The 144,179-nt window shown below is 39.9% G+C and overlaps 1 protein-coding gene across 5 annotated transcripts; it reads right to left on the bottom strand.

The window, feature by feature from the left end:
* Window positions 1-39,349: 39,349 nt before the first annotated feature.
* Window positions 39,350-121,180, bottom strand: ARF3 (ADP ribosylation factor 3). Of its 5 annotated transcripts, none has more exons than XM_053708071.1 (6): window positions 121,079-121,141; window positions 111,908-111,988; window positions 89,947-90,148; window positions 59,033-59,143; window positions 58,223-58,347; window positions 39,350-43,383 (listed from the first exon to the last, which is right to left on the bottom strand). In XM_053708071.1, the coding sequence occupies exons 3-6, from the start codon at window positions 90,092-90,094 to the stop codon at window positions 43,222-43,224; spliced, it is 546 nt and encodes a 181-aa protein (XP_053564046.1). In that variant the 5' UTR covers window positions 90,095-90,148; window positions 111,908-111,988; window positions 121,079-121,141; the 3' UTR covers window positions 39,350-43,221. The 5 variants fall into 5 exon arrangements, with proteins under 5 accessions (XP_053564046.1, XP_053564044.1, XP_053564042.1 ...); XM_053708069.1 differs by having other exon boundaries at window positions 111,908-111,983; window positions 121,083-121,133; XM_053708067.1 differs by having other exon boundaries at window positions 111,908-111,983; window positions 121,079-121,131.
* Between the last annotated feature and the right edge of the window lie 22,999 nt (window positions 121,181-144,179).

Raw genomic sequence — 144,179 nt, 5'->3', positions numbered from 1 at the left:
ATACATAAGCTAGGTTGAAGGTCCAAGGTGCTACTAGTGCATCTACTAGGGTCGCCTTGGGATCCCTGGATCTGGACCCGTAGCAAGGAACCTTGAAGTTCTGACGAGACGCCATCAGATCCATGTCTGGAATGCCCCATAATTGAGTTATTTGGGCAAAGATTTCCGGATGGAGTTCCCACTCCCCCGGATGGAATGTCTGACGACTCAGAAAATCCGCTTCCCAATTTTCCACTCCTGGGATGTGGATCGCAGACAAGTGGCAGGAGTGATCCTCCGCCCATTGAATTATCTTGGTCACTTCTTTCATCGCCAGGGAAGTCCTTGTTCCCCCCTGATGATTGATATATGCAACGGTCGTCATGTTGTCTGACTGAAACCTTATGAATTTGGCCTTTGCTAGTTGAGGCCAAGCTCAGACCATTGAATATCGCTCTCAGTTCCAGAATGTTTATCGGGAGAAGAGACTCTTCCCGAGACCATAGACCCTGAGCTTTCAGGGATTCCCAGACCGCGCCCCAGCCCACTAGGCTGGCGTCGGTCGTGACAATGACCCACTCTGGTCTGCGGAAGCTCATTCCCTGTGACAGATTGTCCAGGGTCAGTCACCAACGGAGTGAATCTCTGGTCTTTTGATCTACTTGAATCGTCGGAGACAAGTCTGTATAATCCCCATTCCACTGTCTGAGCATGCACAGTTGTAATGGTCTTAGATGAATTCGTGCAAAAGGAACTATGTCCATTGTTGCAACCATCAATCCTATTACTTCCATGCACTGCGCTATGGAAGGAAGAGGAACAGAATGAAGTACTTGACAAGAGCTTAGAAGTTTTGATTTTCTGACCTCTGTCAGAAAAATCCTCATTTCTAAGGAATCTATTATTGTTCCCAAGAAGGGAACTCTTGTTGACGGGGACAGAGAACTTTTTTCTTTGTTCACCTTCCATCCGTGAGATCTGAGAAAGGCTAGGACGATGTCCGTATGAGCCTTTGCTTTTAACAGGGACGACGCATGAATCAGGATGTCGTCCAAGTAAGGTACTACTGCAATGCCCCTTGGTCTTAGAACCGCTAGAAGGGACCCTAGTACCTTTGTGAAAATCCTTGGAGCAGTGGCTAATCCAAATGGAAGTGCCACAAACTGGTAATGCTTGTCCAGAAAAGCGAACCTTAGGAACTGATGATGTTCCTTGTGGATAGGAATATGTAGGTACGCATCCTTTAAATCCACGGTAGTCATAAATTGATTTTCCTGGATAGTAGGTAGGATCGTTCGAATAGTTTCCATTTTGAACGATGGTACCCTGAGAAATTTGTTTAGGATCTTTAGATCCAAAATTGGTCTGAATGTTCCCTCTTTTTTGGGAACTATGAACAGATTGGAATAAAATCCCATTCCTTGTTCTCTTATTGGAACTGGATGTATCACTCCCATCTTTAACAGGTCTTCTACACAATGTAAGAATGCCTGTCTCTTTATTTGGTTTGAAGATAATTGAGACCTGTGGAACCTTCCCCTTGGGGGTAGTTCCTTGAATTCCAGGAGATAACCTTGAGAAACTATTTCTAGCGCCCAAGGATCCTGAACATCTCTTGCCCAAGCCTGAGCAAAGAGAGAAAGTCTGCCCCCCACTAGATCCGGTCCCGGATCGGGGGCTATCCCTTCATGCTGTTTTGGTAGCAGTGGTAGGCTTCTTGGCCTGCTTACCCTTGTTCCAGCCTTGCATTGTTTTCCAGGCTGGTTTGGGTTGTGAAGTATTACCCTCTTGCTTAGAGGATACAGAATTAGAGACTGGTCCGTTTCTGCGAATGGGACGAAAATTAGGCTTATTATTAGCCTTAAAAGACCTATCCTGTGGGAGGGCGTGGCCCTTTCCCCCAGTGATGTCTGAAATAATCTCTTTCAAATCAGGTCCAAATAATGTTTTACCTTTGAAAGGAATGTTAAGCAATTTTGTCTTGGAAGACACATCCGCTGACCAAGACTTTAGCCAAAGCACTCTGCGCGCCACGACAGCAAACCCTGAATTTTTCGCCGCTAATTTAGCTAATTGCAAAGCGGCATCTAAAACAAAAGAGTTAGCCAATTTAAGTGCTTGAACTCTGTCCATAACCTCCTCATACGAAGATTCTTTACCGAGCGATTTTTCTAGTTCCTCGAACCAGAAACACGCTGCCGTAGTGACAGGAACAATGCATGAAATTGGTTGTAGAAGGTAACCTTGCTGTACAAAAATCTTAAAGCATTAAAAGTATTGCACACCAAATTTCAGAGCTTTAACCCTTAAATTAACGGAACCGGAGCCGTTTTTACATTTAACCCCTATACAGTCCCAGAATGAGGCTCTGTCTATAACTAGAAAGGCCCCCATCTGAAAAAGGTGTCCAACACAGTACCTGCCGTTTTTCTAAACATTCCCCAAGATTATAATACCAATAATTAGTTAGAATCTGCATAATATGCCTAGTAAAGCAATTGTTTTAGCCCAGAAAAATGTCTACCAGTTTTTAAGCCCTTTTTGAAGCCCTTTATTCTTTTATGTTTAACTAAGAAAATGGCTTACCGGTCCCCATGAGGGGAAATGACAGCCTTCCAGCATTACATGGTCTTGTTAGAAATATGGCTAGTCATACCTTAAGCAGAAAAGACTGCTAACTGTTTCCCCCAACTGAAGTTACTTCATCTCAACAGTCCTGTGTGGAAACAGCAATCGATTTTAGTTACTGTGCTAAAATCATCTTCCTCTTACAAACAGAAATCTTCATCCTTTTCTGTTTCAGAGTAAATAGTACATACCAGCACTATTTTAAAATAACAAACACTTGATAGAAGAATAAAACTACATTTAAACACCAAAAAACTCTTAACCATCTCCGTGGAGATGTTGCCTGTGCAACGGCAAAGAGAATGACTGGGGTGGGCGGAGCCTAGGAGGGATCATGTGACCAGCTTTGCTGGGACTCTTTGCCATTTCCTGTTGGGGAAGAGAATAAGTAAGGATGACGCCGTGGACCGGACACACCAATGTTGGAGAAAATGTGTTTTTATGGACCCCTGGCCCCACCATACAACTACTACCACACTGAAGTTACTTAGCAAATGTTTTTTATTTCTTTGTGCAATTTCGGATTGTAAGTCCTACCTCCTCTGCAAATGAAAGTGATCTGCCGTCTGATTCAGGCACACACTGTACAAACAAAGTGCCAAGTCTGTCTCACACTGTGCGTAGTGGTTTAGTGCACACTCAGAAATCCTCTCAAATGCTAATACTTTACTCCTTGTAATAACATTTCCCATGCTCAATTAGCACTCTGCTGTAGTACCAACTGGTGGCTGCCTCATTGGGCCCCCCTGGCCCATTGGGCCCCTGACAGGAGTCACCCCTGTTACCCCCTGATGGCGGCCCTGTTTGGCACTTTATGTATTTATATAAAGTTCTAAATATATGTATTGTACTTATATTTGCCATGATTCAGGTTTTCAGTATATTTCCTTTTGCAGACTGTCAGTATCATATCTGGGAAATGCTTTTTTTAGGAAAAAATATTTCTTACCTGGGGTTTAGTCTCTTTTTCAAATTGACTGTCTTAAATTCTCAGGCAGAATTAGGCTCGCGAGGGCGCAAAATGCCAAAGTTTATTACGCCTTTCTTGGTGCGAGATTTTTTTGGCGCGAAGTTATGTTCGTTGACGCAAAATAGTCATTTCCGGCGTCTTAGTGGACACAGAGTCGTTCACAAGGTTGCATCATCTGAGATGCGAGTAGGTCATTTCCGGACGTTTTTGGCGCCAAAAAATATTTTTCTGTTTGTTGTGCGTCATACTTGGCGCCAAATATTTTCATTATTTAAGACCCCATTCCTATATGCCTCTTGCCTTTTTTCTCTATCAGAGGGCTAGGCTGTTTGCATTTTTTCCCATTCCTGAAACTGCCATATAAGGAAATTGATCATTTTGCTTTATATCTTGTTTTTTTTCTCTTACATTTGCAAGATGTCTCAATCTGATCATGTCTCAGAAATCACTGTTGGAACCCTGCTGCCTGATAACAGTTCTACCAAAGTTAATTGCATTTGTTGTAAACTTGTGGAGGTTTTATCTCCTGCTTTGGTTTGTATTAGTTGTCATGATAAACTTTTACATGCATAGAATGTATCCATCAGTAGTAGTTCATTACCTGTTGCTGTTCCCTCAACATCTAATGTACAAGATATACCTGTAAATTTAAAAAATAATTTATTTCTGATTCCATTCAGAAGGCTTTGTCTGCCATCCCGCCTTCTAATAAATGTAAAAGGTCTTTTAAAACTTCTCATAAAGTTGATGAAATTGAATGACCGGCAACATGCTGAATTATCCTTCTCTGATTGGGATCTATCTGGTTCAGAAGATCCTGCCTCAGATATTGACACTGACAAATCTTCTTATATATTTAAAATGGAGTATATTCGTTCTTTGCTAAAAGAAGTGTTGATTACATTGGATATGGAGGAAACTAGTCCTCTTGATATTAAAACTAGTAAACGTTTAAATTCTGTTTATAAACCTCCTGTGATTATTCCAGAGGTTTTTCCAGTTCCTGATGCTATTTCTGATATGATTTCTAAGAAATGGAATAGGCCTGGTACTTCTTTTATTCCTTCTTCAATGTTTAAAAAATTCTATCCTTTGCCAGCAGTAACATTAGAGTTTCGGGAAAAGATCCCCAAGGTTGATGGGGCTCTCTCTACTCTTGCGAAACGTACTACTATTCCTACGGAAGATAGTAATTCTTTTAAAGATCCTTTAGATAGGAAACTTGAATCTTATCTAAGGAAAGCCTATTTATATTCAGGTCATCTTCTCAGGCCTGCAATTTCTTTGGCTAATGTTGCAGCTGCATCAACTTTTTGGTTGGAAACTTTAGCGCAAGTATCGGATCATGATTTGTCTAGCATTGTTAACTTGATTCAACATGCTAATAATTTTATTTGTAATGCCATTTTTGATATCATCAAAATTGATGTTAAATCTATGTCTTTAGCTATTTTAGCTAGAAGAACTTTGTGGCTTAAATCTTGGAATTCTGACATGACTTCTAAGTCCAGATTGCTATCTCTTTCTTTCCAAGGTAATACGTTATTTGGTTCTCAGTTGGATTCAATAATTTCAACTGTTACTGGAGGGGAGTTTTTTTGCCTCAGGATAAAAGACCTAAGGGTAAATCTAGAGCTAACCGTTTTCGTTCCTTTCGACAAAATAAGGAACAGAAACCTAATCCCTCCCCAAGGAACCTGTTTCCAATTGGAAGCCTTCCTCGAATTGGAATAAATCCAAGCCATTTAAGAGATCAAACCCAGCCCCCAAGTACGCATGAAGGTGCGGCCTCATTCCAGCTCAGCTGGTAGGGGGCAGATTAAGATTTTTCAAAGATGTTTGGATCAATTCGGTCCAAAATCATTGGATTCAGAGTATTGTCTCTCAGGGGTACAGAATAGGATTCAGAGTAAGACAGCCTGTGAGAAGACTTTTTCTCTCACGCATCCCTGCAAACCCAGTAAAGGCTCAGGCTTTCCTGAAGTGTGTTTTAGACCTGGAGCTATCAGGGGTAATCATGCCAGTTCCATTTTAGGAACAGGGTCTGGGGTTTTATTAAAATCTATTCATTGTCCCAAAGAAAGAAAATTCTTTCAGATCAGTTTTGGATCTAAATATTTTCAATCGATATGTAAGAGTACCAACTTTCAAAATGGTGACTATAAGGACTATTCTGCCTTTTGTTCAGCAAAGGCATTATGTGTCCACAATAGACTTACAGGATGCATATCTTCATATTCAGATTCATCCAGATCACTATCAGTTCCTGAGATTCTCTTTTTCTAGTCAAGCATTACCAATTTGTTGCTCTTCCTTTGGCCTAGCGACAGCTCCAAGAATCTTTTCAAAGGTTCTCGGTGCCCTACTCTCTGTAATCAGAGAGTGGGGTATTGCAGTGTTTCCTTATTTGGATGATATCTTGGTACTTGCTCAGTCTTTGCGTTCAGCAGAATCTTACACGAATCAACTAGTGTTTTTTCTTCAAAGACATGGTTGGAGGATCAATTTACCAAAAAGTTCTTTGATTCCTCATACAAGGGTAACCTTTTTAGGTTTCCAGATAGATTCAGTGTCCATGACTTTGTCTCTAACGGACAAGAGACGTTTGAAATTGGCTGCAGCCTGTTGGAACCTTCAGCCTCAGTCATTCCCTTTAGTAGCTATGTGCATGGGAGTTTTAGGTCTCATGACTGCAGCATTGGACGCAATCCCCTTTGCTCGGTTTCATACGAGACCTCTCCAGCTTTGTATGCTGAACCAATGGTGCAGGGATTATACAAGGATATCACAATTAATATCCTTAAATCACAATGTTCGACTATCTCTGACTTGGTTAGATCACCATCGTATTGTTGTAGGGGCCTCTTTTGTTCGTCACACCTGGACTATGATCACAACAGATGCGAGTCTTTCAGGTTGGGGAGCTGTTTGGGGATCTCTGACAGCACAAGGGGTTTGGAAATCTCAAGAGATTACCAATAAATATTTTGGAACTCTATGCAATTCTCAGGGCTCTTCAGTTTTGGCCTCTATTGAAGAGAGAACCATTAATTTGTTTTCAGACAGACAATATCACAACTGTGGCATAGGTCAATCATCAGGGTGGGACTCACAGTCCTCAAGCTATGAAAGAAGCATCAAGGATACTTGTTTGGGCAGAATCCAGCTCCTGTCTAATTTCTGCTGTTCATATCCCAGGTATAGACAATTGGGAAGAGGATTATCTCAGTTGTCAGACTTTACATCCGGGAGAGTGGTCTCTCCACCTAGATGTGTTTTCTCAAATTGTTCAGATGTGGGGGCTTCCAGAAATAGATCTGATGGCATCTCATCTAAACAAGAAACTTCCCACGTACCTGTCTAGGTCCAGGGATCCTCAGGCGGAAGCAGTGGATGCGTTGACACTTCCATGGTGTTATCAACCTGCTTATATTTTCCCGCCTCTAGCTCTTCTTCCAAGAGTGATCTCCAAAAACATCATGGAACAATTGTTTGTGTTGCTGGTGGCTCCAGCATGGCCTCACAGGTTTTGGTATGCGGATCTTGTTCGGATGTCCAGTTGCCAACCTTGGCCACTTCCATTAAGACCGGACCTTCTGTCTCAAGGTCCATTTTTCCATCAGGATCTCAAACCATTAAATTTGAAGGTATGGAAATTGAACGCCTAGTGCTTAGTCATAAAGGTTTCTCTGATTCAGTGATTAATACTATGTTACAGGCTCATAAATCTGTTTCTAGAAAGATTATCAAGTTTGGAAGACTTACTTTTCATGGTGTTCCTCTCAAATTCTCTTGGCATTCTTTTAGAATTCCTAGAATTTTACAGTTTCTTCGGGATGGTTTGGATAAAGGTTTGTCTGCAAGTTCATTGAAAGGACAAATCCCTGCTCTGTTTTATTCCACAGAAAAATTGCTAAACTTCCTGATATTCACTGTTTTGTACAGGCTTTGGCAGTGGCGTCACTAGGGTTGGTGTCACCCGGTGCGGTAAGTTATGGTGTCACCCCCCCCCCAGAAAGCAGACACACACAAAAACACAGGCAAACACACATACAAACACTCAGACACACTTAAAACATACTCAGATGCACACACAAACACTCAGAAACACACTCAGACACACACACAAAAACACACACGCAAAAACACTGAGACACACACACACACACAAAAACTCAGACACACACATACAAAATATGTAAACTGCACTTAATTAATTATAAAGCTCATGCCTAGAGCTGCTCCCTGGCTCAGCAGAGCATCAAATGAAAGATAAACAGAGCACTCTAAAAATAAATCACTAAAGAAAAGTTTTAGGTGCAAACTATGAAAATTCTGCTCTCTGACTCTGTTCCAAGTCTGTCAGTGCACAGCCCCGGGCCGCGTGCCTACCGCTTCTTATGGCCAATCACCTCTGCACTCTGCCCACCCCCAGACCCCCGCCCGCCCTCCTACCTGTTCAGTGTGCACTTAGTGTACCGTAACCGTAATGGTCTGTTGGGCATCATACGTGGCTCCTTCACTTTAAAGACAGTGTCAAACAGTCATGCGGTCAGGTGCCAGGCATCCCCTCATGATTTGCCAGTTCCCGTTTAGAGAGACAGCACAGCAGTGACTCCACTGCTCCACATGTCACTGAGCAGTGAGCACAGATAGGCAGGCAGGTTTAGGCTAGCAGCGCAACTTTGCAAGCCCCACGGCATGCCCACAACATTCATAGCGAAATTGGGGAGGGGAGAAGCAAAGTACAAACAAGCAAAAGCAGCCGGGAAAACTATTTGTTGAAATTGCAGCACTGGCTCAAGGGGCAAAAAAATTGTGTGTCTACATCTTCCCCAGTCCCACCAATGTTCACAAATGCCAGCCCCTCTAATAAAAAAAAATCTATGCATCTCAACATTGTATTTCTTTGAATTTCAATAAAATTAAAAAAAAAAAAAAAAAAAAAATTTTTTTTTTTTTTTTTTTTTTGGTGTCACCCCCTGGTGGGTGTCACCCGGGTGCGGCCCGCCCCCCCCGCCCCCCCCTAGTGACGCCACTGGGCTTTGGTTCGTATCAAGCCTGTCATTAAATCAATCTCTCCTCCTTGGAGTATTAATTTGGTTTTGAAGGCTTTACAGGCTCCTCCATTTGAGCCTATGCATTCTTTGGACATTAAACTACTTTCTTGGAAAGTGTTGTTCCTTTTGGCCATTTCTTCTGCTAAAAGAGTTTCTGAATTATCTGCTCTCTCTTGTGAATCTCCTTTTCTGATTTTTCATCAGGATAAGGCAGTTTTGCAGACTTCATTTAAATTCTTACCTAAGGTTGTGAATTCTAACAACATTAATAGAGAAATTGTTGTCCCTTCTTTGTGTCCTAATCCTAAGAATTCTATGGAGAGATCTTTACATTCTTTGGATGTGGTGAGAGCTCTGAAATATTATGTTGAAGCTACTAAAGATTTCAGGAAGACTTCTAGTCTATTTGTTATCTTTTCTAGTTCTAGGAAAGGTCAGAAGGCTTCTGTTGTTTCCTTGGCTTCGTGGTTAAAGCTTTTGATTTATCAAGCTTATTTGGAGTCGGGTCAAGCCCCACCTCAGAGAATTACAGCTCATTCTACTAGATCAGTTTCCACTTCGTGGGCTTTTAGGAATGAAGCTACAGTTGATCAGATTTGCAAAGCAGCAACTTGGTCTTCTTTCCATACATTTACTAAATTCTACCATTTTGATGTATTTGCTTCTTCGGGAGCAGTTTTTGGTAGAAAAGTTCTTCAGGCAGCTGTTTCAGTTTGATTCTTCTGCTTATGATTTAAGTTTTTACTTTTATTTATGAGAATAAACTTATCTTTGGGTTGTGGATTAATTTTCTTTCAGCGAAATGGCTGTTTTTATTTTGTCCCTCCCTCTCTAGCGACTCTTGCATGGAGTGCCACTTCTTGGGTATTGCTATCCCATACGTCACTAGCTCATGGACTCTTGCCAATTACATGAAAGAAAAGCTAAGTGTGTATATTGTTTATTAGCTGATCTTATTTCTTCAGCTCAGATATGTGGCACTTGTTATGTTATATTATTTTATACTGATAATGTTTCTATAGTACAAATACATCTACTGTTAAACCTTCACAGTCTAATGTACTTGATATTCCTGTAGATATAAGGTTTATATTGCTACAGCCATAAAGGAAGCTATGACTGCTTTTCCGCCTTCAAATTAACATAAAATATGTCTCAACTTCTCATCTTGGGTATTGCTATCCCATATCTTGAGTATCTTGGGTATTGCTATCCCATACGTTACTAGCTCATGGACTCTTGCCAATTACATGAAAGAAAAGCTAAGTGTGTATATTGTTTATTAGCTGATCTTATTTCTTCAGCTCAGATATGTGGCACTTGTTATGTTATATTATTTTATACTGAATGTTTCTATAGTACAAATACATCTACTGCTAAACCTTCACAGTCTAATGTACTTGATATTCCTGTAGATATAAGGTTTATATTGCTACAGCCATAAAGAAAGCTATGACTGCTTTTCCGCCTTCAAATTAACATAAAAGATGTCTCAACTTCTCATAAATTTTATGAAGTTTGTATTTATCAACAGCATACTGAAGTATTTCTGCTGATGAGGATTTATCTGACTCAGAGGATCCTACTTCAGAGACTGATATTGAATAATCAACCTTTCTATTAAATATATTAATTCTTTATTAAGGAAATATTGTTTTCTTTGGGTATTGAGGAATCTAGTCCTCTTGATAACAAGAATAGCAAATGTTTGAATTCTGGTTTTTAAAGCTTCTGAGGTTACTCTTGAACTTTTTCTTATTCCAGATGCTATCTCTCATATTTTTAGTAAGGAATCTAAACTCAATGCTTCTTTTTACCTTGCTAGGTTTTAAAAGCTATACCCTTTACCTGTGGCTAATTTAGAGTTTTTGGGTAAAAGTCCCTAAGTTGGGGCTATTTCTACTCTTGCCGAACGTAATTCTATCTTATGGAAGATATTTCTTCTTTTAAGGATCCTTTAGATAGGAAGTTTGTATACTATCTTAGAGAAGCAAATTTACATATTAGCTATATTCTTAAACCTGCCATTTCTATGGCTGATGTTGCTGCTGTTTCAACAGTTTAATTATCAGATCTTGAATATTCTAATCATTGTTCTTTTACTTCAACATGCTAATCATTTAATTTGTGATGCTATATTTTATGTCATTTTAATTGATATTAAATCTTTGTTTTTAGCCATTCTTACTAAAGGAGTTTTATGGCTTAAATCTCTAAATTTAAACACTATGTCAGATTACTATCTTATCTTTTTAGAATAGTATTTTTTTTTGTTTTCTATTGGGTTTTATTATCTCCACTATTACAGGAGGAAAGATATTTCTTATCTTGAGGCAGACAAAAACTCCAAGGGTAAATTTTAAAGCTCCCAATTATTTTTTCCTTCGCCTCTGGCTCTACTTAGAGATCTACTCCTAATTTGAATAAATCCAAGCTTTATAAATAAAACCAAATTCAGCCCCTAAGACTGCGTGAAGGTGCGGCCCTTAAACCAGTTCAACTGGTGTGGGGGGGGGGGCAGACTGAATTTATTTCAACACATTTAGACAGTTTTTTGTTCAAAATCAGTGGATTCGGAATGTTGTTTTCTCAAGGGTATCAAATAGGTTTCAGAATAAAAACTCCCATGGAAAGATTCTCTTTCCCATGTTACAACAAACCCTGTGAAAGCTCAGGTTTTTCAGAAATGTTTTTAGGGGCGATTGTTCCAGTTCCTCTGCAGGAACGGAGTTTGGGTTTCTATTCAAATGTATTAATTGTACCAAAGAAAGAAGATTTGTTCAGAGCAATTCTGGATCTGAAATCTTTTAATAGTTTTGTAAGAGTCCCAACAAGATGTTGACTATAAGGACTATTCTGCCTTTTGTTCAGCAAGGTCACTTTGTCCATAATAGACTTACAGGACGCTTATCTTCACATTCCAATTCATTCAGACCAGTATCGTTTTCTGAGATTCTCTGTTTCTAGATGAGCATTACCAATTTGTCGCTCTTCTGTTTGGCCTAGCGACAGCTAAGAGATTCTTTTCAAAGGTTCTCGGTGCCATTTTATCTGTAATCAGAGAGCAGGGTATTGCGGTGTTTCCTTATTTCGACGATATTTTGGTATTACCTCAAATCTCTTCATTTAGTAGAATCTCACTCAAAACAATTAGTATTGTTTCTTTAAAGATATGGTTGGAGGAACAATTTACAAGAGAGTTATTTGTTTCCTTAGACAAGGGTCACCTTTTTAGGTTTCCAGATAGGATTCAGTGTTTATGATTCTTTCTCTGACAGACAAGAGAGGAATGAAGTTAATTTTAGTTTGTCTAGACCTTCAGTCTCTATTATTCCATTCAGTGGCTTTGAGCATGGAAGTTTTAGGTCTCATGACTGCAGCATCAGGTGCAATTCCCTTTGCTCGCTTCGTATGAAGCTTCTATAGCTTTGCCTGCTGCACCAAAGGTGCAGGGATTATTTTCATATATCACAACTCATATACTTAAATCCCAACACTCTATTCTCTCTGATTTTTTGGTTGGACCATCACCTTATTGTTCACGGGGCCTAATTTGTTCGTCCTACCTGGACTGGACTGTATTACTCCACTTCTACATGTGATTTTAGTTTTAATCTTATAAATACGCCCCGTCTTTGATACAAAATATCTTGCTTTTTGTATATAGTTACATGCTTTACAGCATTTGCAAGGATAACATTCTGGTTCCTTTTTAACATTTTGTAGCTAGTAGAACTGAAGGAGTATTTTATTTAGACAAATGTGGCTGATCCCTTTTTTATGTAGGTAAAACTACAAGAGCTTTACGTGATAGAACATTAGAACATTTACGTGACATTGAGAATTAAGTTAAAACCTCCAGTATAGCCCAACATTTAAATATTTTCATAATTCCTCGTCCAAAACATTTAGTTTAATTGGGATAGAGAGGGTTACCTTGGGTATAAGAGGGGGAGATCTAGATAGAATTCTCCTGCAACATGAAAGCAGATGGATTTTTAATCCAGATACTCTATTCCCAGGTGGCCTTAATGAAGAACTGTTATATTCTCCATTTTTGTGAAGTTTATTTATGCATTCTCTTTTAAAAATATACCTGTCAAATATAGTCCGTTTATTAGAAACGGAACCAGTGTTTTTGATAAATCCTCATGTGGGATGTACTATGTTTTTAAATAATGACCAAACATTATGTAAAGTATTTTTGAAGTGAGAGACAAAATGATTCATTTAAAAAAAAAATTGACAACAGCATCTATAATATAAAAAAGTTTAAGACTGTCATTTAATTGTTTTATTAAAAAAACTCTTTGAAGCTTGTCAAATTGACAATGGATATTAAGTGTCTTATTTTTAGTTCAATATCAATTTGTAAGAATCTGAATGTAGTGAACTCTAACGGCTAGATTTAGAGTTTTGTCGGTAAAGACCCACGTAGCTAACGCAGCTTTTTTTCCCAACGCACACTTAAGACAACTCTGGTATTTAGAGTTGTCTGCGGGGTTGCGTTAGGCTCCAAAAAGGGTGCGTTGAGCCGAATGTACCGCCACTTCAACCCTCAATACCAGCGTTGCTTACTGTAGCGGTAAGCTGGCAAAATGTGCTCGTGCATGAAATCCCCATAGGAAACAATGGGGCAGTTTGGGCTGAAAAAAAACCTAACACCTGCAAAAAAGCAGTGTTCAGCTCCTAACGCAGCCCCATTGTTTCCTATCTGCACCTAACACCCTGAACATGAACCCCCAGTCTAAACACCCCTAACCTTACACTTATTAACCCCTAATCTGCCGCCCCTATCGCTGACACCTGCTGTATATTATTAACCCCTAATCTGCCGCCCCGTACACCGCCGCAAACTACATTATCCCTATGAACCCCTAATCTGCTGCCCATAACAAAGCCGACCACTATATTATATTTATTACCCCCTAATCTGCCCCCCCAACGTCGCCACTACCTTACCTTCACATATTAACCCCTAATCTGCAGACTGGACCTCGCCGCCACTATAACAAATGTATTAACCCCTAAACCGCCGCACTCCCGTCTCGAAAACCCTATAATAAATAGTATTAACCCCTAATCTGCCGACCAGACCTCGCCGCTACTATAATAAATGTATTAACCCCTAAAGCTAAGTCTAACCCTAACCCTAACACCCCCCCTAAATGAAATATAATTTTAATCTAACGAAATAAATTAAATCTTATTAACTAAAGTATTCCTATTTAAAACTAAATACTTACCTGTAAAATAAACCCTAATATAGCTACAATATAACTAATAGTTACATTGTAGCTATTTTAGGATTTATATTAATTTTACAGGCAACTTGTATTTATTTTAACTAGGTACAATAGCTATTAAATAGTTATTTTAACTAGGTGAGCTCGCATTCTATTGGCTGTTCCGATCTGGATTGAACTTGAATCTGATTTTTCCTACCTTAATTCTGATTGGCTGATAGAATCCTATCAGCCAATCAGAATTCGAGGGACGCCAGCTTGGATGACGTCACTTAAAGGAACCTTCATTCGTCGGGTTGTCGTCGGGGAAGGAGGATGTTCTGCGCTGGAGGTCTTGAAGATGGAGCCGCTCCTCGTCGGATGGATGAAGATAGAAGATGCCGCTTGGATGAAGATGTCTGCCGGTCTGGATGTCCTCTTCTGCCCGGATCAGATGAAGACTTCGGCCCGGCTGGGTGAACACGACTCAAGGTAGGGAGATCTTCAGGGGGGTAGTGTTAGGTTTATTTAAGGGGGGTTTGGGATAGAGTAGGGTGGTGGGTTTTAATGTTTTTTTTTACAGGCAAAAGAGCTGATGACTTTGGGGCATGCCCCGCAAAAAGCCCTTTTAAGGGCTGGTAAAAGAGCTGGTTACTTTTTAATTTAGAATAGGGTAGGGACCTTTATTATTTTGGGGGGCTTTTTTTATTTTATTAGGGGGCTTAGAGTAGGTGTAATTAGCCTAATATTCTTGTAATCTTTTTTATTTTTTTTAATTTAGTTTAGTTTATTTAATTGTATGTAATTGTAGGTAATTTATTTAATTTATTGATAGTGTAGTGTTAGGTTTAATTGTAACTTAGGTTATGATTTATTTTACAGGTAATTTTGTAATTATTTTAACTAGGTAGCTATTAAAATAGTAAATAACTATTTAATAGCTATTGTACCTAGTTAAAATAAATACAAAGTTGCCTGTAAAATAAATATAAACCTAAAATAGTTACAATATAATTATTCGTTATATTGTAGCTATATTAGGGTTTATTTTACAGGTATTTAGCTTTAAATAGGAATACTTTATTTAATAAGAGTGAATTTATTTTGTTAGATTAAAATTATATTTAACTTAGGGGGGTGTTAGGGTTAGACTTAGCTTTAGGGGTTAATACATTTATTAGAGTAGCGGCGAGGTCCGGTCGGCAGATTAGGGGTTAATACTATTTATTATAGGGTTTGCGAGGCGGGAGTGCGGCGGTTTAGGGGTTAATACATTTATTATAGTGGCAGCAAGGTCCGGTATGGGCAGATTAGGGGTTAATAAGTGTAGGTAAGGTAGCGGCGACTTTGGGGGGGGCAGATTAGGGGTTAATAAATATAATATAGGGGTCGGCAGTGTAAGGGGCAGCAGATTAGGGGTTCATAGGGATAATGTAGGTTGCGGTGATGTGCGGTCGGCAGATTAGGGGTTAAAAATATTTATTATAGTGGCGGCGATGTGGGGGGACCTCGGTTTAGGGGTACATAGGTAGTTTATGGGTGTTAGTGTACTTTAGAGCACAGTAGTTAAGAGCTTTATAAACTGGCGTTAGCCCATAAAGCTCTTAACTACTGACTTTTTTTGGCGTTAGGAGTCTTGTCGGTAGAGGGTCTACCGCTCACTTCAGCCAAGACTCCAAATACCAGCGTTAGGAAGATCCCATTGAAAAGATAGTATACGCAATTGGCGTAAGGGGATCTGCGGTATGGAAAAGTCACGGCTTGAAAGTGAGCGTTAGACCCTTTCCTGCCTGACTCTAAATACCAGTGGGCGGCCAAAAGCAGCGTTAGGAGCCCTTAACGCTGCTTTTGACAGCTAACGCAGAACTCTAAATCTAGGTGTATGTTTGTAAATAGGAACTATAATTCACGTGCTGTGTTTCTGGGGGATGGACACAAAATGTTGCTATTTAAGGCAGCTGAGGTGTAATGCCGATTACAAGCCCTGACAAAGCCAGTTGGTGAAACGATCGTAGGCATTCCATTATTGGTTCCCTAAATTGTTGGAATAATCGTTACTAACTGCACTGAATAAGGCTCCGATAGGAGGAAGAGGAGGAAGAAAACAGTTCCACATTGGGACACAATATCTTGCAGAGTGTATCGCTCAAGAAGTTGTCATTTACGGAAGGTATACTCGACAATTAAAGGTTCTAGTAACCTGCTCACTGATTCCATTACGAATCGCTTGGGGTTTAAGACTGTCAGGTGCTAGCGTTCCAGAATCACTCCAGCTTCCCAGCTGTTCTATCTGGCGTTGTTTTACTGCTAGCTCAGCAAGTAGCAGTGCTTTGCCTCTCAGTTTTTCCTTTTGCGTATGGATGTTGAGCTAGGTTCGAATTATTTAGACCTTGTGTTTGCCTAGCGAGATTGCAACTGCAGGAGAGTAACTCTCGCTCAACAGTGAACTGATACATCCAAGACAAGGATTTCTTTCTTCCCTCTTAGCACCATAAGCCTTCTTAAAGGATACGTGTCATAGGCTGACTCACAATTCAAAATTTCCTCTTGGGCTATTTCTTTGAGCAATTTAGGATTCAAAATATTCAGTGTGGTAATTTTATGAACGGACATTTTATTTGGAACTTTTTATTTCAGGGTTCTATAATTATTTTACGGCTAGATTACGAGTTTTGCGTTATGAGCTGTGCGGTACTAACTTGCACGTTATGGTCACCGCTCACTTACCTACAGCACTGGTATTACAGGTTTTTACAAACCCGGCATTAAAAGGCAAGAAGTGAGCGTAGAGCAAAAAATTGTGCTCCATACCGAGCTCCAATACCATCGCTGCTTAAGTCAGCGGTGAGCTAGTTGTACGTGCTCGTGCACGATTCCAATCAATGGGGAGAGCCAGCTGAGAAAAAGTCTAACACCTGCCAAAAAGCAGCGTAAAGCTCAGTAAAGCAGCCATATTGATTCCTATGGGGAAACACATTTTATGTTTACACCTAACACGAACCCTGAGTCTAAACACCCCTAATCTTACACTTATCAACCCCTAATCTGCCACCCCCGACATCACCTACATTATACTTATAAACCCCTAATCTGCCACTCCGGACATCGCCGACACCTACATTATACTTATTAACCCCTAATCTGCTGCCCTCAACATCACCGACACCTACATTATATTTATTAACCCCTAATCTCCCGCCCCAATGTCGCAACAACCTACCTACCCTTATTAACCCCTAATCTGCTGCCCCAATGTCGGCGCCACTATAATAAACATATTAACCCCTAATCTGCCGTCCCTAACATCGCCGCCACCTACCTACATTTATTAACCCCTAATCTGCCGCCCCCAACGTCGCCGCCACTATACTAAATTTATTAACCCCTAACACCCCCTAACTTAAATTAATTAAGATAAATCTAAATAAAAACTTTTTAAAAAGTAAATTTATGCTTACCTGATAAATTAATTTCTTCTATGGTACGACGAGTCCACGGATTCATCCTTTACTTGTGGGATATTATCCTCCTGCTAACAGGAAGTGGCAAAGAGCACCACAGCAGAGCTGTCTATATAGCTCCTCCCTTAGCTCCACCCCCCAGTCATTCGACCGAAGGTACAGGAAGAAAAAGGAGAAACTAAAAGGTGCAGAGGTGACAGAAGTTTAAAATAAAAAAAATATAATTTGTCTTAAAATGGCAGTGGACTCATCGTACCATAGAAGAAATTAATTTATCAGGTAAGCATAAATTTACTTTTCTTCTATAAGGTACAACGAGTCCACGGATTCATCCTTTACTTGTGGGATACAATACCAAAGCTACAGGACACGAATGAACGGGAGGGACAAGACAGATGGCTAAACAGAAGGCACCACTGCTTGAAGAACTTTTCTCCCAAAAATAGCCTCCGAAGAAGCAAAAGTATCAAATTTGGAAAAGATATGAAGCAAAGACCAAGTCGCAGCCTTACAAATCTGTTCAACAGAAGCATCATTTTTAAAAGCCCAAGTGAAGCCACCGCTCTAGTAGAGTGAGCTGTAATCCTTTCAGGAGGCTGCTGTCCAGCAGTTTCGTATGCCAAACGGATGATGCTTTTCAGCCAAAAAGAAAGAGGTAGCCGTAGCTACCTCTACGTTTTCCAGAATAGACAACAAACAAAGAAGATGTTTGACGGAAATCTTTGGTCGCTTGCAAGTAAAACTTCAACGCACGAACCACGTCCAAGTTGTGCAACAGACGCTCCTTCTTAGAGGAAGGATTAGGACCCAGAGAAGGAACAACAATTTCCTGATTAATATTCCTATTAGTAACAACCTTAGGAAGGAATCCAGGTTTGGTACGCAAAACCACCTTATCAGCATGGAAAATAAGATAAGGTGAGTCGCATTGCAATGCAGATAGTTCAGAAACTCTTTAAGCCGAAAAGATAGCAACTAAAAACAGAACTTTCCAAGATAGAAGCTTAATATCTATGGAATGCATAGGTTCAAACGGAACCCCTTGAAGAACTTTAAGAACTAAATTCAAACTCCATGGCGGAGCAACAGGTTTAAACACAGGCTTGATTCTAAATAAAGCCTGACAGAACGACTGAACGTCTGGAACATCTGCCAGACGCTTGTGCAGTAAAATTGATAAAGCAGATATGTGTCCCTTTAAGGAACTAGCTGATAGGACAAAATCCTAGGAATCCTGATCTTACTCCATGAGTAGCCTTTGGTTTCGCACCAATAAAGATATTTACTCCATCTCTTATGATAAATTTTCCTAGTGACAGGCTTTCGAGCCTGAATCAAGGTATCTATGACCGACTCAGAGAATCCCCGCTTGGATAAAATCAAGCGTTCAATCTCCAGGCAGTCAGCCGCAGAGAAACTAGATTTGGATGCTGGAACGGCCCTTGAATCAGAAGGTCCTGTCTCAGTGGCAGAGTCAAAGGTGGAAGAGATGACATGTCCACCAGGTCTGCATACCAAGTCCTGCGTGGCCACACAGGTGCTATCAAAATCACTGAAGCTCTCTCCTGTTTGATTCTGGCAATCAAACGAGGAAGGAGAGGAAATGGTGGAAACTCATAAGCCAGGTTGAACGACCAGGGTACTGCTAGAGCATCTATCAGTACTGCCTGAGGATCCCTTGATCTGGACCCGTAACAAGGAAGTTTGGCGTTCTGATGAGACGCCATCAGATTCAATTCTTGTGTGCCCCATTGCTGAATCAATTGTGCAAACACCTCGGGATGGAGTTCCCACTCCCCCGGATGAAAAGTCTGACAACTTAGAAAATCCGCTTCCCAGTTCTCCACTCCTGGGATATAGATTGCTGATAGATGGCAAGAGTGAGTCTCTGCCCATCAAATTATTTTGGTAACCTCTATCATCGCTAGAGAACTCTTTGTTACCCCCTGATGATTGATATATGCTACAGTCGTGATATTGTCCGACTGGAATCCACGCCTGAAGCGCATTGAATATCACTCTCAGTTCTAGAATATTTATCGGGAGGAGAGCCTCCTCCTGAGTCCACAAACCCTGTGCTTTCAAGGAATTCCAGACTGCACCCCAGCCCAAAAGGCTGGCGTCCGTCGTCACTATGACCCATGCTGGCCTGCGGAAACACATTCCCTGGGACAGATGATCTTGTGACAACCACCAAAGAAGAGAGTCTCTGGTCTTTTGATCCAGATTTATCTGAGGAGATAATTCTGCATAATCCCTATTCCACTGTTTGAGCATGCATAGTTGCAGTGGTCTGAGATGCAAGCGAGCAAACGGAACTATGTCCATTGCCGCTACCATTAGTCCGATTACCTCCATACACTGAGCCACTGACGGCCGAGGAATGGAATGAAGAGCTCGGCAGGTGGTTAAAATCTTTGATTTCCTGACCTCCGTCAGAAAAAAATTCATGTCCACCGAATCTATCAGAGTTCCCAGGAATGGAACTCTTGTGAGAGGGATAAGTTAACTCTTTTTTACTTTCACCTTCCACCCGTGAGATCTTAGAAAAGCCAACACGATGTCTGTGTGAGACTTGGCTAGTTGGTAAGTTGACGCCTGAATAAAGATATCGTCCAGATAAGGCGACACTGCTATGCCCTGCAGCCTTAGAACCGCCAGAAGGGACCCTAGCACCTTTGTGAAAATTCTGGGAGCTGTGGCCAACCCGAAGGGAAGAGCCACAAACTGGTAATGCTTGTCCAGAAAGGCGAACCTGAGGAACTGGTGATGATCTTTGTGGATAGGGATGTGTAGATACGCATCCTTTAAGTCCACTGTGGTCATATACTGACCCTCCTGGATCATTGGTAAAATAGTCCGAATGGTCTCCATCTTGAAGGCTGGGACTCTGAGGAATTTGTTTAGGATCTTGAGATCTAAAATTGGTCTGAAGGTTCCCTCCTTTTTGGGAACCACAAACAGATTGGAGTAGAACCCCTGCCCCTGTTCTGTTTTCGGAACTGAGCGGATCACTCCCATGGTATATAGGTCTTCTACACAGCGTAAGAACACCTCTCTTTTTGTCCGGTTTACAGACAATTGAGAAAGATGGAATTTCCCCCTTGGAGGAGAATCTTTGAAATCTAGAAGATACCCCTGGGTTATGATTTCTAAAGCCCAGGAGTCCTGAACATCTCTTGCCCAAGCCTGAGCAAAGAGAGAAAGTCTGCCCCCTACTTGATCCAGTCCCGGATCGGGGGCTACCCCTTCATGCCGTCTTGGTGGCCGCAGCGGGCTTCTTGGCCCGTTTACCTTTGTTCCAAGTCTGGTTAGATCTCCAGACTGACTTGGATTGAGCAAAATTCCCCTCTTGTTTTGCAGCAGGGGAAGAGGTAGAGGGACCACCTTTGAAGTTTCAAAAGGAACGAAAAAGGAAATTTATGCTTACCTGATAAAATTAATTTCTTTTACGATATGCCGAGTCCACGGGTTTCATCCTTAATTGGGGGATATTAACCTCCTGCTAACAGGAAGTAGCAAAGAGTACCACAGCAGAGCTGTTACAGAACTCCTCCCCTAACTCCTCCCCCCAGTCATTCGACCAGAGATATAGGAAGAGAAGGGAAAAGCTAAAAGGTGCAGAGGTGACTGAAGTTTTGAAAAATAAAATAAATCCTGTCTTAAAATGACAGGGTGGGCCGTGGACTCGGCATATCGTAAAATAAATGAATTTATCAGGTAAGCATAAATTTCCTTTTCTTTTATAAGATATGCCGAGTCCACGGGTTTCATCCTTACTTGGGGGATACCAATACCAAAGCTTTAGGACACGGATGAAAGGGAGGGACAAGACAGGAACCTAAACGGAAGGCACCACTGCTTGAAGAACCTTTCTCCCAAAAATAGCCTCAGAAGAAGCAAAAGTATCAAATTTGTAAAATGTGTAAAAAGTATGAAGGGAGGACCAAGTCGCAGCCTTACAAATCTGTTCAACAGAAGCATAGTTTTTAAAAGCCCATGTAGAAGCCACAGCTCTAGTAGAATGAGCCGTAATCTTTTCAGGAGGCTGCTGTCCAACAGTCTCGTATGCCAGGCAGATGATGCTTTTCAGCCAAAAAGAAAGAGGTAGCCGTAGATTTTTGACCCCTACGCTTTTCAGAATAAACAATGAATAGAGAAGATGTTTGACGGAAATCCTTGGTCGCTTGTAAGTAAAACTTCAAGGCACAAACCACGTCCAAGTTATGTAACAGACATTCCTTCTTAGAAGAAGGATTAGGACACAAGGAAGGAACAACAATTTCCTGATTAATATTCTTATTTGAAACAACCTTAGGAAGAAATCCAGGTTTAGTACGCAAAACCACCTTATCAGAATGAAAGATAAGATAAGGCGAATCACATTGTAACGCAGAAAGCTCAGAAACTCTTCGAGCAGAAGAGATAGCAACTAAAAACAACACTTTCCAAGATAACAGCTTAATATCTATGGAATGCATGGGTTCAAACGGAACCCCTTGAAGAACATTAAGAACTAAATTCAGACTCCATGGCGGAGCAACAGGTTTAAACACAGGCTTGAGTCTGATTAAAGCCTGACAAAAAGACTGAACGTCTGGGACATCCACTAGACGCTTGTGTAATAAAACTGACAAAGCAGAAATTTGTCCTTTTAAAGAACTAGTAGATAACCCCTTCTCCAATCCTTCTTGGAGAAAGGACAAAATCCTAGGAATCCTAATCTTACTCCTTGAGTAGCCCTTGGATTCGCACCAATAAAGATATTTACGCCATATCTTATGGTAAATCTTTCTAGTGACAGGCTTGCAAGCCTGAATCAGAGTATCAATGACCGACTCAGAGAATCCCCGCTTTGATAAAATCAAGCGTTCAATCTCCAGGCAGTCAGCTGCAGAGAAGTTAGATTTGGATGTTTGAACTGACCTTGAATGAGAAGGTCCTGCCTCAACGGTAGTTTCCACGGAGGTAGAGACGACATGTCCACTAGATCCGCATACCAAGTCCTGTGTGGCCACGCAGGCGCTATTAGAATTACTGAAGCTCTCTCCTGTTTGATTCTCACAATCACACGGGGTAGGAGAGGAAAAGGAGGAAACACATAAGCCAGGTTGAACGACCAAGGTACTGCTAGAGCATCTATCAGTACAGCCTGAGGATCCCTTGACCTGGACCCGTAACGTGGAAGTTTGGCATTCTGTCGAGATGCCATTAGATCCAATTCTGGTGTGCCCCATTGTTGAGTCAATGATGCAAACTCCCCCGGATGAAAAGTCTGACGACTTAGAAAATCTGCTTCCCAGCTCTCTACTCCTGGGATATAGATTGCTGATAGATGGCAAGAGTGATTCTCTGTCCATCGGATTATCTTTGATACCTCTATCATCGCAAGAGGTATCAAACCCCCCTGATGATTGATATATGCTACAGTCGTGATATTGTCCGACTGGAATCTTATGAATTTGGTCAGTGCCAACTGAGGCTACGCCTGAAGCGCATTGAATATTGCTCTCAGTTCCAGAATATTGATTGGTAATTGAGACTCCGTCGGAGTCCAAGTTCCCTGAGCCTTCAGGGAATTCCAGACTGCACCCCAGCCCAAGAGGCTGGCATCCGTTGTCACTATAACCCATGATGGCCTGCGGAAGCACATTCCCTGGGACAGATGATCCTGTGACAACCACCAAAGAAGAGAGTCTCTGGTCTCTTGATCCAGATTTATCTGAGGAGATAAATTTGCATAATCCCCATTCCACTGTCTGAGCATGCACAGCTGCAGTGGTCTGAGATGAAAGCGAGCAAACGGGACAATGTCCATTGCTGCTAACATTAATCCAATGACCTCCATACACTGAGCCACTGATGGCCGAGGAATGGACTGAATAGCTCGGCAAGTAATATATATTTTCATGTCTACCGAGTCTATCAGAGTTCCCAAGAATGGAACTCTTGTTTGTGGAACAAGTGAACTCTTTTCTATATTCACTCTCCAACCATGAGTCTTTAGGAAGCCCAATGTCCGTGTGAGATTTGGTCAGATGACGATTTGATGCCTGAATCAAGATATCATCTAGATAGGGCGCCACTGCTATGCCCCGTGGCCTGAGAACCGCTAGAAGGGACCCTAGCACTTTTGTGAAAATTCTGGGAGCTGTGGCCAATCCGAAGGGAAGGGCCACGAACTGATAATGCTTGTCCAGAAAAGCAAACCTTAGAAACCAATGATGAACCTTGTGGATAGGAATGTGAAGGTACGCATCCTTTAGATCCACGGTGGTCATGTATTGACCCTCCTGGATCATTGGTAAGATTGTTCGTATAGTCTCCATCTTGAACGATGGGACTCTGAGAAATTTGTTTAGACATTTTAAATCTAAAATAGGTCTGAAAGTTCCCTCTTTTTTGGGAACCACGAAAAGGTTTGAGTAAAAACCCCTGTCCCTGTTCCAGTTTTGGAACAGGACAAATTACTCCCATGGTATAGAGGTCTTTTACACAGTGTAAGAACGCCTCTCTTTTTGTCTGGTCTACAGACAAACTTGAAAGATGAAATCTCCCTCTTGGGGGAAAATTTATGAATTCCAGTTGATACCCCTGGGTCACAATTTCTAATGCCCAGGGATCCTGCACATCTCTTGCCCAGGCCTTAGCAAAGAGAGAAAGTCTGCCCCCTACTAGATCCGGTCCCGGATCGGGGGCTGCCCCTTCATGCTGTCTTGGTAGCAGTAGCGAGCTTTTTGGCTTGTTTACCCTTATTCCAGGTCTGGTTAGGTCTCCAGACAGACTTGGATGAGCAAAATTTCCTTCCTGTTTAGTAAAGGAAGGGAAAGCAGAGGGTACTCCTTTGAAATTTCGAAAGGAACGAAAATTATTTTGTTTACCCCTCATCTTAAGGGGTTTGTCTTGGGGTAGGGCGTGACCCTTACCTCCAGTAATGTCTGAAATGATTCCCTTCAATTCAGGGCCGAATAGGGTCTTACCCTTGAAAGGAATAGTTAACAGTTTAGACTTTGACGATACATCAGCAGACCACGATTTTAACCATAGCACTCTGCGCTCCAATATGGCAAAGCCTGCATTTTTTGCTGCTAATTTAGCAATCTGGAAAGCAGCATCTGTGATAAAAGAATTAGCTAATTTGAGAGCTTTAATTCTGTCCAAAATGTCGTCTAGGGGCATCTCTACTTTCAGAGACTCCTCAAGGGTGTCAAACCAGAAAGCCGCCGCCGTAGTTACTGGAACAATGCAGGCAGCAGGTTGTAACAAGAAACCCTGGTGAATAAATAATTTCTTTAGAAGACCCTCTAATTTTTTATCCATAGGGTCTTTGAAAGCACAATTTTCCTCAATAGGTATAGTTGTACGCTTAGCTAGAGTAGATATTGCTCCCTCCACCTTAGGGACCTTTTGCCAGAAGTCCTTGATGGTGGCTGATATGGGAAACATTTTCTTAAAATTAGGAGGGGGAGAGAACGGTATACCTGGTCTATCCCATTCCTTTTTAATAATTTCTGAAATTCTTTTGGGAACCGGAAAAACATCAGTGTAAGTAGGAACTTCTAGATATTTATCCATTTTACATAATTTTTCTGGAGGAATTGTAATAGGTTCACAATCATACAGAGTCGCTAGGACCTCCCTGAGCAACAGGCAAAGGTGTTCAAGTTTAAATTTAAAGGACGCCAAGTCCGTATCTGTCTGAGGTAACACATTCCCTGAATCTGAAAGTTCTCCCTCAGACAATAATTCCCTAACCCCCAATTCAGAGCATTGTGAGGGTACATCGGAAATGGCTACTAAAGCATCAGAGGGTTCAGTATTTACGTTAATACCTGGCCTACTGCGTTTACCCTACAAACTTGACAGTTTAGATAATACCTCAGTGAGGGTAGTTGACATAACTGCAGCCATATCTTGTAGAGTAAAATAATTAGACGCACTAGATGTACTAGGTGTCACTTGTGTGGGTGTTAAAGGTTGGGACACTTGAGGAGAATTAGATGGCATATCCCGATTCTTTTCAGACTGAGAATCATCCTTAGACATACTTTCATTTCCTAAAATATGTCCTTTACAGTGTAAGGCTCTATCGGTACAAGAGGTACACAATGTAAGAGGGGGTTGCACAATGGCTTCTAAACACATAGAGCAATGAGTTTCCTCAATGTCAGACATGTTAAACAAAGTAGTAATAACCGCAACAGTTGGTAAACACTTTATTTATTGAAAAAATTAATTTTGTAAAAAACGGGTACTGCGCCTTTAAAAAATAAAAGTGCACAATTTTTTTCCAAACACACTTAAGTAGCCTATAAACGTTCAAAAACTATGAATATAAATGCAGAGTTGCCAAAAATTATTGCATCCCAAATGCAAGAGTAGAAATTTACACTTTAGAGGAACATTTAAGCAAAAAAATTACACTTTGCTAAATAAGACTCTGCTGTCTCCTTCAGTGTAAACTAGTCCCCGCCCACAACGGAGGTTGCACTGAAATTTAAACTACCTCATGAGAAACGGTTTCAAACTGCCATGTGGTCCCCAAAAACACAATAAAAGCCATCCTTTTGTTTAACAATATAATAAAGACTTAGTAATATGTCCCAGTGTTTTAATTATATGCTGACTTTGAGTGCATAAGTATTAGAAAAACAGACACCCAGGAGTACAGTAACACCCTTTTGCATATAGGACTACTGCTTACACTGTTCCCACTATGAGGAACCCAATCAGCCAGTTCTGATATATTAACTCTCCTCAGAAATAAAAAGGCTGAAAACATACCTCAAATGCTGCTTGCTGCACGAGACTGTTCTCCACACTGAAGATCTTTCCCATATTACCTTCAGATCTGTGGGAACCATAATGGACCTTAGTAACTGCTGCTAATATCATCAATTTCAGGGGGAAATCTTCTTCCAAATCCCCCCTGAGTTAAACAGTACTCACCGGTACCATTTAAAATAAAAAAACATCTTGATTGAAGAAATTAAAACTATCATTTTATCACCACTATCACTTTATCCTTCCAATTACTAGCATAGGCAAAGAGAATGACTGGGGGGAGGAGTTAGGGGAGGAACTAACAGCTCTGCTGTGGTGCTCTTTGCCACTTCCTGTTAGCAGGAGGTTAATATACCCCTAGTAAGGATGAAACCCGTGGACTCGGCATATCTTGTAAAATAAATTATTTTGTTTGGTTCTCATCTTATTTGTCTTATCCTGAGGAAGGGCATGGCCTTTTCCTCCCTAAATCCGAAAAAAAACACCCCCAGCACCTCGCCAAAGCCCTGCTGTGGCGCCTACCTGCCCTCAGGGATTGTAAAAATGGGGTTAAAGCTTTGGTTTGGCCCAATACTTCCACAAGGGCCCTCCAGAGTTGAAGCTTGATGCTTGCTTAGTAAATACAACTGCGCATCTGAGGCGCGAAATTAGGCCCCGCCCATCTCACTTGATGTTTTGTCAGTCTAAATGAACCACACCAGAGCGGTTCCAAACTAGTGGTTGATATGTAGTGAATGTAGTCCAGCGCTAGATTAGCACGGGTAGAGTATTTAGTTAAATTCTATAATTCGAATATATTGTATTTTGTGATTGGATAAATGTTTAATGTATGTACTGCAATGTTGTTATTATATATTTATTGTAGGTAATCCTAAGTATTTATCAACATTCAGTTAATAAAAAGATATAAACAGGTATATACAACTGATATATATAAACTTGTTGTCTAATGTGAGCTTCTTATCTATATATATATATAAACTAATAAAACATTTGTATAATTAGACAGAAATTTAATAACTTGTTAAAAGCATACATAAAATAAAAAGGGACGTCTCCCTTATAACATCGATTTCATCAGAGAAAACAATTGAATAACTGTAGTATATATTTCCGCTATTTGATAATCAGGTACCTGTTATATAGTGTAACAAATGATAATGTCCAGAAATTGGATTAAAAAAACTTAAAGATCCAAACGAGATGACCTCCCCGCTATTGTGGCGGGTGTGTGTTACCGGTCCGTTAGTGAGAGACTGGTATTTAAAAATATGTCATGTGACTTTTCCTACGTCACACTTGTGATCGTAGCTGTTTCAATATAGTTGTAATGTAACCAGTGATCCTTGATATTCTGTCAAGTGCTTATTATGTTGCAATTTTTTTAAACTTTAATCTGTATGTGTATCAGAAGGTGTATTCCCCTATTCCGTGTGTAATTAGGGAGTCTTAGGGGAGATTGCAACTTACGCTGGTCTCTTGGCACACCTGATTTCTCTTATAGTGTGGTCTTTGCCGTCACATTCAGTGACTTGGATGTTAAACTTTGCGGTCACGTGCAGTGACTATAATGCAATCCTCGCAGTGTGGACTTGGCGGTCACTTGTAGTGGTGGGAATTGAACTCGTGACCTTTAGGGTAAGAGAGGGAGATCTTAACCATTAAGCTATGTGTATCTCACTTTCTGTGTTAGCTTAGTGGACTTGGCGGTCACTTGTAGTGACTGTAATGAGGTCTTTGCGGTCACGGAGGTGACTAGTGGTGGGGTCTTTGCGGTCACAAGTGGTGACTAGGAGTAGAATCTTTAGCGGACATCAGTGATGTTATACAGCAAGGTCTTTGCAGTCACAGATTGTGACTTGCATGTATTAACTTGCGGTTGTATCTTTGCGGTCACAGATTGTGACTTAAAAGTGGTCTTTGCGGTCACTAACAGTGGTGACTTAGAGGAAATCTTTGCGGTCACTAGTAGTGACTAACAGAATGATCTGTATCGTTGGAGATCAAAGTAAAACTTGTCAATCTCTCTGTGCAACTTAGTAGAGCTGATTAGAAACAAATGCAGGTTGTAACAACGTCCAGCTGCAATGTTGCAGGAGGTAATCAGCAAAGGAAGTCTTGTAGTAGTTTTCTTTCCTTTCTTGGCAATTATAACAGCAATCAAAATAAAAACATAAAGTGCAGAGTGACAACAGTGTCAAGGTCAACGCGTTTCGCCCTTAGGCTTTATCAAGACATGTTTGTCTGTGTCACCTGAGTCTATATATAGGGCTTAACTGGTTTGGATTGGCTATTCTATGTAATTCAATATAAAGGTGGAAAGTATAGATATATGGAAATTCAATATAAAGGTGGAATTATATAGTTGTGTGTGTCTACAAGAAGCTTATTGTTCTTCATTTGTTTTTGTTCTTTGTGTTGTAATAAATGAAAGAGAATGAATAGATCCTAGAAAGGTTCTTGTAAGAATGCAATAAACATTATTTAGAGAGTTCTAAATATATCTATATAAATGTATAATGTATGTATTTGTATTGATTTTGATGTGCTTATATTGAGCATATGTTAATTTTTAAATATATAAAACAAATAGAAATTATAAGTAAAGATTTTTTTTAAATAAAAAAGTTATGACTTAGTGAGTAATTTTTCAAAAAAAAAAAATTTTTTTTTTTTTTTTAAAACTGTTTTCAGTATTCCCTTTTGTGATTGAACTCATGACCTTTTGGTAATTGAGGCGAGAGTATTATCCACTAAACCACATCTACCTCAACATTGTATATAGTGAAATACATGTATTAGTGAAAGTATATGTATATACACACACATATATGTTTATATACATTTATATTTACAATATGGTTTTGTTTGTATAAATGAAGACCATAGAGAAAGAAGTGATGATATTCATAAGAGACTAAAATCTATATAGATAGTTTTTAGTGGTAGTAAAGGATGTTAAGTAGCATTTACCTGAACCAACAAAGGAATGTGGTGGGAATTGAACTTGTGACCTTTAGGGTTAGAGAGAGAGAGATCTTAACCATTAGGCTATGTGTATCTCACTTTCTGTGTTAGCATAGAATGGAGGTATTTATATATATTAGTATGATGTAAAATTATTATAAGAAAGGGGAAATATCTAGCTCTGAATTTAAGCCAGTTGGAAATAGTGTGTCCATATTGTAGATCATTTTTGCTTCTAACTTCAATAATTGATTTTCTAAATTTCCCCCTCTCCAATTAAGTTTTATCTTGGCTAGACCCCAGAATTTAAAATGTTTGAGATTGTTATTGTGAATGTCCCTAAAATGAGAATAGAGATGTGTGTCAAGAGTGCCTCTATCAATGCATGACAGATGTTCCCTAATTCTATCGCGGAGGGTTCTTGTCGTTTCACCTATATAGTACTTTTTACATGAACATTCAATTATGTATATAATTCCTTTGTCTTGACATCTGATTGTTTCATCAATTCTGTATTTAAAGTTATTCACTTCTATTTCTTTTAGTTTGCTGCTGTATTTACAGGATCGGCATCCAAAGCATGGAAAGAAGCCTTTTATTTTATTTCCTTCTAAGCTTATATCTTGATTTCTTGTTTTTAGTGGTTTCAATTCGCTTGGCGCTAGTTTATTTTTTAAATTTTTTGCTCTTCTGTATATGATTTTTGGAAATTGTGTTACTTTATCCCCTATTATGGGATCCGTCTGTACTATGTGCCAGTGTGTTTTAAGTATTTTGTTTATTAATTTGTTATTGCAGTTGTAATCCGTAATAAATGACACATTTACCTCATTCTTTGTATCACCATGGCCCCTACTTTGTTTATTTCTATAAGATAGTAGATATTTGCGGTCTATTTTATCTACCTCTTCCCTTGCTTGGTGTATTATTTTATCCTCATACCCTCTTTCTTTAAATTTATTTTCTAAGATTGTTATTTGTCTTTCATAGTCTAATTGTTTTGAACAATTCCTTTTAATACGCAGATATTGACCTTTGGGTATGTTATTTTTCCACCTTTCTAGGTGGCAGCTTTTGTAGTGTATGAAATTATTAGCGTCTACTTCTTTGAAATGGGTAGACTTATTTAATTGGTTATCAATAATTTCTATATCTAGATCTAGGACCCCACCACTAGTCACCTCCGTGACCGCAAAGACCTCATTACAGTCACTACAAGTGACCGCCAAGTCCACTAAGCTAACACAGAAAGTGAGATACACATAGCTTAATGGTTAAGATTTCCCTCTCTTACCCTAAAGGTCACGAGTTCAATTCCCACCACTACAAGTGACCGCCAAGTCCACACTGCGAGGATTGCATTATAGTCACTGCACGTGACCGCAAAGTTTAACATCCAAGTCACTGAATGTGACGGCAAAGACCACACTATAAGAGAAATCAGGTGTGCCAAGAGACCAGCGTAAGTTGCAATCTCCCCCAAGACTCCCTAATTACACACGGAATAGGGGAATACACCTTCTGATACACATACAGATTAAAGTTTAAAAAAATTGCAACATAATAAGCACTTGACAGAATATCAAGGATCACTGGTTACATTACAACTATATTGAAACAGCTACGATCACAAGTGTGACGTAGGAAAAGTCACATGACATATTTTTAAATACCAGTCTCTCACTAACGGACCGGTAACACACACCCGCCACAATAGCGGGGAGGTCATCTCGTTTGGATCTTTAAGTTTTTTTAATCCAATTTCTGGACATTATCATTTGTTACACTATATAACAGGTACCTGATTATCAAATAGCGGAAATATATACTACAGTTATTCAATTGTTTTCTCTGATGAAATCGATGTTATAAGGGAGACGTCCCTTTTTATTTTATGTATGCTTTTAACAAGTTATTAAATTTCTGTCTAATTATACAAATGTTTTATTAGTTTATATATATATAAATATATATATAAGAAGCTCACATTAGACAACAAGTTTATATATATCAGTTGTATATACCTGTTTATATCTTTTTATTAACTGAATGTTGATAAATACTTAGGATTACCTACAATAAATATATAATAACAACATTGCAGTACATACATTAAACATTTATCCAATCACAAAATACAATATATTCGAATTATAGAATTTAACTAAATACTCTACCCGTGCTAATCTAGCGCTGGACTACATTCACTACATATCAACCACTGTTTTCTTAGAGGGGAATACATTAGTCTAGCAGGGTCAATTCTCCAGCGCCTCATCTTTCTCACTACCGGTTCCAAACTAGCCATGTGGGTTCTGAGACCCAAAAAATAAGCCAAGTGTACCCTCAATAAAGTTGCCAAAAAACGTTATTGCCCAAAAAACATTAACAGCACTCCCAGTTCACAAAACGTTTGCCCACAAACATTCAAAACTCAGTGTCAACCATTTTTTAATTAGCCCCTTATGCAAGCTTAGTAATACCCTTCTATAACTCTTAGGATTACTGCTTACCCTTACCCTCATGGGGATACTGTCAGCCTTTCTGAAATACCACAGTCTCTCCAGAAAAAATGACTGAACATACCTCACTGATATATAGCATGAAAACGTTCCTCACACTGAAGTTTCTTGTACCCCTCAGCCTCTGTGGGAACTGCTCTGGATCTTATTGACAAATGCTAAGATCATCAGCCTCCAGGCAGAAGTCTTCATCCATCTGCTGCCTGAGAGTAAATAGTACACACGGTACCATTTAAAATAAAAAAATTCTTGCTTGAAGAAAATAAAAACTAACATTTTATCACCTCTTTCACTTTATCCTTCCAAGGGCCTGATCCGATATGCAGCGTCGCCCACAAAAGCCGGCGACGCAAAATTTTGTGCTGGTTTGGTATCCTATATACGGCGTAACCTAGAAGTTACGCTCATATCTTTCTGCCTTCAGCCGTAGTTTTTTGGCCCATAGACAGGTATACCAAACCAGCGCAGTTTGGTATCCAATATACAGCGTAAGGACTTACGTGGCTAAAATGGAGAATTCTTACTCCATTTTAACCTTGACACAAATTGCAGGCATAGTAAGCCTTACGCTGAGTATTGAAGCCCCGTAACTCCCTAAACTACCTGCAAAATAAAACCTAACACCTAACGCATGCGCAATGTCTATCTACCTGTCAACAACAATCCCCCGCCGCAATCCCTAATAAAGTGTTTAACCCCTAAACCGCCACTCCCGGACCCCGCCGCCACCTACATTAAATGTCTAACCCCCTAATGTGATCCCCCTACACCGCCGCCACCTACATTAAAATTATTAACCCCTAATGTAATCCCCCTACACCGCCGCCACCTCTATTAAAGTGATTACCCCCTAATGTGAGCCCCCTACCCCGCCGCCACCTATTTTAAAATGATTAACCCCTAATCTAATCCCCCTACCCCTCCGCCACCTATTTTAAAATGATTAACCCCTAATCTAATCCCCCTACACCGCCGCCACCTATTTTAAAATGATTAACCCCTAATCTAATCCCCCTACCCCGCTGCCACCTATTTTAAAATGATTAACCCCTAATCTAAACCCCTACACCGCCGCCACCTATTTTCAAATGATTAACCCCTAATCTAATCCCCCTACCCCGCCGCCACCTATTTTAAAATGATTAACCCCTAATCTAATCCCCCTACCCCGCCGCCACCTATTTTAAAATGATTAACCCCTAATCTAATCCCCCTACACCGCTGTAGGGGGATCATATTAGGGGGTTAGACATTTAATGTAGGTGGCGGCGGTGTAGGGGGATTAGATTAGGGGTTAGTATATTTAATAGAGGTGGCGGCGGTGTAAGGGGGTCAGATTAGGGGGTAGTACATATAATGTAGGTGGCGGCGGGGTAGGGGGCTCACATTAGGGTTAGTATAGTTAAAATAGGTGGCAGCGGTGTAGGGGGATCATATTAGGGGGTAATTTAGTTAATGTAGCTGGCGGCGGGGCCCGGGAGTGGCGGTTTAGGGGTTAATATATTTATTGTTAGGAGTGAGAAGGGGGATTGTGGATAGAGTGGTATACGTGTCGGGCTATGTTTGGGAGGCGTGTTAGACAGTTACGGGAGATTTTATAATTTAGTCAGTTTTTTTAGGCGGCGGCAGTTTCTAAAGTGCCGTAAGTCACTGGCGACTCCAGAAATTTGTACTTACGCAGATTTCTGGACATCGCTAGTTTGTCAGACTCATATACGGCACTTTAGCATCTGACGGCACCGTATATGAGATAGCTCGAGTTGCGAGATGAAACTACGGGCGGCGCAGGTGTCCACACTTGCACCGAAACCTGCGCCGTATATCGGATCGCGCCCCTAGTACTTAAAGAGTAGGCAAAGAGAATGACTGGGGGGGTGGAGCTAAGGGAGGCGCTATATAGACAGCTCTGCTGTGGTGCTCTTTGCCACTTCCTGTTAGCAGGAGGATATCCCACAAGTAAAGGATGAATCCGTGGACTCGTTGTACCTTATAGAAGAAACTATTAATAACTAAATAATTCCTATTTAAAACTAAATACTTGCCTGTAAAATAAACCCTAAGCAAGCTACAATATATCTAATAGTTACATTGTAGCTAGCTTAGGGTTTATTTTTATTTTACAGGCAAGTTTGTATTTATTTTAACTAGGTAGAATAGTTACTAAATAGTTATTAACTATTTACTAACTACCTAGCTAAAATAAATACAAATTGACCTGTAAAATAAAACCTAACCTGTATTACACTAACACCTAACCTAACCCTACAATTAAATTCCCTAAATTAAATACAATTAACTAAATTCAAAACAATTAGCTAAATTAAGAAACAAAAAACAAACACTAAATTACATAAAATAAAAAACAAAATACAAGATCTTTAAACTAATTACACCTAATCTAATAGCCCTATCAAAATAAAAAAAGCCCACCCAAAATAAAAAAAACCCTAGCCTAAACTAAACTAAACTACCAATAGCCCTTAAAAGGGCCTTTTGCGGGGCATTGCCTCAAAGAAATCAGCTCTTTTAACTGTAAAGAAAAATACAAACAACCCCCACAACAGTAAAACCCACCACCCACACAACCAAGCCCCCAAATAAAACCCTAACTAAAAAAAACTAAGCTCCCCATTGCCCTGAAAAGGGCATTTGGATGGGCATTGCCCTTAAAAGGGCATTTAGCTCTATTGCGGCCCAAAGCCCTTACCTAAAAATAAAACCCACCCAATACATCCACTTACCGGGAGAAGTCTTCATCCGAGCGGCAAGATATCCTCAACGAAGCCGGCAGAAGTGGTGCTCCAGACGGGCATTAGTGGTCCTTCAGACGGGCAGAAGTCTTCACCCAGACGGCATCTTCTATCTTCATCCTTCTGACACGGAGCGGCTCCATCTTCAAGACATCCGGCATGGAGCATCCTCTTCAATCGACGTCTTCTTCTGGAATTAATGTTTCTTTAAGTGACGTCCTCCAAGATGGCGTCCCTTAGATTCTGATTGGCTGATAGAATTCTATCAGCCAATCGGAATTAAGGTTGATAATCAGCCAATAGGATTGAGCTCGCATTCTATTGGCTGTTCCAACCTTAATTTCGATTGGCTGATAGAATTCTATCAGCCAATCGGAATCTAAGGGATGCCATCTTGGATGACGTCATTTAAAGGAGCCTTAATTCCAGAAGAAGATGACTATTGAAGAGGATGCTCCGCACCGGATGTCTTGAAGATGGAGCCGCTCCGCGTTGGAAGGATGAAGATAGAAGATGCCGTCTGGGTGAAGACTTCTGCCCGTCTGGAGGACCACTTCTGCCGGCTTTGTTGAGGACATCTTGCTGCTTGGATGAAGACTTCTCCCGGTAAGTGGATCTTCGGGGGTTAGTGTTAGGATTTTTTAAGGGTGTATTGGGAGGGTTTTATTTTTAGGTTAGAGCTTTGGGCCGCAATAGAGCTAAATGCCCTTTTAAGGGCAATGCCCATCCAAATGCCCTATTCAGGGCAATGGGGAGCTTAGGTTTTTTTAGTTAGGGTTTTATTTGGGGGGTTGGTTGTATTATTATTTTTTTACAGGCAAAAGAGCTGATTTCTTTGGGGCAATGCCCACAAAAAGCCCTTTTAAGGGCTATTGGTAGTTTAGTTTAGGCTAGGGTTTTTTTTATTTTGGGTGGGCTTTTTTATTTTGATAGGGCTATTAGATTAGGTATAATTAGTTTAAAAATCTTGTAATTTTTTTATTTTCTGTAATTTAGTGGGTTGTTGTTTTTTGTAATTTAGCCAATTGTTTTGAATTTAGTTAATTGTATTTAATTTAGGGAATTTATTTAATTGTAGGGTTAGGTTAGGTGTTAGTGTAAGACAGGTTAGGTTTTATTTTACAGGTCAATTTGTATTTATTTTAGCTAGGTAATTATTAAATAGTTAATAACTATTTAGTAACTATTCTACCTAGTTAAAATAAATACAAACTTGCCTGTAAAATAAAAATAAACCCTCAGCTAGCTACAATGTAACTATTAGTTATATTGTAGCTAGCTTAGAGTTTATTTTACAGGTATTTAGTTTTAAATAGGAATTATTTAGGTAATTATAGTAAGTTTTCTTTAGATGTATTTTAATTATATTTAAGTTAGAGGGTGTTAGGGTTAGATATAGGGGTTAATAAATTTAATATAGTGGCGGCGATGTTGGGGCGGTAGTAAAAAAGCAGCATTATGAGGCTTAACGCTGCTTTTTTACTCATAACGCAAGACTCGTAATCTAGCTGTCAGTATGATAAATTCACTGCTAGCTTATTTTATTTTCATTTTGATTGTTTGAATATTGTGTTACCAGCATTTTCAATATTTCATGTTTGAGGGTTTTTCCCTCTTACTATGTCTAAATAAATTTCTTAGACACTGATTTCCATTGTTTCTGTATTTATCTCTACCAGTATGGATGGTTATGTTTATCTGTAGCCATCGCTTTTTTCCATATTTAAAGGTTTGAGGCAAGAGTGCTTTATAATAAGTACTTTTTTAAGTCTTATTAGTAACTTAGTAAATTTATCATTTTACTAGATCAGTTACCTCTTCTTGGGTTGTCAAGAAAGAAGCTTCAGTTGATTAAATTTGCAAAGCGGGAATTTGGTTTTCTTTCCATATTTTTTCTTAAATTTTACCATTTTGTTGTGTTTGCTTTTTCGGAATAAGCCTTGGGTAAAACGGTTCTTCAGGCACTTATCTTAGTTTGATTTGATGGCTTTTTTTTTAATTTTTAAAAGAAAACAATTTTTTGGATTTAATTTCTCAACGGTTTTAGCTGTTATTTTATCCCTCCCTCTCTAGTGACTCGTGGATTTCCACATCTTGGGTATTATATCCCATATGTCACTAGCTCATGGACTCTTGCCACTTACATGAAAGAAAACAATTTTTGTAAGAACTTACCTGATAAATTAATTTCTTTCATAGTGGCAAGAGTCCATGAGACCCACCCTATTTGTGGTGGTTATGATTTTTTTTTAATAAAAGCACTTAATTTTTTCCAGTTCCTCTTTTTGTATGCTTTTTACACCTCACTTCTTGGCTACACATTAAACTAAGGTATGAGTGAGGTGGGAGGAGTATTTATAGGCATTTTGAGTTTTTGGAAACTTTGCCCCCTCCTGGTAGGAATGTATATCCCATATGTCACTAGCTCATGGACTCTTGCCACTATGAAAGAAATGAATTTATCAGGCAAGTTCTTACATAAATTATGTTTTCAAGCACTTAAAAAAAAAACTTTTGCCATTTATGCTGATTCTCTAGGAACTATCAGTGAATAAGAAAAGTGTAAAATGCATGCACAGGGTAAACTTTTTATGCTTAAAGGAAAATATGTATTTTTGGACTGGATTGTCTTTTCACATGGGTGATAAAATGCGCTCTGAGTAAGAATCTTCCCATGTTATATATCAGGTATATGACTGGCATTTTAAGATGAAAAAAATTGACATGAAACCCAAAATATTTCTGAAATGATTCAGATAGAACATACAATTTTAAACAACTTTCCAATTTACTTCTATTTTCTAATTTGCTTCATTCTATTAGTATCCTTGGTTGAAAAGCATACATAGGTAGGCTCAGGAGCAGGGCGCTAGCTGCTGGTTGGTAGTTGCACATGTATGCCTCTTGTCATTGGCTTATCGGTGTGTTCAGCTAGCTTCCAGTAGTGCATTGTTACTCCTTCCTTAAAGGATACCAAGAGAATGAAGCAACATTGATAACAGAAGTAAATTGGAAAGTTGTTTGAAAAGGTGTGCTCTATCTGAAACACAAAATAAACATTTGGGGTTTCATGTCCCTTTAAATATTGTCCGAGACTGGGTTTGAAATCTTTTTTAAAATTGGATAGATACTTACTAAAGACAAAGCGTTGCTAATGAAATTAAATAGAATGGTAAAATATTAATAGAAGAGCTTGACAAAAGTGATAAAAAAATATTTGTAAGACCCAGTATAAAGGTGTCAAACTTACGTGCACTAAAATATTTTGCTGTATCGTGTTCATTACCCTTTTAGTGTCACATCCCATTTAAACAGTATCTAGCTATTTATGTATCATTATACTTATTCATTAGTCATTGGTCAAAACTCTACTAGGATATATGTATGACATTTTATTAAAGGTGTTAAATGAGATAAAGAAAAATGTTGTAATTGGACACAATAGTTAGCCAAAGTGCTATAGATTAAGCTCTTTAATGAGCAAAAAATATTAGTAGTAACATTTAATTAACAAAACAATAATGCATATGACCCACTGTGTTTTCAAACTACACCAGTAAATGGATAACTAAGATGGGAACAGTGTAATGTCATATCTGTTGTGGGAGGGACAATGCTAGTTGACTCAATGTGTCACTCTGTATTCTCCCATAGCGTAATGCCTCAGCTTAAAAAAAAGAGGGTAAATCAATAATGAGTCTGGGACTGGTCTAATGGGCTTTGGATACATTACGTTGCTGAAATTGTTTAATGGCATTAGGTGGAACAAGTCAGAAATCAACATGCTGTGGATACTATTGAATGAGAGTGAACTCCTATGAAGAGGGAGCTCTCCCAAGCCGCTTTCATTCTACCACCCTACAGCAGATTACTGTAACAGGATTGTGCAGTCATCCAAACATGCACTGAAATAAAGAAGGGGCGGGAGTCTTAAAAACATCTTTCCGGCTCAGGTTTATCTCTAGCCCCCTCTTCAATCCCCACCACTGAAAAGATTCCCTAGGAATTTGTTAATCTGTTTCTAATTAAAGCTAGAGGATATTAGCTGTTGTATCATATCTATTCAGGGGATCTATGGGAAAAAACACCCTCCATGACTTGAGTTGTGTGTATGTGTGGGAAGGGTCAGCCCAAAAACAAGTGAGAACATGCAGCTTTGGTGGCACTATTTAAAGTCATAGTAAAAGTTAAAAAGGAATGAGCAACTTACCTTTTGAAATATTTTAAAAGAATTATTATGATTATTTAGCAGAACAAAAAAAACAAACAAGAAAAAGGTTTGTTTTTCTGTTCATTAGAATATCCTTCTAAAATAGTTACTAGTTAGTTTACTAAGATTATCCAAAGAAAATAAAAAGGAAAATATTAGCTGGTAAAATGACAACATACCAATCTAATGTTAATACATATGAAAAACATAATTTAAATTGATGTATTTTGGGTGTAAACAGTACAATATAAATATTACTAACCAGTAGAGTTGGGAATGAATATGCTTAGAAGCTTTCCCATCAGGGGACTTAGATATAAGTGTCAATTAATTTAGAAGTTTGTTTCGCATGTACCCAAAGTGTAGGATGCAACCTGTTTACTGAATTAATAGTTGAAGTTGTTAGTGAAAGATGACAAAAACACAAAAAAATCATCATTAAAAGTAATCATCTTTTCTTTTGCTGGCTGAAGGCCATTCGTTATTTTTGTTAGAGCTATTTCAGTGGAGTAAGTAGAAGCCAGACTGCAGTGGGTCACAGATAAATAATAGATGAGAAAGTATGGAAGGCATGAAAATACCAGAAGCAAAAACGGATCTAGCACTGAAAGATTTTTTTTTGGCTGTTGGAATTACCAAGGCATGTTTGAAAGGAGGAAGCAGTAACAAAAATGAGAAGAAACTGTATAAATATAAGTGTAGGATAGAAATTTGAGGAGGTGAGAGGGAATGTGATAGACTGGGAAAATAAACTTCTCAGACTGGAACAAGAAAATAAATAAAATGCAAAACATTTTGTTTCCAGTGGTTTAATTATCTTTAAATACATACAGCTTACATTCCAAAATATACAAACAAAAATAATACCCAGCATAAAACCATACGTTCCACTTTACACCACACACAGACCAGAAGTAAAAGATTAAGAGAAAGAAGAGAATACAGTTAAGAATGAGATACCAAGGCAAAAAGCATGAAGTCACAGAAGTAGGAAAAAGCAGGAAAATATAAATAAAATACAAAGTATATAGAGAAATATCAAATCAATCATTGCTGGAGAATCTAAATGGTCCCTTATGTAAAAAGTGCACTGCATGGATTGTAAGATGCTAAGAGCATCTAAACATAATAATGTCACATATTCAGATACTTTACCTCTGGACTGAATGGGAGATCGTGAATAGATACTAAGAGTTTGACCACCAGTAGCCAACTCTAGGTACGTTTTATGACTTGGGGCTTTGTCACAAAGGTAATGGGCATGCCACTTACACAAAACCCTTATTTGCCTGAAGTTTAAAGAAACAATATTTGTTCTTTACATAATCCCACTTAATAATACTTTAATGTTTATTTTATAATGTATTTGTATTTAGGCTTTTTGTGTTTATTTTAATCATCTTGCTGCCAGAAGATCATTTAATTCAAACATCAGTGCTCACTTTAAGTGAACTTCATTAGTGCACACATTTGGAGAATTATCCAACACAAAGTAGCACTTTACCCAACTTTAAATTAGGTTTAAAATGTAAGATATTACAATATATAAACAAGTTGCTTAATGATCTAGCATTTGCCCATAAATCCTGCAAATAAGCTTTTTTAAGTTAACTCCAACATTAAGTATTCAAACTAACGCTCTCCTCCCTGGGATCTTTTACTTTCATCAGGTAGTTTTTTTTGTTTTGTTTTTTAATTCCTGATTTTGCAATCAATATGAATAATTTTGCCTTAAATGTAAATTAACTTTAAAAACGGTTGTCAGCTAAATCCCTTCTTCTTTGGATAAAACACTTGCCTTTAAAGCAAATTTCCAATGCATTAGCTCCAGCCATTGTAGGTGTGTGATGAGAGTCTGAGATGTCCCCACAACTTACAGGGCATGTAAAGATGCTAAAGCTCATGCAAGATGCCTATGCTCAAATGTCTGCTTAACTGGTGGCAAGAAAGCAGCTCGATCCTCCTTTTCCTACAGAGCACCACAATTATGGAACAACCTCCCGCACACTTTCAAACCTTCCCCAAGCCTAATAACCTTTAAGAGATCCCTCTCTACATATCTCAAAACAGAATGCACCTGTCATGGTTGATTAAATACCTGTTCTATGTTAAATATTTTTGCATATATTGTGTATTATTATTATTTTTTGTATTTTATTGTACCCTATGTTATCAATACAATGTCTTGTGGACCCAGGACATACTTGAAAACGAGAGAAATCTCAATGTATCCTTCCTGGTAAAATATTTTATAAATAAATAAATAAATAAATAAATAAAGTGATGGTGAGGAGTGGAAATGGAATGTAATTTACTGGAAGTTTAGTTCAAAAGCAGGTAGAAATCTCTGCCAAGCCATAACAATGTTTACACCTTGTTAAATACAAGTTGTGTTTTTCTTATATGGATTTCTTCTCTAAGAGGTTACATCAAAAATGAATGGCACCTCAATCCAGATTTATGATATGCTTTTCACTTACTCAGATATCATGCACAACTCAAGATCCTAGCATCTGCATACCACAACTCAAATAAATATTCCATCTATTCTAGGTTCAGGCAAGAAAAGGTCACTTGGAAAATCAATTCATAATTATGAAATAAGGATATCTCACCTCAGAACTAAAATATATTTGTACCTTCTGCTTCATAGTCAGTACCAAATTTCATATATAATATATATATTATCTTTATAACTGCGTTCTATTTTGTTTTCCTTCATATTAATGCAGGACAATCATGAGAATATAAAAGCAACTTTGAGTTTGAACAGAGGTGTTGCACATTTTAACTCTACACTCGTGTTTAACGCAAGAAGACACATTTGGAACCACAGCGACCTAATAGTTGGATCTACTCCCAGTGATGTAATTGACAGAATGAGTGCTGACTGCCACAGTGACATCATTGGGAGTACTTCCAGTTATTATAAATAAGGGTGGTGACATTTTAACTACTGGAGCATACTGTGCTTGAATAACCTCTTATTTCATTACGGCAGGTGCTCAAAAATTAAGTAAAATCAGCAAACTTAGACCATACACATTTAACTCTCAGACAGGGTCCAAATGACTGTAAATATGAAATGGCCATTGCCATTGTTTTAATATGTAAAAGACTAACTGGAACCAATAATGTATTCACAAATTATTAAAATGCTTTATAGATTGCAATAAAATGCAGTGGGATTAGAGCACATTTGGTCTATATTATACTGTAGTGACATGGAATCTACTTTTGATAAGTTTGTTAATAAGGTCTTATATACAAAACTAAAGGAAATCTGATCTTGTCCAAGTCATGTACAATGCTCTAGTATTCTTGTGATAAATGAAGACTTTATCATTACTTTTTTATTCCACTATTGTCATGTAGATTACACTTGTGAAAATTATAATTTTAATTTGAGGCACTCTGGACACACATTTACCGGATCACTTAAGCTCTGGCCTAAGCTTATCTATAAAATCACTATAGTCCCATAAGAAAAAGAGTAAATGTCCTGGTATTTAACTACATTTTAACTATTAATGGTACATAGAAGTCAAACTAATACAAATCATGTGCCCTATATGTTTAGCCACTGCAAAAAGATTAAACACATAGGGACAAGTTGTGCACAAGGTCCATTGTGCACAAGGTCCATTCACTGGATCAGTGAAACAAAACATTTTTGTTGTTTTTTTACCATTAGGTCCTTGTCATGAGTGATATATTGAAGTTCATGAGCTAGCTGCCACCCTGGAATAGTTGTAGTAGCACTGAAGTTTAACATCTATACAAGGTGTATTACTTTTTTCTGATGCCAGACCCTTAGGATTTGTTTTATTGTTATATATGGTACATTTCAACACCTCAATTCAAACACTATGCCATAACAATCAAGTGCTATGATTACAAAACTGGTGCACAGGACTTAATCAAAATAAATAAATATAAATGCAACTGCTATTTTACAACTCTGGTGCCGATTTATACAACAGGTTTAGTTTTGTAATCATCACACTGATCCATAAGCACACTAGTTAATTTTATTATGTTGTCTTGCTGCAAATGTGAGAGGGGCCAGGAAGGAAACAGATCACGGAAAATACTAAGCTGAAGCTTTGTAATTGTACAAAGCATTTGGGGTTTAATCTCAGGGCTAGATCTTGGATTACTACTTGTTAAAAAGAAACTATTCTGTTTATTGTTTCACTAATAAAACCATCTTACATGGGAAAAAACCTGCTTTGCAAACACAAAAAGACAAATATATCCCTCAAGTCGTCTGTATAGGGAGCTTCCACAGTACATACAGACACAAAACAGCACTGCTCCCATATCCTTTTAGGTACTAACCCTGTTTACCAGGGGGAGGATATTATGGCTCATACAGCCAATTCTCCCTAGTCCTTCCCCACCAAAATCTTCAAAGGACAAAAAGAAGAGCAAGAAACAGCAGCTGGATGAGTCAGGAATCACGGCACCCGATAAAAACACCCCAAACCAAAACGGCAAATAAAGAGATAGTGTGGAACCCAGAGAAGCAGGTAGGATGGTGTGGTCTGTGCCAGAAACCAACACCAACCTGGTATGCCTGGGGAGAGATTGTGGGACGAAAAGGATGGGGGAGGAAGAGGCAGGTGCACGCTGGGGAGGCGGAGGTAGGTTGTGATGTCACCTTCACTTTTTATTCTTCAGTTGGTTGGCTAGCCAGTCCAGCCCCTCGTAAAGACCATCTCCACTGGTGGCGCAGGTGGCCTGGATATACCAATTGCGGTGGCGTAGTGAATGCAGCCCCAGCTTGTCTGTTATCTCAGCGGCGTTCATAGCATTCGGCAGGTCCTGTTAAGAAAAAAAAGTTGGGAAGGTATTTTGCAGAATGTGCAGACATAGGGAAGCTATAAATAAAGGCAAGCTTTTGAGAGCTACTGGTAATACCATTCAAATAACTGGAAAATTTTATTTTCTTATCTAAACATACTTTGTTACTGTAAGGTTTGAACAGAAATCAGAATATTTTGAAATGAGAAATCAACAACATTTTACAAACACCTATGCAGGTTTTTATTGCAACACATTAGGAATAAGTTTTAGATATTTTCAGGAAAGAATTACAAAACCATTAAAAAGCAATAAAAGAGACCCCCAAAATGTATGCTTACCTGATAAATGATTTTCTTTCCTGGCATGGAGGGACCACAATTCCATTCATTACTGTTTGGAATTCAACGCCTGGCCACCAGGAGGAGGCAAAGACACCCCAGCCAAAGCTTAAGATCCCTCCCACTTCCCATACCCCACCAGTCATTCAGCCGAGGAAATAAGGAAAAGTAGGAGAAACCTAGGGGTATAGAGGTGCCAGAAGGATAGGAAAAAAATGTGCATAAAAAAAAAAAAAAAAAAAACACAACCTTAAATTATGCTTACCTGATCATTTTCTTTTCTTCAGACGGAAAGAGTACACATCTGCATTCATTACTTTTGGGAATTCAGAACCTGGCCACCAGGAGAAGGCAAAGACAACCCAGCCAAAGGCTTAAATACCCCTCCCATTTCCCCTAGTCATTCTTCCGAGGGACAAGGAACAGTAGGAGAAATATCAGGGTGAAAAGGTGCCAGAAGAACAATAATAACAGATGCCCCACAGAAAAAATACGGGCGGGGAGCTGTGGACTCTTTCCGTCTGAAGAAAAGAAAATGATCAGGTAAGCATAATTTACAGAATAGTACCTGTTACTTTGATTTTTTCCCCACCGGGTATGTACCCTCCGTGTGCCTCGCTCACTCGGGCCGGGTCTTGTCTCCGCTTCTCTCTGTTTCCTCCGGGGCCACCGCAGGCTGTGTCAGCCAGGAGCCCTCAGGTGCAGCTCGCCTCTGCGGCGTCTCCACTCTATGCCGCACCGGTATTGCTGCCCTCGATCACTCCTTCTCTCTGTTTCCTCCGGGATCACCGCAGGCTGTGTCAGCCAGGAGCCCTCAGGTGCAGCTCGCCTCCGCGGCGTCTCCACTCTATGCCGCACCGGTATTGCTGCCCTCGATCACTCCTTCTCTCTGTTTCCTCCGGGACCACCGCAGGCTGTGTCAGCCAGGAGCCCTCAGGTGCCGCTCGCCTCCGCAGCGTCTCCACTCTATGCCGCACCGGTATTGCTGCCCTCGATCACTCCTCGGACCAGCTCTACAGGCGTCCACACCGGGTAGAACACCAAGCCTGCGTTCTCTTCCGGTCCTCCGAGTTACTCAATGGCTTTGTGTCCTCACACTGACACCGACACTTCACGGTCCTTGTTATGGTGCCGTCTCATCCAGGTGAGAGGTCGGTGCTTCAGTTTTAGTACTAGTTCTCCGCTTGTAGAGATAGGTAGGCAGAGCAGCTTCTGCCACGAAGCTTAATTAGGCATATAAGGACCTCCGCATCTGGGACCGAGTGGTCCGTTATCCAAGCCGGTATTAGCCGGCAAAGGCGTCCTATGATGTGGGGAGTTGTTGCTAGGCCCAGCGAGCCTAGTGGAGAGTCTTTGCAGCGTGCTCACTCTCCTTCCCCCAACCGGAAGTCGAACAGGTAAGCATAATTTAAGTTTTTCTTCATAAACGGAAAGAGTACACAGTTGCATTCATTACTTTTGGGAAAACAATACCCAAGCTATAGAGGACACTGAATGCTAAAACGGGAGGGTACAAAGAGGTGGCCCATTCTAAGGGCACCAGGCCGGAAAACTCCCACCCAAACAAAGAGGTGGCCCATTCTAAGGGCACCAGGCCTGAAAACTCCCACCCAAACAAAAACCAGCTTCAACCGAAGCCAAGAAAAAAGGAAAAGGCCCAAGGACACTGACCCGCAGAAGTCTATAACCTTGCTAGAGATCGCAGGAACTAAACTCGAATGAGCCAAACTAGCCGCCGAAGAGACACCGTCACCCGACAGTTAGTCCCACAACAACACACCCCTTACTAGAGAAAGGGTTAACCATCAAATTCTACCAAAAAGGAGAAAGGACATGGATAAGACCTCCAATAAAAGGACTCCAGGGAACCACAAAGTAGGGCACAAACAAGCTCTAAGGATACCAAGCGAAAACCCCGAAAACCAGGGCCAAGCTAAGAAGAACCCAACCAATCCAGCAGAAACAAAGGGAGGCAGACCCAAACCCCAGTCTGCACAGCATCCAAGGGATCAAAAATCCTGGAGTCTGAACAGAGAAGAGAATCTTCCCTAAGCAGAGTGTGTCCATTTTGGAAACAACTGAAACCAAAGCTCTTCAAAAACCGCTGAACAGCAGCTCAGAATATCGAAATATTCAGAAACCCTAAGCCTCACGCTCCAAGCTCATTTAGGCGAACACCTGACCTCGACACCTGAAGAGCCAAAACACTGCACTCATCATCCAAAGACGAATCCCAAGAATGCAGCCAGACCTTCCCACAAGAAATGAACGTAGAAGATAAACAGAGCCCCCCCCCCAAGGAAGGCTCACCAAAATGCATGTCTGAGAAAACAAGGGGACCAAGGTGATCCCAAACCCCATGGGGAATGGAAAATGAGAGGAGCTCACCCCCCCCCCCCCCCAATAGAGCTCAGGTGCTAACCCAATCCGCTCTTCCAAAATTAAGGACACTCCCAAGGAGAACCCCCTAGGACTTGGTATAGACAAAGCACAGATCATAAAATCTCCAGACCTTCCAAGAAGAATCAGAGACAAGAACCCTGTCCTGAACAGTTCACAGGAACATAAGTCTCCAACATCCAAGAAGGATCAGTGACAAGAACCCTGAACCCGTTCTAAAACAAACTATACCCCCAGGGGAGCACAAGATACCCCGTCTGAAGCAGAGCAGACATCACAGGAAATGTGAACTGGGCTAACCCGGAAAACGGGTACAGGTTTAACTCGTAGAATTCCAAGCCCAAAAAGGGAAGACAACACCCCTAGTAGGAGACAAACTCCCTGCCAAAAAGGAGCAAGGCAATGACAAAGTCACGCAGCCACTCTAAAGCCCAAGGAACAATGGACAACACTCCCGAAGTCCAAGACTAAGGGAATAATTACGAGAACAAAGTCACCCGAAAAAAAGAGTTTAGATATAGACTAGTCTCCATAATCCTCTCAGATTATCTTTCCGTAGGACCACACCCAAGGGAGAAGAAGGCAGAGCATCCCAAGCCCTTGCGGAAGATCCAAAGCGAAAGCTAGCAGTGGAAAGGAGATAACACAGTCTATCGTCCTTGATATGGAAACGACTAACTCCCAGAAGCAGAAATAGCCGCAAGGCCCCCAACTTTGTAACTGAAACAGCCAAAAGCCGCCAAGAAAAAAAAAAAAAAAAAGGACCAGGTCCAGACAGCCTCAACCCGAAAGAATATAAAAAGGGAATGAATCCTAAAAAGGATTCTGATATAGAACCAGTACCCAAGTCAGGACCAGCCTGAAGCAAAGGGCACCCAGAACTGTCAACGGCCACACAAGTCACCCCCTAGCAGGACAAAAACATGTCCTCACTCTTGAAAAAAAACCATCCATAGAAGTAACAGAGCGACCACAAAATCGTGAGTATCAATTCCAGAGAAGAAAGTTTCCAAATGAAATATAATAACAAACATGAGCTTTTAAAATCAAATAAAATCCATCCTAACCGGATTAAAATTAAATATGGGGCAACCCGCAGGTTATCGCCCAGGAATAACGGACACCCCCGCAGGACCAGCCCAACAGGGATATGATACTTCCAAGCTCAGAAATGGAAAGGATAATAAAATAAAAGAAGACGATAAGAAGATAACTTCCTCCCCTTTTGTCTAATCGTGCATGCCATTAGAAGAGGAAGACTGAGAATTCCCCAACCCGTTAAGAGTGGGATCCTCCAGCATCGCCAAAACGTGCCTCAATAGAACACTAAGGCGTGCTAGTCTATAACGAAAGGCAAAAAAAAAAAAACTTACCTCCGCTGGGGCAAATGAGGACCCTGGCCCCGAAAGTTGCCCCCCTGAAGCCTCAGGGGCAGTCGCTCCTCCAGAAGGCTGAACTGGACCAGGCGATCCCACGCCTGACGAGCCCTGGTTAACAGAACAGTGACAATATTGTAAACACACTCCTGGGAGATGTAAAATGCGTCAGCGCCAAGAATATGGCCATGCGGAACCGTGCCATAACCTGCGGAGGAAACAAGCCACCTTCCAGAGAAGGATAAGCAGCGTTTGGGTCACCTGCATGCGTAGTAAGGGATGGTTGTAGGGAACGCGACTCGCGAGAAACAGAATCCCTAGAGGCGGATGGCTCAGTGGACCCCTGCATCCCCGATCCAGAGTAACGGAGCACTCTAAAACGGCATTCGGTACATAACTGATAGGCATGTATCACCCAAGCCAATTCATATTCTTTGCAAGAAGTAGAATCTAAATCCGAGACATCCGTCTCCAAAAAATCAGAATCCTCCATAACTGGGATATTGAAAAAATGGACCAATAAGAAAAATAAACGGCACCATACTTTTCCAATGGCTGGGGCACTAACCACCTCCTAGGACCCAGACACCAGCATACCAGACATTTTTCCATCGCCACACATTCAGGAATGCGGAAATGGAGAGCAAAAACGTAACTATGCCCTGTTACAAGGTGTACCGTGCTGTCCATGAAAAAGTGCAGCCAGACCGTAAAGGCCGCTTCACTTGCCATAGACCGTTATGTTCTAAAAAAGCCATGAGCCTAAGTGTCACTACACATTAGCAGACAGAATCACATAACAAACATGATTAAAGACCCCCCTGTTCACAACCCCCCTCAGGAGATATTAACCCATGATTTCAAGATACAAAGGAGCCTCACTGAGACCCTGTGTTAAAGTTATCCCCAAAAGGTTGTAGCCCCTCTCTGATAAACAGTTGTATTACAGTATGATTAAAGTAAAATGAAACGATCGTCAACGCTGATTGCTGGTGGAGCTGTTAACATGAGTCGGGATGGTTTTGCAAAAAGACTCTCCTTACATCTCCGGACTCTAACATTCATCCAGGCTCTCACTGAGAGGCTAACAGGACTACTTAAAACTCCAGTCCCATTCCAAATAGTACTACCCTCCATAAGAGACTATTGAAACTTCTGACACTTCTCTGCCAACCTCCTGAGACGAAAGGTAAAGAATGACTGGGTCATGGGGGAAGTGGGAGGGGTATTTAAGCCTTTGGCTGGGGTGTCTTTGCCTCCTCCTGGTGGCCAGGTTCTAAATTCCCAAAAGTAATGAATGCAGCTGTGGACTCTTTCCGTTTATGAAGAAGAAAAAAAAACGCGCGGGTCGTGGACTCTCCATGACAGGAAAGAAAAGAATTTATCAGGTAAGAATACATTTTGTTTTCTTTCCAATGGCATGGAGAGCCCACAATTCCATTAATTACTGTTGGGAATCCAATACCCAAGCCAGAGAAGACACAGAATGGACAGGGAGGCAAAAAACAAAACAAAAGGCTGGCGGACCTAAACTGAAGGCACCACCGCTGAAAGCACTTCTCTCCCAAATATGAAGCCTCAGCCGAGGGCAAAAACCATCAAATTTGTAAAATGTAGAAAAAGAGGACCAGGAAGCCGCCTTAAAGATTTGTCCGCTAGATGCTTCAATCTTAAAACCCCCAGAATAGGATACTGGATGAGTAGAGTGAGCTGTAATCCTTTTAGGAGGCTGCTGACCGGCTTCCTCATAAGCTAAAGGAAGGACACTCCTCAGCCAAAAAGAAACAGCAGTTACAGTGGCCTTTTGACCCTTGCGCTTACTGGCATACAGAACAAACAGAGGAAGTTTGTCTAAAATCATTGTTAGCCTGGAAATAGAACTTCAAGGTATGCACCACATCCAAGGAGTACCAAAAGTGTTCCTTCTGAGAAGAAGGATTAGGACAAAAAAGAACTACAATCTCCTGATTGAAATTGTGATCAGAGACCACCTTAGGTGGAAAGCCCAACTTGGGACGTAGATCAGCCTTATTCATTAGAAAAATCAGATAAGGGGAATCATACTGCAAGGCATAAATTCTGAAACTCAAATGAGCAGAAGAGAAAGTCAACAAAAACTAACCTTAACAAAATAAGAGTTTGATATCAAACCAAAATGTATAGACTCCAACGAGCCCGGGGAAGGACCGAAGAAAAAAGTTAAAAGTTCCAAGGGGGAGCAACAGGTTTAAAACGCATGCCTGAACCCAACAAGGATCTAAAGAAAAGGACAGAACGTCCAGATTAGCTAACTTAGTGTAGCAATACCAAAAAAAATGGAAATCGGTCTCTAGAGAGAACTAGAAGACAAGCCCTTCTCCAACCCTCTTGGAGAAACAGAATCCAAGAAACTCTCACTTTGTGCCAAGGAAAACCTTGAGTCTCGCACCAGGATAGGTAGGTGTGCCACACCTAGAAACATCCGATAAGATTATCTAGAAGATCTAGATTTTGATAAAGGAGTGGACCTTGACGTAGAAGGCCCGCTCTCTGAGGTAACCTCCAAGGGGGGTGACCCGGGGCAGAAGAACAAACGGAGGGAGCAGATAAATAAGAAGAAACTTCCAAAGAACACCCCACCTGAGGATTATCTCTGAGAACACAACTGGAAAAAGGGCCCACTCCCCTAGAGGAAACATCTGTTTGCTCAGGTCATCCGCCTTCACAGATTGAAGGCTAGCTGTTCTCCCCTGAAAGCGCGCCAAAAAGACCGCACTAGAAATCTGGCCATTATTCAATATACTCAGATAAGCCTAAGCTGTTTTTCAAAGAGAAGGCGTTACATGCATAGCCTTCTATACAGTAATGTGCTGTAAATCCTCAGAGGGAACTCACTCAAATGTCATGAGATCTAAATCCCACCACGGGGACCCCACAATCACTGTAATCACCCCTTGAGTGGTTGACGGTACCCACTGGGCCACCCATCCGCTCTGTCCCAGAAAGATCTTTCCCAGTAAAGAGAGAAAATAGGGACTTACCTAAGGGGTCCATTGCTGTGATGCACACGCAGCCTTCCAGGTCTAACAGTTTCCATGATCCAGCTGACAGAGACCTGAGATAGAAAGGAAAGCAGTGTAAGCCAACACTGGTTGCCAAGTGGGGGTGTTAGCACAGATTGCTGGAAGAAGAACAGAGAAGATCCCTGCGACATCCAGCAGCTAACAGCTACCAATACTCTTACTAAGATGTTTACATGGATAGAACATTAACCCCAGTCCTATGTTGAAGGGACTTGAAATTAAATTTTCTTCAGAGCACCATCTTCGACAAACATCCTAGTTACAGAGGCAAAGAATGACTGGGGGAGTATGGGAAGTGGGAGGGATCTTAAGCTGTGGCTGGGGTGTCTTTGCCTCCTCTATGGGAAGTGGGAGGGATCTTAAAGGGACATTATACACTCATTTTTTCTTTGCATAAATGTTTTGTAGAGGATTTATATAGCCCATATTGGTTTTTTTTTTAAATGTATAGTTTTGCTTATTTTAAAATAACATTGCTCTGATTTTCTCCTAACTCCTAACCAAGCCTCAAAGTTTTATGAGATTACCGTCAGCTACCTACTCCAGCTTCCTCCGGTTTGTGTAAAGAATTTTTTTCATATGCAAAAGAAGGGGGAGGGGGGATTGTCTTATTTCTCACTTGCAGTGGGCTTTCCAACAACCTTTTCAACAGAGCTAAACTGAGAGCTTCTAAGTAAGTTTTTAAACTATTTTATACTGGATTTTTATATCAGTATCTGTGCATCTTATTCTATATAGTAGTGTCTATTACATGCAGTTATATGAAAATGAGTGTATACTCTCCCTTTAAGCTTTGGCTGGGGTGTCTTTGCCTTCTCCTGGTGGCCAGGTGTTGAATTCCCAACAGTAATGAATGGAATAGTGGACTCTCCATGCCATTGGAAAGAAATGAAGGATTCTATTAAGACATGGTGATATAAGGCGATCATAGAACTTCTAGCTTCTAATATCATGGCAGCTGCTAGCATGGACTCTGGCAACCAGGGCAGTTTCTAGCGAATTTGGCTCTAAGTTATACATTCCAAAATGCTTCCATCGCATTTTCACACATCTTAGATGGACCAGTGCCATACTCTGTAGTATTACAGAGGTATTCCCAGTAGTTCCGGGTGCAGGGTTTTCCACAAGGCTCTTACAGTTCGTGCTCAAAGCCTGCATCCTAAGAATGAGCACTGGGCAGTAAAGCATTGCTGCTGGTGAATGATCTAGCAACCTGCACTGCTGCAATACAGAATAAAAAATGATGCAGTGTTTGCTGGGCTGCGCGCTCTGTACACCATCCCTGAATTCACACAGTTCACCCTGAATTGTATAAGCTGCCCGGTTTACCTGCCCCTAAAAACGTCCTTGTTGGCAATTAATACAAATAAACAAAGGCCTTTCATGCAGATATAAATTAATTTGTGGGACTATGCAAAATCTGAAACACCTTTGGATCTGTTTGTCACTTTGGCTTTCTCTTTTTATGGGTGGTTCTAGGGTATTAAGCAGAAAACAATAATCCAGAAACTACTCCTTTAACACATTATTTATATCCAAAGTTGGTAGAAATAATAGAGGAGAACAGATCATGTTCTATGTGTGAAAATCATACATTACATAAAATGCATGAAAATAACATAATTTATGCTTACCTGATAAATTTATTTCTCTTGTAGTGTAGTCAGTCCACGGGTCATCCATTACTTATGGGATTATATCTCTTCCCCAACAGGAAGTTGCAAGAGGATCACCCAAGCAGAGCTGCTATATAGCTCCTCCCCTCACATGTCATATCCAGTCATTCGACCGAAACAAGACGAGAAAGGAGAAACCATAGGGTGCAGTGGTGACTGGAGTTTAATGAAAATTTAGATCTGCCTTAAAAGACAGGGCGGGCCGTGGACTGACTACACTACAAGAGAAATAAATTTATCAGGTAAGCATAAATTATGTTTTCTCTTGTTAAGTGTAGTCAGTCCACGGGTCATCCATTACTTATGGGATACCAATACCAAAGCTAAAGTACACGGATGAAGGGAGGGACAAGGCAGGAACTTTAAACGGAAGGAACCACTGCCTGAAGCACCTTTCTCCCAAAAATGGCCTCCGAAGAAGCAAAAGTGTCAAATTTGTAAAATTTTGAAAAAGTGTGAAGTGAAGACCAAGTTGCAGCCTTGCAAATCTGTTCAACAGAGGCCTTATTTTTAAAGGCCCAGGTGGAAGCCACAGCTCTAGTAGAATGAGCTGTAATTCTTTCAGGAGGCTGCTGTCCAGCAGTCTCATAGGCTAAACGTATTATGCTACGAAGCCAAAAGGAGAGAGAGGTAGCCGAAGCCTTTTGACCTCTCCTCTGTCCAGAGTAAACGACAAACAGGGAAGAAGTTTGACGAAAATCTTTAGTTGCCTGCCAATAGAACTTCAGGGCACGGACTACGTCCAGATTATGCAAAAGTCGTTCCTTCTTTGAAGAAGGGTTAGGACAGAATGATGGAACAACAATCTCTTGATTGATATTCCTGTTAGAAACTACCTTAGGTAAGAACCCAGGTTTAGTACGCAGAACTACCTTGTCTGAATGAAAAATCAGATAAGGAGAATCACAATGTAAGGCCGATAACTCAGAGACTCTTCGAGCCGAGGAAATAGCCATCAAAAACAGAACTTTCCAAGATAACAGCTTGATATCAATGGAATGAAGGGGTTCAAATGGAACGCCTTGCAGAACGTTAAGAACTAAGTTTAAGCTCCACGGCGGAGCAACAGTCTTAAACACAGGCTTAATCCTAGCCAAAGCCTGACAAAAAGCCTGAACGTCTGGAACTTCTGCCAGACGTTTGTGTAGAAGAATAGACAGAGCAGAAATCTGTCCCTTTAACGAACTAGCGGATAAGCCCTTTTCTAAACCCTCTTGTAGAAAAGACAATATCCTAGGAATCCTAACCTTACTCCATGAGTAACTCTTGGATTCGCACCAATATAAATATTTACGCCATATCTTATGGTAAATTCTTCTGGTAACAGGTTTCCTAGCCTGTATTAAGGTATCAATAACCGACTCCGAGAAGCCACGCTTTGATAGAATCAAGCGTTCAATCTCCATGCAGTCAGCCTCAGAGAAATTAGATTTGGATGGTTGAAAGGACCCTGAATTAGAAGGTCCTGCCTCAGAGGCAGAGACCTTGGTGGACAGGACGACATGTCCACTAGGTCTGCATACCAAGTCCTGCATGGCCACGCAGGCGCTATCAGAATCACCGATGCTCTCTCCTGTTTGATCTTGGCGATCAGTCGAGGAAGCATCGGAAATGGTGGAAACACATAAGCCATGTTGAAGACCCAAGGGGCTGTCAGAGCATCTATCAGCACCGCTCCCGGGTCCCTGGACCTGGATCCGTAACAAGGAAGCTTGGCGTTCTGGCGAGACGCCATGAGATCCAGATCTGGTTTGCCCCAACGATGAATCAGTTGAGCGAAGACCTCCGGATGAAGTTCCCACTCCCCCGGATGAAAAGTCTGGCGACTTAGAAAATCCGCCTCCCAGTTCTCCACGCCTGGGATGTAGATCGCTGACAGGTGGCAAGAGTGAGACTCTGCCCAGCGAATTATCTTTGAGACTTCCAACATCGCTAGGGAACTCCTGGTCCCCCCTTGATGGTTGATGTAAGCCACAGTCGTGATGTTGTCCGACTGAAATCTGATGAACCTCAGAGTTGCTAACTGAGGCCAAGCTAGAAGAGCATTGAATATTGCTCTTAACTCCAGAATATTTATTGGGAGGAGTTTCTCCTCCTGAGTCCATGATCCCTGAGCCTTCAGGGAATTCCAGACTGCGCCCCAACCTAGAAGGCTGGCGTCTGTTACAATCGTCCAATCTGGCCTGTGAAAGGTCATCCCCTTGGACAGATGGGGCCGAGAAAGCCACCATAAAAGAGAATCTCTGGTCTCTTGATCCAGATTTAGTAGAGGGGACAAATCTGAGTAATCCCCATTCCACTGACTTAGCATGCACAATTGCAGCGGTCTGAGATGAAGGCGCAAATGTTACTATGTCCATTGCCGCTACCATTAAGCCGATTACTTCCATGCACTGAGCTACTGACGGGTGTGGAATGGAATGAAGGGCACGGCAAGCATTTAGAAGTTTTGATAACCTGGCCTCCGTCAGGTAAATTTTCATCTCTACAGAATCTATAAGAGTCCCTAGGAAGGGAACCCTTGTGAGAGGTAATAGAGAACTCTTTTCCACGTTCACCTTCCACCCATGCGACCTCAGAAATGCCAGAACTATCTCTGTATGAGACTTGGCAGTTTGAAAACTTGACGCTTGTATCAGAATGTCGTCTAGGTACGGAGCCACCGCTATGCCTCGTGGTCTTAGTACCGCCAGAAGTGAGCCCAGAACCTTTGTAAAGATTCTTGGAGCCGTAGCTAACCCGAAGGGAAGAGCTACAAACTGGTAATGCCTGTCTAGGAAAGCAAATCTTAGGTACCGATAATGATCCTTGTGAATCGGTATGTGAAGGTAGGCATCCTTTAAGTCCACTGTGGTCATGTACTGACCCTCTTGGATCATGGGTAGGATGGTTCGAATAGTTTCCATTTTGAATGATGGAACTCTTAGGAATTTGTTTAGGATTTTTAAGTCCAAGATTGGTCTGAAGGTTCCCTCTTTCTTGGGAACCACAAACAGATTTGAATAGAATCCTTGCCCGTGTTCCGTCCGCGGAACTGGGTGGATCACCCCCATTAGTAAGAGGTCTTGTACACAGCGTAGAAACGCCTCTTTCTTTATTTGGTTTGCTGATAACCTTGAAAGATGAAATCTCCCTTGTGGAGGAGAAGCTTTGAAGTCCAGAAGGTATCCCTGAGATATGATCTCCAACGCCCAGGGATCCTGGACATCTCTTGCCCAAGCCTGGGCGAAGAGAGAAAGTCTGCCCCCCACTAGATCCGTTTCCGGATAGGGGGCCCTCTCTTCATGCTGTCTTAGGGGCAGCAGCAGGTTTTCTGGCCTGCTTGCCCTTGTTCCAGGACTGGTTAGTTTTCCAGCCCTGTCTGTAATGAGCAACAGCTCCTTCCTGTTTTGGAGCGGAGGAAGTTGATGCTGCTCCTGCCTTGAGGTTACGAAAGGCACGAAAATTAGACTGTTTGGCCTTTGATTTGGCCCTGTCCTGAGGCAGAGCATGGCCCTTACCTCCCGTAATGTCAGCGATAATTTCTTTCAAGCCGGGCCTGAATAAGGTCTGCCCTTTGAAAGGAATATTAAGCAATTTAGATTTAGAAGTAACGTCAGCTGACCAGGATTTAAGCCATAGCGCTCTGCGTGCTTGGATGGCGAATCCGGAGTTCTTAGCCGTAAGTTTGGTTAAATGTACGACGGCATCAGAAACAAATGCGTTAGCTAGCTTAAGTGCTTTAAGCTTGTTCATAATTTCATCCAATGGAGCTGAGCGAATGGCCTCTTCCAGAGACTCAAACCAGAATGCCGCCGCAGCAGTGACAGGCGCAATGCATGCAAGGGGCTGTAAGATAAAACCTTGTTGAACAAACATTTTCTTAAGGTAACCTTCTAATTTTTTATCCATTGGATCTGAAAAGGCACAACTATCCTCCACCGGGATAGTGGTACGCTTAGCTAAAGTAGAAACTGCTCCCTCCACCTTAGGGACCGTCTGCCATAAGTCTCGTGTGGTGGCGTCTATAGGAAACATTTTCCTAAATATGGGAGGAGGGGAAAAAGGCACACCTGGTCTATCCCACTCCTTGCTAATAATCTCTGTAAGCCTTTTAGGTATAGGAAACACGTCAGTACACACCGGTACCGCATAGTATCTATCCAACCTACATAATGTTTCTGGAATTGCAACCGTGTTACAATCATTCAGAGCCGCTAATACCTCCCCTAGCAATATGCGGAGGTTCTCAAGCTTAAATTTAAAATTAGAAATCTCTGAATCCAGTCTCCCTGGATCAGATCCGTCACCCACAGAATGAAGCTCTCCGTCTCCATGTTCTGCAAATTGTAACGCAGTATCGGACATGGCTCTCACATCATCAGCGCGCTCTGTCCTTAACCCAGAGCTATCACGCTTGCCTCTTAATTCTGGCAATTTAGATAATACTTCTGTCATAACAGTAGCCATGTCTTGCAAAGTGATTTGTAAGGGCCTCCCTGATGTACTTGGCGCCACAAAATCACGCACCTCCTGAGCGGGAGGCGAAGGTACTGACACGTGAGGAGAGTTAGTCGGCATAACTTCCCCCTCGTTGTCTGGTGATAATTTCTTTACATGTAAAGACTGACTTTTACTTAAAGTGACATCAATGCATTTAGTACACATCTTTCTATGGGGCTCCACATTGGCCTTCATACATAGTGAACAAACAGATTCATCTGTGTCAGACATGTTTAAACAGACTAGCAATGAGACTAGCAAGCTTGGAAAATACTTTTTAAATAAATTTACAAGCAATATAAAAAACGCTACTGTGCCTTTAAGAAGCACAAAAAGCTGTCACAGTTGAAATAACAATGAACCAAATTAGTTATAGCAACCAAATTTTCACAGTAAATGTATTAAGTTAGCAAAGGATTGCACCCACCAGCAAATGGATGATTAACCCCTTAATACCCAAAAACGGATAACAATTTAATAATTAACGTTTTTATCACAGTCAAACACACTGTCACAGGTCTGCTGTGACTGATTACCTCCCTCAAAATGAATTTTGGAGACCCCTGAGCTCTCTAGAGACGTCCTGGATCATGGAGGATGAAGTAGGAAGATTGTGACTGAATTTTTACTGCGCAAAAAAGCGCTAAAATAGGCCCCTCCCACTCATATTACAACAGTGGGGAAGCTCAGTTAACTGTTTCTATGCAGAAACAAAAGTTAGCCATGTGGTAAAAATCATGCCCCAATAAGTTTTATCACCAAGTACCTCACAAAAAATGATTAACATGCCAGTAAACGTTTTGAACATACATTTTAAAGTTATAAAGTGTTATTAATAAGCCTGCTACCAGTCGCTTTTACTGCAGTTAAGGCTCATACATTACTTCAGTATTAACAGTATTTTCTGAGTCAAATTCCATTCCCTAGAAAAATACTTCAGTGTACACACACTCATCAGCCTAATACCAGTCGCTACCACTGCATTTAAGGCTGAACTTACATTACATTGGTATCAGCAGTATTTTCTCAGTCAATTCCATTGCTTAGAAAAATAATTTACTGCACATACCTCGTTTGCAGGGGGGCCCTGCATGCTATTCCCCTTTTCTGAAGTTACCTCACTCCTCAGAATGTGCGAGAACAGCCAGTGGATCTTAGTTACGTCTGCTAAGATCATAGAAAACGCAGGCAGATTCTTCTTCTAATGCTGCCTGAGAAACAAACAGCACACTCCGGTGCCATTTAAAATAACAAACTTTTGATTGAAGAAATAAACTAAGTTTAAAAACACCACAGACCTCTCACAACGACCTATCTTTAGTTAGGTTGCAATAGAATGACTGGATATGACATGTGAGGGGAGGAGCTATATAGCAGCTCTGCTTGGGTGATCCTCTTGCAACTTCCTGTTGGGGAAGAGATATAATCCCATAAGTAATGGATGACCCGTGGACTGACTACACTTAACAAGAGAAAAATATATTTTTAACCCATTGGCTACTAAGGTAACACTATAAACTAACCTGTTTGTTTGCAAAAACAAGCAACACTGCGTCCCTCAGCTCATCTTCTGCCAGCATCCTCATCAACTCCTCTCGTGCCTCGTTTACTCGCTCTCGGTCATTGCTGTCTACCACGAATATTAAACCTGAAAGAAGGAAGACAGAATTTATTTCTAGCCACGCTAACACCAAGAGTCAAAATTAGATAAAAACTTTTGAAGTTTGAAAAATAAAAAAAAAGTGTCTGAGCTCCAAAATTTGTTACTCAAAAGGTTTCAGTATCAAAGACAATGTCGTTCACAAAAAAAAGGTACACAAACCATGTAGATAATCAGTTTACCAAATAAGGGCTCAATGTGAGATCAAGTGAGCTAGCTTTCCAACTGCTGCTTCTTACCCCCTCCACAACCTCCAAGGTGGTGGAGATAAAAAACACAGTAGTTTAGGGTAATAGACAGGTTGCACGAGGAAGTCTTCATGCAATGGTTCATGCAGGCAACAGACTTACAGTGCTCACAGGCTGTTTGCCTCAAAGGGGCAGACAGGTTACAAAAGGGCATGTCCAACCGCCCTTTTGGGTCCTATATGTGATCTCACTTTTCTAAAGAGATGCAACACCCCAGGACAACCCTTATAGTAATGCATTCTTAGACTTTATATGCCCAGAAAACTTTTTTTCATTCATATAAAAGTCTACCTAATTTTACCAGGCACATTCCACACTCTTAGTGCCAATCATGAAAAATACAAAATGCCCCTTTAAACTAAAGCTCACAGTACCACTTTCAAGTCAGTTTCCTCTTCATGAAACAGCACAGGTGTTTAACTTACCCTGAGTGTTCTGGAAATAGTGTCTCCAGAGTGGCCTGATCTTATCTTGGCCGCCTACATCCCACACTGTAAAGCTGATATTCTTGTATTCCACCGTCTCCACATTGAAACCTGTTATGACAAATTAGTCACACACTTGTTCTGCATCGGAATACAAACTGCATTTTTAATAAAGCTGACATGACATGTAACATACAGAAAACATTGAATAAAGGAAGAAATTAGCTTTTCTTAAATCACCCATAAGTGGCCAACAAATATAGCAATAAAAAGTGTAGGCAGTAATTAGAAGATATTTAATTTACTAGCAGAAGGTGTAAAATAATATAATTATTAAAAGAAATTCTTAGGAGTTAGCATAAAAGTAAATTGAGACAAGAACATTTAGCAAACCCATCAATATGTAAAGAATTGTAATCTGGATGAGTGTGTTTTCTGGCTTTACTCCTTTTTTTGTCGTTTGTTTTTGTGATGGCAGAAGTGGGAGAGTTAACAGATTATGTTACTCATGGGAATACCACAACGATTTAGTGATATCTAATGTTAGCTTTCCTTTTTGAGCAGAACAATAGGTTTACCATTGTCAATATGACCACGGTAGTCAGACTCCAAAACATATTCCCATGGCATGATGAGGTCTAAAACAGAACATCTGTTCATCTGCATTGGCGCTCTGAATATTGTGCTGCCATTACTGCATGTTTCAGCACATATAAAAAGATAAACGGAATTGACTCATTTGAAAAATAATAAAAAGAATAGTACAAGTAAAGCTTATGTGTTCTTCACCCTATAAAAAAGATGCCCAATTTCCAATTGTGTTCTGCTGGGATAGATTTGCATGTTTTTAAACAGTGATATACATGAGAGTAAAAAGGCCCCTCGCCACTAACTTTTTTAAAAACGAACACAAGCAAGTTATTTCTGCATAACACAACACAGATGTATTTACACACTAATATATACAGATAAGTAGGTTTATTTCATTTCAAATTGACAGCTAATTGAAGTATTTACTGATGGTGTAAGCAGTGGGAGCTGTTAAACAAATGTAAATTGCATGGTACTTTACATATGCAGTTTGTGTATATATGTGTGAATGAATCTGGTTATAACGACACATGGAAGCTAATGGGATTATAGTAAAACACAAAATTAAACTTTCATGATTCAGACTGAGCAAGCCATTTTAAACAACTTTTAGTTTACTTCTATTATCAAATTCCTTCATTTTCTTTGTATCCTTTTGTTGAAATGTATTTTTAGGTAGGCTCAGGAGCAGCAAAGCACTACTGGGAGCTAGATGGTGGTTGCACATATATGCCTTTTGTCATTGGCTCACCAGATGTGTTCAGCTACCTCATAGTAGTGCAATGCGGCTCCCGAGCATGCTCTTCAACAAAGAATACCAAATGAACAAAGTAGATGATATTAGAAGTACATTGGAAAGATATTTTAAAACTGCATGCGCTATCTGAATCCCGAAAGTTTAATTTTGACTTCACTGTACTTTTACTTTACTTAAACGGTAATTCTAAAGCAATAATAAATTGCTCTAATACATGAAAGTTCCTTAATTATTATGGGCCTGATTATCTAAAGCTCTCTGGTCTGTTGAGATTCTATAAGATGCCTTGTCAGTATTATGAGGCACCTCAGGGATTGTTTTAAAGACAATTTTTACATTGGAAACAGTGTATCTCATTAAGGGAACTATACTAATGTATGTAATGTTAAGGAGAGACACTTTATTTACAATATAAATCTCAGTAAAATAAGCCGATTTCTCTCCATGCTGGTGAGTTTTTGAGAATCAGGCGCTATGTGTTTAACTCCTGGGCAAATATAATATTTTGTTGATTTTCTATGTCAACAAACTCTGCAGTGAACAATTTTAAACTCAAATATATCTGAAAATTTAAATGCACAGTTACAATTTGTTAAAATTAAAATGATTGAAAAAAAATAAAAAATCACATAAAATGTGTCATGTGCAAAAGTTTAGCCAACCTTCCTGACAGAACTTAGTAACACTGCCTTTAGTAGACATTGCAAATAATTTTTGTAGCCAGCTAACAGACTTTTTATTCTTGATTAGGAGTATTTCCCACTCTTCCTTACAGAATATTTCAACTTCAGAAAGATTAGGTTTTCTTGCATGCACTGCATTTTTAAGATAAATATACAAAAATAGAGAAGCACTTAATTAGAGAACAAACAATAGCGTAATAGCTTGTACTATGGCTAGCTACCCCCCCCCCCCCAGCCTCTTTTTGTCCAGCATGTGCCATACACAAAGAAGTTTCCTGTAATATATCAGTCTGATCCTGACTAAACAGTGCAGTTCAGCCCCCCGAAATACAAGGCAATCCCTCTCTGAATGAGAGACATAGCGAACCCCAGATGTACGTTTCAGCCTAGTGTGGGCATCATCAGTGACATGCAGCCATATCCCTCTAGGCGCATTGGACAACGGGTCCACGTCTGGTTTCCTGCATCACCCTTAGGAATACTCCCAAGGGTCATAATTTGCATACATAAAAAGCGCTCAACCAGGGAGCCAAGCCTCCCTAAGGGTGAGTAAGGATCAGACTGATATACTACGGGAAAAGTTCTTCTCTGTGTATGGCACATGCTGGGCAAAAAGAGGCTGCTTCTGAGGTGGCAACTAGCCATAGAACAAGCTATTACTCTATTGTTCGTTCCCTGGGTGAGGGCTTTTCTCTTTTTGTGTATGCCAATTATGACCCTTGGAAAGTCTCCCGAAGAGTGATGTGGGGAACCAAACGTGGACCCATTACCCAATGTGCCTAGAGGGATATGGCTGCACCTCACTGATGAGGCCCCCATTAGGCTGAAACATATATCTGAGGTTTGCTATGTCTCTCGTTCAGAGAGGGATTGCCTGGTATTTCGGAGCTGGACTGTACTGTTGAATCAGGATCAGATTGATACTACAGGGAAGTTCTTCTCTGTGCATGGCAGATGCTGGGCAAAAAGAGGCTACTTCTGGGGTGGTAACTAGTTAGAACAAGCTATTACGCTACTGTTCGTTCCCTGGTTGAGCGCTTCTCTCTTTTTGGATATGTTAAAAATCAACCTAGAGATTTTTTTAATAATAATTAAGTCTGGGGTTGCGAAGGAGATAACAAAACCTTACCGTAATCTTTTGCTTCTTGTAGTTGTTCAAGGTTGATTTGGATTATTGACTTGTATCTTTTCAGTTTCTTCACTGTGAAATAGGATCTGTTCCTTCTACCTTTACAATATTTTCTGTGCCACTTGCAGCCACACAATCCCAAAGCAAAATAGATGCACTCAAATGCTTTATAGTTAAGAAGGTGATCTTTTCCTTTTCCACAACAACTTTTGGTTTTGGTTTTTTTATTTTCCTTAGAACACAGCACAAGTTCCCAAATTCCTCTTGTTTATCTAAATGTTGAGTTTGTGATGAGAGTGCAGGTAAGGTTTCCTTCTGGTAAACCGTCTATACAAATCATGTTTGTGCAAGTATCATTGCACAGTGGGACAGTGCATCAATACCCAGTAGCACCAAAATTGTCCTGTAGGTCAGTGATATGGCGGGGGTTGGCTTACCTGATAATCCTACGTGCAGTTCTATTGGAGATTTTTCATTGTCTTTCATATCTTGTATTGTTCCTCTTAACTTCCATGTTTAGTATAAACTGCAGGCAGAGATCATTTAGATATCTTTTTACAACCTTCCGCTGCTTTGTCAATTATCTTTATTTTCTGATCCACAGTCAGCTTATTAAAGTAGCCCATGGTTATTGAGTGTAAGTGAAGGCAGTAATAAAATGTGTTAACGTCTGGATCTGTCACCACTGATCAAGGCCTAAAAAATGAAATTTTAGTCAGACAAAGGGCCATTATAGTCGAAAAAATGGCAAGCTTTAATTTGTTAAAGTCATAGAAAACTCATAAATTTGTTGTTTACACTTTTATAAAGTTTATGCAGTGTGTATGAAAATCATGATTAGCACAATTTAAAGCATTTTAATACCCAAATAAACTTAAATTTCTTCAGCTCCAAGCTGCCTCCGTCCACCTCTCCGTAGGCTGCCTTTTTTAAGTTTTGACACTCAGAATATAAAGCCAATAGGAAACATACCACCAGCACTATGGCTCTCTAAAGCAACGCACTTGTGCTGCCGTTTACAAGTTTTCTCTGTGACACTGCTATAGAGAGCCATGCACTGCCTGCATGTGAAAACTTAAGACAAAAATCAGCTTACAAAGAGGTGTACGGAGGCAGCTTGAAACTGAGAAATAAATGTAAAAGTTTATTGTGGTAATAATGCGTTTTAATATGAGCCATCATAACAGTTTATATGCACACAGTATCAGCTTTACAAAAATGTAAACTAAAATATGGTGAGTTTACTATCTCTTTAAGACTAGCTACTAACACATTTAAAGTACCACTTGGGATCAGTATCCCCTCTAAAGCTATAATGGCCCTTTAACGACCATTGCTGGTCATTTAGCCCTTAAGGACTGATGTCCTGGGAAGTAGCGTGCTGCTAACTGTCATGTCGGTGCATCAGCGTAATTTCTGCATGCCTTTAGAAAAGAGGCAGTGCAGAAATAGCAGAATGGAGGACACCCCAGGCTGGAGATTACAGGGACAGGGTGTTCCTGTGATCTCATGCCTGTCAGTGGGATGTCTCCATTCATGAGATACCTGCTGATGGCAGCATGTATCTAATGCTGCTGCTGGAAGCCTGCATGAGAGGCTAGCCAGCAGCATTACAGTAACTATCACAAAAAACAGTTACTCAGTGTACAATCACTGTGCCAGGCAGTCAAAGTGATTATAATATCAAGCCCCTTGACCTCCTCCCCTTCTGTCCTAGTGTAAATAAACAGTAAAAAAAAAAAAAAAAATCTAAATAATTTTAATAAAGTCTTTTATGTATTTTTTAAATACATTTTATTTTAATAAAGTTTTTTTAAAATATTATTTTAAGAAAGTGTTTTGTGTTTTTAACACATACTTTATTTTCTGCCTTTGGGAATAAAAGGGTTAAACATAATGTGTCAAAATACCTCTAGATAAATACACTGGGCTGTCTAAATTCTACAAATATATACTTTTGTGTAGCAGTTTTGAAATGAGTGACCGCTATTTAGCTTACAGTCCAAGCATAGAAAATGTTAAACCAATAATCCCATCTTTGTAGTGTTTGTCCTATATTTGCTCTTAATCACTTGGAAACAGACATATGGGGTATTCCTAAAATCAGGACAAGATAGTTAATTTATTTGGAGGTATACCATGTTTTTCCACTTATATTTTCAGTATTACAATTCCTACTTATTGTTATTTTATCAACCATATAGGGCAGTGCTTTCCAAACTGTGTGTCGGGACACACTAGTGTGTCGGCAGCAGTGTGTTGGTGTGTCCCTGCTTAAGCACAATTTTTTTTTTATTTAATTTAATTAAAAAAAATAATTTTGTTTTCTGACTTTCCGCCTGCCTGCTACGCATATCACATGGTTGATACGTGATTGATAAGGGGTCACAGATCATCTTAACCTATTGGCGCAGCTCAGTGGGAACTGAAACTATTCCCGTTGGCGGCTTTGGCGGCACATTGGCTCCTGACTGCACGTGTAGTCTCCTTAATTGACTCGTTACTGCATGTGTAGTCAGTGAGTGGGACAGCAGTGTGTTTGCAGCGCGGGCAGTAGTCAATCGGACTCACCGAGCTCTGAGGGAGGCAGCTTAAACGCCGAGCTGGTCAGAAGTCAGTGGGTTTTTTTTCTGCAGCTAGCCCCCAGTAGTGCATTGCTGCTCCTGCTCTTGATATATGGATAGGAAGGGGAAGATTAAAAATGCTTGATGATGAAATGCGAGTGTCTTTATCTAATATTCCACCAAATATTCAGAAATTGTGTTCCCATCCCATCAACCTCATACATCCCATTAAAATAGTAAGTAGCTATTGGTGTTATTAAACTTTTTTTTAATTCTTGCACATACATACATACATACATACATACTGTTACTTGTAAATACACTTTGTTATTATAGAATTTATGTATGTGTCCGTATCTCTTAAAACAAGTTAGTTTAACCTCCTGTTTGCCAGTACAACTGAATTACTGTGTCGCGAAATGATGTAGGTCTAAAAAGTGTGTCGCCAACATGAAAAGTTTGGAAAGCTCTGATATAGGGTATAACTAGAAACGCCTGTTTGTCTGTTGGAAAAAAACAAAAAAAAAAACATAATTTATGCTTACCTGATACATTTATTTCTCTTGTGGTGTATCCAGTCCACGGATCATCCATTACTTGTGGGATATTCTCCTTCCCAACAGGAAGTTGCAAGAGGATCACCCACAGCAGAGCTGCTATATAGCTCCTCCCCTAACTGCCATATCCAGTCATTCAACCGAAACAAGCCGAGAAAGGAGAAACCATAGGGTGCAGTGGTGACTGTTGTTTAAATTAAAATTTAGACCTGCCTTAAAAAGACAGGGCGGGCCGTGGACTGGATACACCACAAGAGAAATAAATTTATCAGGTAAGCATAAATTATGTTTTCTCTTGTAAGGTGTATCCAGTCCACGGATCATCCATTACTTGTGGGATACCAATACCAAAGCTAAAGTACACGGATGAAGGGAGGGACAAGGCAGGTTTAAATGGAAGGAACCACTGCCTGTAGAACCTGTCTCCCAAAAATAGCCTACGAAGAAGCAAAAGTATCAAATTTGTAAAATTTTGAAAAGGTATGAAGCGAAGACCAAGTCGTCGCCTTGCAAATCTGTTCAACAGAAGCCTCATTCTTAAAGGCCCAGGTGGAAGCCACAGCTCTAGTAGAATGAGCTGTAATTCTTTCAGGGGACTGCTGTCCAGCAGTCTCATAGGCTAAGCGTATTACGCTCCGAAGCCAAAAAGAGAGGTTGCCGAAGCTTTTTGACCTCTCCTCTGTCCAGAATAAACAACAAACAGTGTAGATGTTTGGCGAAAATCTTTAGTAGCTTGTAAGTAAAACTTCAAAGCACAGACCACGTCCAGATTATGTAAAAGACGTTACTTCTTTGAAGAAGGATTAGGACACAATGATGGAACAACAATCTCTTGATTGATATTCTTGTTAGAAACTACCTTAGGTAAAAACCCAGGTTTTGTACGCAGAACTAGTTTATCTGAATGGAAAATCAGATAAGGAGAATCACATTGTAAGGCAGATAACTCAGAGACTCTCCAAGCCGAGGAAATAGCCATCAAAAACAGAACTTTCCAAGATAAAAGTTTAATATCAATGGAATGAAGGGGTTCAAACGGAATCCCTTGAAGAACTTTAAGAACCAAGTTTAAGCTCCATGGGGGAGCAACAGGTTTAAACACAGGCTTAATTCTAACCAAAGCCTGACAAAAAGCTTGAACGTCTGGAACTTCTGCCAGACGCTTGTGCAAAAGAATAGACAGAGCAGAAATTTGTCCCTTTAAAGAACTAGCTGATAATCCTTTTTCCAAACCCTCTTGGAGAAAGGACAATATCCTAGGAATCCTAACCTTACTCCATGAGTAATTCTTGGATTCACACCAATAAAGATATTTACGCCATATCTTATGATAGATTTTCCTGGTGACAGGCTTTCGTGCCTGTATAAGGGTATCAATGACTGACTCGGAGAAGCCACGCTTTGATAAAATCAAGCGTTCAATCTCCATGCAGTCAGTCTCAGAGAAATTAGATTCGGATGATTGAAAGGACCTTGTAGTAGAAGGTCTTGTCTCAGAGGCAGGGTCCATGGTGGAAAGGATGACATGTCCACTAGGTCTGCATACCAGGTCCTGCGTGGCCACGCAGGCGCTATCAATATCACCGATGCTCTCTCCTGTTTGATTTTGGCAATCAGTCGAGGGAGCAGAGGAAACGGTGGAAACACATAAGCCAGGTTGAAGAACCAAGGCGCTGCTAGAGCATCTATCAGTGCCGCTTCTGTGTCCCTGAACCTGGATCCGTAACATGGAAGCTTGGCGTTCTGGCGAGACGCCATGAGATCCAGTTCTGGTTTGCCCCAACGATGAACCAATTGAGCAAACACCTCCGGATGGAGTTCCCACTCCCCCGGATGAAAAGTCTGACAACTTAGAAAATCCGCCTCCCAGTTCTCTACACCTGGGATATGGATTGCTGATAGGTGGCAAGAGTGAGTCTCTGCCCAGCGAATTATCTTGGAGACTTCTAACATCGCTAGGGAACTCCTGGTTCCCCCCTTGATGGTTGATGTAAGCCACAGTCGTGATGTTGTCCGACTGAAATCTGATGAACCTCAGGGTTGCTAACTTAGGTCAAGCTAGAAGAGCAATGAATATTGCTCTTAACTCTAGAATATTTATTGGGAGGAGTTTCTCCTCCTGAGTCCACGATCCCTGAGCCTTCAGGGAATTCCAGACTGCACCCCAACCTAGAAGGCTGGCATCTGTTGTTACAATTGTCCAATCTGGCCTGCGAAAGCTCATACCTTTGGAAAGATGGACCCGAGAAAGCCACCAGAGAAGAGAATCTCTGGTCTCTTGATCCAGATTTAGCAGAGGGGACAAATCTGTGTAATCCCCATTCCACTGACTGAGCATGCATAGTTGCAGCGGTCTGAGGTGTAGGCGCGCAAATGGCACTATGTCCATTGCCGCTACCATCAAGCCGATTACTTCCATACACTGAGCCACCGAAGGGCGCGGAATAGACTGAAGAACACGGCAAGATTTTAGAAGCTTTGATAACCTGGATTCTGTCAGGTAAATCTTCATTTCTACAGAATCTATCAGAGTCCCTAGGAAGGAGACTCTTGTGAGTGGGGATAGAGAACTCTTTTCCTCGTTCACCTTCCACCCATGTGACTTGAGAAATGCCAGAACTATGTCCGTATGTGACTTGGCAATCTGAAAGCTTGACGCCTGTATCAGGATGTCGTCCAGATAAGGGGCCACTGATATACCTCGCAGTCTTAGGACCGCCAGAAGCGATCCCAGAACCTTTGTAAAGATTCTTGGAGCTGTAGCTAACCCGAAGGGAAGAGCCACAAATTGGTAATGCCTGTCCAGAAAGGCAAACCTTAGGAACCGATGATGATCTTTGTGAATCGGTATTTGAAGGTAAGCATCCTTCAAATCCACTGTGGTCATGTACTGACCCTCCTGGATCATAGGTAGGATGGTCCGAATAGTTTCCATTTTGAACGATGGAACTCTGAGGAATTTGTTTAAGATCTTTAGATCCAAAATGGGTCTGAAGGTTCCCTCTTTTTTGGTAACCACAAACAGATTTGAATAAAAGACCTGTCCCTGTTCCGACTGTGGAACTGGACAGATCACTCCCATAACTAGGAGGTCTTGCACACAGCGTAAGAATGCCTTTTTCTTTATCTGGTTTACAGATAATCTCGAAAGGTGAAATCTCCCTTGAGGAGGGGAAGCTTTGAAGTCCAGAAGATATCCCTGAGATAAGATCTCCAATGAACATCTCTTGCCCACGCCTGGGCGAAGAGAGAAAGTCTGCCCCCTACTAGATCCATTACCGGATAGGGGGCCGTTCCTTCATGCTGTCTTAGAGGCAGCAGCAGGCTTTCTGGCCTGCTTGCCTTTGTTCCAGGACTGGTTAGGTTTCCAGCCCGGCTTGGATTGAGCAAAAGTTCCCTCTTGTTTTGTAGCAGAGGAAGTTGATGCTGCACCTGCCTTGAAATTTCGAAAGGCACGAAAATTAGACTGTTTGGCCCTTGATCTGGCCCTGTCCTGAGGAAGGGTATGACCCTTACCTCCAGTAATGTCAGCAATAATTTCCTTCAAACCAGGCCCGAATAGGGTCTGCCCCTTGAAGGGAGTTAAGTAATTTAGACTTTGAAGTCACGTCAGCTGACCAAGATTTAAGCCATAGCGCCCTACGCGACTGGATGGCGAATCCAGAATTCTTAGCCGTTAGTTTAGTCAAATGAACAATGGCATCAGAAATAAAAGAATTAGCTAGCTTAAGTGTTCTAAGCTTGTCAAGTATTTCGGTCAATGGAGTAGCTGTCTAAAAGGTCTCTTCCAGAGACTCAAACCAGAACGCCGCAGCAGCAGTGACAGGCGCAATGCATGCAAGGAGCTGCAGGATAAAACCTTGTTGAATAAACTTTTTCTTAAGGTAACCTTCTAATTTTTTATCCATTGAATCTGAAAAAGCAAAACTGTCCTCGACAGGGATAGTGGTACGCTTTGCTAAAGTAGAAACTGCTCCCTCCACCTTAGGAACCGTCTGCCATAAGTCCCGTGTGGTGGCGTCTATTGGAAACATTTTTCTAAAAATAGGAGGGGGGGAAAACGGCACACCGGGTCTATCCCACTCCTTATTAATAATTTCTGTAAACCTTTTAGGAATTGGAAAAAAACATCAGTACACACCGGCACTGCATAGTATTTATCCAGTCTACACAATTTCTCTGGCACTGCAATTGTGTCACAGTCATTCAGAGCAGCTAATACCTCCCCAAGCAATACACGGAGGTTCTCAAGCTTAAATTTAAAAGTAGAAATATCTGAATCAGGTTTCCCCGAATCAGAAATGTCACCCACAGACTGAAGCTCTCCTTCCTCAGCTTCTGCATATTGTGACACAGTATCAGACATGGGCCTTAAAGCATCTGCGCACTCTGTATTACGTCTAACCCCAGAGCTATCGCACTTTCCTCTGAATTCAGGCAGTCTGGCTAATACCGCTGACAGGGTATTATCCATGATTGCCGCCATGTCCTGCAAAGTAATAGCTATGGGCGTCTTTGATGTACTTGGCGCCACGTGGGGAGAGTTAGTCGGCATAACTTCCCCCTCGTCAGAATCCTCTGGTGATAATTCTTTTTTTTTTTTTTTTTAATAGCTTTTTATTGAAGTCATAAACAAATATAACAATAATGAAACGTCCAACAATAATAACAAAAGAGAATAGTACAATACTAATACCATGATCTTGCCAGATAAACAATACTAGATGTGCCCACATTGTATAGATTCAAAAATATGAAGAGTAATACTCTATGGTGAGTGGTATAAGAATGGAGAAGCTATAGCTGGTTAGTGTTATGAAGGAGCATGGAGGTTTACTAGGCAATAAATCTAAACAGAAGGGGCATATAAATCCCACTTATTAAAGGTATTAGTAAAGATTTTGGACTATCCAAATTGAGACCTCAGATTTTATTTTTTTATATGGTATGTAGACTAGAAGTGACCCAACCTTGTGATGGATAAATACACCATAAGTTATTAATTTAGAAAATATAGAAGCAAGGAAGGGTTGGTTTTATGGGGGTAGAGGGAGGGGGGAAATAGAGTATATTCTCCACATTATCCTGAAAAGCGTTTGTAGCATAATATAAACTAATAAAGTAAGATAAACATGGATTGGCTTGTGTTTGGCCACTTATGGGCCAATTTAGCGGGGAGGGGGATAAGGGGACGCAGCGGGCAAGAGCCGCTCAAAGTGGAGTGGGGAGGGGAGTGGGGGGGGGCGGAGCCAAATAGGGCATGAGAGCAGGTATGGAAAGCCTTATTGGATGGATATAAGGGTGGACTTCACAGGGAGGGCTTGTTATTTACATGACTACTGGGATGGGCATAGCTCCATCAAAGCGGAGTAATTATCTAAATATAGAGTTAAAGAGGGGTGGGGGACATTAGTATATATGAAACATAAGAGATTTCTAGAGGAGCTCCACCCCTAAGGGATTACCAACTATAGGCAGTGTGGGAAAAAGGCATAGGGGTATGACCCGCAGGCAGTCAGTACCGGCGGAAAAGGGAGGGGAGGAGCCCAACAGAGACAAATAATGTTACATAAATATGGAACTCCACATAAGCAATGTCATATCCTGGAGACATAGATACAATAAGGCATAAACATAACGTATTTCCATGTACAGTTATAAGAGCAAAGAGTATTAAATACATTAAATGAACCCACTAGCGCCCAAACATAGACACATCTCTGCGGGCGAATGAGAAAGCACAAAAACATAATTTATGCTTACCTGATAAATTCCTTTCTTCTGTTGTGTGATCAGTCCACGGGTCATCATTACTTCTGGGATTTAACTCCTCCCCAACAGGAAATGCAAGAGGATTCACCCAGCAGAGCTGCATATAGCTCCTCCCCTCTACGTCACTCCCAGTCATTCGACCAAGAATCAACGAGAAAGGAGAAACCAAGGGTGAAGTGGTGACTGGAGTATAATTTAAAAGATATTTACCTGCCTTAAAAAAAACAGGGCGGGCCGTGGACTGATCACACAACAGAAGAAAGGAATTTATCAGGTAAGCATAAATTATGTTTTCTTCTGTTATGTGTGATCAGTCCACGGGTCATCATTACTTCTGGGATACCAATACCAAAGCAAAAGTACACGGATGACGGGAGGGATAGGCAGGCTCATTATACAGAAGGAACCACTGCCTGAAGAACCTTTCTCCCAAAAATAGCCTCCGAAGAAGCAAAAGTGTCAAATTTGTAAAATTTGGAAAAAGTATGAAGCGAAGACCAAGTTGCAGCCTTGCAAATCTGTTCAACAGAGGCCTCATTCTTAAAGGCCCAAGTGGAAGCCACAGCTCTAGTAGAATGGGCTGTAATTCTTTCAGGAGGCTGCTGTCCAGCAGTCTCATAGGCTAAACGAATTATGCTACGAAGCCAGAAGGAGAGAGAGGTAGCCGAAGCCTTATGACCTCTCCTCTGACCAGAGTACACGACAAACAGGGAAGACGTTTGTCGAAAATCCTTAGTTGCCTGCAAGTAGAACTTGAGGGCACGAACTACATCCAGATTGTGTAGAAGACGTTCCTTCTTTGAAGAAGGATTTGGGCATAAAGAAGGAACAACAATCTCTTGATTGATGTTCCTGTTAGTGACTACCTTAGGTAAGAACCCAGGTTTAGTACGCAGAACTACCTTATCTGAATGAAAAATCAAATAAGGAGAATCACAATGTAAAGCTGATAACTCAGAGACTCTCCGAGCCGAAGAAATAGCCATTAAAAATAACACTTTCCAAGATAACAACTTTATATCAATGGAATGAAGGGGTTCAAACGGAACTCCTTGTAGAACGTTAAGAACAAGGTTTAAACTCCATGGCGGAGCAACAGTTTTAAACACAGGCTTGATTCTAGCTAAAGCCTGACAAAAGGCCTGGACGTCTGGATTTTCTGACAGACGCCTGTGCAACAAGATGGACAGAGCTGAGATCTGTCCCTTTAATGAACTAGCCGATAAACCCTTTTCTAAACCTTCTTGAAGAAAGGACAATATCCTAGGAATCCTAACCTTACTCCAGGAGTAACCTTTGGATTCGCACCAGTATAGGTATTTACGCCATATCTTATGGTAAATTCTTCTGGTAACAGGCTTCCTAGCCTGTATCAGGGTATCAATAACCGACTCCGAAAAACCACGTTTTGATAAAATCAAGCGTTCAATTTCCAAGCAGTCAGCTTCAGAGAAGTTAGATTTTGATGTTTGAATGGACCCTGTATCAGAAGGTCCTGTCTTAGAGGTAGAGACCAAGGCGGACAGGATGACATGTCCACTAGATCTGCATACCAAGTCCTGCGTGGCCATGCAGGCGCTATTAGAATCACTGATGCTCTCTCCTGTTTGATTTTGGCAATCAATCGAGGAAGCAGTGGGAAGGGTGGAAACACATAAGCCATCCCGAAGTTCCAAGGTGCTGTCAAAGCATCTATCAGAACCGCTCCCGGATCCCTGGATCTGGACCCGTAGCGAGGAAGTTTGGCGTTCTGGCGAGACGCCATGAGATCTATCTCTGGTTTGCCCCAACGTCAAAGTATTTGGGCAAAGACCTCCGGATGAAGTTCCCACTCCCCCGGATGAAAAGTCTGGCGACTCAAGAAATCCGCCTCCCAGTTCTCCACTCCCGGGATGTGGATTGCTGACAGGTGGCAAGAGTGAGACTCTGCCCAGCGAATTATCTTTGATACTTCCATCATTGCTAGGGAGCTTCTTGTCCCTCCTTGATGGTTGATGTAAGCTACAGTCGTGATGTTGTCCGACTGAAACCTGATGAACCCCCGAGTTTTTAACTGGGGCCAAGCCAGAAGGGCATTGAGAACTGCTCTCAATTCCAGAATGTTTATTGGCAGGAGACTTTCCTCCTGATTCCATTGTCCCTGAGCCTTCAGAGAATTCCAGACAGCGCCCCAGCCTAGTAGGCTGGCGTCTGTTGTTACAATTGTCCAGTCCGGCCTGCTGAATGGCATCCCCCTGGACAGATGTGGCCGAGAAAGCCACCATAGAAGAGAGTTTCTGGTCTCTTGATCCAGATTCAGAGTAGGGGACAAGTCTGAGTAATCCCCATTCCACTGACTCAGCATGCACAATTGCAGCGGTCTGAGATGTAGACGTGCAAAGGGTACTATGTCCATTGCTGCTACCATTAAGCCGATCACCTCCATGCATTGAGCTACTGACGGGAGTTGAATGGAATGAAGGACACGGCATGCATTTAGAAGCTTTGTTAATCTGTCTTCTGTCAGATAAATCTTCATTTCTACAGAATCTATAAGAGTCCCCAAGAATGGAACTCTTGTGAGAGGAAAGAGAGAACTCTTCTTTTCGTTCACTTTCCATCCATGCGACCTTAGAAATGCCAGAACTAACTCTGTATGAGACTTGGCAGTTTGAAAGCTTGAAGCTTGTATCAGAATGTCGTCTAGGTACGGAGCTACCGAAATTCCTCGCGGTCTTAGTACCGCCAGAAGGGCACCCAGAACCTTTGTGAAGATTCTTGGAGCCGTAGCCAATCCGAATGGAAGAGCTACAAACTGGTAATGCCTGTCTAAGAAGGCAAACCTTAGATACCGGTAATGATCTTTGTGAATCGGTATGTGAAGGTAAGCATCCTTTAAATCCACTGTGGTCATGTACTGACCCTTTTGGATCATGGGTAAAATTGTCCGAATAGTTTCCATTTTGAACGATGGAACTCTTAGGAATTTGTTTAGGATCTTTAAATCCAAGATTGGCCTGAAAATTCCCTCTTTTTTGGGAACCACAAACAGGTTTGAGTAAAACCCTTGTCCTTGTTCCGACCGCGGAACCGGATGGATCACTCCCATTAATAACAGATCTTGTACACAGCGTAGAAACGCTTCTTTCTTTATTTGGTTTGTTGACAACCTTGACAGATGAAATCTCCCTCTTGGGGGAGAGAATTTGAAGTCTAAAAGGTATCCCTGAGATATGATCTCTAGCGCCCAGGGATCCTGAACATCTCTTGCCCAAGCCTGGGCGAAGAGAGAGAGTCTGCCCCCCACTAGATCCGGTCCTGGATCGGGGGCCCTCGATTCATGCTGTCTTAGGGGCAGCAGCAGGTTTCCTGGCCTGCTTGCCCTTGTTCCAGGACTGGTTAGGTTTCCAGCCTTGTCTGTAACGAGCAACAGCTCCTTCCTGTTTTGGTGCAGTGGAAGTTGGTGCTGCTCCTGCTTTGAAATTCCGAAAGGGACGAAAATTAGACTGTCTAGCCTTAGCTTTGGCTTTGTCTTGAGGCAGGGCGTGGCCCTTACCTCCTGTAATGTCAGCGATAATTTCTTTCAAACCGGGCCCAAATAAAGTTTGCCCCTTGAAAGGTATATTAAGTAATTTGGACTTAGAAGTTACATCAGCTGACCAGGATTTTAGCCACAGCGCCCTACGTGCCTGAATGGCGAATCCTGAGTTCTTAGCCGTAAGTTTGGTTAAATGTACTACGGCCTCCGAAATGAATGAATTAGCTAGTTTAAGGACTCTAAGCCTGTCCGTAATGTCGTCCAGCGTAGCTGAACTAAGGTTCTCTTCCAGAGACTCAATCCAAAATGCTGCCGCAGCCGTAATCGGCGCGATGCATGCAAGGGGTTGCAATATAAAACCTTGTTGAACAAACATTTTCTTAAGGTAACCCTCTAATTTTTTATCCATCGGATCTGAAAAAGCACAGCTATCCTCCACCGGGATAGTGGTACGCTTAGCTAAAGTAGAAACTGCTCCCTCCACCTTAGGGACCGTTTGCCATAAGTCCCGTGTGGTGGCGTCTATTGGAAACATCTTTCTAAATATTGGAGGGGGTGAGAACGGCACACCGGGTCTATCCCACTCCTTAGTAACAATTTCAGTTAGTCTCTTAGGTATAGGAAAAACGTCAGTACTCGCCGGTACCGCAAAGTATTTATCCAACCTACACAATTTCTCTGGTATTGCAACAGTGTTACAATCATTAAGAGCCGCTAAAACCTCTCCTAGTAATACACGGAGGTTCTCCAATTTAAATTTAAAATTTGAAATATCTGAATCCAATCTGTTTGGATCAGAACCGTCACCCACAGAATGAAGCTCTCCGTCCTCATGCTCTGCAAGCTGTGACGCAGTATCAGACATGGCTCTAGTATTATCAGCGCACTCTGTTCTCACCCCAGAGTGATCACGCTTGCCTCTTAGTTCTGGTAATTTAGCCAAAACTTCAGTCATAACAGTAGCCATATCTTGTAATGTTATCTGTAATGGCCGCCCAGATGTACTAGGCGCCACAATATCACGCACCTCCCGGGCGGGAGATGCAGGTACTGACACGTGAGGCGAGTTAGTCGGCATAACTCTCCCCTCGCTGTTTGGTGAAATTTGTTCAATTTGTACAGATTGGCTTTTATTTAAAGTAGCATCAATACAGTTAGTACATAAATTTCTATTGGGCTCCACCTTGGCATTGGAACAAATGACACAGGTATCTTCCTCTGAATCAGACATGTTTAACACACTAGCAAATAAACTTGCAACTTGGTTACAATCTTATTTAACAAAAACGTACTGTGCCTCAAAGAAGCACTAAACGATTAAATGACAGTTGAAATAATGAACTGAAAAACAGTTATAGCATCAATCCTTGAAAACAACACAACTTTTAGCAAAGGTTTGTTCCCATTAGTAAAGTAACAATAATTAAATTTGAAACGTAAAAATTACAGAGCAACGTTTTTAATCACAGTCAATATATAAGTCTCACAGCTCTGCTGAGAGAATCTACCTCCCTCCAAAGAAGTTTGAAGACCCCTGAGTTCTGTTTAGAGATGAACCGGATCATGCAGGAAATACAAGAGTAACTTGACTGGAAATTTTTGATGCGTAGCAAAGAGCGCCAAAAACGGCCCCTCCCCCTCACACACAGCAGTGAGAGAGAAACGAAACTGTCACAATTAAAACAAGCAACTGCCAAGTGGAAAAATAATGCCCAAACATTTATTCACTCAGTACCTCAGAAAATGCAAACGATTCTACATTCCAGCAAAAACGTTTAACATAATAAATACTTATTAAAAGGTTAATGTACTTTTTACAGAGTAATTCCAGTGAAGTACCATCCCCAGAATACTGAAGTGTAGAGTATACATACATGTCATTATAACGGTATGGCAGGATTTTCTCATCAATTCCATTCAGAAAATAAAAACTGCTACATACCTCAATGCAGATTCATCTGCCCGCTGTCCCCTGATCTGAAGCTTTTACCTCCCTCAGATGGCCGAGAAACAGCAATATGATCTTAACTACTCCGGTTAAAATCATAGTAAAAACTCTGGTAGATTCTTCTTCAAACTCTGCCAGAGAGGCAATAACACGCTCCGGTGCTATTGTAAAATAACAAACTTTTGATTGAAGTTATAAAAACTAAGTATAATCACCATAGTCCTCTCACACATCCTATCTAGTCGTTGGGTGCAAGAGAATGACTGGGAGTGACGTAGAGGGGAGGAGCTATATGCAGCTCTGCTGGGTGAATCCTCTTGCATTTCCTGTTGGGGAGGAGTTAAATCCCAGAAGTAATGATGACCCGTGGACTGATCACACATAACAGAAGAAAATAAAAATATAAGCATATTTATACATACATGAAAATCAGTGCAATAATCATTGAAGCAGAGAAAAGGCTGCAAACATCGGTGCCTCAAAGCTGCTGAGACACAGGAACATGGAGCAGCCATGGAGTAACATATCATGTGCCAAATATATATTAAGCTTATGTGGGACCACGATTAGAAAACATTTGCTCTCTTCCCTTGTATTGGAGTCAAGAGAGTTTTAGGTTAAACTAGGTGAATTATAGGGAGGCTTAAGTAATATATAATCTGAGAGTGCAATTACTAAGCCTAACGGCGCTATAGCTATATATTTTATATGAACAATTAAACTCTAAGTGTCTCATGGCAGAGGGATATAACCGAACACTACTACTTGCTGCTTTGAGGATCATACTTAGTATTCCCTTAGGCTATTTTAATGGAAGCATCCTACTTTGAACTTATAGTGCTATAAGTAGTAATATATATAAAAAGCAAATAGATAAAATAAAAACAAATAGTATAGTAAGCAGTATTCACTATAACATACATAGCAAGCTGACCCATATATGTTAACAGCAATTGTGGGCATAAATATACCCTAATTAACGTATGCCTTGTACACTAAAGCTGTCTGCAAGTAACATTATGAATGAGCTACTAAGACCCGCCTATCAGACTAAATAAGCTATGGTTGCTCTTTTGTGCGTGTTCAAATTATGGAGATTTGGTGAAAAGAAAGTTATGAAGATATATATTATTTATATTATGTCAACAGTTTTTATCTCACAATTTAAATCTACTAAGAAGCCAGTATATGCTAGATGGCCTAAACTAGCATCAATAATCCCCAATGGAATAACAACCTGGGCATACTTTGTTGGTAGAAGGACAGTTGTAAGGCAATATAAGACAAGCCTCTTGTATATATTGAAATAGGCATAAAAACAGATATAATGCTACTGTCATTGAGAGATCCTAGGTAGATTGACCTCAACATAAGCAGGGTGTGTGCAACACTTAAACCTCCAGACTTATAGCAAAGTGTTACAACAAGACTAAGCTGCTGCTGGACTAACAGCACAGTAAACAGTTAAACATTTAGTTTCAGGGCAAGAGACTCATTGTAAGATGAAGATATAAATCTGACTTTATCACCAAGTGTGTCATACACGAAATTAAGCATACATTTGTCATATATGTAACCCCTCTTTTACAGACGAAGTACATTGTTTTATGTAGCATCATATAGAAGTATAGGTGCAGAATAGTTCCCAAAAGGGGATCAATATGTGTAAGTTAACTTATGAGGAAACTTATATCTGCTACAGAGCAAGGTAATTGCAGAGATATACTGTCAAAAGCTGCAGTAGTGTCCCAGTTTATACATCTTTCTCAACATGAGGGAAAAGTCAATACCACTGCACTCTATTTTAATGCAGAAAAGCCCTAACATATAGTTCACAGACTAGGCTTGCAGCTTCTATGCAGGAGCCGTGAATTTACAGAGTGTCCCAAAGTTAAAGGAGCAAATGTTAGGAGTATTCAAATTAGCTCATCTCCTTACAGTCAGATTATGGTTAGGCGTAAAGTCATCAGATTGAGCCCTTAGATCTGACCTGTAACGGCAGGGATCTCAGCCGATTCCTTCTCTCATGTATAGGCTTATAGGAACAGAGCAGGTAGATGCATCCGAGTATTTTCGCTGCCGGGAGCCGTGGTACTGTGCGGCCCAAGTAATCAAGTCCCACCAGTGAGAGGTTAGTTTCCCTGCCGGAGCGGATCTCCATGTTACCTTACTCTTAATTCCGGGGGCTTTATGCTGAGTCTCCCTCATAGCTCTCCTCCGCTGAGATCGCTTACCCACGTTGGACCACCGCACTAAGACTTTCACCTGAACTTCTGCTGCAGTAATGCTCAGAGCAGTGGGTGCCACGAGCGGCTGATTCGAGTGTTCCGTCAATTGCCCATTATGATCTCTTGTAGTGCTCAGTGTCTTAAGCTTGTTAGGGCTCAGAGGTAATTGTAAGCTTAGACGAGGAGACATAGTGGGCAGCAGGCGCCGCGTAGTCTTGATCTGAGGGAATCCTGCTGATCCCGGGGCAACAGCTGCCATGTAGAGAGTATCAGCTGCATATGATTGCAACAGGTTGTCATCTGTAGTTCCAAATAAAATGCTAATTGAGTTCCCAGTAGGCTGCCTTTCTTGCAATTGTTGAGAACAAGGTGTTGTAATCAGTAAGTCTTCTGTCCGACTCGCCATGAGGATGACAGAATTAAATATGTGAGAGGCGCCATCTTGACTACGCAGCTCTGCAAAGACAGACCGTAGGCTGTTAAATTGGCTGTCGGCTTTATCAAGCAAGTCTGCCAGAAGAGAACAAATGTGTGTAGAAGAGTCCTCCATCCTAAGAGCAAAATATGAGGAAGATATTGGGTCCTAGGGTTCTGTAGATTAAAGATTTATCAATTAATCTTCAGGAGCTCTGCTGAGTAACGTCCATCTCCTTTGGCAGTTGGCTCCGCCCCCCCTGGTGATAATTCTTTTAAAGATAACAGCTGATCTTTATTGTTTAAAGTGAAATCAATGCATTTAGTACACATTCTCCTATGGGGTTCCACCATGGCTTTTAAACATAATGAACAAGAAGTTTCCTCTATGTCAGACATGTTTATACAGACTAGCAATGAGACTAGCAAGCGTGGAAAACACTTTAAATCAAATTAACAAGCAATATAAAAAAAAAACTTTACTGTGCCTTTAAGAGAAACAAATTTTGCCAAAATTTGAAATAACAGTGAAAAAAGGCAGTTAAACTAACGAAATTTTTACAGTGTGTGTAACAAGTTAGCAGAGCATTGCACCCACTTGCAAATGGATGATTAACCCCTTAATACAAAAAACAGATTAACAAAACGAAAAATATGTTTTTTAAACAGTCATAACAACTGCCACAGCTCCTACTTTTGAAGCCTTTTGAGCCCTTCAGAGATGTCCTATAGCATGCAGGGGACTGCTGAGGGAAGCTGAATGTCACAGTTTGTAATTTTAACTGCACCAACTGTAACTTTTATACTATAACAGTGGAAAGCCTCAGGAAACTGTTTCTAGGCAAAAGTAAAGCCAGCCATGTGGAAAAAACTAGGCCCCAATAAGTTTTATCACCAAAGCATATATAAAAACGATTAAACATGCCAGCAAACGTTTTATATTGCACATTAATCAGAGTATATACCTCTGATAGCAAGCCTGATACTAGTCGCTATTAAATCACTGTATTTAGGCTTAACTTACATTAATTCGGTATCAGCAGCATTTTCTAGCAATTCCATCCCTAGAAAAACTTAAAACTGCACATACCTTATTGCAGGATACCCTGCACACTATTCTCCCTCTGAAGTTACCTCACTCCTCAGACATATGTGAGAACAGAAGTGGATCTTAGTTACTTCTGCTAAGATCATAGAAAACGCAGGCAGATTCTTCTTCTAAATGCTGCCTGAGATAAAATAGTACGACTCCGGTACCATTTAAAAACAATAAACTCTTGATTGAAGAAAAAACTAACTATATTACACCACTTTTCTCTTACTACGTCCAGCTATGTTGAGAGTTGCAAGAGAATGACTGGATATGGCAGTTAGGGGAGGAGCTATATAGCAGCTCTGCTGTGGGTGATCCTCTTGCAACTTCCTGTTGGGAAGGATAATATCCCACAAGTAATGGATGATCCGTGGACTGGATACACCTTACAAGAGAAAAGTGTTTATGTATGGGTGCACTTAACTAGAGAGTGAACAATTAAACCGAGAGTGGAAAAAATTGCTTATGGCTTAAGCATGGAAACTGAGAAACCTTGGTCCTTAAGACCTTACAAAGACATCACTAGTGGATCATCTGGATGGTTGAACAACCTTTAGCACATGCCACATTTACAGTTTTATTTTTATTTTTTTCAAATCAGTCACATTTAGCAAATAAAACTTGTAGAAAAATGTTGAGTTTAAGGTCTGTTCACTGCAGAGGCGAAACTTAGAAAATAAACAAAATGTGTTATTTGTTAAAGGGACAGTTAACATTTTTAAAACAATTGTGCAGTATATTTCTAAATGTATAGCAAAATATCACGCTTATCTTTTAAAACAGATTGTAAAATTTTTAGACAGCCACAATTCCTATGATGTATTCTTCATACCCATCCTTTTTAGGCTTGATGTCTAATAACAGCTTGCCCAATTGCACCGTTCTATGCACTCCTGTGATGGATAAAGCACCCGACAGCTTTATCCAGCAAAACTGTGATGCATTTAAAAAAAATAAAACATAGCACTGGAAAGGAAAGCTATGAAGAATTACATCAGATTTTTGACTGCCTAAACGTATAAGATACAACCTGTTTTCAAAGGTAAGTCTGATATTATGCTGATATATTGCAGTTGGTGAATCAAACAAGAGAACTATATTAATCCAATCGCCAATCATGACTGTATGCTGCACAGGAAAGTCTCAGGAGCTCACCTGGGGCCCAAACGTAAAAGTGAAATTACAGTGGATACCAAGAAACATCTATACTAGATTAAAATAATCTAAGTATTTCTGATCAATTATTCTGTCACTCTAAATAGCTTTCTTATACTTAGTTTGGATCAGATAGATTTTGTAAATCCATCCATTTAGTATATTCAAAGTATTAGATGATAGAAGTCCACCTTGTCGTCAAAAAAGGTCTTAATAAACAGTTCCCAAGTGGTAAAGTGTTACTTCCCAGTCAACTTCCTACTCCTCAGGCCAGTGACCATTCCATGTGCAGACAATTTATTTGTTCAAAAGTATACTTAAAGGGCCATAATACCCAAATGTTTAAACACTTGAAAGTGATGCAGCATAGCTGTAAAAAGCTGACTAGAAAATATCTCCTGAACATCTCTATGTAAAAAAGAAAGATATTTTACCTCAAAAGTTCCTCAGTAGCCACCTCCCATTGTAAAGGATTTCTAAGCAGCATTTTAGTGTGTCTGTCCTGGGACATCTGAAGGGATGAGCATCGTGCACTCTCATCTTATTTCACCAATCAGGTAAAGGAAGTTTACAATGAAATCTCATGAGAGTCAAGTCAAATCTCATGAGATCACAGTAAAAGTTCATGACCTCAGCACTGCTGATGCTGATTGGCTGCTGTTCATTTCTTCATTTTTTTTATTTTTTTTTACCTGCAGCTGGGAGCAGTTGAGTATAACTTTTTACACAGAACTTACTCTGCTGAGCTGAGGAGATTGTGAGGTAAAATATCTTCCTTTTTTACATAGAGATGTTCAGGTGATATTTTCCTGTCAGCTTTTTATAGTTATACTGCATCAGTTTCAAGTGATTTAGCATATGAGTATTATGTCCCTTTAAGTAGACTTAGGAATGTGTACAAATTTTGAGCACTGTGTATGTATAACATTGTTGCAAACACAGCTGTCATATAGCGCTTAAGACACGTGCACACACCCTTTGCATACCTAGGTATGCTCTTTAACTGCATGTTCTGTATGAGTCATTAAAGTTAATTTCATTTTGACTTTCATGCCACTTTAATAAACTTAAATTTGTATTATTTATTGTTTTCTATTTATCATTATTTACCCACCTTTCCATTTGGAGTCAGTAGCTCATTTCTAGTAGTGGCTATTGATAGACAATACAATGTTTCACTTGTATATATTCAGTTACTAATAATGGAGTGTCTGCTAAGAGTAGTCACTTTTCTAAAGTTAAAAGGAGACATGAAACACAAATCTTTCTTTCATGATTCAGATAGACCATACAATGTGAAACACCTTTTCAATTCATTTTATATTATCACATTTGATTATCTTGGTATCCTTAGATAAACTGGGAGCTAGCTGAACACATCTGGTGAGTCAATGACAAGAGGCATATATGTGCATTACTGCTCCTGAGCCTACCTGGGTATGCATTTCAACAAAAAATGAAGAATGAAGCAAGATAGATAATAGAAGTAAAGTGGAACGTTGGATACAATTGTATGCTCTATTTAAATTATGAGGTTTCTACCAGCTGGGGGATAGGTTAGTTTCAGATGAGTACTGTCCGATGATAAATATTTACTACGACTTCTTGGTCTTCTGGAAAAACATGGTACTATTGATGTGGGTACATCACAGAAAAAAATCAAATTCGAGTTTAAATGTAATGAGTGTGAAATTATTTAAAAATTCTAAAATGACTTAGCAGCAAAGTGGTTAAACAAAAAATAATAAAAAAGTAAAATAAAGTGGGGCACAATAGCAGAGAATGTTATAAAGAGTAAGGGCCATACATTTTTTACTTGCAATTAGGCAGAACACTAATAAACAAATCAGTAACAGAGTACTGAAATATGCATTCCACAACAAAAATTTGACTTTTTTTTTTTTTTTTTTTTTTTTTTTTTTACTTAAAGGGACACTGGAGTCAAAATTAAACTTTCATGATTCAGATAGGGCATGTAATTTTAAACAACTTTCCAACTTACTTTTATGATCAAACTTGCTTTGTTTTCTGTTGGTATTCTTGGTTGAAAGCTAAATCTAGGTAGGCTCATATGCCAATTTCTAAGCCTTTAAAGGCCGCCTCTTATCTTGGTGAATTTTGAGCTAGACAGCACTAGTTTGTGTGCCATATAGATAACATTGTGATCACTCCCGTGGAGTTATTTATGAGTCAACACTGATTGGCTAAAAACATAATTTATGCTTACCTGATAAATTTATTTCTCTTGTAGTGTAGTCAGTCCACGGGTCATCCATTACTTATGGGATTATATCTCTTCCCCAACAGGAAGTTGCAAGAGGATCACCCAAGCAGAGCTGCTATATAGCTCCTCCCCTCACATGTCATATCCAGTCATTCAACCGAAACAAGACGAGAAAGGAGAAACCATAGGGTGCAGTGGTGACTGGAGTTTAAATTAAAATTTAGATCTGCCTTAAAAGACAGGGTGGGCCGTGGACTGACTACACTACAAGAGAAATAAATTTATCAGGTAAGCATAAATTATGTTTTCTCTTGTTAAGTGTAGTCAGTCCACGGGTCATCCATTACTTATGGGATACCAATACCAAAGCTAAAGTACACGGATGAAGGGAGGGACAAGGCAGGAACCTTAAACGGAAGGAACCACTGCCTGAAGCACCTTTCTCCCAAAAATAGCCTCCGAAGAAGCAAAAGTGTCAAATTTGTAAAATTTTGAAAAAGTGTGAAGTGAAGACCAAGTTGCAGCCTTGCAAATCTGTTCAACAGAGGCCTCATTTTTAAAGGCCCAGGTGGAAGCCACAGCTCTAGTAGAATGAGCTGTAATTCTTTCAGGAGGCTGCTGTCCAGCAGTCTCATAGGCTAAACGTATTATGCTACGAAGCCAAAAAGAGAGAGAGGTAGCCGAAGCCTTTTGACCTCTCCTCTGTCCAGAGAAAACGACAAACAGGGAAGAAGTTTGACGAAAATCTTTAGTTGCCTGCAAATAGAACTTCAGGGCACGGACTACGTCCAGATTATGCAAAAGTCGTTCCTTCTTTGAAGAAGGGTTAGGACACAATGATGGAACAACAATCTCTTGATTGATATTCCTGTTAGAAACTACCTTAGGTAAGAACCCAGGTTTAGTACGCAGAACTACCTTGTCTGAATGAAAAATCAGATAAGGAGAATCACAATGTAAGGCCGATAACTCAGAGACTCTTCGAGCCGAGGAAATAGCCATCAAAAACAGAACTTTCCAAGATAACAGCTTGATATCAATGGAATGAAGGGGTTCAAATGGAACGCCTTGCAGAACTTTAAGAACTAAGTTTAAGCTCCACGGCGGAGCAACAGTCTTAAACACAGGCTTAATCCTAGCCAAAGCCTGACAAAAAGCCTGAACGTCTGGAACTTCTGCCAGACGTTTGTGTAGCAGAATAGACAGAGCAGAAATCTGTCCCTTTAACGAACTAGCAGATAAGCCCTTTTCTAAACCCTCTTGTAGAAAAGACAATATCCTAGGAATCCTAACCTTACTCCATGAGTAACTCTTGGATTCGCACCAATATAAATATTTACGCCATATCTTATGGTAAATTCTTCTGGTAACAGGTTTCCTAGCCTGTATTAAGGTATCAATAACCGACTCCGAGAAGCCACGCTTTGATAGAATCAAGCGTTCAATCTCCATGCAGTCAGCCTCAGAGAAATTAGATTTGGATGGTTGAAAGGACCCTAAATTAGAAGGTCCTGCCTCAGAGGCAGAGACCATGGTGGACAGCACGACATGTCCACTAGGTCTGCATACCAGGTCCTGCGTGGCCACGCAGGCGCTATCAGAATCACCGATGCTCTCTCCTGTTTGATCTTGGCAATCAGTCGAGGAAGCATCGGAAATGGTGGAAACACATAAGCCATGTTGAAGACCCAAGGTGCTGTCAGAGCATCTATCAGCACCGCTCCCGGGTCCCTGGACCTGGATCCGTAATAAGGAAGCTTGGCGTTCTGGCGAGACAACATGAGATCCAGATCTGGTTTGCCCCAACGATGAATCAGTTGAGCGAAGACCTCCGGATGAAGTTCCCACTCTCCCGGATGAAAAGTCTGGCGACTTAGAAAATCCGCCTCCCAGTTCTCCACGCATGGGATGTAGATCGCTGACAGGTGGCAAGAGTGAGACTATGCCCAGCGAATTATCTTTGAGACTTCCAACATCGCTAGGGAACTTCTGGTTCCCCCTTGATGGTTGATGTAAGCCACAGTCGTGATGTTGTCCGACTGAAATCTGATGAACCTCAGAGTTGCTAACTGAGGCCAAGCTAGAAGAGCATTGAATATTGCTCTTAACTCCAGAATATTTATTGGGAGGAGTTTCTCCTCCTGAGTCCATGATCCCTGAGCCTTCAGGGAATTCCAGACTGCGCCCCAACCTAGAAGGCTGGCGTCTGTTGTTACAATCGTCCAATCTGGCCTGCGAAAGGTCATCCCCTTGGACAGATGGGGCTGAGAAAGCCACCATAGAAGAGAATCTCTGGTCTCTTGATCCAGATTTAGCAGAGGGGACAAATCTGAGTAATCCCCATTCCACTGACTTAGCATGCACAATTGCAGCGGTCTGAGATGCAGGCGCGCAAATGGTACTATGTCCATTGCCGCTACCATTAAGCCGATTACTTCCATGCACTGAGCTACTGACGGGTGTGGAATGGAATGAAGGGCACGGCAAGCATTTAGAAGTTTTGATAACCTGGCCTCCGTCAGGTAAATTCTGATCTCTACAGAATCTATAAGAGTCCCTAGGAAGGGAACCCTTGTGAGTGGCAATAGAGAACTCTTTTCCACGTTCACCTTCCACCCATGCAACCTCAGAAATGCCAGAACTATCTCTGTATGAGACTTGGCAGTTTGAAAACTTGACGCTTGTATCAGAATGTCGTCTAGGTACGGAGCCACCGCTATGCCTCGCGGTCTTAGTACTGCCAGAAGTGAGCCCAGAACCTTTGTAAAGATTCTTGGAGCCGTAGCTAACCCGAAGGGAAGAGCTACAAACTGGTAATGCCTGTCTAGGAAGGCAAATCTTAGGTACCGATAATGATCCTTGTGAATCGGTATGTGAAGGTAGGCATCCTTTAAGTCCACTGTGGTCATGTACTGACCCTCTTGGATCATGGGTAGGATGGTTCGAATAGTTTCCATTTTGAATGATGGAACTCTTAGGAATTTGTTTAGGATCTTTAAGTCCAAGATTGGTCTGAAGCTTCCCTCTTTCTTGGGAACCACAAACAGATTTGAATAGAATCCTTGCCCGTGTTCCGTCCGCGGAACTGGGTGGATCACCCCCATTAGTAAGAGGTCTTGTACACAGCGTAGAAACGCCTCTTTCTTTATTTGGTTTGCTGATAACCTTGAAAGATGAAATCTCCCTTGTGGAGGAGAAGCTTTGAAGTCCAGAAGATATCCCTGAGATATGATCTCCAACGCCCAGGGATCCTGGACATCTCTTGCCCAAGCCTGGGCGAAGAGAGAAAGTCTGCCCCCCACTAGATCCGTTTCTGGATAGGGGGCCCTCTCTTCATGCTGTCTTAGGGGCAGCAGCAGGTTTTCTGGCCTGCTTGCCTTTGTTCCAGGACTGGTTAGTTTTCCAGCCCTGTCTGTAACGTGCAACAGCTCCTTCCTGTTTTGGAGCGGAGGAAGTTGATGCTGCTCCTGCCTTGAGGTTACGAAAGGCACGAAAATTAGACTGTTTGGCCTTTGATTTGGCCCTGTCCTGAGGCAGAGCATGGCCCTTACCTCCCGTAATGTCAGCGATAATTTCTTTCAAGCCGGGCCCGAATAAGGTCTGCCCTTTGAAAGGAATATTAAGCAATTTAGATGTCATGTCAGCTGACCAGGATTTAAGCCATAGCGCTCTGAGCGCTTGGATGGCGAATCCGGAGTTCTTAGCCGTAAGTTTGGTTAAGTGTACGACGGCATCAGAAACAAATGCGTTAGCTAGCTTAAGTGCTTTAAGCTTGTTCATAATTTCATCCAATGGAGCTGTGCGAATGGCCTCTTCCAGAGACTCAAACCAGAATGCCGCCGCCGCAGCAGTGACAGGCGCAATGCATGCAAGGGGCTGTAAGATAAAACTTTGTTGAACAAAAATTTTCTTAAGGTAACCTTCTAATTTTTTATCCATTGGATCTGAAAAGGCACAACTATCCTCCACCGGGATAGTGGTACGCTTAGCCAAAGTAGAAACTGCTCCCTCCACCTTAGGGACCGTCTGCCATAAGTCCCGTGTGGTGGCGTCTATTGGAAACATTTTCCTAAATATAGGAGGGGGGGGAAAAGGCACACTGGGTCTATCCCACTCCTTGCTAATAATTTCTGTAAGCCTCTTAGGTATAGGAAAAACGTCAGTACACACCGGTACCGCATAGTATCTATCCAGCCTACATAATTTCTCTGGATTTGCAACCGTGTTACAATCATTCAGAGCCGCTAATACCTCCCCTAGCAATACGCGGAGGTTCTCAAGCTTAAATTTAAAATTAGAAATCTCTGAATCCAGTCTCCCTGGATCAGATCCGTCACCCACAGAATGAAGCTCTCCGTCCTCATGTTCTGCAAATTGTGACGCAGTATCGGACATGGCTCTCCCATCATCAGCGCGCTCTGTCCTTAACCCAGAGCAATCGCGCTTGCCTCTTAATTCTGGCAATTTAGATAATACTTCTGTCATAACAGTAGCCATGTCTTGCAAAGTGATTTGTATGGGCCTCGCTGATGTACTTGGCGCCACAATATCACGCACCTCCTGAGCGGGAGGCGAAGGTACTGACAGGTGAGGAGAGTTAGTCGGCATAACTTCCCCCTCGTTGTCTGGTGATAATTTCTTTACATGTACAGATTGACTTTTATTTAAAGTGACATCAATGCATTTAGTACACAAATTTCTATGGGGCTCCACATTGGCCTTCAAACATAGTGAACAAAGAGATTCCTCTGTGTCAGACATGTTTAAACAGACTAGCAATGAGACTAGCAAGCTTGGAAAATACTTTCAAATAAATTTACAAGCAATATAAAAAACGCTACTGCGCCTTTAAGAAGCACAAAAAGCTGTCACAGTTGAAATAACAATGAACCAAATTAGTTATAGCAACCAAATGTTCACATTAAATGTATTAAGTTAGCAAAGGATTGCACCCACCAGCAAAAGGATGATTAACCCCTTAATACCCAAAAACGGATAACAAATTAATAATTAACGTTTTTAACACAGTCAAACACACTGTCACAGGTCTGCTGTGACTGATTACCTCCCTCAAAATGAATTTTGAAGACCCCTGAGCTCTCTAGAGACGTCCTGGATCATGGAGGATGAAGTAGGAAGATTGTGACTGAATTTTTACTGCGCAAAAAAGCGCTAAAATAGGCCCCTCCCACTCATATTACAACAGTGGGGAAGCTCAGTTAACTGTTTCTATGCAGAAAACAAAGATAGCCATGTGGTTAAAATCATGCCCCAATAAGTTTTATCACCAAGTACCTCACAAAAAACGATTAACATGCTAGTAAACGTTTTAAAAGCTATGAAGTGTTATTAATAAGCCTGCTACCAGTCGCTTTTACTGCAGTTAAGGCTCATACATTACTTCAGTATTAACAGTATTTTCTGAGTCAAATACCATTCCCTAGAAAAATACTTCAGTGTACACACACTCATCAGCCTAATACCAGTCGCTACCACTGCATTTAAGGCTGTACTTACATTACATTGGTATTAGCAGTATTTTCTCAGTCAATTCCATTCCTTAGAAAAATAATTTACTGCACATACCTCGTTTGCAGGGGGGCCCTGCATGCTATTCCCCTTTTCTGAAGTTACCTCACTCCTCAGAATGTTCGAGAACAGCCAGTGGATCTTAGTTACGTCTGCTAAGATCATAGAAAACGCAGGCAGATTCTTCTTCTAATGCTGCCTGAGAACAAACAGCACACTCCGGTGCCATTTAAAATAACAAACTTTTGATTGAAGAAATAAACTAAATTTAAAAACACCACAGACCTCTCACAACGACCTATCTTTAGTTAGGTTGCAAGAGAATGACTGGATATGACATGTGAGGGGAGGAGCTATATAGCAGCTCTGCTTTGGTGATCCTCTTGCAACTTCCTGTTGGGGAAGAGATATAATCCCATAAGTAATGGATGACCCGTGGACTGACTACACTTAACAAGAGAAACGCAAAATAACTGAAATAAGAGGGCGGTTTGCAGAGGATTAGATACAAGGTAATCGCATAGGTAAAGAGTATTAACAGTGTTGGTTATGCAAAACTGTGGAATAGGTAATAAAGGGATTATCTCTTTAAACAAACATTTTCAAGTAGACTGTCCCTTTAAATGCATTTGCAACAAGAAACTCTGAATGACTCAGATATTACAAAATATATATGAAAAAAATCACTTATCAATAACTGACCATACAAGTAGTGCAGAATATATGTTGATACTCCATAACCCTAGAATGTACCTATTGTAGGGATAGTGGTCACAATTTCTCCCAGCTTCAGTTTGTACAGGATGGTGGTCTTTCCAGCTGCATCAAGTCCCACCATAAGTATTCGCATTTCCTTCTTCCCAATGAGGCTCTTCAACAGGTTTCCAAATATATTCCCCATGACTTCTTTCAGATGTTCTTGTGTATGATTTTAACAAGGGTCAAGCGTTTTCCACTGTAATATGAGACAGAAATAGAAAGAAAATGTTGTTATATTGGGTAAACATGCAGTCTAAATACTAAGATGGTATGTCACTTAGTTACCTTTACCAAATGTGTTTTGTTCTCTCAGATTAGGAGTAAGCATATCTTTAAAGACTTATTGGGAAAGGTCTGATATTTTTTTAACACTGTAAATCATACAATCCTCACTGTTCAGATATACAAAAAGTTTAAAAATGTACTTGTCAGCAAGGCTACTGATTTATCATTATACATTTACCAATCAGAGAAAAATAGAGCTACACAAAATTCAAAGATAAGCCCACTAAAACTGGCTGATTTAGAATTCATCTGCAAATATCTTGCCCTATTTATCAGTATAAAAGCACACCAGACTGAAGCACTTCTATCTTATAGTTCTGGGACAAATTCACTAAACAAAAGTCATAAAGTTTGTATTGCATTGTTAAAAGGGACACTGAACCCAATTTTTTTCTTTTGCAATTCAGATAAAGCATGAAATTTTAAGCAACTTTCTAATTTACTCCTATTATGACATTTTCTTCATTCTATTGGTATCTTTATTTGAAATGCAAGAATGTAAGTTTAGATGCCGGCCCATTTTTGGTGAACAACCTGGGTTGTTCTTGCTGATTGGTGGATAAATTCATCCACCAATAAAAAAGTGCTATCCAGAGTTCTGAACCAATAAAAAAAGCTTAGATGTCTCCTTTTTCAAATAAAGATAGCAAGAGAACGAAGAAAAAAATTATAATAGGAGTAAATTAGAAAGTTGCTTAAAATTGCATGCTCTATCTGAATCACAAAAGAAAAAAAAAATTGGGTTCAGGGTCCCTTTAAAGCCAAATGCATGCTTCAGCAATAAAGCACAGCATTATTTTGCCATACTAGGACATAACCTTGGAAAACCCTTAAGTTCTGTTTCTTTTATCAAAACCCAGGTTGCCAGTTTTGGGCAGATATACATGAACTAAACAATCATGGTAAAAAACGTGGCAGTTTTAGTCTTGTAAAGTCTGGAGTGCACACTTTTTACGAGAATTGGTAAAACCACAATATCCAGAGTTAAATTACAGAAAAGAGGGGCAAATTAAATAATGAGACTAAACTGCAAAGCACTTTTAATATGCATAATAAAAACATTGTATAGGGAATTCAATTTAATTATATGTCCCTTTTAAAAAAAAAAAAAATTAAAAAAAAAAAAGATACAAGGGTTCAGTAATATTGGCATTCCAAAACTAAAATCAACTTGCGTTATTTTTAGTTTTGGAATGCCAATATTACTGTACCCTTGTATCTATGTGCCACAACAGTGTCTACTTTAATCTATCAGAAAAAAAAAAAAATGTGGCTATTCCATAGGGTTTGCAAATTCAAGGCCATTACTAACCCTTTAAAAAACTTGCTATATCACTTAGTTTTCAAGTTTCTTTGTACCACATTAATTCTACTATTATTTCGCATGGGGACAATAAGATTATGGTAAATACAATTCAATTAAAAAAAAAAAAAACATTTTTCAAGTTTTTGATTTCAACAGCTTTTAAATGGTATATCTTCCCAATTTTGACTATTTTATTCAGTAATAATGTTTTATTTTAGCATTCTTTGTTCAAATATTAATGCCCATTAGCAATTTTTGTTCTTGACACACACTTCATGTACCTTGCTGATATATTTGCTCAGTTAATATTCAGGGCTCTATTTATGAAGCCCTGCACGACTGAGCCTGCAGCCGGTCAAAGGCAGGCAAAAGAGATATGTGCTTCAGCCAGAGAGAGTAGATGGAGGTAAGTGCTTCAGGTCAGTGGGAGTAGATTATAGTGGGATGTCACTGAAGTAGGTCCTTAGAGCTGAAATTTAACTATGAGCTACAGTCAGTAAAAGTATATGGAAGCCATTGGGCTAACTAGGGTATTTTGCTTTGTAGGATTAAATGGAAATAGAACAGGTTGAGATGTGAGTTCCAGGGAATGAATAAAGTCAGGAGTAATGGGTTGTCTTTGACACTGTAGGCTTTAAAAATATTTAAATATTTTAAAATATTGAATTCAGGGAATTGTTTTCATTCATAAAAGATTGGATTATGTAAAACAGATAGTCCCAGTAGATAAAGGCAATTTGGGAGACAGGGAAGTAATAATTAAATTTTACTGAAACTGAGCTGCTTTCCCTCAAAGCATAGGGAGCTAGGCTCAGGAGAGTGGGTGCATCTTGAGCACTAGATTCTTAAAGGGACACTGAACCCAATTTTTTTCTTTTGTGTTTCAGATAGAGCATGCAATTTTAAGCAACTTTCTAATTGACTCCTATTATCAAATTGGATTCATTCTCTTGGTATCTTTATTTGAAATGCAAGAATGTAAGTTTAGATGCCGGCCCATTTTTGGTGAACAAACTGGGTTGTTCTTGCTGATTGGTGGATAAATTCACCCACCAATAAACAAGTGCTTTCCATGGTCTGAACCAAAAAAAAATAGCTTAGATGCCTTCTTTTTCGAATAAAGAAAGCAAGAGAACGAAGAAAAATTGATAATAGATGTAAATTAGAAAGTTGCTTTAAATTACATGCTCTGTCTTAAACACGAAAGAAAATTTTTGGGTTCAGCGTCCCTTTAATAGCATTGCTTCAAATACTGTGGTCATATAAGTCTACCTCAGTATGCAGTGGCGTATTACCACCTAGGCAGACAAGACAAGTGCCTAGGGCCTAGGGCTAATGTCTTCCCCAGAAACCAAAGTTGACGTTGCTGTTATAATTTTTTTTGCTAATTTATTATTCTATGTATGCAATTTATTGTTAAGTTACCAAATAAAATACAGATACAGTTACTGCACTGGCTAAACATATGAAAAGAAGGGTTGAAGTAGTAGGCGTGGCGTGGGTATGCAGTGGGCGGTGATGGGTGGGATCAGAAGTGACGAGTAACATTTTTGGCCTGGCTAGTAGCTTAGGACCTGAAAATTTGAGCCCTGATTTTTATATATATATCACACATACACATACACACACACAGTATGAGTACACCACTCACATTTTTGTTAATATTTTATTATATCTTTTCATGTGACAACACTGAAGAAATTACACTTTGCTACAATGTAAAGTAGTGAGTGTACAGCCTGTATAACAGTGAAACTTTGCTGTCCACTCAAAATAAGTCAACACAGCCATTAATGTCTACACCGTTGGCAACAAAAGTGAGTACACCCCTAAGTTGAAATGTCAACATTGAGCCCAATTAGCCATTTTCCCTAGCCGGTGTCATGTGACTCGTTAGTGTTACAAGGTCTCAGGTGTGAATGGGGAGCAGGTGTGTTAAATTTGGTGTTATCGCTCTCACACTCTCTCATACTGGTCACTGGAAGTTCAACATGGCACCTCATGGCAAATAACTAAGGATCTGAAAAAAAGAATTGTTGCTCTACATAAAGATGGCCTAGGCTATAAGAAGATTGCCAAGACCCTGAAACTGAGCTGCAGCACGGTGGGCAAGACCATACAGTGGTTTCACAGAACAGGTTCCACTCAAAACAGCACTCACTTTCCTAAGAGGGGGTGTTTTAAAATTGAGATCAAGATTACAAGGCAATACCACAGGGGAATAGTGTACTGAAAATATTAAAATATAACCTTTATTAGGAAGTTAAAAAAGTGTCCACATACAAACATAAACATTAAAAAACACAGGGTGGTTGTCTGGTTGAGGATTCCAGCGCACTGATTATGGATGTTAGAATAGTATAATAGGAGATTATCTATTAAACCTAGGATGTATAATCCTTAGCAGTGGAGTCACTAGGGGGGGGGCGGGCCGCACCCGGGTGACACCAAAAGAATTTTTTTATTTTTTTTTTAATTTTATTGAAATTCAAAGAAATACAATGTTGAGATGCATATATTATTTTATTAGAGGCTGGCATTTGTGAACATTAGTGGGACTGGGGAAGTTGTAGACACACAATTTTTTTGCCCCTTGAGCCAGTGCTGCAATTTCAACAAATAGTTTTCCCGGCTGCTTTTGCTTGTTTGTACTTTGCTCCTCCCCTGCCCAATTTCACTATGAATGTTGTGGGTGTGCCGTGGGGCTTGCAAAGTTGCGCTGCTAGCCTAAACCTGCCTGCCTATCTGTGCTCACTGCTCAGTGACATGCGGCCCAGGGCTGTGCACTGACAGACTTGGAACAGAGTCAGAGAGCAGAATTTTCATAGTTTGCGTGCCTAAACCTTTTCTTCAGTGATTTATTTTAGAGTGCTCTGTTTATCTTTCATTTGATGTTCTGCTGAGCCAGGGAGCAGCTCTAGGTATGAGCTTCCTAATTAATGCAGTGCAGTTTACATATTTTGTATGTGTGTGTCTGAGTTTTTGTGTGTCTCAGTGTTTTTGTGTGTGTGTTTTTGTGTGTGTGTCTGAGTGTGTTTCCGAGTGTTTGTGTGTGCATCTGAGTATGTGTTTAAGTGTGTCTGAGTGTTTGTATGTGTGTTTGCCTGTGTTTTTGTGTGTGTCTGCTTTCTGGGGGGGGGGGGGGGTTGACACCATGACTTACCGCACCGGGTGACACCAACCCTAGTGACGCCACTGATCCTTAGTTAGGACTATATCACCTTATAATGGTTGTATGATAGAGGACTTACTAGTATGCTGAAATAATTCCCAGTATTAGAGGAGGGTATGAGTCACGTTGCGATAAGACAGGGTGTTTTTAGTGTTATTGTTAAACAAAGTCAGACTGCCATCTTGATTTATTCAGCATCTAGAAACATTATCTGCTGTAATTGGGAAACCCACGTATATTATTCACCTGGTTATGTATCGACTTGGATAAAAATAATGAATTATAATATTAGATGCTACAAATAAGCTCTAACCAAGTCTAGTACATTGGAATAATGAAAGGAACCTAGTTGTATGCAACTTTTTGTGATTGGTTCACAGTAACCATTGCATAGATTTGACAGGGATGTCGCCACAGGCGGAGTCGTGCGAACTGATAAATAGCCACGCACAAGGCCACACCGTACCTTTTGAGAAAGCCACGTCCGTGGAGAAACATGTCAGGAACTAGCCTGTTTTAATGCCTTCAGCAATTTTTTTAGTCAGCAGGGTGTTCAAAGTTGTTGGAATTCTATAATCCAAGCGGTGGTTAAAATTATATACTTACGAACTGTAGATAGCAACGCAGAGCCTAACAATTTAATAATATACTATTTATGCATGAATATGTAATTTTAGTCAATCACCCAGTTATTCCAACGGGTGTATTTAGAATATTGTTAACTTAAAAACCTTAGTACTGAGAAGTTGGGGTTAATAATGCATAGCTTAACAACCCAGTAATATATCGTTAGCGCACTGAATTGTAACTGCATTTAACTGCCGATATATTTAAATCAGTGTACGCAAAATACAATTTAATAGAGGTATCTATACTTAATGTTTGTTGCCAGTTACGCTAATCAGAGACGCATGTTACTCACGTTGCAATGCTTAATGGTGTTTGTAACATATTAACTGCCAGTTATTTTTAACAGCAGTATGCCAATGTAACTGTAAAATTTGTTTGTTACAAATAACATATACAAGTTGAACTTAAAATAACATTAAGCTATGATCAGGTGTAACGAGTACAGACTGCAGCCATAAGTATTCAACTACTTACAATTATATATGAGTAGATCTTGAGCAGAGTAAAACTGCAATTATACGCATTATTCAGAGTTGAGATATTAATTAACCCTTCAGCTTACATGGAATTGACAACATACAGGGATTTCAAACAACCAGGTCTTGTTCATTGTGAACATATTAGACCGGATCAGAACTCATTTATAGCATCTGATATTTGAATTTATTATTCTCACCTAAGTCAACATAACGATGTAAACCATATATGTGGGGTCAACCACAGTATATAATATTCCCATACACTGATTAGGTTTAGATAAGTCTACTCTGTTCATTAACAGCACAGAAATTATTTAATCATATCCCAACGTGACTCACAACAGTACAAGCATTTATAGAAGAGCATACCTTAAGCAGACCAAACTGCAATTATATGCATAAGCAATTATATAAGAGAATACCTTAACATAAAAACTGCAATTATATGCAATATTAGTTTTAGTTGTGGCATTAATTAATTCTCCAGCTCTTATGGTATCAACAATTTATAGGAACCACATACAACTAGGTTCCTTTCATTATTCCAATGTACTAGACTTGGTTAGAGCTTATTTGTCTAATGTTAGAATTCATTATTTTTATCCAAGTAGATATATAACCAGGTGAATAATATACGTGGGTTTCCCAATTACAGCAGATAATGTTTCTAGATGCTGAATAAATCAAGATGGCAGTCTGACTCTGTTTAACAATAACACTAAAAACACCCTGTCTTATCGCAACGTGACTCATACCCTCCTCTAATACTGGGAATTATTTCAGCATACTAGTAAGTCCTCTATCATACAACCATTATAAAGTGATATAGTCCTAACTAAGGATTATACATCCTAGGTTTACGAGATAATCTCCTATTATACTATTCTAACATCCATAATCAGTGCGCTGGAATCCTCAACCAGACAACCACCCTGTGTTTTTTAATGTTTGTTTGTATGTGGACACTGTTTTAACTTCCTAATAAAAGGTTATATTTTAATATTTTCAGTACACTATTCCCCTGTGGTATTACTTTGTAATCTTGATCTCAATTTTAAGCCACCCCCTCTTAGGAAAGTGAGTGCTATACAGGTGTACATTACATCAATCTTAGGACTGATATTTTTCCTTTTTAGTGTTAATACAGTACACAGCACATGCCCTTCACTAATCTCAGTGACATTGGATTATTTAGTATTCACTATTAGATCCAGTGAAAGATAGGCATTCCTAATAACGTTATTTTATTAGTGCCTTGTTCCTTTTTCTTTCCACTCAGAACAGGCCCCAACATGGCCGACCAAAGAAGTTGAGTGCACGTGCTCAGTGTCATATCCAGAGGTTGTCTTTGGAAAATAGACGTATGAATGCTGCCAGCATTGCTGCAGAGGTTGAAGAGGTGGGGGGTCAGCCTCTCAGTGCTCAAACCATACGCCGATCACTGCATCAAATTGGTCTGCATGGCTGTTGTCCCAGAAGGAAGTCTCTTCTAAAGATGATGCACAAGAAAGCCCGCAAACAGTTTGCTAAAGGCAAGCAGACTAAAGGACATGGATTACTGGAACCATGCCCTATGGTCCGATGAGATCAACATAAACTTATTTGGTTCAGATGGTGTCAAGCGTGTGTGGAGGCAACCAGGTGAGGAGTACAAAGACAAGTGTGCCTTGCCTACAGTCAAGCATGGTGGTGGGACTGTCATGGTCTGGGCCTGCATGAGTGCTGTCGGCACTGGGGAGCTACAGTTTATTGAGGAAACCATGAATGCCAACATGTACTGTGACATACTGCAGCAGAGCATGATCCCCTCCCTTTCGGAGACTGGGCAGTATTCCAACAACTACCCCAAACACACCTCCAAAACGACCACTGCCTTGCATGTCTCCAGACCTAAACCCTATTGAGCATCTGTGGGGCATCCTCAAATCAAACCAAGAGGGTTAAGGCAGTGCTGGAAAATAATGGTGGAATGGTGGCCACACAAAATAGACAATTTGGGCCCAATTTGGACATTTCCACTTAGGGGTGTACTCACTTTTGTTGCCAACGGTTTAGACATTAATGGCTGTGTGTTGAGTTATTTTGAGGGTACAGCAAATTGACACTGTTATACAGGCTGTACACTCACTACTTTACATTGTAGCAAAGTAAGATATAATAAAATATTTACAAAAATGTGAGGGGTGCACCGGATGAATGACCCTGAAACAAAAAACCGAGAGTAAATTGATTTAATTTGCCCATTTAGGCACAAAAAAGGAAAACATTTACATAAGCAACACAACCTAAAAAGACATCAGTTCCAAATATAAGTTGGTAATGTGTGCCATGGAGGGAACATGATCAATCACGTATTAGCTACCAATACTTCCAAAATATTGGCATATATCAAGTGTTCATAGAGGACAAATTGAAAAGTCCTGTGTATTGAAGGCAGAAGGGCACGAAGAGTAAATATTGAATAATAGCAAACCGGCTACTTACAGCCCCTGAATCTGAAAGCTGTGTTGAAATTGATGGTAGTTCTGCAGATAATTACCATCGCATGTCGAGCCAGGAGGCTACAAGGTAAAAGCGTCCTCACAAGTGTTCCATAAGGCTATGAAAAAAACTCAGCATATCAAATGAATGTATCCATCGCTACAAGAAAAGAACAAAGTGTCCATTTTGTAGAAAAGTGCAAATATCCCAGCTTCTGGGTTGGTCTCCAGACTTCAAGTCACCAAGCCGTGATAAGGTAGTATTGAGCAAAAGACAAGTAAGAAGCCGTAATCCTCTTTCAACAGGTGCTCTGATAAGCAAGTTACCGGTTGGCTTCTTTGTCCTGCCCAAGTCACATTCACGGTCACAAAGTGGTGCAATTATCAGAAGGCAATCGGAGATACAAATTACTCCGTTGTTTGACACAGTTGATACGCAGCGAAAACCAGGGAGAAAATCAGTGATGTGCAGTCACTAGAGGCAGATGAGGCAGTGCTTCACCTCTCATATGGGCAAAAATATATATTTTTTTTTATTGGCTTTAAAAAAAAAAAAAAATTAATTTTTTTTCCCCCCAGCATTTTTTTTTTCACAGCTACATGTTGTGCAATGGAGAGGCACAAGCAGGTCTGCCCACCATTACACTACATTCTGCGCCACCTACTGGATGTGGTTAAGATTGGATGGCCAATTAACTGCTTATTTGAGGCAGTCCTATTTGGGCTGAACGAATCCAGTGAGAGGCAGTGAGAGGCATCAGTAAGTGGAACTTAGAGTTGGGGCTGGATGTTAAATCATATAAAACAAAAACGGAAAAAAAACAACTTTCATTTATTTTGTTGCTGTCCTGTGAACCTGCTAGCTTTGCTAAAGTGAAAAAGAGAGTTCTGTTCTTCCCCTCTAAGTGCAGTGGAATGTGCCACTGTCACTTCCTGAATCCTTACAGAGCAGGAAGATAGGCAGAGAGAGCAGTGTTTTAGCCACATCTTATTAAAAGTAAGATTTTACTGAAAGGGATTCTGTTAGTGAAAATGATAATTTAATGAATGTGGTTTAGTGTTTTTTGTTTTTTTACTTTTACAGCAGTTTAGGGATCGTTTTTGTATTTTGTTTACTCAAAATTTACACCCACTAACCTAGCAGCTTGCCTCTGTACTTCACACTAATTTATAGTCTCATTTTATGAACTCTCTGTAGCTCTGCTGTTTTATTACTTAAAAATGCAGTGGTCCCTCTACCCCCCCGTGTGTGTGTGTGTGTGTGTGTCTCTCTATCTATCCATCTCTCTCCTTATGTGTTGTTCTCCCCCATGGTCTCTTTCTCTCTCTGTCTCTCTTCCTCCCCCTCTGACTCTCTCATCCCTTATGTGTCTCTCTAACCCTCTGTGTGTGATTGTGTGTGTCTCTCTCTCTCTAACCCTCTGTGTGTGATTGTGTGTCTCTCTCTAACCCTCTGTGTGTGATTGTGTCTCTCTCTCTCTCTAACCCTCTGTGTGTGATTGTGTCTCTCTCTCTCTCTCTCTCTCTCTAACCCTCTGTGTGTGATTGTGTCTCTCTTTTTCTCTAACATTCTGTGTGTGATTGTGTCTCTCTCTCTTTCTCTAACCCTCTGTGTGTGATTGTGTCTCTCTCTTTCTCTAACCCTGTGTGTGATTGTGTCTCTCTCTTTCTCTAACCCTGTGTGTGATTGTGTCTCTCTCTTTCTCTAACCCTGTGTGTGATTGTGTCTCTCTCTCTCTCTAACCCTGTGTGTGATTGTGTCTCTCTCTCTCTTTCTCTAACCCTCTGTGATTGTGTCTCTCTCTTTCTCTAACCCTCTGTGTGTGATTGTGTCTCTCTCTCTTTCTCTAACCCTCTGTGATTGTGTCTCTCTCTCTTTCTCTAACCCTCTGTGTGTGATTGTGTCTCTCTCTTTCTCTAACCCTCTGTGTGTTTGTCTCTCTCTCTCTTTCTCTCTCTCTCTAACCCTCTGTGTGTGATTGTCTCTCTCTCGCTCTCTCTAACCCTCTGTGTGTGATTGTGTCGCTCTCTCTCTCTCTAACCCTCTGTGTGTGATTGTGTCTCTCTCTCGCTTTCTCTAACCCTCTGTGTATGATTGTGTCTCTCTCTCTCTAACCCTCTGTGTATGATTGTGTCTCTCTCTCTTTCTCTAACCCTGTGTATGATTGTGTCTCTCTCTCTTTCTCTAACCCTGTGTGTGATTGTGTCTCTCTCTTTCTCTCTCTCTAACCCTCTGTGTGTGATTGTGTCTCTCTCTCTCTTTCTCTAACCCTCTGTGTGTTTGTCTCTCTCTCTTTCTCTCTCTCTAACCCTCTGTGTGTGATTGTGTCTCTCTTTCTCTAACCCTCTGTGTGTGATTGTGTCTCTCTCTCTCTTTCTCACTCTCTAACCCTCTGTGTGTGATTGTGTCTCTCTCTCTTTCTCACTCTCTAACCCTCTGTGTGTGATTGTGTCTCTCTCTTTCTCACTCTCTAACCCTCTGTGTGTGAATGTGTCTCTCTCTCTAACCCTCTGTGTGTGATTGTGGCTCTCTCTCTAACCCTCTGTGTGTGATTGTGGCTCTCTCTCTAACCCTCTGTGTGTGATTGTGGCTCTCTCTCTAACCCTCTGTGTGTGATTGTGGCTCTCTCTCTAACCCTCTGTGTGTGATTGTGGCTCTCTCTCTAACCCTCTGTGTGTGATTGTGTCTCTTTCTCTCTCTAACCCTCTGTGTGTGATTGTGTCTCTTTCTCACTCTCTAACCCTCTGTGTATGATTGTGTCTCTCTCTTTTTCTCTAACCCTGTGTGTGATTGTGTCTCTCTCTCTTTCTCTCTCTAACCCTCTGTGTGTGATTGTGTCTCTCTCTTTCTCACTCTCTAACCCTCTGTGTGTGAATGTGTCTCTCTCTCTAACCCTCTGTGTGTGATTGTGTCTCTCTCTCTAACCCTCTGTGTGTGATTGTGGCTCTCTCTCTAACCCTCTGTGTGTGATTGTGGCTCTCTCTCTAACCCTCTGTGTGTGATTGTGTCTCTTTCTCTCTCTAACCCTCTGTGTGTGATTGTGTCTCTTTCTCTCTCTAACCCTCTGTGTGTGATTGTGTCTCTTTCTCTCTCTAACCCTCTGTGTGTGATTGTGTCTCTTTCTCTCTCTAACCCTCTGTGTGTGATTGTGTCTCTTTCTCTCTCTAACCCTCTGTGTGTGATTGTGTCTCTTTCTCTCTCTAACCCTCTGTGTGTGATTGTGTCTCTTTCTCTCTCTAACCCTCTGTGTGTGATTGTGTCTCTTTCTCTCTCTAACCCTCTGTGTGTGATTGTGTCTCTTTCTCTCTCTAACCCTTTGTGTGTGATTGTGTGTCTCTCTCTCTAACCCCGTGTGTGATTGTGTCTCTCTCTCTTTCTCTCTCTAACCCTCTGCGTGTGATTGTGTCTCTCTCTCTCTCTTTATTTCTCTCTCTCTAACCCTCTGTGTGTGATTGTGTCTCTCTCTCTAACCCTCTGTGTGTGATTGTGTCTCTCTCTCTCTTTCTCTCTCTAGCCCTCTGTGTGTGATTGTGGCTCTCTCTCTAACCCTCTGTGTGTGATTGTGGCTCTCTCTCTAACCCTCTGTGTGTGATTGTGGCTCTCTCTCTAACCCTCTGTGTGTGATTGTGTCTCTTTCTCTCTCTAACCCTCTGTGTGTGATTGTGTCTCTTTCTCTCTCTAACCCTCTGTGTGTGATTGTGTCTCTTTCTCTCTCTAACCCTTTGTGTGTGATTGTGTGTCTCTCTCTCTAACCCTGTGTGTGATTGTGTCTCTCTCTCTTTCTCTCTCTAACCCTCTGCGTGTGATTGTGTGTCTCTCTCTCTCTTTATTTCTCTCTCTCTAACCCTCTGTGTGTGATTGTGTCTCTCTCTCTAACCCTCTGTGTGTGATTGTGTCTCTCTCTTTCTCTCTCTAGCCCTCTGTGTGTGATTGTGTCTCTCTCTTTCTCTCTAACCCTCTGTGTCTCTCTCCCCCCGTCTCTCTCTCTCCCCCTCCCCCCCCGAGTGCTTTTCTGTTTTTCTGTCAACCTTTTATTTAATTTATGAATTGTTAGTGACATCTGATGGTGTGGCTTTATTTAAAGGGGTGGGGTCAAGAGCCCCACCATCTTTACATTTCACCAGCCACCACTGGATCAAGACATTTTTATATTTACTGAATAATGAAAGAATCTATAACCATAATTTGCAGCATTAAAGTAAAAAGTATGTTTAAAACATTTTAATGGGCATGGATTTCTAGATCTCATAATCAGAGCAAGCATTGTGTTATCTGGCAAGAGTTTGTTACAATCCTTTTAGACTAAAATCAGATGTTTACTAAGTTGACCAGTTTTCCAAGACATCATTTAAAAGGACATGAAACCCATATGAAACTTTAAATAACTTTCCAATTTACATCTAATATCTAATTTTCTTCATTCTTTTGATATCCTTTGTTGAAAATCATATCTAAATATGCTCAGTAGCTGCTGATTGGTGGCTGCACATAGATACCTCATGTGATTGGCTCACCCATGTGCATTGCTATTTCTTCAACAAAGGATATCTAAAGAATGAAGGCGTATCCTAGCCACTGCCTCACCAGCCTCTGACGTCACATTATATATATATATATATATATATATATATATATATATATATATATATATAAAGAACAATGTGGAGGAAGGGCACTCTCAGGGTTTGTATAGAAACAAATAAATATTTTCTTTATTCCTAGAACATTAATACATGGTCAACGTTTCGGCCCTCAGTTGGGCCTTCATCAGGACAGGTATTATCTGAAAGACAAACCTATAAACAGATACTAGAAACATGGAATGATAGAAACAACACGCAACAAGACACAAACTACCTATATCACCATCACCAATAAAATTAAAAACAGACTGTGCAGTCTGTAAAGGGAATAATCCAACCTTCAACAAAGGATACCCAAAAAACAAAGAACATGCAGGATAAAGGGGCCAAGGCAGATATAGATAATATGGTACAGTGCAGCAAACACAAATAACAACATCTAAATAGACTGTGCTGTCTGAGATCTAACAACCTTCAACAAAGGATATCAAAGAACAACTATGAGATAAGAATGCCAGAGGGCAATCCGTGGGCATACAAGGCAACAAGGTAAAACAAAATGATGTTATGGTATACAGACGGCATCAATAATAACGTAAACCAAAATCCATAAAAAAGAAAAAGAAAAGTCACGCACAGAAAACTATTATGTATCTGTATCAATCCCAAAGCAGTGCGTTATTACCCGATCAACAGGCTCATGTGAGAAAGTTTAAAGCGATACTAGATAAATTAAGCCACAGTTATAAAATAAGTCCCAGATGAGGACTAAGAAAAAGTAAGAAGAGTACAAATTGACATAAACACATAAAGTTACCATCAAACATAAAACCCAAAGAGATGCATAAATCAAAACAATGAACAACGCGTGGAACGCCTGCAGTGTGATTAGCAAGACACCTAAAACAGATAATAGCAGGGCATAGAGCTTATTATTAGAAATGTACAAATGGTGTGTGAGAACACTTAACGGCAGAACATAGCCAAAGCAATATTGTGGATAACCCTTGGATGAGGGAACTAAAACCCTAGTTCCCTCATCCAAGGGTGCATCTTTAAAAAACTTTTGTAAGGTGAGATTCCTTATTAATTTATTCAAATCTAACATTGTTTCAAAAACATTAAATGTATTGGTAGGAGCAAAATTGAGACCTACTAGTCTTTTTTTTTTTTTTTATAATATTTTGAAAACCTCACTCACTGAGATCAAAACCTCTGTTCTAAATTTAAAACACACTAAATATGTTAGAGATAAAACCGATTATGAGAGTAAAAGTGTTTATGTCTGGAACAGAACAGATAGAACCAACACAAGGAGATCACAGAACAGGGGTAGGTCTAGGAGTAGAAATAGAAATAACAACAGACAAAATAGGTCTCCTAGCAATACAAAGACACCCTCACCAAATTCAGATAATGACAACAGATTAGAAGGGAAACATCTGAGAGAAACTAATCAAGAACAGAGTTCTCAAACTGGCATTTTAAAAGCCAATATAAACCGTAATGTTAATTTCCAGATTCCAAGTACAAAGTCAGCTACACGAAATGAGGAACAGGTAGTAAGACCTAAAGAGATATTACCACAAGCAGTGGCAGCCAATAAAGGATCAAAATATGTGATGAGTCATCCCAATAGTCAGCCCAGTATGGTAAGCCAGGACAAAACAGAATTTGAGAAGGTTTTTTACGTAGCACCAGAAAAAACAGGTATAGGACACGAGCAAGCCAGATACCCACTGAGAGGGAACAAAACCAGCACAAAATATACATGAATAATGTTATAAATCTTTCCTCTAGAGTACTTACTAAAGAACATTTAAAAGTGTTGAGTCTAGGTCTCATTTTGCTCCTTCCAATACATTTAATGTTTTTGAGACAATGTTAGATTTGAATAAATTAATAAGGAATCTCACCTTACAAAAGTTTTTTTAAAGATGCACCCTTGGATGAGGGAACTAGGGTTGGGGACGGTATCTCCGGTCAACAAGACATCAATGGCACCTCATTTAAGGATGCTTGTGATATTAACACACTTAATGCATTGTCTTTTGAAAGTCATATGGATCAGAACCACCCTTCTGTGAACGAATTCAGTGGTTTTAAACCTTCATCTGAATTTTACCCAATACATCATAGGGATACAATACTGGAAACCTTTTACAGAAGGGTGGAGAAAGATCTTTTGACTTTAAGTACCAATGTGGTTAATTCAGATAATTTATCACGTAAGGCTAAAAAAGCATTGAATGAACTCAAACATATGGATGACATAACAATACGTAAAGCGGAAAAAGGGGGTTCTATAGTTGTATTGAATAGGACAGATTATGTTAAAGAGGCTTGACGCCAATTACAAAACATTGACAACTATGTCCCCCTACAGGGTGATCCCACCCTGATGTACCAAGGAATACTAAAAACACTTTTGGATGATGGTTTGGAGGATGGGCACATCGATGTGTCCACAGGGGATTATCTTTTTGTTACATGTCCCGTAGTGCCCATCTTCCACCACCTTCCAAAGGTGCATAAGAGTGTTGATGACGTTAAAGGCCGCTCGATTGTGAGTGGCATTGGTTCTATATCAGAACACTTATCTGAATGGTTGGACGCAATTCTGAATCCACTTGTTCTCAGATTGCACAGTTACTTGAGAGACACCAAACACGTTATAAATCTATTGGAGAAACAGGAATGGGTGGATGGTCAATATAGATGGGTGACAATTCATGTGACAGCGCTCTTTTCCTCTATACCTCATGAGAAAGGGGTAGAGGCCATAACATTTTTTCTACAAAATTATACAGATTTTACAGATGGTTTGAGGTACTATGTACTGAGGGTCACTATGTATCTCCTGACACACAATTACTTCAAATTTGAAGGTCAGTTCTATCTTCAAAGGTGTGGGACAGCGATGGGTGCCAAGTTTGAGCCATCATTCGCCAACCTTTATATGGGTTGGTGGGAGCTGTCCCACATCTTTCAAATAGAGAATGAATACAAAGATAACATTGTGTTTTACAGGAGATATATAGATGACCTGCTTCTTATATGGAAGGGTACAGAGGATGAGTTAAACTGTTTCATTTCTAAAATTAACAACAATGACATGGGTTTGAAGTTCACTTTTGAACATCATACAGATAGCATTTGCTTTCTGGATTTGACTTTAATGGGTAACAAGAATGGACTCATAACGTGTGATACTTACCGAAAACCAATAACATGGAATACACTATTGCATGCTAGGAGCTGCCCTCCTCCTCATGTGCCCTTTTCAGTAGCAAAAGGACAGTTTGTAAGGCTGAAGAGAAACTGTACTGAGGATGGAGCGTTTAGCAGACAAAGTGAGGAATTGAGAAAAAGATTGAAAGAGAGAGGATACTCTGACATTGTTCTAGACAAAGCACAGGAGCAGGTAGCTAGAATAGACAGGAAGACACTACTTGAGAATAGAGAATGGTATGGCAATGGATGCTCATCGAAAGTAAACAAAGGGTCCTATTTTGTAACTGAATATAGTGCCCAATACAAAGACATCTGCAAGATTGTGAAAAAACACTAAGTTGTTAGCTGCTGCTGATGGTCTCACAGATAGTGTTGAGAGTAGGGGTGTCAAAAATAATTGGCACAACGATGCATCACAATGCAGCCTTTAACGATGCTGCATCGATGCAGTTAAGAGCCAAATCGATTCACACAATGTCACGTGACCCCTCCTCCACAAGGAAAGATAGGTGCACAAACACAGGAGGATTCAAGACACAGCTCAGTCAGCAGCTGTCCCTCCTGCAACTTCCTAGGCTACATGGGCTTTCCACGTGAGTACAGGGTTGCTTGTGAGTAAAAATGAGTGACACTGCACACAGGGGTCAAGGGTTGCCAAGTTCAGGGATTTGACCGGACAGTCCGTTTTCAGTAAGAAAACTTACAGCTGTTTTCAGTAAAAAACCTGACAGTTTTAATGAGTGCACAAATGTTTTAGCTCTGCAATTCTGCCTATCTGATTTCTTCCACCTTTTGTTCAGGACAGGAAGAGTGCATGGGGTTAATAGGGAACCAACTACTGTTTACTCACTTTCAGAGACATTAAAGCTAACAGGTCTCTGTCCATGCGGCATAAGAGGGGCTTCTTCTAAAGTAGAGAGAGACAATAAATTAACGGGGGAAGGAGGATAAGGAAGCCAGCAGCGTGGAATGTCTGTTTTTTTTAAACATCTGTGCTCCCTGCCTGACATATTAGCTACAACGGACCTACACCTTCCTGCCCTGCTTATTCTATAATGTAAGAGCCAGGCTGTGAACCTTACTAAAGTTTGTGTATTCCTTGTCATTACTTTAGTCTAGGAAATCAAAGTATTTAACCCATTGCTCACCATAGAGGGCTGTCATACCTTATGTAGTAGTAGTAGTAGTAGTAGTAGTAGATGTGCAGCCCTCCCAGGCAGTCAAGTGCTTAAATTATTGATTTCCAAGTTTAATAATTGTATGCAAACACCTTTAATTATTTAAACACTGCAATAAAACGTTAAATGGTCTATTCATCCTGAAAAGGAGGGTTAATATTTTAATTGTAGGGAATCACAGGGAGTGAAGATAAGCGCACTATCGCCGATAGCACAGATGTTCCTCTGAAGGGCAAGTCAAAAAAATTCAGGCAAACTCCAGACAGGGTAGGATAAAAAAGTAACAAAAATTTATTAAAGTTAAAAGCGGATGCCACTGGCAGAGGCAAACAGGTAACAGAGCCAGCAGTAACAACAGTCAGGTGTAAGGGCCGGTCTCCACGCAGACGCGTTTCGTGCCCATGCGCACTTGTTCACTGCATGAACAATATATATATATATAAAATATGGAATAGAACAAGTTCATGAAAATCATGGGCAGTAATCGTGATGCATCGTAGAATCGAATCGAAATGATGATAATCGTAATCGAATCGAATCGTGAGACAAGTGAAGATGCGCAGCTCTAGTTAAGAGAGGTCTAAGATGCTCATATAGGAAATGTAAGACCTTGGGGAACATTTTGTCCCCTTCCTGTCTGCCAAAAGTTAATAACAAGTCTCAAAGCTCATGGATACAATATAAAGGGATGTACAGATGTGGTAAGAGAAAATGCAGACCCTGTGAATATGCATTAATCTCTGACAATTTTCAATCCACAAGTACAGGAGAGACCTTCCAGATTGAATCATGCTTAAACTGTACAACATCTTATGTTATTTATGTAATAACATGCATAGAGTGTTCGGTTCAATATGTAGGGTTAACCTCCAATGACGTAAATACAAGAATCAGAAACCATCTGTCTACCATCAGTTCAGGTGTAGCGACTACCCCTCTTGTCCAGCACTTTGCAAAGAGGCATAATAAAGCCTTGACCACCTTTCGCTAGCAAGCTATCGAAAGGGTGGCTACCCCTCTTAGGGGAGGAGATAGAGACAAATTGCTGGGTAAGAGGGAAATGTTCTGGATATTCAAACTGGGTACTAGAGTTCCTTCAGGTATGATCTCTGAATACGACCTAATCAATTATTGGAAATTATTTGACTTTCTTAAAACCAGTCATATATGGAATGTGTTGATATTGATGAAAATCATATATAGTGTACATGAAATTAAGTTTGCACCAGATAGAAGACAGTTTTAATAGCATTATTGGATTACCATAAATATGTGTAATTATGAGGGGTTGTGCATTCATGTGGATATTATAGTCTTATTCCAAATATGATTTGAATTGTTACATTGTTGCATATATCTCTTAAGTTTCTAATACATGTCTAATAAGTGTTTCTGGTAGGCATGTGTATTTACACTAAGTGCCATAACCTCTTCATTATAGAATGAAGAATCTTTCTATTGTCACACATTAACTAGGTTTAGTGAACCTTCTAAACATCATGAATCTTAGAAGACAAACATACCAAAACAATATACTATATAAATCACCCAATGTTCAAGAATGAACATAAAATAATGTTAGAATACACCTTTAAATTGGGTTGTGAGTAAAATTTAGCATGATTGTGTTTTAACCAATGAGAAAGCAGAATAGGGTACTTAAGATCATATGCAGGTGTACCCACTAGCTATGATTACGGCTGCGAGCCGAAACATGTTAGCATTCTTTTCTCATGCCTAAGTTTTGTTTTTTCTTCATTTTTTGATGTTATCTCCATATTTTAAGATATTGTTGAACACAATAAAATTTTCTATCGCTATTTGCACTTCTGCTGAAATTACTTTTTGGTGTATGTATGTATGTATGTATGTATGTATGTATGTATATATATATATATATATATATATATATACACACATATACACACACACACATATATATTGGTGTATGCAGGTTTATTATCACATTATACCCTGACCAAAAAAATGTTATAGCCCCAAAACAGCCTAAAACCTAGGGGGGTAGGGTGCAGCAGAATTTTGAGTGCCTAGGGCAGCACAAAACCTAAATTGGCCACTATCAGTATGCACTGAAAGGGTAACAAGAGAAAGAGGTCAATTTGCTAACAGAAGTAAATTGGTAAGTTTTTTTGTTTTGTTTTTTTTTAAAACAGTAAACTATCTGAATCATTGCCTTTCATGTTAACTTTTCAGTAATTTGGATTAAATGGAAACGCGTTTAGGTCCTTGGCAGCAGATGTAAGCAGGTGTTTTAGACAGCGCAGTATAATAAGAAAGCCAGAATCATGTCCTTCAGTCACAAGAAGAAAGGCAAGCAAGTACTTAGGTCAACAGTAGCAGATAAAAGTAGTAGGACTTGATAGAATTGTGTGCTTTGGTTAGTGGGTTTAAACATATACATAAGCATGATATTCAATTTGTGAGATCAGATAATGGTGGGTTCTGCAGTGGAAGCACATAGAGGAAGGTAGTGTTAGGCCATTCACTCAGTAACAACATCAAAGAGTATATAGGGATGTACTGCAGATGCTTATATTGGTTTATAAAGGTAAGTGCTTTCATCAGTTCACAGATGTTTGTAGTTGTTCCTGTTATTATGGATAAGCCCAGGCGCCAACCAACGGAGGCAGGTATTTGCAACACTCGGGAGGTAATATAAGATCAATTTATTCATACAATAAAACAATATAAACCAATATTTCATGGATCCATGATGGTTTTCACAATAAAGTTAAAAATATTAAAAATCACAGGTGAGTATCACAAATATGCACAGGTAAAATAAGTAATATATTAAAAACAATGGTAGATTCTCTGGATTGTGATACAGAGATCAAAGGGGAAAGTCCAAACTAAAATATTAAAGGTGATTGGAACTGCCCAAAGATATGAGTGCAGAAACAAATTCTGTGGTGGAATCCAATGGGTGTGAAAATGTATAAACAACGATGTGATGGAAAAAAACTGTGTTAAAACTTCAGGTGCGAATCAAAAAATATATAAATATTAGGTGCGTGTCTGAAATATCAATCCAAAAGAGATAGTGTATAATATATCAATCCGAAAAAAAAGGAGAATCAATAGAAGGTGTGAAAAAAATGGAGGTGTGGAAAAAAAACTCCTTCTTTAAGTGCAAGCTAGCGTGTGTGAAACGGTGAAGAAAAAAATATCAAAAAATAATATGTTGAAAAAGTCTATGTCCATACAAACAAAAATTGCCAAAAAAAATCAGTTGAAGATAAGTGCTAGCAACAAAAAGTCAATAGAAAGTCTATTTAACTTGATAGATGTAAATATCACCAAAAAAACGATTTTGATTGCAGTAAATTTCACAAAGATCGTGAAGGAGGGTGTCTAATGAAAGGCTTTGGTACAAAAACGATCTCTTCCTAAAAAAGCAGAAACAAATAGTGTAGATTTGTACAACAATAGAACATAAATAGAGTAAGGCTTACCAGTGTCTACGCGTTTCGGCTCGTAATAGGCCTTTCTCAAGACTGCTTGAGAAAGTCTTGAGAAAGGCCTATTACGGGCCGAAACGCGTAGACACTGGTAAGCCTTACTCTATTTATGTTCTATTGTTGTACAAATCTACACTATATTTGTTTCTGCTTTTTTAGGAAGAGATCGTTTTTGTACCAAAGCCTTTTATTAGACACCCTCCTTCACGATCTTTGTGAAATTTACTGCAATCAAAATCGTTTTTTTGGTGATATTTACATCTATCAAGTTAAATAGACTTTCTATTGACTTTTTGTTGCTAGCACTTATCTTCAACTGATTTTTTTGGCAATTTTTGTTTGTATGGACATAGACTTTTTCAACATATTATTTTTTGATATTTTTTTCTTCACCGTTTCCGTTTTTTCGGATTGATATATTATACACTATCTCTTTTGGATTGATATTTCAGACACGCACCTAATATTTATATATTTTTTTATTTGCACCTGAAGTTTTAACACAGTTTTTTTCCATCACATCGTTGTTTATACATTTTCACACCCATTGGATTCCACCACAGAATTTGTTTCTGCACTCCTATCTTTTGGCAGTTCCAATCACCTTTAATATTTCAGTTTGGACTTTCCCCTTTGATCTCTGTATCACAATCCAGAGAATCTACCATTGTTTTTAATATATTACTTATTTTACCTGTGCATATTTGTGATACTCACCTGTGATTTTTAATATTTTTAACTTTATTGTGAAAACCATCATGGATCCATGAAATATTGTTTTATATTGTATGAATAAATTGATCTTATATTACCTCCCGAGTGTTGCAAATACCTGCCTCCGTTGGTTGGCGCCTGGGCTTATCCATAATTCTGTTTGTTCACTGGGTGCATGCTAGGTGCACCTCTCCTGGGCTATAGGTATATAGTAGGCGCTTATACCACCCTCCAATCACGAGTTGTTCCTGTTAATTTGCACTAAAATTATTAGGTGATCCTGCCAGTTGTCTTCAGGCTCACTTAAACAACTGAATACTACTTTATGGTTGCACCGATACTGGTATCGGTACCGATACCAAGTACTTGCACCAGTACTTGTACAAATATACAGACACCTCCAGAGCTTACCATATGCCATCTTGTGGCGTTATTTTTCAAACTTCATGTTCCCATTTCATTTTAAGCTGGAGTGGATTGTTCACTTCTGTTCTGCCAATAAAAATTGCTGTTATTTGTATTATTGTACATTTGAGAGCAGTGCTTCAAAAGCTGCTACTATACAACTGGAAGCCTACCTGGGAGAGATCACTGTACTTCATTCAGACAAACCCCTGAAGTACTGGGCAGTTAATAAACTGAGATTTAATGGCCCAAAAATATCTTTCTGCCCCATGCAGTAGTGTGGAAAGTGAAAGACTGTTCAGCTTAGTGTCAAATGTCCTTACTGATATAAGAAACAGACTTATAGCTGAACACGCAGAGATGTTTCTGTTTCTTAAAAAGAACTTGCCAATAACTTTTGAAAAATGTATTCTAATTGCTAGCTTGCCTGTTATACTGCTAGTTCTCATATTGCACAATTATGCTCAAAACATACTGTACTCTGAGGAACATCCTTAGCTTATATAATTGCAGGAAGAGTGTTCATGGGACATATTAAGTTAATGCCTATGAACACTCATCCTACAATTATAGCACTAGATTTAGATTACATTTGATTGGTAAGCTTTACCAATGCTCTGTTCACATTTCCAACTCCATAGACTTTAATGGAGTTGGACATGTAATGAGATCATTGGTAAAGCTTACCAGTCAATGTAATTTAATCCCATAGTGTTGTTCACCATAATTAAACAGTGCACTGTTATATTTTTAACTGTATTGCACTTTTGGTTGGTTGTGATTTTACATGTGTTATGTATTGTTGTTGTTATTATTATTATTATTATTATTATTAATATATTTTATTGTAATATTTTTATTTATAAACATGTTCTGTGAACTGTCTTCGAGTTTTTACAACTTCGTGATAACAAGCAAATAAAACTTATTATTTCATAATGTCTTTTTTTACAGTTCTTCATAATTATAAAGAAGCTATTTTAAATCATTAGTCTGTATTGTGCTTGAGAAACTGTCAAATAAAAAAAAAAAAAGTATCGGTAATTGGTATCGGCGAGTATTTGTAAAAAAGTATTGGTACTTGGTCTTAAAAAAAATGATATCGGTGCAACCCTAGAAGACGTACATTTTATAAGTGCCCATGAACAATGGCTAATTATTTGAAAACAATTCCAATAGAGCTGGTAGGGACAAATACGAAAAGGAAATTCAAGAATACCCAAGATTATTCAGAAAGTTATCCTGATGTTAAATTAAAAAAAGACACTCACCTAGATTACGAGTTTTGCAGTAAGCTGAAAAAGCAGCGTTAGCCGGGTCTAACGCTGCTTTTTCACTACCGCTGATATTACGAGTCTTGAGGGTTTAGGGTCCCCGCACACTTTTTTGGCCTTACCGCAAAACTTACGTAAACTTCGTAAACCCTTTTTTCTATGGGATTTCCATAGCGCTGGTATTACGAGTCTGTCCTGGGAGGCCAAAAAGTGAGCGGTAGACCCTACCCCATCAAGAGTCCTAATGCATTTAAAAGTCAGTAGTTATGAGTTTTACACTACAACTCTGTAGCATAAAACTCATAACTAAAGTGCTAAAAAGTACACTAACACCCATAAACTACCTATTAACCCCTAAACCGAGGCCCTCCCACATCGCAAACACTAAAATACAATTTTTAACCCCTAATCTGCCGCTCCGGACATCGTCGCAACTATAATAAACGTATTAAACCCTAAACCGCCGCACTTCCGCCTCGCAAACACCAGTTAAATATTATTAACCCCTAATCTGCCGTCCCTAACATCGCCGCCACCTACATTTATTAACCCCTAATCTGCCGCCCCCAACGTCGCCGCCACTATACTAAATGTATTAACCCCTAAACCTAACCCTAACACCCCCTAACTTAAATATAATTACAATAAAGCTAAATAAAAATTACTATCATTACCTAAATAATTCCTATTTAAAACTAAATACTTACCTATAAAATAAACCCTAAGCTAGCTACAATATAACTAATAGTTACATTGTAGCCATCTTAGGGTTTATTTTTATTTTACAGGCAAGTTTGTATTTATTTTAACTAGGTAGAATAGTTACTAAATAGTTATTAACTATTTACCAACTACCTAGCTAAAATAAATACAAAAGTTCCTGTAAAATAAAAATAAACCCTAAGATAGCTACAATGTTAGAATTCTATCAGCCAATCGGAATCTAAGAGACGCCATTTTGGATGATGTCACTTAAAGGAACCTTCATTCAATAAGAAGACTTCGTTTGAAGAGGATGCTCCGCGTCGGATGTCTTGAAGATGGACCCGCTCTGCATCGGATGGATGAAGATAGAAGATGTCGTCTGGATGAAGACTTCTGCTCGTCTGGCGGACCACTTCGCCTGGCTTGGGTGAAGACTTCATCCCGGCTGTTAATTTAGTTAATTTATTTAATTATAGTGTAGTGTTAGGCGTTATTGTAACTTAGGTTAGGTTTTATTTTACAGGTACTTTTGTATCTATTTTAGCTAGGTAGTTAGTAAATAGTTAATAACTATTTAATAACTATTCTACCTAGTTAAAATAAATACAAACTTGCCTTTAAGATAGCTACAATGTAACTATTATTTATATTGTAGCTAGCTTAGGGTTTATTTTATAGGTAAGTATTTAGTTTTAAATAGGAATAATTTAGTTAAATATAGTAGGTTTTATTTAAATTATATTTAAGTTAGGGGGTGTTAGGGTTAGACTTAGGTTTAGGGGTTAATACATTAAGTATAGTGGCGGCAACGTTGGGGGCGGCAGATTTGAGGTTAATAAATGTAGGTAGGTGGCGGCGATGTTAGGGACGGCAGATTAGGGGTTAATATTTAACTAATGTTTGCGAGGCGGGAGTGCAGCAGTTTAGGGGTTAATATGTTTATTATAGTGGTGGCGACGTTGGGGCAGCAGATTAGGGGTTAATAAGTGTAGGTAGGTTGCAGCGACATTGGGGGCGGAAGATTAGGGGTTAATAAATATAATGTAGGTGTCTGCGATGTTGGGGGCAGCAGATTAGGGGTTAATAAGTGTAAGATTAGGGGTGTTTAGACTCTGGGTTCATGTTAGGGTGTTAGGTGTAGACATAGATTTTATTTCCCCATAGTAATCAATGGGGCTGCGTTACTGAGTTTTACGCTGCTTTTTTGCAGCCGGCTCTCCTCGTTGATTCCTATGGGGAAATCGTGCACGAGCACGTACGACCAGCTCACCGCTGACTTAAGCAGTGCTGGTATTGGAGTGCGGTAAGGAGCAACATTTTGCTCAACGCTCACTTCTTGTCTTTTAACGCCGGGTTTGTAAAAACCTGTAATACTAGCGCTACATGTAAGTGAGCGGTGAAAGAAAAAAGTGCTCATTAGCACCGCATAGCCACTAAAGCACAACTCGTAATCTCACCGATTAGTTGTTATAGATGCATAGCACTTATCAGCAATAAAACACCTAATAGCAAAATATATGAAGAGCAATTAGGTTTAGTACTATATGTAATGCAGTCCAGTGTCTCTGGAGGCAGTGGAAAAAGTTTTGAAGTTATGTTATTGGAAAAACAAGCAAAATAAATAACGAAAGCACATTGCAAAGGCTTTTTCTCACTTTATACATATTATATAAACATGTTATGAGGAATTCAACTAACGTTTAAAGGGACAGTAAAATCAAAATAAAATGTTGAAGTTTCAGATAGAGCATGCAATTTTAAACAACTTTCCAATTCACTTATATTATCTAATTTGCTTTCTTCTTGTAGTATCCTTTGTCGAAAACCATTACCTAGATAAGCTCAGGAGCAGCACTGCACTAGTGGAAGCTATCTAGTGATTGGTGGCTGCACATATATACCTCTTGTCATTGGCTCTCTAGATTTGTTCAGCTGGCTCCTAGTAGCGCATCGCTACTCTTTCAACAAAAGATACCAAGTGAATGAAGCAAATTTGATAGAAGTTAATTGGAAATTTGTTTAAAATAACATGCTCTATCTGAATCAAAGAACATTTTTTAAAATTTCATAACCCTTAAAGTCTCTTAAAGGGATACTAAGCCCAACATATTTTTTATTTAATGATTCAGATAGAGCATGCAATTTTAAGCAACTTTCTAATTTACTCCTACTATCCATTTTTCTTTGTTCTCTTGCTATCTTTATTTAAAAAGCAGGAATTTAAAAGCTTAGGAGCCAGGCCTTTTTAGGTTCAGAACCCTGGCTAGAGCTTGCCTATTGTTGGCTACATTTAGCAAACCAATAAGCATGCATAACCCAGGTTCTGAACCAAAAATGGTCCGGCTCTTAAAGGGACACTGTACCCAAAAATTTTCTTTCGTGATTCAGATTGAGCATGAAATTTTAAGCAACTTTCTAATTTACTCCTAGTATCAAATTTTCTTCTTTCTCTTGGTATCTTTATTTGAAATGCAAGAATGTAAGTTTAGATGCCGGCCCATTTTTGGTGAACAACCTGGGTTGTCCTTGCTGACTGGTGGATAAATTCATCCACCAATAAAAAAGTACTGTCCAGAGTACTGAAACCATAAAAAAGCTTAGATGCCTTCTTTTCAAATAATGATAGCAAGAGAACGAAGAAAAATTGATAATAGGAGTAAATTAGAAAGTTGCTTAAAATTGCATGCTCTTTCTGAATTACAAAAGAATTTTTTTGGGTACAGTGTCCCTTTAAGCTTTACATTCCTGCTTTTTAAATAAAGATAGCAAAAGAATGAAAAAAATGGATAGTAGGAGTAAATTATTAAGTTGCTTAAAGTAAAAGTCAACCATAGAGTATTTGAAACTCTAGGGTTGACTGTTGAAGCAAATAAAGGGCACTTTCATTCATGAAGTATAAGATACTTCATGCAGAAAGTGCCTTTATTAGTTTCAACTGTTCGCCGTTCTTAGCTGCTACGGCAGCCCATGGACAAAAAATTTTTTTGCCAAGAGGTGACTTTTTCCCCTCTTAGCCAATAGCCGTGCGGTAAATCCGGTTTGGCGCCAACGGTTGAAACGAATAAAGGCACTTTCTGCATGAAGTATCTAATGAATGAAAGTGCCCTTTATTTGTTTCAACAGTCAACCCTAGCGTTTCAAAAACGCTATGGTTGACTTTCACTTTAAAATTGCATGCTCTAGCTGAATCATTAAAGAAAAAAAAAATTGAGTTTAGTATCCCTTTAGGACCTACACCTGGGACTGAAATTTGAAGAAACTAGACTGGTCTTCTGGTAATGTGCCTCCAAAATCTGTGTGTCGGTGTACAGATGAATGTTTTAGCTGTTCAGTGTGTTTAGGTATTCTTGCACAGTTCTATTAGTATGTTTTGGAAGTTGGAAGGTGCTTCTGCCATCTGTTAACATAGAGATAGAATCATAGATGCTTCTGTCTGCATTTCTATGTGTCTCATGACTCTCCAGTTAAAAAGGATATACATTTTTTATTATTATAAAATTCAAGTTTCAGCTGGATTACTTGTGCAAGTTAAAGAACATTTTTAGCTAAGAGTTGCAGTACAATGCTTTAATAATATTGTAGTGAATCACTCCATAACCATGTAAAATAATTAATTACTTAAAGGGACATAATACTCCTATGCTAAATCAATTGAAACTGATGCAGTATAACTGTAAAAAGCTGACAGGAAAATATCACCTGAGCATCTCTATGTAAAAAAGGAAGATATTTTACCTCACAATTCCTCACTTCAGCAGAGTAAGTTCTGTGTAAAAAGTTATAATTCAGCTGCTGCCCAGCTGCAGGTAAAAAATAAAAAAAAAAAAAAGAATGAAGGAATGAACTGCAGCCAATCAGCATCAACAGTGCTGAGGTCATGAACTCTTTTACTGTGATCTCATGAGATTTCATAGTAAACTTCATTAAACTGAATAGGGAAATAAGAGGAGTGTGCACGAAAGCTCACTCCCTTAGCTGTCCTGGGACAGACATACTGATTTGCTGCTTAGAAGTCCTTTACAATGGGATGTGGCTACTGATGAATTTTTGAGGTAAAATATCTTTCTTTTTTACATATAGATGTTCAGGTGATATTATCTAGTCAGCTTTTTACAGCTATGCTTCATCACTTCCAAGTGTTTCAACATTTGGGTATCATGGCCCTTTAAGAAGTTAAGAACACACCTGTAAGCACCAAGATCCACAAATGTATTTTGTTCTGCTAGATTGTTTGAATGTCGCCAGGCGTTCCTAGACTTGTAGATCTTCAAAGGTGGTTTTAAAAGTTTTGGCAAGTACTCAGTATGAATATATCTATATGTTTCTATCAGATTGTTACAGATGCATATTATTGTTTATATATATATATATATATATATATATATATATATATATATATATATATATATATATATATATACACACACACACACACATACATACATACATATATATATATCCCTCACTGGACTTATAAATTGTGATAAAACTTTATTACAGATGACGTTTCAAAGTGAACATGTCCCTTCCTCAGACCAGGGGCATACTCCTATTATCAAATTCTCTTCATTCTCTTGGTATCTTTATTTGAAATGCAAGAATGTAAGTTTAGATGCCGGCCCATTTTTGGTGAACACACTGTGTTGTTCTTGCTGATTGGTGGATACATTCACCCACCAATAAACAAGTGCTTTCCATGGTCCTGAACCAAAAAATTGCTTAGATTCCTTTTTTTTACAAATAAAGAAAGCAATAGAATGAAGAAAAATTGATAATAGGAGTAAATTAGAAAGTTGCTTAAATTTGCATGCTCTATCTGAATCATGAAAGAAAAAATTTGGGTTCAGTGTCCCTTTAAAGGGACAGTCTAGTCCAAAAAAAACTTTCATGATTCAGATAGGGCATGTAATTTTAAAAAAAATTCCAATTTACTTTTATCACCAATTTTTCTTTGTTCTCTTGGTATTCTTAGTTGAAAGCTTAATTTAGGAGGTTCATATGCTAATTTCTTAGACCTTGAAGGCCGCCTCTTAAGAATGCATTTTAACTGGTTTTTCACCACTAGAGGGTGTTAGTTCATGTTTTTCATATAGATAACACTGTGCTCGTGCACGTGAAGTTACCTGGGAGCCATCACTGATTGGCTAAACTGCAAGTCTATCAAAAGAACAAATAAAGGGGCGGTCTGCAGAGGCTTAGATACAAGATAATCACAGAGGTAAAAAATATACAAATATAACTGTGTTGGTTATGCAAAACTAAGGAATGGGTAAACAAGGGATTATCTATCTTTTGAAACAATAACAATTCTGGTGTAGACTGTCCCTTTAAGCTGTATCTGCAGGCCAACAGTGTTTTATCTAGATGTGTTTTTACGTTTCTAGATTGAGAATATGTGTGCAGATGTATTTCACTCTTGATGCATCCATCTTTGATTACAATAAATTATCTTTATTTAAAAAAAAAAAAAAAAAAAAAAAAGAGTGCTGAATCCCCTCTCTTTTTACAGAATTAAGTTATGTTACATTCTCTCTTTTTGATTTTGTAATATAGTTTTATCACTATTTATAATTCCATGCTTTAAATATTTATATTTTTGGTTTTTCAGTATAATAAAGATACTTCAAATGTGTATTAATATTTGTATTTAATAATAATAAAAAAGCTCATCTTTTGCTTAATAAAAGATCTATAGCTGGCAGTTGCATGTCTCTGTAAGCTAATAGTTTTGGGATATTAGCCAGTAAATACTTGCTCGTTCAGTATTAGTTGTGCAGGAATGTGCGCTTTGTTGGTTTTAATATGAAATAAAACTGTTTTAATTTAAAGGGCCAGTCTAGTCAATATTGAAATGCATTTAGAAGATTTTTTTTCAATACAAATGTATGTATTTATTGTATTCTATATGTACTAGTTAACCCTGTTTCATTCATAGCATTTACTGTGCAAGACATATACAAAAGCATATATCCATATGCCACATACACTAACACGCTGAGTTTGCCAGATACTCTTGAGTGGAGGATGACCAAAATGATACAAAACACCATGGACTATCTAGCTGGTGCACACAGCATACTGAATATCTTTCATCATTGCATCTTGTGAATTTTAAACGATATCACAGAAACATTTGTTTTTATTTGTATTGCAAAATACAACTAATGAGAATATACTTAAAGGGGCAGTCTAGTCAAAATTAAACTTTCATGATTCAGATAGAACCTGCAATTTTAAACCACTTTCCAATTGACTTTTATCAATAAATTTGCTTTGTTCCCTTGGTGGTAGTTTTGAAAAGCTAAACCTAGGTAGGCTCAAACTGATTTCTAAAACCATTAAAAACTGCCTCTTATAGCTGAGAGCATTTTGAAAGTTTTTCACAGTTAGACAGTACTAGTTCATGTGTGTCATATAGATACCATTGTGCTCACTCCTGTGGAGTTATTTAGGAGTCTGTACTGATTGGCTGAACTGCATGTCTGTCAAAAGCACTGATATAAGGGGGCAGTCTGCAGAGGCAAGGTAATCACAGAGGTAAAACATATATTAATATAATTGTGTTGGTTATTTTTATTTTATGTGTAATTAAATGGATTATCTATCTTTTAAAACAAAAATTCTGGTGTAGACTGTCCCTTTAAATAGATCATTTCAATATTTATATGTACAACGTGTATATTTAATTGCTGCTCTTTAATATTACAAAACAAACAAAAAACTGTATAGCTCATTTTACCTATTAGCAGTTGTCAATGCTAATGTGTTAAGATTTAGTAGATATACCTGTCAATGCATGTGCAATGTAGGAGGTCCCATCAACAGACACTGATGCACCCGTGGGAGGATGGATGGAGGATGGATGTTGGTTGGTGACAGGTGATTCGTTTACGTGTAAATATGTCAATATCTGGTGTACACCAGCTAGTTGATGCTAGTATCAACGTGCATATAAAGTATGATCACATAGCTGATTAGATACAGACAGTAGCTCTCGCCCGTGTTAAGATGACAGCAGGCGCTCCTGTCACTGTACAAACGTCATTTGATAGCCGTGACATTGTTCATAGATGTGGCTGGGTAGTTCTATCATGTCAGTATGTTTTGTATAGTGGTGCGCTAGTCGGTGTAAGAGATATACGACCTCCATGAGCATGTGGCAAATAGAAAATAAAATGTTACCATCTCAATTCCTCACCTACCGTTACCTCCTCCACCTTTTCTTCCTTCCCTACCGCAGCGACTTCTCTGTCCTCTCCGACCGGAAGCGTCGCAGCAATCTTGCGAGAACTGACTCAAGTAGCCTATTCTAATAATGGGTGCTACGAGCAACTATCGCGATACTCTTCTCGGTTTCCACAGCAACGGATGCAGTAGGTTTCCCCTTTTATTCTGCTGCAGAAATGAGTGGGCAGCAGGCCTGGTCCTCACATGAAGCCTTGAACCGTACACAGCACCCACACAGTCTGTCATTTGGGCTTGATGGGGGCTTCAGTTTGATTTTTTTTTCTACATTAATCTGTTTAAAGAAAAACATTTTTTTTTCAGTACAGAATAACAAAACCTAGGATCCTTTCATAGTGTATTTAATTATTAAGCCTTGTACTGATGCAGATAAATTATTTAATTTAATTCAGTATAAGTTATATGTGAACTGGTAAATGATAACTAAATAAGTTTTTTTTGTTTGTTAGATTTTCAGTTTATTCCACGTTGTTTTCATATTAAAAAAAAATACAGATTTTAAAAGAACTTAATTGAAGCAAAGTGCTATTAAGAATACACTGGTTCTAAACAAATTTAAAGTGACATAATATTGTAACAATAAAGTGCTTTAATGTGTTATTATTAGAACACAAATACTGGAGTTGAACACCAGAATTGGGAGTTTGTTTCCATATAATCAATTTTCACATTAAAATATTGAATGTAACATTTCAAATGTAATGAAGAAAACATAATTCATTATTATTATTCATCAATTGCTATACTGTCTAACAGATATTGAGGTATCAAAACAGTATCAAGGATACATTTGTAACTTGTTCTCCTTCCCACTCATGTTTCCTCTGCAGTGCAGGGTTGGAACTGCCATTGGTGCAACAGGTGCAGTGACACCAGGGCTCAAGTGCTGGGGCAGCCATAGCAGTCAGTCTATACATAGGTGTGTGCAGAATATGTACAATTGTAATGCAGGGGAGCCTTTTATTAGTGCAGGTTTATCCATCCTCAAAATCATTATACAGAGCAGCATGGTGGCAACAAAAGTTGTGAGTGTGATACTTCTCTTTTCAGTAAATACATCTTCACAAACATGGTTACGCAATGAGGCTCCCCTTCTTTCTTGTCTCTTTTTAGAATTTCACTAGGAATCTAACAGTGATGCAGGATCATTTTATATCATCTTGTCTAAGTGGAGATGTTTATATCATTAGGGGGTATTAAGTTAGGGGGCTTAGTGATTAGATTAATAGTTTGCGTTGTGGGAGGATAGCGGTTTAGGAGTTAATAGGTTAATTAGGTAGATTGCATTGTGGGGGGTTGGCGGATTAGGAGTTAATAGTTTTAATAGGTTGTTTGCAATTTGGGGGTTGGTGGATTAGGGGTTAATAGTTGTAATAGGTCGTTTGCAATTTGGGAGTTGGCGGATTAGTAGGTTAACAGTTTTAATAGGTAGTTTGCGATGTGGGGGATTGGCGGATTAGGGTTAATAGTTTAAAAAGGTATTTTGCAATGTGGGGGGTTGGTTTTAATAGGTAGATTGCATTGTGGGGGTTGGCAAATTAGGAGTTATTGGTGTTAATAGGTAGACCGCGTTGTGGGGAGTTGGCGGATAAGGGGTTAATAGTGTAATTAGATACTTTGTGTTTTGGGTGGGTGGCATTTTAGTGGTTAATAACTTTCAGCTAGATTACGAGTTTTGCATTATGAGTGAAAAAGCATTGTTATGCTTCATAATGATGCTTTTTTCCCTAATGCCGCTATTACAAGTCTTGTCAGTATAGGTGTACCGCACACCTTTTTGGCCGTCACGGAACGTCTGTACCGCACTTTTAAAAAAGTCCTTTTTCAATGGGACTCCCATAGCGCTACTATTCCGAGTTTTGCGGTGAGGTACAGCCTAAAATGACAAGATCCGTACTGCCATCTAAAGTCAGTAGTTATAAGTTTTATGCTACAAAGCTGTAGCATAAATCTCATAATTAAAGTGTTAAAAAGTACACAAACACCCATAAACTACCTATTAACCCCTAAACCGAGGACCTCCCGCATCGCAAACGCTAAAATACATTTATTAACCCCTAATCTGCCACTCCGAATATCGCTGCCACTATTAAAATTTATTAACCCCTATTCTGCTGCTCCCCGACATCGTCGCCACTATAATAAACCTATTAACCCCTAAACCGCTGCCCCAGCATCGCAAACACTATTTAAATATTATTAACCCCTAATCTGAGGTCCGCCCACACAGCCGCTATAATAAACCTATTAACCACTAAACCGTAAGCCCCCCACAATGAAATATACTAAATTAAACTATTAACCCCTATACCTCTGGCCTCCCACATCACTACATAAATATATTAACCCCTAAACCTAACCCTAACGTAACTCTAAGCATAAGTCTAACCCTAGCACCCCCTAGTTAATAGTTTTAATAGGTTGTTTGCAATTTGGGGGTTGGTGGATTAGGGGTTAATAGTTGTAATAGGTCGTTTGCAATTTGGGAGTTGGCGGATTAGTAGGTTAACAGTTTTAATAGGTAGTTTGCGATGTGGGGGATTGGCGGATTAGGGTTAATAGTTTAAAAAGGTATTTTGCAATGTGGGGGGTTGGTTTTAATAGGTAGATTGCATTGTGGGGGTTGGCAAATTAGGAGTTATTGGTGTTAATAGGTAGACCGCGTTGTGGGGAGTTGGCGGATAAGGGGTTAATAGTGTAATTAGATACTTTGTGTTTTGGGTGGGTGGCATTTTAGTGGTTAATAACTTTCAGCTAGATTACGAGTTTTGCATTATGAGTGAAAAAGCATTGTTATGCTTCATAATGATGCTTTTTTCCCTAATGCCGCTATTACAAGTCTTGTCAGTATAGGTGTACCGCACACCTTTTTGGCCGTCACGGAACGTCTGTACCGCACTTTTAAAAAGTCCTTTTTCAATGGGACTCCCATAGCGCTACTATTCCGAGTTTTGCGGTGAGGTACAGCCTAAAATGACAAGATCCGTACTGCCATCTAAAGTCAGTAGTTATAAGTTTTATGCTACAAAGCTGTAGCATAAATCTCATAATTAAAGTGTTAAAAAGTACACAAACACCCATAAACTACCTATTAACCCCTAAACCGAGGACCTCCCGCATCGCAAACGCTAAAATACATTTATTAACCCCTAATCTGCCACTCCGAATATCGCTGCCACTATTAAAATTTATTAACCCCTATTCTGCTGCTCCCCGACATCGTCGCCACTATAATAAACCTATTAACCCCTAAACCGCTGCCCCAGCATCGCAAACACTATTTAAATATTATTAACCCCTAATCTGAGGTCCGCCCACACAGCCGCTATAATAAACCTATTAACCACTAAACCGTAAGCCCCCCACAATGAAATATACTAAATTAAACTATTAACCCCTATACCTCTGGCCTCCCACATCACTACATAAATATATTAACCCCTAAACCTAACCCTAACGTAACTCTAAGCATAAGTCTAACCCTAGCACCCCCTAACTTAAATATAATTAAAATAAATCTAAATAAAACTTACAATTATTACCTAAATAATTCCTATTTAAACTAAATACAAACTTACCTGTAAAATAAAACCTAAGCTAGCTACAATAACTAATAGTTACATTGTAGCTATCTTACGCCTAGATTTAGAGTTCTGCGTTAGCCGTCCAAACCAGCGTTAGGGGTCCTAACGCTGGTTTTGTCCTACCGCTGGTATTTAGAGTCTTGTAGGTAAGGGTCTAACGCTCACTTTCCAGCCGCGACTTTTCCATACCGCAGATCCCCTTACGTCAATTGCGTATCCTATCTTTTCAATGGGATCTTCCTAACGCCGGTATTTAGAGTCTTGGCTGAAGTGAGCGTTAGAACTCTGGGCTAACGCCGGTTCATAAAGCTCTTAACTACTGTGCTCTAAAGTACACTAACACCCATAAACTACCTATGCACCCCTAAACCGAGGCCCCCCTCATATTGCCGCCACTCTATAACATTTTTTTAACCCCTAATCTGCCGACCGCACACCGCCGCCACCTACGTTATCCCTATGTACCCCTAATCTGCCCCTAACATCGCCGACCCCTAGATAATATTTATTACCCCCTAATCTGCCCCCCCCCCCCAACGTCGCTGCTACCTACCTACAATTATTAACCCCTAATCTGCCGACCGGACCTCACCGCTACTATAATAAATGTATTAACCCCTAATCCGCCTCACTCCCGCCTCAAAAACCCTATAATAAATAGTATTAACCCCTAATCTGCCCTCCCTAACATCGCCGACACCTAACTTCAAGTATTAACCCCTAATCTGCCGACCGGACCTCGCCGCTACTCTAATAAATGTATTAACCCCTAAAGCTAAGTCTAACCCTAACACTAACACCCCCCTAAATTAAATATAATTTAAATCTAACGAAATAAAATAAATCTTATTAAATAAATTATTCCTATTTAAATCTAAATACTTACCTGTAAAATAAACCCTAATATAGCTACAATATAATTAATAATTATATAGTAGCTATTTTAGGATTAATATTTATTTTACAGACAACTTTGTATTTATTTTAACCAGGTACAATAGCTATTAAATAGTTAATAACTATTTAATAGTTACCTAGTTAAAATAATTACAAAATTACCTGTAAAATAAATCCTAACCTAAGTTACAATTAAACCTAACACTACACTATCAATAAATTAATTAAATAAACTATCTACAATTATCTACAATTAAATCAACTAAAATAAATTACAAAAAAAACAAAACACTAAATTACAAAAAAAACACTAAATTACAAAAAATAAAAAAAGATTACAAGAATTTTAAACTAATTACACCTACTCTAAGCCCCCTAAAAAAATAACAAAGCCCCCCAAAATAACAAAATGTCCCTACCCTATTCTAAAATAAATATTTTACAGCTCTTTTACCTTACCAGCCCTTAAAAGGGCCTTTTGCGGGGCATGCCCCAAAGAATTCTGCTCTTTTGCCTGTAAAAAAACATACAATACCCACCCCCAACATTACAACCCACCACCCCCATACCCCTAATCTAACCCAAACCCCCCTTAAAAAACCTAACACCAAGCCCCTGAAGATCTTGCTACCTTGTCTTCACCATGCTGGGTATCACCGATCCGTCCAGAAGAGGGTCTGAAGTCTTCATCCTATCCGGCAAGAAGAGGTCCAGAAGAGGCTCCGAAGTCTTCATCCTATCCGGCAAGAAGAGGAGATCCGGACCGGCAAACATCTTCATCCAAGCGGCATCTTCTATCTTCTTCCATCCGGCGCGGAGCGGGACCATCTTGAAGCAGCCGACGCGGATCCATCCTCTTCTAACGACGTCCTAAGTCCGAATGAAGGTTCCTTTAAATGACGTCATCCAAGATGGCGTCCCTTGAATTCCGATTGGCTGATAGGATTCTATCAGCCAATCGGAATTAAGGTAGGAAAAATTTGATTGGCTGATTGAATCAGCCAATCAGATTCAAGTTCAATCGGATTGGCTGATCCAATCAGCCAATCAGATTGAGCTCGCATTCTATTGGCTGTTCCGATCGGGGGGGGGGTATTGTATGTTTATTTAAATGCAAAAGAGCTGTTTTCTTTGGGGCATGCCCCGCAAAAGGCCCTTTTAAGGGCTGGTAAGGTAAAAGAGCTGTTAAATTTTTATTTTAGAATAGGGTAGGGCATTTTTTTATTTTGGGGGGCTTTGTTATTTTTTTAGGGGGCTTAGAGTAGGTGTAATTAGTTTAAAATTCTTGTAATCTTTTTTTATTTTTTGTAATTTAGTGTTTGTTTTTTTTGTAATTTAGTGTTTGTTTGTTTTTGTAATTTAGTTTAGTTGATATAATTGTAGGTAATTGTAGGTAGTTTAGTGTTAGGTTTAATTGTAACTTAGGTTAGGATTTATTTTTGTAATTATTTTAACTAGGTAGCTATTAAATAGTTATTAACTATTTAATAGCTATTGTAGCTAGTTAAAATAAATACAAAGTTGCCTGTAAAATAAATATTAATCCTAAAATAGCTACAATATAATTATTATTTATATTGTAGCTATATTAGGGTTTATTTTACAGGTAAGAATTTAGCTTTAAACAGGATTAATTTATTTAATACAAATTATTTTATTTTGTTAGAATAAAATTATATTTAACTTAGGGGGGTGTTAGGGTTAGGGTTAGACTTAACTTTAGGGGTTAATACATTTATTAGAGTAGCGGTGAGGTCCGGTCGGCAGATTAGGGGTTAATAATTGTAGGTAGGTGGCGGCGACGTTGGGGGTGGCAGGTTAGGGGTTAATAAATATAATATAGGGGTCGGCGGTGTTAGGGGCAGCAGATTAGGGGTACATAGGGATAACGTAGGTTGCGGCGGTGTACGGAGCGGCAGATTAGGGGTTAAAAATAATATGCAGGGGTTAGCGATAGCGGGGGCGGCAGATTAGGGGTTAATAAGTGTAAGGCTAGGGGTGTTTAGACTCGGGGTACATGTTAGGGTGTTAGGTGCAGACTTAGGAAGTGTTTCCCCATAGGAAGCAATGGGGCTGCGTTAGGAGCTGAACGCTGCTTTTTTGCAGGTGTTAGGTTTTTTTTCAGCTCAAACTGCCCCATTGTTTCCTATGGGGGAATCGTGCACGAGCACGTTTTTGAAGCTGGCCGCGTCCGTAAGCAACGCTGGTATTGAGAGTTGCAGTGGCAGTAAATATGCCTGTACGCTCCCTTTTTGGAGCCTAACGCAGCCCTTCAGAGAACTCTAAATACCAGCGTTATTTATAAGGGGGAAAAAAACACGCGTAGCTAACGCACCCCTTTGGCCGCAAAACTCTAAATATAGGCGTTAGGTTTTATTTATATTTCACAGGTAAGTTTGTATTTATTTTAACTAGGTAGACTAGTTAGTAAATAGTTATTAACTATTTACTAGTTGCCTAATAAACGGCTAGATTACGAGTTTTGCGGTAAGATGAAAAAGCAGTGTTAACAGGTTCTAACGCTGCTTTTTTACGCCCGCTGGTATTACGAGTCTTGCAGGTTTAGGGGCACTGCACACTTTTTTGGCCTTACCGCAAACCAACTTATGCAAATTGCGTATAGTCTTTTTCAATGGGACTTGCATAGTGCCGGTATTACGTGTTTGTCCTGGGAGGCCAAAAAGTGTGCGGTACACCCTCTACCGCCAAGATTTCTAACGCATTTTAAAGTCAGTAGTTATGAGTTTTACACTACAAAGCTGTAGCATAAAACTCATAACTAAAGTGCTAAAAAGTACACTAACACCCATAAACTACCTATTAACCCCTAAACCCGCATTGCAAACACTAAAATAAAATTATTAACCCCTAATCTGCTGCTCCGGACATTGCCGCCACTATAATAAACATATTAACCCCTAAACCGCCGCACTCCCGCCTCACAAACACTAGTTAAATATTATTAACTCCTAATCTGCCGCCCCAAACATCGCCACCACCTACATTATACTTATTAACCCCTAATCTGCCGCTCCGGACATCACCGCCACCTACATCATACCTATTAACCCCTAATCTGCTGCCCCAACATCGTCGCCACCTACATTATAATTATTAACCCCTAATCTGCCATCCCCAACGTCGCCGCCACTATTCTAAATTTATTAACCCTTTAAACCTAAGTCTAACCCTAACACCCCCTAACTTAAATATAATTTAAATAAATATAAATACAAATTACTATCATTACCTAAATTATTCCTATTTAAAACTAAATACCTGTAAAATAAACCCTAAGCTAGCTACAATATAACTAATAGTTACATTCGCCTAGATTTAGAGTTTTGTCGGTAACGACCCGCGTAGCTAACGCTGGCTTTTTTCCCCCCGCACCTTTTAAATACAGCTGGTATTTAGAGTTCACAGAATGGCTGCGTTAGGCTCCAAAAAGGGAGCGTAGAGCATAATTTACCGCCACTGCAACTCTCAATACCAGCGGTGCTTACGGACGCGGCCAGCTTCAAAAACGTGCTCGTGCACGATTCCCCCATAGGAAACAATGGGGCAGTTTGAGCTGAAAAAAAACCTAACACCTGCAAAAAAGCAGCGTTAAGCTCCTAACGCAGCCCCATTGTTTCCTATGGGGAAATACTTCCTATGTCTGCACCTAACACCCTAACATGTACCCCGAGTCTAAACACCCCTAACCTTGCACTTATTAACCCCTAATCTGCCGCCCCCCGCTATCGCTGACCCCTGCATATTATTATTAACCCCTAATCTGCCGCTCCGTACACCGCCGCAACCTACATTATACCTATGTACCCCTAATCTGCTGCCCATAACACCGCCGACCCCTATATTATATTTATTAACCCCTAATCTGCCCCCCACAACGTCGCCTCCACCTTACTACAATTATTAACCCCTAATCTGCCGACCGGACCTCACCGCTACTATAATAAATGTATTAACCCCTAATCCGCCTCACTAACCCTATAATAAATAGTATTAACCCCTAATCTGCCCTCCCTAACATCGCCGACACCTAACTTCAATTATTGACCCCTAATCTGCCGACCGGACCTCACCACTACTATAATAAATGTATTAACCCCTAATCCGCCTCACTAACCCTATAATAAATAGTATTAACCCCTAATCTGCCCTCCCTAACATCGCCGACACCTAACTTCAATTATTAACCCCTAATCTGCCGACTGGAGCTCACCGCTATTCTAATAAATGTATTAACCCCTAAAGCTAAGTCTAACCCTAACACTAACACCCCCCTAAATTAAATATAATTTAAATCTAACGAAATAAATTAACTCTTATTAAATAAATTATTCCTATTTAAAGCTAAATACTTACCTGTAAAATAAACCCTAATATAGCTACAATATAAATTATAATTATATTGTAGCTATTTTAGGATTAATATTTATTTTACAGGCAACTTTGTAATTATTTTAACCAGGTACAATAGCTATTAAATAGTTAATAACTATTTAATAGCTACCTATTTAAAATAATTACAAAATTACCTGTAAAATAAATCCTAACCTAAGTTACAATTAAACCTAACACTACACTATCAATAAATTAATTAAATAAAATACCTACAATTATCTACAATTAAATCTAACACTACACTATCAATAAATTAATTAAATACAATACCTACAAATAAATACAATTAAATAAACTAACTAAAGTACAAAAAATAAAAAAGAACTAAGTTACAAAAAATAAAAAAATATTTACAAACATTAGAAAAATATTACAACAATTTTAAATTAATTACACCTACTCTAAGCCCCCTAATAAAATAACAAAGCCCCCCAAAATAAAAAAAATGCCCTACCCTATTCTAAAATTAAAATAGAAAAGCTCTTTTACCTTACCTTTACCAATTGCCTGTAAAATAAATATTAATCCTAAAATAGCTATAATATAATTATAATTTATATTGTAGCTATATTAGGGTTTATTTTACAGGTAAGTATTTAGCTTTAAATAGGAATAATTTATTTAATAAGAGTTAATTTATTTCGTTAGATTTAAATTATATTTAATTTAGGGGGGGTGTTAGGGTTAGGGTTAGACTTAGCTTTAGGAGTTAAAAAATGTATTAGAGTAGCGGTGAGTGAGGTCCGGTCGGCAGATTAGGGGTTAATACTTGAAGTTAGGTGTTGGTGATGTAAGGGAGGGCAGATTAGGGGTTAATACTATTTATTATAGGGTTAGTGAGGCGGATTAGGGGTTAATACATTTATTATAGTAGCGGTGAGGTCCGGTCGGCAGATTAGGGGTTAATAATTGTAGGTAGGTATAGGCGACGTTGTGGGGGGCAGATTAGGGGTTAATAAATATAATATAGGGGTCGGCGGTGTTAGGGGCAGCAGATTAGGGGTACATAGGGATAACGTAGGTGGCGGCGGTGTGCGGTCCGCAGATTAGGGGTTAACATTTTTTAATAGAGTGGCGGTGATGTGGGGGGGCCTCGGTTTAGGGGTACATAGGTAGTTTATGGGTGTTAGTGTACTTTAGAGCACAGTAGTTAAGAGCTTTATAAACCGGCGTTAGCCCAGAAAGCTCTTAACTACTGACTTTTTTCTGCGGCTGGAGTTTTGTCGTTAGATTTCTAACGCTCACTTCAGCCACGACTCTAAATACCAGCGTTAGAAAGATCCCATTGAAAAGATAGGATACGCAAATGGCATAGGGGATCTGCTGTATGGAAAAGTCGCGGCTGCAAAGTGAGCGTTAGACCCTTACCTACATGACTCTAAATACCAGCGGTAGCCCAAAACCAGCGTTAGGAGCCTCTAACGCTGGTTTTGAAGGCTAACGCCAAACTCTAAATCTAGCCGTATGTATCTAGCTTAGGGTTTATTTTTATTTTACAGGCAAGTTTGTATTTATTTTAACTAGGTAGAATAGTTACTAAATATTTATTAACTTTTTACTAACTACCTAGCTAAAATAAATACAAATTTACCTGTAAAATAAAACCTAACCTAAGTTACACTAACACCTAACACTACACTACAATTAAATAACTTACCTAAATTAAATACAATTACATTAATACAATTAGCTAAATTACAAAAAAACAAACAAACACTAAATTACAGAAAATAAAAAACTAATTACAAGATATTTAAACTAATTACACCTAATCTAAGAGCCCTATCAAAATAAAAAAGCCCCCCAAAATAAAAAACCCTAGCCTAAACTAAACTATCAATAACCCTTAAAAGGGCCTTTTGCAAGGCATTGCCCCAAAGAAATCAGCTCTTTTACCTGAAAAAGAAATACAAACAACCCCCCAACAGTAAAACCCACCACCCACACAACCAACCCCCCAAATAAAACCCTAACTAAAAAAACCTAAGCTCCCCATTGCACTAAAAAGGGCATTTGGATGGGCATTGCCCTTAAATGGGCATTTAGCTTTATTGCTGCCCAAAGCCGTAATCTAAAAATAAAACCCACCCAACACACCCTTAAAAAATACTAACACTAAGTCTTCATCCAAGCGGCAAGATGTCCTCAACGAAGCCAGTATAAGTGGTCCTTCAGACTGGCAGAAGTCTGCACCAAGACGGCATCTTCTATCTTCATCCTTCTGATGCGGAGCGGCTCCATCTTCAAGACATCCAGCATGGAGCATCCTCTTCAATCGACATCTTCTTGCTGAATGAAGGTACCTTTAAATGACGTCATCCAAAAAATCCTACTGGCTGATCCAATCAGCCAATAGGATTGAGCTCGCATTCTTTTGGCTGATTGGAACAGCCAATAGAATGCAAGCTCAATCCTATTGGCTGATTGGATCAGCCAATAGGATGAAAGCTTAATCCTATTGGTTGATTGCATCAGCCAATAGGATTTTTTCAACCTTAATTCCGATTGGCTGATAGAATTCTATCAGCCAATCGGAATCTAAGGGACGCCATCTTGGAAGACGTAATTTAAGCAAGAAGACGTCGATTGAAGAGGATGCTCCGTGCCGGATGTCTTGAAGATGGAGCTGCTCCGCGTCGGAAGGATGAAGATAGAAGATGCCGTCTGGGTGAAGACTTCTGCCCGTCTGGAGGACCACTTCTGCCCGTCTGGAGGACCACATCTGCCGGCTTCGTTGAGGACATCTTGCCGCTTGGATGAAGACTTCTCCCAGTAAGTGGATCTTCGGGGATTAGTGTTAGGATTTTTTAAGGGTGTATTGGGTGGGTTTTATTTTTAGGTTAGGGCTTTGGGCAGCAATAGAGCTAAATGCCCTTTTAAGGGCAATGACCATCCAAATGCCCTTTTCAGGGCAATGGGGAGCTTAGTTTTTTTAGTTAGGGTTTTATTTGGGGGGTTGGTTGTGTGGGTGGTGGGTTTTACTTTTGGGGGGGTTGTTTGTATTTCTTTTTCAGGTAAAAGAGCTAATTTCTTTGGGGCAATGCCCCGCAAAAGGCCCTTTTAAAGGGTAGTTTAGGGAGGGATAGTTTAGTTTAGACTAGGGTTTTTTTTTAATTTTGGGGGGGGCTTTTTTATTTTGATAGGGCTCTTAGATTAGGTGTTATTAGTTTAAATATCTTGTAATTTGTTTGTTATTTTGTGTAATTTTGTGTTTTCTCTTGTAAGGTGTATCCAGTCCACGGATCATCCATTACTTGTGGGATATTCTCATTCCCAACAGGAAGTTGCAAGAGGACACCCACAGCAGAGCTGTTATATAGCTCCTCCCCTAACTGCCATATCCAGTCATTCTCTTGCAACTCTCAACACGCATGGAGGTAGTAAGAGAGAGTGGTGAAATATAGTTAGTTTTTTATCTTCAATCAAAAGTTTGTTATTTTAAATGGTACCGGAGTTGTACTATTTTATCCCAGGCAGTAAATAGAAGAAGAATCTGCCTGAGTTTTCTATGATGTTAGCAGGTTGTAACTAAGATCCATTGCTATTGGGGCCTAGTTTTTTCCACATGGCTGGCTTAAATTTTGCCTAGAAACAGTTTCCTGAGGCTTTCCACTGTTGTAGTATAAAAGTTACAGTTGTTGCAGTTAAAATTACAAACTGTGACATCCAGCTTCCCTCAGGAGTCCCCTGTATACTATAGGACATCTCTAAAGGGCTCAAATGCTTTCCAAAGTCGTTTATTGGGGAAGGTAGGGCCACAGCAGGCTGTGGCAGTTTGTTGTGTCTGTTAAAAAACGTCTATATCGTTTTTTTTTATCGTTTTTTTAAATTAAGGGGTTAATCATCCATTTGCAAGTGGGTGCAATGCTCTGTTAACTTATTACATACACTGTAAAAATTTCGTTTGATTTACTGCCTTTTTTCACTGTTTTTTAAATTTTGACAAAATTTGTTTCTCTTAAAGGCAGAGTACCGTTTTTTATATTTGCTTGTTAACTTGATTTAAAGTGTTTTCCAAGCTTGCTAGTCTCATTGCTAGTCTGTACAAACATAAAAGTGAAAAAAGGAGCACAAGCAGCGGTACATTGCACAAAAATAAATTTATTTACAAGTAGCAAACATAGCGCCTTGGCGCTCAGAGTGAAGAAAAATGACACGTTTGTCAAACAAACAAAAACAAAAACGTGAGAGGGGAGATAAACACCCCGGGGTAAATACTGACAAGAAAATCAATAAGACTAGCAACAAGAGAACAGGTATACGCGTTTCAGCTTACAGCCTTACTCATTACCTGGCTAAAACATAGTGAAGTGAACTTAAAAGCAGTAGCTAGTCTTTCCATTGGTAGTTGGGAACACTCCCCTCAATTAATCCTCCAATGGGTATTTATTTACGTAGCTGTGAACACCTTAGAAAGCACAGGGGTATACACTAGTGTCAGCACAAAGTAAATACATATAGATTTAGAATAGAAACAATTCCTGCACAAAGTTAACTACATATTGTGTAATAACAATCTAACATGTATAAACAATTGCAGTGAGCAAAAATATTCGATGGGAGAGAGGAAAGAGAACTCCGGACCCAGCTGGAAGCATTTGTGGTGCAAGGAGACCGCTTCATATTTGCTGAAATGAAAAATACAGATAATATAACATAAGCATGGAACATCAGATGTTTGCACCCAGTGACATACTTGTCAAGTAAATGTTAAGCTAAAGTTAAAAGACCCTAGACATAAAGACTAAACCCTAGCAATAATAATAATAATGGTGCAGTTAACCATTAATCAAGGTAAAGTCAAAATGTGTCTAAAAATACATAAGTACTATTTTCGTGTGCATTCCTTACTATAAGGGACTGTGGGTAGCTTTTGTATAAAGAACCTGGCTTGCAACGGGTAAATTAACCCTGAGGGCATACTGGAGTACCAGATACTTTAGCTTAACATTTACTTGACAAGTATGTCACTGGGTGCAAACATCTGATGTTCCATGCTTATGTTATATTATCTGTATTTTTCATTTCAGCAAATATGAAAATTTTCACTTTTGTTCTCATTGACCGGCCTCTAGTGCAGCGCAGCAGCTAGGTATTGCACCGCAACCCTGACCGCATCATTACGCCCATCACCTGGGACGCTAACGGAAGGAGGAGTTACCCACCGCAGCCATCAGAGCTCACTCAGGATTACCGCAGGAGCTGGTTACAAGCTGAACTAGACGTTCCATACATAAGAAGGAGAACGGACATACTGCCGTAACGGACTGTCGTTCAGGATCCAGCAGCACACAGGTATGAGGTGTGGACTCTTGGCGTATACTGTTTACTAGATATCTAGTGTATTTGCATATTCACTTTAATACATGCATTTAGCAGTGGAATACGAGTCTCACCGGTCCAAGTCTGGGGCAGGGAAACCTCACAGGACCTGGTTACACAATCCTGTCAATATTCAAAACACTGCATGTATTGTGAATTGGGAGCTAGCTGATCGACACACTGCTCTCAAGTTGATTGACATATATAACCGTGGTTACTCTCCATTTAATTTTCTTTCCCTTGTTTGCTGCTTATTTATCCGTGTACACGTGGGGTCCAGGCCAGACTCCTGGGAGAATAACTGAAGTCCTAGGTGGTATCCGTATCCATTGGTGTTATTGGCACACAATTATTATTACTATTTTTCTACTTTTCATATATATCTTTTATTGTGTGAGCGTTTTTTTGCGGTCAGGCATGAGTGAAGGGGGTAATACTGAAGTAGCTTCACTGTTTTCACTGAGGAATGCACAGGAAAGGAACACTGCACCTGTGGATTATAATAAGGTGTTTTCAACTGACAAATCCCATTATAGCTTGGTTGCCCTATTTGAAGAATTAGAATTTCTACTCCTAAAAGAAAACAAGCTCATTTGGGATATAAAGACTTTAACTAAATATCAGGAATTGGGCATTGTACCCAGGGGATTGAGGCTAAACAAATTTCCAACATTTATCACAGATGATAAAGTATTTATTGATCTGTGGAATGGCCACCTGAATACTTGCTCACAGAAACTTATGCAGTTGATCTGCGAATACAAACAGAAGTCCCTAGAGGAGCTAACAATAAAAATCAAAGAGGTTCAGAGGGAACTGAACAATAGGAGCAAGGAACCAAGCTATCTAAAGTTTGACAGCACACTCCAGCAAATAATAGCAGAAGCTAAAACATTGCTATTGGAAATAAAACACAGTAAATACCTTAGAGATCAGCTGGATTACGACTTGAATCGTGTCTATGTATGGAACAAAAAGGATAGACAAACTCTAAGGAAGGAACAAAATAGAAATACATTTTACCCAAATAAATCAAGGGGGAACAACAGACATAGGCAAAGTAGAAGGAGAGTGAACTTCTTCGAAAGTGAAGGTGAATCGTGTGATGAGGGATCTGGATCGGGTGGGGAAGAATTACCACCTAAGGCACAGGCTACCAGACCAAAGGATAATTCAACACCTCTACCACCTTCTATACTGAAAACACAGGCCCCACAGCCTCGTTCACATTATAGGGAAGAATCAAGATGTGTAGAGACGAGCTCTACAGAAGCTATGGAAGTGGAGAGAGTACAATTAGAACAGGTTTTTCAGGTCCCCCAAAGAACACCAGACGGGGGGGGAGGCGCCAGCAAAGATCAAAGCCATCAGTACAAAGACCAAAGGAGGTATCCCCAGAGGAGGGGCCGAGGCCGAGGCAACTACAGAATGTTCTGAATCTTTCAGATGTGGTGTTGACCAAACATGAACTGGAGGTACTGAGTCTGGGACTGTCCTTTACACCCACTGCAGACTTTAATTTGTTCAGGACATTACTTGACGTCAACAAACTAATTCGAAAACTAACGCTGAGAAAGTTCTACCATTCCCAAGAGGAGGGGAGTGATGAGAGCCACGCATCCATTCCCAGGAACAGGTCAGGAAGCTTGGTAGGCTTAGGGCCCGATAATCAACTAAGTTTCCAGGAACTCTGTGACATTAGGTCTCTGGAGACACTAGGGGATGAGGCCAGTGGGGCCGGGTATATACAGGTTCCATCCTTTAAATGTAAGTCCTCGTTTTATCCATCCAAAACAGAGGCCAAGTCCTAGAGAAATTCCAACAGAGGGTAGAGTCAGACCTCACAAAGTTGTATTATAAGTCAGAGAGGGGCCAACATAACAACATTTCGGCACTACAGAGGAAGGCACTAGACAGCCTGGCTAGCAATGAAAACATAGTGGTGAGGGCCGCAGATAAAGGTGGCACCATAGTGGTGCTCAATGCCAGTAGCTTCAGGGAGGAGGCCTACAGGCAATTAAGAAATATTGATGATTACAGTGCTCTGCCGGGTAATCCGACGGGGAGGTTCCAGCGGCGGTTGGCCTCCCTTGTGGATGATGGTGTGGAGCTAGGCTTTATTGATGCCAAGACACGTGATTATCTCATAGTGTCTAATCCCACCATTCCTACATTCAACCACCTGCCTAAGGTCCACAAGTCCACTGATAATGTACAGGGGAGGCCAATCGTGAGTGGTATTGGATCCCTGCTGGAGCACCTGTCAGAGTGGCTGGATCATGTTCTGCAGCCAATGGTGAGTGCTCTATGGAGCTTTCTTTCTGATACTAAGCATGTACTCAATCTTCTGTCAAGAGTAGTTTGGAGTAAACACTATGTTTGGTTGACAGCCGATGTAAAATCGCTATATACCTCTATTCCACACAGGAAGGGGTTACAGGCCATTCGGTTTTTCTTAGAAAAACAATATGGACCGGAATCAGACTTTGTGAACTTTGTGGTGGAAGTTACTAACTTCCTTCTCAACCATAACTACTTTGAATTTGAGGGGGATTTCTTTCTCCAGAGGCGTGGGACGGCTATGGGGGCGAAATTTGCCCCCTCCTACGCCAACCTGTTCATGGGTTGGTGGGAGCTGTCCCACGTCTATGGAGATGGGAATCCTCACAAGGACAAAGTGGTTTGGTACGGTTGTTATATCGACGACCTCCTTTTTATATGGGGAGGTAGTGAATCCGAATTACAAGCATTTATAAGAAGTCTGGATGATGACTCCATGGGGATTCACTTTACAAATGAGATACAAAGTGACACCATCAACTTTTTAGATGTGACCCTTAGAGGTAGGCAGGATCAGTTTATCAGTTTAGAGACCTACCGCAAACCCATCTCGGGCAACTCACTGCTACATGCGGCTAGCTGCCACCCGCCAGGAGTGTTCAAAGGTGTAGCGAAGGGTCAGTTCATCAGGCTGAAAAGGAACTGCAGTGATGCAGAGGTCTATGAGAAACAGGCCAATGAACTGACCATACGCTTGAAAGAGAGGGGCTATAGGAGTTCTGTCATCACTAAAGCCAGGAACACCTTAAGAGGAATACCCAGGGAAAGACTTCTTAGGCCTAAATCCAGTACTCAGGAAGAGAAAGACAACAAAGTTGTCTTTTTAACGGAGTACTCAAGACAATACAGGGAAATCTGCCAAATAGTGAGGCATAACTTTAATATGCTATCTGCAGATGATAAACTCCAGAAAGTAGTTGCAGATGGCCTAAGGTACTCCTATAAGAAAAATAGAACAATAGGCAACATTGTGGCACCCACAAGAATTAAAAAGACAGGACAACCCACCTCTTCATGGTTGAGCTGTAAGGGCACATTTCACTGCCACCATCGTACATGTGTGGCCTGTGAGAAGTTGGCCCCTGGTAATCAGTTCATCTCACTGATGACAGGTCAGAGTTTTATGATAGATTCTTGCCTCAACTGTAGGTCTACATATGTGGTTTATGTCATTTCTTGTAGGGAATGTTCCCTCCAATATGTAGGCCTTACGACAAGAGAGGCTAGAACCTGTATTAAAGAGCACCTTAGTGATATAAGGGCGGGTGTACTCACAACAGCACTGATTCAACACTTTGCGGGCACACACCAGAAAGATACAAGCTCTTTTTCTTGGACCATCATTGAGAGGGTGGCTCCCTGTAAGGGGGGAGTTGACAGGGTCCGCAGGTTGGGGGAGAGGGAGGCCTTCTGGATTTTTAAGCTCAGGACGAGAGTTCCAGAAGGCCTGAACTCAGAATATGACCTCATCAATTTTTGGTAGGGCCTAATCCTCTCCCCCACCCGGTTTATCCTGTCCATACTATCGGCTAGATTTAGAGTTCGGCGGTAGATGGGCTGTTAACGCCACGCGTGTTTTATGTCTAACGCACGTCATTGTTTGACTCCGGTATTTAGAGTTAATATAAGACCATCTAACGATGCTCCTAACGCGTGTATGTCACACGCGTAATCCTGCCCGCGTTAGACAGTCTCCCATAGAGATCAATGGGAAAGGCAAAAAATAGCTTTTTTTACCTAACACTCGATCTCGCGAGAATACGCACAGCTCGGTCATATGACGCATACCACATCATGCACAACAATAACACGCCGCAAATGTCACAACAACAATCAATCAACAAAGCACACAAGCATTACACATTCACAAGCGGGGGAAGTTTTAATACTATTTATACGGGGAATACGCATATACTTTAAGATGCGGAAAATCGCACAATAACAACAAGGATTAAAAAATATATACATACACTAAAAAAAAAATCGCATTCAATATCATTATATATTATGAAAAACATACATATACAACACTTCACGAAGAACACACCATCGCAAATTCACATTTAAAAAGAATACTATTGGACAATGTTAGAGAAAACGACCACTATGACATCATCGCATTCTACACATTCCACAAATACCAACTCAAAATGAGCATGCGCAAATTAACACACCTAATACACATTGCAATAATATTAATTGCTAATAAAGCACACCTGAACACTAATTACAATGGAAATTGGGACATCATTAAACATTTACACAGGGTATATAAGCACCACACAAGCAGGGCTTCTTTGACTGTGTTGCTGGTGGGTCTTTGGAGATTTAAGAATAGAGATTTTGCGAATTTTTGAGAGTGAGTTAGTGTTAGTGTGAGAGAGTCAGTTGGTAGTGTTAGCGTGAGAGAGTCAGTTGGTAGTGTTAGCGTGAGATAGTCAGTTGGTAGTGTTAGCGTGAGATAGTCAGTTGGTAGTGTTAGCGTGAGAGAGTGAGTGAGTTAGTGGGAGTTAGCGGGAGTGGGAGAGAGTCTGTTAGTGGGAGCGTGAGTGAGTTAGTGGGAGTTATTAGTGATAGTTGTTAGTGTGAGCGTCAGTTAGTGGTAGTTAGTGAGCGTTAGTGGGAGTGTTTGTTATTGAGAATTAGAAGTAGTGTTAGTTAGCGAGCGAGTGATTTATCTGTACACTTAACACATTTACACGCAAACACATTCAATACATACATACACTTATCAATAACACTACATACACTCCATACCCCCTACCCCCTCATACTACACTCCATACCCCATTCCTTGTAGTCCCATTCCCTTTCATCCCATTTACTCTTATCCCATACCCCATACCCATCCCATACCCATCCCCTAGTTACATTTAGTTTACATATCCTCCTTTTAGTCTTATTCTTTTCGTTTATTTAAATACTCCTTACCCTCTTTTTTTTTTTTACATCCCTCACACTTTAAGCACCTTTTTTGTCTTTTTAGTTCTTTATTTTGACCCCCTTTCATTTCATCACACTCACTTTTTTAAGATTATTTGGGGTTTAGTTTAGGGAGGAGATGGAGGCCAGGCAGGGGACAGGTAGAGGGAGGGGGAGAGGAACAGGGCAGGAAGGGGGGCAGGAAGGGGGGCAGGAAGCGGGGGTGGAAGCGGTGGGTGGACCCAGCCACTTGGTTCAAGATGACCAAGTGGCTGGGCCCAGTGGCGGTCAGAGTAGGGCTTCACAGTCCGGGAAACAGAGGGCATCGTCACAGGGGAAGGCCAAGGCGACTAGGGAGGCGAGGTTTACGATGGAGGAGAAGGAGGCCCTCGTAGAGGCCTATATGGCCAGGTATAGGATGCTGCAGCACCAGAAGACTACCCCGACTGACAGGAGGAGGCTCTGGAACGAGATTCGGAATGCAGTCAATGCAGTGGGTGGCCGGAACCGGGATATGGATTCCATCAAACATCGGTACCGGGACTGTAAACTTGAACTTAAAAAAAAGTTAAGCCTGGAGGCCCGACATGCCGCAGGGACCGGTGGCGGCCCTGCCCTTGAAATGGAGTACTGCAGATGGGAGGAAATGTTGCGGCCCAGCATCTCCGAGGTGGAAGTAGTCGGTATCGGAGGAATCGATACCGGGAACCTGCCACTCTCATCTGACGGTAAGCTCATTGAACAATAATTTCACATACGAATGTATTTCAATGGACACTATACGCAAACATTTACTTTCATGATTGAGGTAGCGAATACAATTTGACAAAACATTCAAATGTACTTATATTACATAATTTGATTCATTCTTGAGATATATTTTAATGAAGAAATAGCCATGCACACGGTGAAACAATCACAGGAGGCAGCTATATTCAGCTAACAATCAGAATCTTATAAACATATTTAGATATGCTTTTCAGCAAAGAATATCCAGAGAATGAAGCTAATTAGATAACAAAAGTACATTCGAAAGTTGATACTAAATGTATGCTTATAAATCATGAAAGATAAAACATTGGGTTTCATGTGTTAAGGATCCGATTAATGCTATTACGCTGTTTACACGCATTCTATTACTTAGCGGTTACATCAGTATCTAGGCTATAGGTTAGGTGTGCATTTAAACAGACTGAAAACAAACGCAAAAACATTCACATTGACCAGATATCACAAACACTGTTTAGAAAAAGCGGAAATAGAATTGATTGTTTGTTAGATTTCAAAGTGGATTAATGATTCTGCATTTGTAATTGTATCGTAAGCTAAGTCATTTAAACCTTTATTTGCAAATATGCTAATATATACATTTCTTTTTTTTTTTTTTTTTTAATATACAGAGTCTGGGGACGAGGCAGCACAGCCTCCTGCATCTCCCCGGGATGAGAGTGGTGGTGAGGAATTCCCACTTCGGAGGGAAGAGGCCCCCCGTGACGAACAGCGCACGGGAGATGATCAAGAGGCCCCGGAAGCACAGGAGGATCCCGCTGAACCCGCGGAACCCGAGGTCCCTCAAAGACCCGCACTCCGCCGTGCACGGGCACCCCGCCGTGCACGGGTTCAACAGGCACAACAAGAAGAAATAGCGGAGGTGCGGGTTCTACTGGAGTACATAGACCAGATGCGTACCTCCCGGATAGAAAACATAGAAGGACGACGCAGAATACTTGATGGGCAGAATCAAATAATTCAAGGCCAAAACGAAATAATCAGTATACTGAATACAATACAAGAAGGACAAACAAGAATGTTCAATCTTCATCAGGAAATGTTCACATTTTTCCGGGAGGCGCATGCTGGTCTACCTCCTGTTGCTGGGCCTCTTGTTGCTGGGCCTCTTGCTGCTGGGCCATCTCCTCCTGCCGGCCCATCTCATCCTCCTCCTCAGCCATCTACTCCTCCTCCTCCTCAGCCATCTTCTCCTCCTCCTCCTCAGCCATCTTCTCCTCCTCCTCCTCAGCCATCTACTCCTCACCTTGGTCGTCCCAGTACTCTTCCTTCCACTCCTCCCACAACAGCTCCAAGGAGGACTCTTCGGAGTCGGCAGTTGCCTCTCCCAGAGCCTCAGCCCCGTGGGAAGAGGGGAAGGAAGAGGAAGTAAGTATTTTTTTCCATCTTAAATTTTTTTTTTTGGGTAATGGATAGGTATGTGATGATGTGGTTTTCATACACTTGTGGACCACACTCTGTATATAATCGACTTCTATGGGACCGGGTCCATGGAGGAAGATTCTTTGCAGAGTGTGGGTTATAAGTGTGTGAAAACCACATCATCACATACCTATCCTTGTTCATGATATTGATTGGTTTCTGTGATGTGATGTCCAAACTGTTTCCCGAATCGCTAACTAAATTACCATAACAATTATCCATGATGGCATATTACTGTTTGAATGCCAATAACACAGCTTAAAGGGACAGTCAGAAAATTATTGATTACAAAGAAAACACTGTATTACGCATTATAAAGTTTGAAACAACAAAACATGGAGAAATACATGTGTGACTTATGTGCTTACCCTTGTATCTATGACTATGAAAAATGACCACTTATTTGTTGTTCTGACATAACAACATTTTAGATATCAATGATCAATACATGGTCAATAATATGCTGTATGAGCACAAGATTTTACATATACAAATGCTATCCAAATGCCCTCTAGTGCTCAAATTGTATAATGATTACAAGCACTCTTCAAGATTTAAGAAATGAGCACACCAACCTCATAGGTTTAGATAGCAAATTTAGATAGCAAATGTTCAATTGTTGAGAAACATTTGATATCCTTGTTATTACAGAATTGACTTTTCGAATAATGTAAAAAAAATTTTTTTCGAAACTGTCCCTTTAACAACATTACATATGCTAACACATTTTAAGCTTGTTGCTATATCTACATGTACTTTGTCAAAAAAAATATTTGAAAATCACATTTATATTGACGTGTTAAATAAAGTCTATTTTCTTTAAGAGACATTATTGTGTTAATATTTTATTGTAACTATTTTTATTTTAACAATGAATATGGTTTAAAGTCCTTTTAGGAGTGGGGGGGTGAAATATGCTAACAAAAATATATTTGAAGATTAAACTATGTGGATCTCATACATGATACAAAAAAACAACATTTGCATTCAAGGGACAGTATCCTATATTTTTTACATAACTGTATGTAATAGACACTACTACAAACAACAAGATTAACATATACTGATAGCAATATTAAAAAGCTTCAAACACTTGCAAATAAAATAGGGTTAGCTATATTTTAAATATAGATGAACCACCATTACAACCGTAAAACACAATACCCCATCATTAACATATGAAAAGAACCTTTACACAAACTGGACAAAGCTGGAGATGGTACTCACATGAAACTCATTGGCTTTGCGAGGAGTAAGAAAATTACTTACATTTTCTTACAACACAAGACAAAATAAACCTATTGGTTAAACAATGGACTATCTAACTAGAGACAAAATCAAATATTTTTATTTATAATGTGAGTG

This window comes from Bombina bombina, chromosome 3, assembly GCF_027579735.1.
Source record: "Bombina bombina isolate aBomBom1 chromosome 3, aBomBom1.pri, whole genome shotgun sequence".
Taxonomy (NCBI): domain Eukaryota; kingdom Metazoa; phylum Chordata; class Amphibia; order Anura; family Bombinatoridae; genus Bombina; species Bombina bombina.
The sequence above is the reverse complement of the archived record's forward strand: the minus strand, read 5'-3'. Positions and strand labels throughout refer to the sequence as shown.

Bases quoted from the DNA above. Each gene is read 5' to 3' on its own strand.
- ARF3 (XM_053708068.1), bottom strand. From the start codon at position 90,094: ATGGGGAATATATTTGGAAACCTGTTGAAGAGCCTCATTGGGAAGAAG. The intron at 59,144-89,946 runs GTACATTCTAGG...TTGTCATAACAG, and splicing joins GACCACTATCCCTACAATAG to GTTTCAATGTGGAGACGGTG. The intron at 58,348-59,032 runs GTAAGTTAAACA...TCCTTCTTTCAG, and splicing joins CTATTTCCAGAACACTCAGG to GTTTAATATTCGTGGTAGAC.